The sequence below is a fragment of the Nipponia nippon genome, unplaced genomic scaffold, assembly GCF_047370975.1.
Source record: "Nipponia nippon isolate SJK-2023a ecotype South Korea unplaced genomic scaffold, ASM4737097v1 scaffold_1, whole genome shotgun sequence".
NCBI classification, from domain to species: domain Eukaryota; kingdom Metazoa; phylum Chordata; class Aves; order Pelecaniformes; family Threskiornithidae; genus Nipponia; species Nipponia nippon.
In genome coordinates, this window is record NW_028262290.1 from 96,470,914 (window position 1) to 96,591,968 (window position 121,055).

At 41.9% G+C, this 121,055-nt stretch overlaps 2 protein-coding genes and 1 long non-coding RNA gene across 6 annotated transcripts; 2 read left to right on the forward strand and 1 right to left on the reverse strand.

The window, feature by feature from the left end:
• Positions 1-20,899: 20,899 nt before the first annotated feature.
• Positions 20,900-85,661, forward strand: TMEM170B (transmembrane protein 170B). 4 transcript variants are annotated; one of them, XR_015706034.1, is made up of 14 exons: positions 21,361-21,474; positions 51,267-51,391; positions 52,874-52,982; positions 65,303-65,436; positions 66,832-66,922; positions 73,789-73,830; positions 74,324-74,375; positions 74,464-74,622; positions 75,208-75,407; positions 79,490-79,595; positions 79,856-80,104; positions 80,725-80,853; positions 81,422-82,339; positions 84,247-85,661. XR_015706034.1 is itself a non-coding variant. In XM_087763334.1 (4 exons), the coding sequence occupies exons 1-4, from the start codon at positions 21,378-21,380 to the stop codon at positions 37,668-37,670; spliced, it is 357 nt and encodes a 118-aa protein (XP_087619460.1). In that variant the 5' UTR covers positions 20,900-21,377; the 3' UTR covers positions 37,671-37,763. The 4 variants fall into 4 exon arrangements, 2 of the variants coding, with proteins under 2 accessions (XP_087619460.1, XP_087619451.1); XR_015706035.1 differs by lacking the exon at positions 81,422-82,339; XM_087763334.1 differs by lacking the exons at positions 51,267-51,391; positions 52,874-52,982; positions 65,303-65,436; ... (8 more) ...; positions 81,422-82,339; positions 84,247-85,661 and adding exons at positions 32,770-32,940; positions 36,806-36,882; positions 37,659-37,763 and having other exon boundaries at positions 20,900-21,474.
• ADTRP (androgen dependent TFPI regulating protein) lies at positions 81,711-115,297 on the reverse strand. The gene is made up of 6 exons (XM_009475429.2): positions 115,145-115,297; positions 106,400-106,534; positions 104,836-104,937; positions 93,230-93,345; positions 88,138-88,289; positions 81,711-81,841 (listed from the first exon to the last, which is right to left on the reverse strand). Exons 1-6 carry the CDS (start codon positions 115,295-115,297, stop codon positions 81,798-81,800), a joined length of 702 nt encoding a protein of 233 aa, XP_009473704.1. The 3' UTR covers positions 81,711-81,797.
• On the forward strand, positions 100,952-106,556 carry LOC148057493 (uncharacterized). Its single transcript, XR_015706043.1, has 3 exons — positions 100,952-101,601; positions 105,238-105,333; positions 106,389-106,556. It is a non-coding gene; the product is annotated as an uncharacterized LOC148057493 (long non-coding RNA).
• Positions 115,298-121,055: the final 5,758 nt, after the last annotated feature.

The following is a 121,055-nucleotide window of genomic DNA, read 5'->3' on the forward strand; positions in this document are numbered from 1 at the left end:
CTCCTAAGAAATCACAAGTTATTCATTAGAGAAATGGTGGAAGCTTGAAAGCTAAGAACTCCAAGGTTAAAAGATGCTTGTTTTCATTTGAGCCTTTTTAAATATAAACAATTAGAAACAGTTCTTAATTGTACACTAGGTGTGATCATGCAGTGAGCAACATCTGCTAATTGAATGAGGAAAGCATCTTTTAGGAAGGGAGACAAGTTACGTGTCTAGAGGCAATCTATATTGCAAATCTAAGAGGACAATCATGGTTATGATTCCTAATTTATTGCTCACGGGGCACTGGGTCATCTTCACTGGAAAACCTACAGAAATCTACTGTGTTACACCAGGTATTATTCAGAAACAAATTTTATCCTTTTTCAAATTATTACTGGCACCAGTTTCAGCCTGACACTTCAGGAATCTTTAAATATCTATGTACTTGGCTTATTTTACATTTGCAGAACATATGGGTCAGACTCCTGTTGTCCTGCTTCAGTATTAGTTGTAAACTGATGTTAGGTTGATACACCTGAAATGACTCCTGGGAAGTTTTAATACCTTCTTTCTCTCTTTTCATTTTGGCCTGTCTTCTTTCCCCTCCCTACCCAAACTGACTTGCCGTCTCTTACTGATATTTTGAGCAGCTGATGTGGGGGGAAGGAAACCCCTCTGTGATAGCAGGGGCCAAACTGCTTTGATGTACACAGCAAAACTCCTACTGACTTTAATGGAAGAAGGATCAGTCTCTCTTTTTTTTTGCAATTTGGTTGTTTTTTGTTTTGTTTTGTTTTTGTCAGTTTTGGGTTTCTTTTTGGCCAAAATGCAATAATATGCTGTGGATTTTTATCTATTGCATTCAGTAAGACACAACCGGAGAGCTTTATAAGGTTCCCATGACCTGTTTATTATTCAGGAGGTGTCTGTGTTTGATGTGGTGGGCACATTGTGCCCGATTCGTTACACCTGCTTGGTTCTCAGCTGAAATCCACTGGTGCAAAACTGCAGCCCATTGTACTAAGCAGACTGGTCTCTCGGCAGGTTCATTGTGAGTAAATGATATGTATCCCTCTGGCTGAGTAAGACCTTGATGAACTTGTATCAAAGGATTTTCTGAACTTGTTTTAGGAGCGTGATGTGAATTATATGGAGCAGGTGTGAGTGCCAGAGGAAGGCGGAGGTTGGTGTCACACTTCACAGCTGAAAGCCACCCACCATCAAGGCTGCTTTTCATGTGCTCTGCCAATATGAACCCTACTGGAAACAGAAGGCCCTCTGAGGCTACATGGTAAGCCTGAAGGGACAGAGCAGGCTTTTGAGGGAGAAAATCAAAAACATTGGAAAAATTCCTGCTTCAAATCAAGGTAATTTTTAACGACTTGTAAGTCAAGACTAGACTGAAGAAAAAAACATCACGATTTACAGAAATCCTCTCCCTTGCCTTCAAAGTAAGTAGGATGCTTTCCAGGTCAAATCAGTTGCATCAGTCTGCTGCAGCAAAACAGAAGACGACTTTGTAGAGGAGACGGTTACAATTCTAGCATTGTGGTGCTAGGGGGTACGTGGTTTCATGTCAGATTGTGCTGTGTTACAGGCAGTCAGAGAGAGTCCTTTAGGGTGGGAAAAAATTTTCTTGTTTGGAAACAGGACCGTGCTGTGTGCCCTCTTTTTCCCCTAAGGAAACAGCAATACTTGCATTTGACCATTTTTGTGCTATAGGTGTTGGGTTAGAGCTACCCAACACCTCAACTCTTTCCTCCTGGAGATAGATACAATGTTTGATGGTGCCCTAAGGCTATGGGTAGAATGCCTTAAAAGGGACAGACTGTGGCTTTGCTTCCAGCAAAATTCACGAGCTACTACAACTGACAGAACTTTTGTAGGTGTGGGGAAAGAAGGGCGTAAGGGTTGATGAAACTTTGTTCTAACAAAGCAATTTTGGATGAATCCTAGTGGTTAGGGAATGCTTATATTGCACGCATCCAATAATATCAACTGGCAAGTTATTCTTGTCACTGTGTTTCCTGAGGCACTGATTTCTTCATTGTTGTTCTGATCATGCCCCTGTGTATCCAGCGTTAGGTGCTGCAGAAGATACCTAAGCCTACAACAGAAATCCCAGTGCACTTGATGGAGACTGTATCTCTGGTCCAGTGTGGGATTAAACCTGAATCGTGAAGTAACAGAGCTTTGGACATCCATGTTCTATGAGCTGCTCTGGTTAAGTATTTGGAATTTGTATTGATTTGTTTGTTTTTTAAACTGAGTTGGCTCTTCTGTATTGATCCTCCCCTGAGGAAAGGAAACCCCAGGAAAATACTGCCGTGGAAGGCTTCTCCGCTGTAGTCCCACTAAATTAAAATGAGGCTCTTCGCTATGAAAATGGTGTGCCTCCAGGAAGAATTTTCACTAGTTAAATCTGACCAGTTCCAGCATGTTTTGGTGTGCAGGTCTTTACCCTCCGCCTTGAAGGGCGTTAGGAATGGGGGATGCCTACAGCAGTTCTGACTTAATGTTTTGTTTTCAGCAATTGGAATTGGGGGGAAACAAACAGAAAAATAGCAGTAGTGGGAATATAAGAAGTTACTAAAGAGTGGCAAAAGGAGTCTGAAAGACTGCCATACAAAGCAGACTTCCTGAAAAGCTAGATAATTTCTTTGCTATGTTGGGACATATCTGAAAAATTTTGTAAGCTTTCTTATATATTTCTGATTACTTAAAAAAATTGGGGAAGATGGATTACATTGTTACCCAATATCAGCATGCTTTATGTAATTCTAAGGCAGTAAAGTTGCAAAATTCAGAGACAGTGTGATTTTTGTTTTTTAGAAGATTTTAAACAGTACAATGTGTAACAACAGTTGCTACCTATAAAGGGGGAAGAACACTTTCTGCTAGTTCTTAAATCAGGGGTTATGTTTGCAGAGGTGACCTTGGTTAAGGCTTTGCATTTCAAAGCTGGAATCTTCTGAAGTCACGTTCCTAGTAGAGTTGGGTTCTGTTGGTGTAAACTGTGACGCCTGTATGCGCAGCCTCACATGCAACAGTTAATGTTTGAACAAAGCCTTCCGGCTGGATGGAAACCTCTTACAAGTAGGAAGTCACTTTAAAAAAAGAGTTTTTTCCAGTTTTGTAAAGCCAGCATAAACACACACCCACCCCCACCCCCCCCAACCTGATTGCTTAAATAATGCAAGAGAAGATCTCGGGTAATGTGTTGACATCTGCAAACCAGAGTTAATTAATCTTTACAAGACACTTCAGAAATAGTCTCCTTTACCACTTCTTGGTGAGTGGGGCTAGCATCAGCTCCCAGTGGGAAGAGCAGGGCCAGCCCACAATCAAGTGCTACACTGGCAGCAGAATAGGACAAGAAGTAGAGCTGGGTTAACCAAAACTACTCTTTCACTTCTCTGTAGTCTCAATTTGGCAGCTTGCTTTACCCTTTGACCAGAGTCCATTGCTGCCGTGCATCATCCTCTTACTTACTCTTTGCAGTCTGGAAATATAATGAAGAATATGCTTACTTCCCCGATTAAAATCCTCCCAGCAGGGCTAATTTGAAAGAACACAATGTCACAATGGAGTCCAGTCAACAAATTAGTGAAAAAGGGGTAACAGAAAAGCAAAGCTATAGCCATGAACTAGGTATTACTTGACACCAGTAATAGTCTTGGGATGGTAAGAATGATGACACTAATTCTCCTGGTATTTTATTAAGGAGTTAAGGATAGGGCAGCAGAAAGGACTTCAGGCTGCTGTAAGAAAGAGGTGAGAGCTAATGCTTTTCCAGGCTAGCATTTGCCAGCCATATGACCTGCGTGGGATTTGTAAGACCATAGGTGAGTGCAAAGGACATTCTGAAAGTAAGCGTCTGAGGGAGGTTTAGATGTAAAAAAGCAGAGACAACAGGCTCTTCTTCGTTTTTCCTTCTTCTGAGAAGAGTATGTGTGATGTGCCACCTCCACCATCAAATGGGCTTTGTATTTGTATGCATTATTTTCTGCTAGCCCCGTCTCTTCCACCAGTCTCCTCCTATGTGAATGCTTTTGGCTGCATGTTTCTACTTTGATGGCAGGAGTAAGGGAGGACAGAGGAGACTTTTCTTAGCCAGTCTGCTGCATTCTGAAGTTCTTTTAATCTCATGATGGCCTGGTTATGTCCTTGCTTTCTTTTCCCTCTAAGCGTTGAGTGACGTTGTCCATGATAGAAATTACAGATGTAGGTTGGTTTAACACCCCCTCCCTCCCACCTCCACCCATGGTTTATGGTTACTTCAGTTAGGTTGTTTTGCTTCTTTTAATGTAACAGGTGGCAGGTGCTGATGGCCCAGACTAAGGAAGTATGATGTAGCTTTAAGCATGATTTAGGTCTTCTAGCTATTCCTTAGGTTAGCAAAGGGTATTCCCTCTTGCATCAACCTAAAAAAACAGTTGAAAAGCACAGCTCTAAATATCCATCCATCAGAAGAAAAGCCTGGGAAACCTAAAACCAGTAGTTTGATGCTCTTTTGCTTTTTCCTCAAATAAGCTTATTTTTCCGCTGGGTATTTTAGATGTACTTCCCTAGATTCCTCCTCTGGACCAGATACCATGGGTTTTACTCACCCTAAATCCTGTTTTGGAAGTAGCTTCAGTGCAGTTAAGGCATTAATTGACAACGGGCACATAGAAAGGCACTTGGAACAAATATGTATGACAGATGCAAGTACAGAAGACAGAAGTGTGTATGACAGAAGTCTTCTGTATCTGGAGTAAGTGCGTCAACGTGCATCTTGTTGATATTTTAACAGTGACTACGTCAAAATGTTGGCGGAGGTAAATACAAGCCAATAAACTGTTACAGAGCCTTCCTCTTCTGAGCATATAATGGAGTCCCCTTCACTCTTTCAACCTCCTTTCAATTCAGCTGGATTAAAGCAGTGAACAAATATTGCGTAATTGTTTGCCAGGAGTATGATGATCTGTGACAATTATAGGAGAAACGTGCTGAAATGCCCAATAACCTCCTCACCATCCAGCAATTATGCTGGTACAGCACAGAGCATAACTGGAATGCTGGTTAATAAAACTGCTAATGAGGTAATTCTAAAATTTTTTTCCTCCTTTTCTGCTGGGCAGTATGAGAGGTTCCTAACCATCAGTGGCATGGAGGGGGGTTTACAGGAATAGGGGAGAGGGAAGAGGAAGTCTAGAGAAAAGAGTCTAGACATCTGAGCATGGAGTCTTCCCTTGAACCTAAACAAAGATTTTTTTTTTTTTTTTTTTTTTTTTCCTACAAATGTAAGAGTTTTAGGATGTAGTTACCTGAAGCATTTTCTCTGTTAGCAAGTCTCATGTAAGGAGACTACTGACCTCTTGCTCCTATGACGGTGCTGCCATATGCCAGCCTCTCACTCTGTCAGTGCCACCATCTGTGGTGCTGCATGCTGAATAGTTTCCCCTGCCAAAGGACATGGAAGGCCACTGACCACCCCTGTGTGCAGCAGCAGATGCTATATTGAAGAGCTTGACAGGCTTTTCTGGATACAGTCACACAAAACCAGCAGCTGATAATGCAGTGACAGTCCACTCAAAAAAACTGAAAGCACCTCTTGGAACTTGAGTAGAAGCCCTTAGGAGGGCATGGACCTCCGATTTCTGCTTACAGCTGGGTTATGAATTTTGGAAAGATTACTTCCCAAAACACATTCCAGGACACTATTCTGGTCTTTCTTACCACATTTTCAGAAGTGCAAAATAGCACATTGGGATATCCAGTGTCTCCTCTTCCTGCCTTCCCAATAAGATCCCTATGAATCGTGCTTGTCCTTCCTCTCCCCCTTTTTCCAGAGGTAGAAGCTATAGATGTGAATGAAAGTTTAGAAATGTAAATATTCAGCAAAATTAATTGCCCTGCAGGAAGAAAACCTGCCTGACTCTCACGAAGATGGTGAAGGGTTTAGAGGGGAAGCTGTATGAGGAGCGAGTGAAGTCACTTGGTCTGTTCCGCCTGGAGAAGAGGAGACTGAGGGGAGACCTCATCGTGGTCTGCACCTTCCTCACAAGGGGAAGAGGAGGGGCAGGTGCTGATCTCTTCTCCCTGGTGACCAATGATAGGACCCGAGGGAACTGGTAGGAAGATGTGCCAGGATAGGTTTAGGTTGGACGTTAGGAAAAGTTTCTTCACCCGGAGGGCGGTGGAGCACTGGAACAAGCTTCCTGGGGAAGTAGTCAGAGCACTAAGCCTGACAATATTCCAGAAGCATTCGGACAACGCCCTCAGACATATGGTGTGAATTTTGGGGTTGTCCTATGCACGGACAGGAATTGGACTTAATGATCCTTGTAGGTCCCTTCCAACTCAGGACTTTCTATGATTAATTTCTAGCTTCTGTGCAAAGAATAGTCTTTTACAACTTCAATGTGCTTGTCATAGTTACTATGTTGATTAAACAACACCTGTTTGCTAATAAATATTCTAATTGTTCCGAAGTATAAATCAGGGAGGGGGAAGGATTGCAGATCATACCTTACAGAATTGTCAAAGATATCCTCAAGTCTTTGAGGGCCTCCTGAATAACGTAAGGTATACTTGCATTTTCATTAGAGTAACAGTCTACTCCTGAGCAAGACAGAAAACAATTTGTGCCCTAAGGAAAGGTATGTGACAGAAGTCTATGTTCTTGGAAGGCAACAGTAAGCAGTGTCAGCAATATCCGGTAGATCAAATGTTTCTAGGATCTCATGTTACTTGTCTGTGAAATCAAATTGAACCGCTGGCTCCCAAGGAACTTAGAACGTGAGTAATGTTCCCAGCTAAAATACTGCTTTGTAAACCAAATAGCACTAAATGCGTATTACATCTCCTTCATCACTACTGCTAGGCATCCTGGCATGCAGCTGTTAATTCCAGCTGCATTTATTAGTGGGCTCTTAGGCAATGAAACATTAATTCTCCAACATCATTTGTTATGCCAGCTGCAAAGTCAGTGCAGAATTAGTCACATTTTTATCAATGTTTGCTTACTCTACCCAAAGAGATTCTCTTGAGCTCAATACCCTTGTTGTCTTTACTAACTAAATCAAAAAGCAAAATAAAATTGTCTTTCAGCCAAAGTCTACACTGGCATAGGGAGGATCTCTTCCTTTTGACTAGTAATATAAGAGGCATAAGGAAGAGCATGCATGTTTCTGGACCTGCTGTACACCTCCAGCTCAAGGTGTATATATAGCATGCCTTGAAATTTGACCTTTGCTTCCAGTTCATTTGTGGTATGTGGTTGAGTCAAAATGAGTTGCAGCTGGATGATATGGAGGCTAAAGTAAAGGGAGCAAATAAATGGTTGTGCACAGTGATACAGTATGAGAAACAGAAAGGAATTCAGAGTAAATTCAGGAAATGACTGGCGTTAAAACATCAAAAGTTGCAGGTTATAGGCATTAACTAGAACACAGACTTTTGCTAGACTTGTAGTAGTATTACGTTAGCGATATGAAGACATGTTTTGGACTACGGACAATGTATTAGTGATAACAATTGTGATGTTAATTCTGCAAAGAGCTCATTATTCACACTTGATGCACATCTGGCATCATCTCAAAGGTAAATTTGTAACATGCCCCAGAGATCTCCATGATCCTCAGCTTATTGAAAGCAAGGCTGATTGATGTAAAACCCAGTCGGCTCTGCAACAGGAAGATATGGAATCAATATGATAAATGAAGCAATTTCAGAAATGTACTTTTTTGTGGTGGTTGTTTCTGTTTTCATGAAGGATGACATTTCAGCCTTTACGTGGAGAACCTGACTAAAGCCTAGGCAATGCTTATGGACCATCTAAGATCTAGCCCTTTGACTTAATTGGAACACTGTCAGAGTAGTGTGGTTTTAGACTACTCACCCTGCTGTGGAATTTCACCCTTTGGGTTTATATTATCGTACTTTGTTGCAAAAACCTGGTGAAAACTGAGTCTGAATATGACTACGCTCTCCAAATATGCCTCCCTGAAGCTGACCTCTTTGCATTTCTTATCTGGCTACATCTAAAGCTGCTGACGCTTTTATGTAAAATTTAGTTCCATCTACCTGAAAGAAAAGACCAAACCTAGCTGTGTTCTGCAGAAGACAAGCACAGCTACTGTAAGTTATTTGCCCAGGTGGTCCTACAATAGCCCATGACATTATGTCAGTTGTTCCTGTTGTTGAGCTTTTCCAATTAGCATCCTAGAACAAAAAGTTGGTATCGAAATACATGTTTAAACACTGAGGATCAGCATCTCCTATTTAATGCCTTGGCAGGGGAAGGTCCACTGGGCAATTTTGTATGTCACAACTAGCATCACTGTCAATACTGGAGCCTGTAACAGAGCAAAGTAATTGGGGCGTCAGAAACTGGCCTTCCACCACACAGATTCTATATTTCTTCTGGATTCTTATTGTATTTATGGTTCAGCCCGTGAAGATCAGAGTGCGCAGAAGTAACGGTGACATTGCAAACCATCAGATCAAACATCAGTATAACTTTCTGCTTAGCAAAAAGAGCACAGGGATTCGCCCCGGCAGAGTGTAGAACTGAAGAGATTATCTGCTCCACTAAATCCCATCCCTGCAATCACCTGACCAAACCAAGTTCATCTCATGCACCAGAGCCTACAAAACATCTCCCAACACCTTGTAGCAACTGTGAGGTCTGTAGTGAAAGATGAAACATAACGTAATGTACACCAGCTGAGGACCTGTCCCTTTCCCTCTGCCTCCCTCTCTTTTCTGGGTCTTTTAAGATCTATCTAGTATTTTGCTCTTACTGAGTCTGGATACGATTAGCTTTTCCACATTGTGCCACTGGTGCCCAAAGCAGGAATAGTCTGTGCCGCGCACTGAAAAACAACGTGAAGGGGACTAAGCTTAAATATCTCTAAAAAAACCTCTAATGCAAAATAATAGTCTTCATCTTCTATAAAGTACTGAATGTAATTAGGGTAATATTGGCCTTGATCCAAAAGTTACAAGGTTCTTTAATTACACTGCTTAATGTTCCTGCCGAATTTTCTACGTCAGGCACCTGTATGGCAGTGTTAGGTCAACCAAGCCAAGGTTGTTATTCTAAGTAGAGGGTGAAAAAACTAACCATGACCTGGATTATAAAACGTTGACATTAAAGGTCTGCTGCTCCTTGTAAAGGGTGTGGTTTTGTAATTTAAAGAAATCTGATCTCCTGAAAGTGCCCTGCTGGGCCTGCAGCTGACATCATGTTTGTCTGAGCTTTAACAGATTCAACAGGGCTAGTATGATTAAAGCAACTTTCAGCTCCCTGTATTTTTGGAACAGAGCTGTGGAAAAGACACTTGGAGTTAAAGATGACAGCTCCCTGGAGATCTTTACTTCACCAGCTTCATTAGAAATTAAATAACAAAACTTAAAGCTATAGCTGAAAAGGATCCAGACTTTATTTGTGATTCCTTGGTTACCTGTGAAAAAAATCAGTTATTTTTTTTAGCTGTGGTCATTTAGGATCAGTGTGAAAGGTATGTGCCCAGGAGCAAGTAAACTAAGATTGCATTCATAGCCTCTAACTTAACCTGCTGTAACTGGCTGTGCATGCCTTCTTAAATGCATGGCAGCTATCTCTCAGCAACAAATTCATGGTAAGGCAAGGTAGTAAAACATTGTCCTTGCACTATACTGACTAAGTAAAGAGCAGACTTTCAACTCTGTAACTGCACTGTTGACATTTTGTCACAGCCCACTACCTAGGAAGGTCCAGAGGGAAACCAGTACAAGTATTACCACATATGCAAATAGAACAATTGTACTTATCAATGAGATAATTCTTATCTGCAAAGGTCAGCAGGTAGGTGCCAGCTGTACTACGTTTGTACACAGAATGTTATCTATAATGTAGACAGGTATATTTCTGCACACAGACCTTGAGTCCTGCTTTAAAGCAATTTTCTTTTTTTTGCATTCTTTTAACAATATTGGTTTTCAATTATGTTAGGAGATTTCTGTACCTGCCTTTCACTGCAACCAGTTATCTTGATCTGCTTGAACTCCTTATCTTGATCATCACAGCTCCCATCACTACCATTACATTTTTGTCAAGAAACCATTCTGGACAACTACTCTGTTACCTTTCAAAAGAGCATTGGATGTAATTCACCACTGTGAGGCATCTGGTCTTGCCTATGTTATTCACCAATAAGAGCTCAGCTCAGTCTGAAAATTTGAGTGATGGTCTAACCTTGCACTGATCTCTTCATTTAGCAGTGAATTTCTCTTCTTAGAAATCCCTTCAAAACTGTAAAATAGAAATTATAATATAATCAGCAAGCCCCTAGCATAAAAACCAGGCTGTACTTGCAGAAGTCAAAATAGAAGTAATACAGCCAAAAAGACGCTGTGACCAAAGTACCATCCACTACAAACCTTTAGGAATAGACTAGATTTCCAACTAAAAGATGCTTGAACTTACTCTAGACTTTAAGATTCTCCGCATGCTTTCAGATGCGGAAGGAGGGAGTGGGTTGACTCTAAACATTTAGAAGCAGAAGAGCTGAAAGTGGTGGGTTGAAAAAGCGTTCTGCATGGCTACGGAGAATTGCAGGGAGGACTCCATCCAAAAGGAAGGCAAGCAGCAACATTAAGGTACATCCTCAGCGCACACCTTAGCCTGGGCAAGCCTTGCAGTTATCAAGTTTCCAGTACTGCGCTGTGCAGACTGGAATGGAGGGTGGGTGAAGGCGCGGCAACTATAAGCCTTGGGCAACCCTCCAGAAGAGCTCTGGCAGAAGTGGGTGGCGTTGAATCATTGCACCCGGGCGGCACAGCTCTCTCCAGCCAGCACCATCTGCTTTCGGAGCCGCGCTGGTTTCCTTTGGTAGCTCTGGCTGCAGGAGGGTTGCCGCCGCTCACTCCCGCTTCCTCCCCAGACAGACTGTCTGGAGGGCTCCGTGCCAGGGTTCGTGCTGGCACGGGGCTTCAGCCCCTAGTTAAGTGGGTTTTGTTACTAACGCATTTGTAATACTGATGATATTAGTACTTCCAGTACTGTCGTGCTTTTTACAGAAGCTGCATTTGCTTGCTCCTACGTGAACAAGTATAAACAGAAAGGGCATTTTTTTTTTCATGTTATGTAGTGAGAAGTGGAAATCAACACGTAAAACCTTTTCCCTAATGTCCTGGCCCACTCTGCTGCTTTACCCATAGAGGCTGACAGAAACAGAGAACTTGGACCAACGTGTGTTTCTCCTCATTTTGCAAACTGACCAAGTTCCTCTTTCCGATGCGAGGTAGTGTGTGTATACACGCTCTGAGACCAAACTGTTAGCTAATCCTCTGTTCTGGAATCTGTCTGACAAAGGGGTAGAGTAGCAAGACATTTTCCTTTTGTAATCTGTTTAAGTAAACGAAATTAAATCTCTTCTTGGCCAGTTTTAAAGATCAAGTCATAAAAGCCTGGAATAGTTCTGTTGTATACATTTCCCTTGGAAAGTATCTGCTTCAGTTTTTCTCTTTGTTAACCAGGTCTGAGACCTCCATTAGAGAATAGTTTATTCCCAGCTTTAGTTAATATTTTTCAAATGTGCTGTATTTGTATACATTAATTCCCGCTCTCTCTGCTCTCAAAGATTATCTGAGGACAGGACAGCTAATGTCTACCTGAAACCTGTCAGATTTTTTCCCGGTGTCAGAGTAGGAACAGGAAAATTATCTGTAGAAAATAACTTATTAAATTAGTTGTGGTCTGTTCCCTTTTGTAAGACTATTCTTGATTTTTTTTTTTTTTCCCCCCTGAGTAGTGGATTGTTTAAAAGCAGGTTCATTATTCAGTGGACATTGCAAGCAAACCTGTTTAAATTCTGATGTCTTTGGGAAGATTGTTCACATTCAGCCTGTTCACAGGCTGGGGGAGAAGTGGCTGGAGAGCTGCCCGGCAGAAAAGGACCTGCGGGTGTTGGTTGACAGCCACCTGAACATGAGCCAGCAGTGTGCTCAGGTGGCCAAGAGGGCCAATGGCATCCTGGCCTGTATCAGGAATAGTGTGGCTAGCAGGACCAGGGAGGTGACAGTGCCCCTGTACTCAGCACTGGTGAGGCCGCACCTCGAGTACTGCGTTCAGTTTTGGGCCCCTCACTACAAGAAGGACATGGAGGTGCTGGAGCGTGTCCAGAGAAGGGTAACGAAGCTGGTGAAGGGTCTAGAGCACAAATCTTAAGAGGAGCGGCTGAGGGAAGTGGGGTTGTTTAGTCTGGAGAAGAGGAGGCTGAGGGGAGACCTTATTGCTCTCTACAACGACCTGAAAGGAGGCTGTAGCGAGGTGGGGGTCGGTCTCTTCTCCCTAGTAACAGGCGATAGACGAGAGGAAACGGCCTCAAGCTGCGCCAGGGGAGGTTTAGGTTGGATATTAGGAAAAACTTCTTCACCGAAAGGGTGGTCAAGCACTGGAACAGGCTGCCCAGGGAAGTGGTTGAGTCTCCATCCCTGGAGATATTTAAAGAATGGATAGATGTGGTGCTCAAGGACATGGTATAGATGGACTTGGCAGTATTAGGTTAACGGTTGGACTTGATGATCTTAAGGGTCTTTTCCAACCTTGACGATTCTATGATTCTATGATTATGTATGCATTTTTTAAATAATTTCTGTGATGACCGTCACCTGCATACACTAATTCTACTGTACCTCACCAAGCAAGAAGGAGGTAAGGAAAATGTTTGTGAGATGGTCTTTGTCATCTTATCAGAACTTGAATTATTTTTAGGGCAGGGCCATAGCAACTGGTGCAGTTAAAAGCTGACATCGTGTAAGCTGGGAGTATTACCCTGGCATTCTGGGCCGCTTTGGGTCAGGTCCTGCTTTTCCTACCAGGGATAAGTTTGTATTACCTTCTTTTTCTTCCACTATTGCTGCACAAAGCAAGGGCTTAGGACATACTTGTGTACAGATCTGTCTACAAAAGTCTTAAAGGAATGCTGCCACCCTAACAACTCATTCCCTTCCTCTCCTACAGGTAAATTACTTTTCAGAACACTGAGCTTACTACTCTGGTCTTAGTGCACAGCTTTGCCAGTGCTGGCTTGGAGTGGGGACCTGAAGAAAGTGTGTGAGACTGTCATTTTCAGTGTCAGTGCAGCCTTAGGCACACTGAAACTGATTGTGAAACTGCACCTCTAATTAGGGCTTTGGACAGTGAGCCTGGCCGTGAATGAGTATATTTGCTTGCAAAACACCCCTGACTTACGGCATTTCCATGCAAGCAGGTGCAGATTACTTTCATGCAGTTCAGCCTGCGCTAATCCTTGAACTGGGAGTGCAGGAGAATGAAATGCAGGAGGCAGAGCTCCTTCTCTCAGGCGCAGCCCTGTGCAAATGTGGCCGTGCTGCTTCCAGACCCAGGGTGGCAAGAGAGCGTGTTGCACTGTGTGGCCTTCTCGGTTAAAGTCTCTATCGGCTAGGTGCGCCGTACAACCAAACGGCCGAATTTTCCTGTCGTCAAAGAAGGAGGAGATTTCTTACAGCAGATCAGAGAGGGAGGCTGAGCTCAGACATAGTGACTAAGGCTGTCCTTTGAGCGGGAAAGCATGCCTCCTGTCCTCACCTGACTCTTTTTCCCTGTTCTTAAGACCATGGAGTATCATGACAGCCCCTTGACAGGATGTTAAATACTGGCTTGATCAAGTACTTCACTTTTTTTTCCCCACTTAGGTTTTTTAATCAGCTAGAGCTTACAAATCTAGTAAATCAAATATTTCTCCGACCGGTGGTATTAAATGGCATGCAAAGCACTGTGGGCAGGTAGCCAGAACAATAACAAAGCCGCCTTGAAAGTATTTATCTTTGGCGACGCTTTATACTTCTCAGTGCTGTCTATCTGAACTTTTCAGTGTGTTTTAAACTGTCGGTGAATTAAACCTCGCGAGTAAGGTTATCTCTCTTTTCCAACTGGAGAAACCAAAACCCAAAGGGGTTACAAATAGAATTTGGAGACCCCTTTGTGTTTTGAGTACTACCCAAGCCCTGGGACCCACTGAAGACAAGAGGGCTATTCACAGAGCATGATACTGTCTAATGTGAATCTGGCCGTGTCAACCTGTCAACATCAGGTTAGTCCAGAAGGAGATGCCGTGTCTCCTGATTCTTGGCTGTGCACCTCAGTTACACTGCTGTTGTTTGGTTTTGGTTTTTTTTTTTCCTCGCTTTAGAAGTAGTATTATTGAAAAGTCAGGTAGTGGTAGTAGTATTGAAGACAGTACAAATAAGCCCTCAGAAGAAACACTTCAGGGTGTGATTGGATCATACACGCAGAATTTTCCGAAGGATCAAGGCCTGATCCAAAATAAATGCAAAGCTCAGCGTATTGACTGCTTCAACAGTTACAACTACCTGTGGTTCCATATGGCTTTGGTTTTCTTTTCCTCAGAACAGTGGGATCCCCTTGCTGTAGGCATGAGCTGATTTTTATTTTCCTTTTTGTCTACCCTGAGTTGTTTTGCTCAGCAATGCAAAGGTGGATACTTTTGGAAAGCATAGTTGTGTGGCTTATTTACATGATCGGCTTGAACTATGAACTAGGAGAGGAAAATCTAAAGGGGATGACAGGAATTCAAAGACTTGTTAAAAGAGTTTGAAAATGCCAGGAATTCAAATGGGAACCTCGCAATGGCCTGAACTCACATAGGCTTGTGGTGGTGCCAAAAATTTCAAATTAATCAGTAAATTAAAATCAGGACAGGAGTCAGATTTTTAATTTTATGGGATTGTGGTAGGGCTGGAGGAGCCAGGGGAGATAAAAAAATGATGGCAACGCAGCTGTACTTTTTAAAAAAGGGGAAGGACATGCCCGCGAAGATATTACCTGAAGTAGACTGTATCGATAAAAGGACAATTAGGTTACGTAAATCAGTACTGCAAACAAGTTGGGGTAACCAAGAACTGTGTAAGACTAGATAAAACTGGCCTATGCTGTAGAGGAACAAAAATATGTACCAGTGGCCCTTACTGACAGAAAGGAATTGTTTTGTTCCCTAAGGCAGCTGAATCTCTGGAAACACCTGTGACAGTTGTACTAAACATAATTATAGTTGTCAGGTGAAAACAAGATGCAATAAGATCAGATAATTCCGCCATTCGGAACTGAACGTGAGGTCCACTGAAATCAATCAGATGTTTCCATGGATGCCGGGTCAGCGGGGGAAAAACCTGCTTAGGAACTGACTGTGGTATTGCAAAGCACAGAAATGATTTGTGCTTAGCACAGCTGCCTTGGGGGAAAACCTCGGAGTTTTGAGGAAAGGTCCTGCTTTGCGGTGCTGATGTGTCGCCTCCTGGCTGCTCAAGAGTGCATTGATTGGGGAGCAAACAGGAGGAGAGACAGAGCTCAGTGTACAGGTGCTACCGATCACAAATACATACATACAGGTATTGCTTTAACTGTGCAGGCTGAAGTTACAGGTATTTCAACAGAATTTAGATATTTCGAAGCTGATTCTTCCTGAGTTCTGAATCATAAAAGAAATGCAAACATGTATTGCAAGTCAGGTATCCCAGTGCTTAGGATTGTATATATGAGCTATGCATAAAAGCCTATATAGTGTTTGGATAGTAACATGCTTATGTGAGGGTTAAATAAAAATTAGTTTAATGAAGGAACAGATTTCCCTACCAAACTTCCAGCGACTTCAAAACAAAGAATTTTAAAATAGGATATTTCAAAACTAATAACTTGACAATGTCCTTGCTAGCTAATGACCTAAGCATATCAGAAACCTGATGTGGCCATCATGCATCAAGTTGTTGACATGGATCCTGAGAATCTGGAACATTATTTAAAAAATAATTGTGTGGGGGACTATTCTAAAAGAAATAAGTCTTGTGGCCAGTAAGCTTTTTGCATTTTGGCCAAACAATCTTTTTGAACGTGGGACTGACGAGAACAAAGGAGGAAGGGTTGTTCCCCACTTTCACTTTATTCTTAATTCCTGAGGGACCAGTGAAATTAGTTTCATCCACGGTTTGAAAGATGGTTGTTTCTGCTAGCCTATTCCAAATGTTTTCTAATGACAGTTTTCACAGGTAATTGCCTGCTTTCAACCAGCTTAAAAGGGGAAACACAAATGATAATTCAGACTTCATGTGAACCCTGATAATGTTCTTAATCATAAGAAAAGATTCCTTGAGATGTGTTCACGCAGAGTAAAAAATCCTTTTGTAAACAGCAGCATAGTTGATATTAACAGTAGTCCTGACTTAAAACTGCTGCGTGTGTATGACTGCACACTCGTGTGTGTGTATGTGTGCGAAGAGGGTAGGAGAAAGCCTTATTTTCCTGAGTGGTGATCTTGTCTACAACAAACATGTGGCTTGGTCTTCTTAGTGCAGACTTAAGTGCTAAAATGCAAATTTAGATCCCAGTTTAGGCAAGAGTTTATTTACAACAGCACTTCAGAAGTCTTTTTAGAGTAGTCAGCGGGACTTTTATACATATGTCATGATGGGTCCAATCTTTAAGGCTTTGTAATACGTACAAGCTTTCGGCTAAAAGTCAGTGACTTTTACTGAGGGGTACTCTGACGCAACTAAGCAGACTTTTTCTTTCAAAGCTTTCATTAAAAAAAAAAAAAATGAGATTCCAACTGCAGCTGCTAAGTATCCACAGGTATTGTGTTGAAATAGCATCGCAAGCAGCGTGCCTCAGCGCTCCCTCTGCCGGTGCCGGCGCACCCCCGCCTCCCTCGGCAGCCTTGTGAAACCAGCTCTCACTGATTTTTTTTTTTTTTTTTTTATATATATATATATATTTTGGTGGCTTAGATCGACCTGTGAGGCTGCTTTCATGCTGGGGAGAGTTGCGATATTTAGTCCGTGATATTGCCTTACTTCCTTCCTCTCCTACATGGCTGTCAAGGCGTCTTCATCCATCATCGAGGCTAGGGGCTGAGATCGCATTTCAGCCTTTTAAGAGCTGGGATTACGAGGCCAAGGCTCTCCGAATGACCTGGTTCTCCAACCACAACTAGCTGTGGCTGCCAGTTCTTCTGATTGAGTAGTAACTGCTGTGCACAAAATGGTGGTCTAGAAGGGGGCAAGTACGCAAACGTGTATGGCTACTGTCTGAGGTATTCATTTACTATCTGTGCTTGGTAGTGTCTTGTCAGCAACTTGAATCATAGGCTCAAAAAACCCTTTTGAAGTGGGGGGGTAAAAATGTCTGGATATCTGAACAGTGCCGGGGTTACCCGTTCAGCGAAAACAGATCTCGAACAGGTCTTTAACTGCAGCGACAGCCAATCTGCACGGCTAGCGCTAGTTAGAAAAACGGGAGTGGAAATTTCCCGCCGCCGCCTTCTGTGACCTGCGCTCCGGACCCTGAAATACCGCGCTGGAGTGGAAACATCCGTTTCATCTGTACGCAGATGGTGGAGGTTTATTTGTGGGGTCGTTCCCCCTCGCCCCCCATTTTTCCTCCAGTTACAAACCTCCTAATTCCTACTCCTACTAATTCCTGCTTCTGCGGAGTGTTTGTCGGTGCCAGTCGTAGCCCCCGGCTTGGCAGCCCTCCTCCTGCCGCGCTGCCAGCCAGCCCTCTGAGCCCTCTCTTACGCAGCCGCCTTCCCAGAGCTGTGCCCGCGTCCTCGGCTGTGCCCGTCCTCCCCTCCGTCACAAGGGACCACAGGGGTGTGAAGTGGTCTCACCAGGCCCTTACAAAAGCGCTACTTCTATTTTTTTTAACCTTTAATACTTCAAGGAACTACCTTGTCTGATTAAATACTAAGATCATGTTCCTTTTTTCTTTTTTTTTTTTAATTTTTTTTTTATTTGCATTATCTACCAGGGCAGCGCTGCCCCTTGTGATTTCTCCTCCTTGATGTCCTTCCAGCCATCGCTGCCTTTGCTTGCCTTGCCCAGGCATCCCTGGCTTCTGCTCCCCCAGGGCCACAGCTTCAGCAGCAACTGAAGCTGAGCTGCCTCAGCCCTGCTGGGGACCCCTGGACGTTGTCGCTGTTGCTCTGCACGTTGCTGCTTACAGAGCTCACAACAATCCCCACAAGGAGCTCATACCCTCAGGCCTTCCGTGACAACGCCTGCCAGGTGAGAGGTCTTGCCGAGGACAAAACGCTGGCCGCAAGTCCCTGCTCGTATGAAGTTACAGTTTGGAGGAGTGAATTTTGGTTGTTTCTGCTGCTTCATTCAAGGCGCTCTGTGGCTCCAGCGTCGGCCTCCCAGCGTTGTGCTGCTGGGAAACGTCATTGCCATGCACCTGCTTTTTTTTAAAGTCCATACGTTAACAATATTCTCCTCAATGGTCCAGTTAGCCTTCTTTTCATGTGACAAAAAGTGCATTTCAAATTTGTATCCAGCTCACCCGCTGGATGATGGGCTAAGTTGAATAAATGAGATGAATTACAGCCCCTTGTGAGATGAGTCTCTGCCCCTTTATCACTTCTGCACTGTCAACGGAGCTTCTCCAAGCGTGTCAGCAGTGTTTGACCAGAAAATGTTCAATTAATTAAGATGTTGCATGCCTGAGGTTTGACAAACATTTTTAGTATCTTAGGCGGAGTTTCAGGGGAAGCTGGCCTGTGTTTTTGGTGGATCTCTCTTGGGAAGGAAGCCAGTTTGTTCTCGCAGGATCTAGGCAGGATCTAGTCGCTGTGCTCCCGCAGTCCGAATGATCAGCCCTCCCTGAGGGAGGCCCAGCGGCTTTCCAAAGTGTCTGTCGCTAGGGAGAGAGCACCTGTGCGACCTTAAAGGACGCTCCCCAGCGACTGTTACAGTAGTCTGCAGGCTACAGCGATGCTCCTCAGAGCGATACTCGCTCAGCCTCTACACGAATGAGTTCCCTGCACCTCCCATCATGAAACACAGGCTTTGTGGAAGGTGTTTTAGCAAGCTCTGGACACAAGTGATTCAAAGCCAGTATTCCCACGGTATGGAACACAAAAAATCATCAGTGGGAAGGCTGAAAAGTCACTTTGCGCCAATGCAGCATTACATAGAGAGATACAGGCGTGTTTCCATACATGTCTCTGGCCTATCGGACGGCCTTGCTGATATCTGTCAGTAGGTTCCAATAACGTTTATAAGCTAAAATGTTCACAAAATGTGACTTTTCCTTTTATCTGGGAGTTTCTCTGATTATACCACAGTGTCCCGTGGAGTATACTTGTTCTTGGCGCATGGGTTTACAATACAAATGGATTTAGGGTTGGGGATTTTTTAAGCACATTTAAAAATGTTGAGCATGCAGGAGTTGAAAAGAATAAACTGGAGTAACTGTTTCTAAGCACTTCATTGTATGTTTTGCATTCAAACATAAATGATATGCTATTTTCTCACTGAGCCCTATTCAAAGTACGGAATAATTCTGCCCTAAAAATGAATCAGTACTGTGTAACAAAAAGGGGACCGTTTTCTGTGAGGCCTGAACGACACAACTGTAAGTTGCTGTGGCAGTGGGATTGCAGGAAAAGGGAGGGAGGGAGGGAGGGAGGGAGGACCTTCTCCCAGTCACGGAAGGGGGGACCTGGCCCGGCAGCTGGGTTCTTTCTCCATCGCAGCGATCCTGTGCTTAATCAGTCAAACCCAGAGGCCCTCTAGGGAGCCGTTCGCTGCGAGTTTCGTATTGCCTGGCTTGATACCTATTTGCAGAAATGCCAAGCATTGTCAGCTGCAAACAAAAGGCTTTGGGAGCGGTCCGCTGAACCAAACATCCCGCAATAGTCTAGCTGAAAAAATCGGGTCATTGGCATCAAGCAGGGTACTAGTTGATTGGTCTGTCGTGGCTCTTCATCTATAGATTGCAAATTATATTGCGAATTACTTTACCTCTCCAACCCCTTGCATTAAAGGATGCTGACATAAAATGATGTTTATGAAGTGCTATTCCAAGCACTGTCGAAGAGAGGCCAGTGAGGAAATGTGTGCGCTAAATATGGCCTAGGGCCACATAGCGAAGAATGGGAGAGAAAATTGCTGGCTTTTAATTCAGTAAGCGCCATGCATCTTGTGCTGTGAAAGAGGCAGCATTCGGCTTAAAGACTGCATTTTTTTGTTATATATAGATAAAGCAAAGGAACTCGGGACTGAAGTATGGTTACAGAATTAAGATTTGCTCAAGCTTTTCCGTGTTTTCCAACTTTTGAGAGCTTTACTCTGCAACAGCATTGGCTGCGGAGCTCTTGGGTTCAAAGGAACGGACTGGGACGTTACACAGCATTGCCGGGACGTTGCCTCAGGATGACAGCTCCGCCGCTGCACACCCTACTGCCACCTGAGCTCCGGCAGCTCCGGCCTTCCCGAGCAAAATCCACCTGGTGTACGTAACGTGCCTGCCCTGCCCCGCCCCGCCCCGTCCCCACAGCGCCCATCGCTCGCCGCCGTCTCCTCGGCTCGCCGCCTCTTCACCTCAGCGGCGAGCGGGGGGCGGCCGGGGAGCCCCAGACCCCGCCGTGCTAACGCCCGCGCTCTCGGGAGCGTTGTGTTTTAACGCTGCGTGGGAAAGCCGCGGCCGTTTCTGTCCCCGGTACCAACGCCGGCCACGGCGCCCTGGCTTTGGGCGGCTGCCGCCCGCCAGGTGAGCGGCCGGCTGAGCGGCGGCGCAACGGCGGGAACGGCGCGAGCCGCCTGGGGGCGGTGCCACGGGCACGTGGGGTGAGCCCGTCCCTATGGCGAGGGCCAATCAGGGAGCGGCGCGCAGCTCGCGCGCTGCCGAAGGGCCGCTGGTGCCCTGCCCCTTCCACGCGCCCCGGGGAGCCGCGGCGCCCACGCCCTCACGCTCCTCGCACTGCGTCTGCGCGGGGCCGGGCCCACACACACCCCCCGCCCCCCCCGAGCAGCAGCTGGCGTCTCGCGCCGGGGGCCGCGGGCGGCACGCGCCGCCTTCATACGCGCGCGGCTCCTTCCCCCGTCCCCCCCCCGTCCCGCTGCAGCATGGAGCTGCCCGCCTGAGGGCGGGAGTCTCGCGGCCGCCCCACCCCGCCCCGCCCCGCTCCAGGTGATGCCGGGGAGCGGGGCGGCGATGCCGTTGGCGAGGCGGCGGCGACCGTTACTGATGGAGAAGAAGGCGGCGGCGGGGTCCGCGCGGGCCTTGTCGTCGTCCCCCGCCACCGGCTCGCGCCTCGGGGCCGCCCTGCCCTGCCCCTGAGCCGCGGGGACGCGCCAGCGGCCGGACCGATCGCCCGGCTTCCCCCCCGACCGCCATCTCCCTCCCCTCCGTCCTCGATGTCTCCCCCGCGGCGCGGAGGTCCCTTCGCCGCCTCCCCGCCCTCTCTGTCCTCGCCGCCGCAGCCCTCCCGCCCCGCGGTCCGGCGGCGAGAGGCGTCCGGCCTCCCAGCCGTCAGGCCGTCGCTGCCGCCCGTCCCCACCGGCTGAGGCGCGGCGGCGGAGAGGCCGCCGGACCACCCGCCGCGATGAAGGTGGAAGCGGGAGACAACTCCATGATCAACCTGTCGGTGCAGCAGGTGCTGAGTCTGTGGGCGCACGGCACCGTCCTCCGCAACCTCACCGGTAACTGGGCGGCCGCCGGGAAGGCGGCGGGGCGTGGGCATGCGGGGAGGGGAGGGTGGGCTGGCTCCGCCACTACGCGGTGGGGGCGGCGGGGCGAGCGGCGGGCCGAGGGGGGCTGGCGTGGGGAGGGTTGTGCGGGTTGGGGTGTGCGCCCCGGCGTGTAGGTGGGCAGGTAGCGCCGTCGGTGTGGGAGCCGGGGGGCGCCGCGCCGGGAGTGGAGGGCGAGCCCCGTGGCACACAATGGAGGGCGTGGGTGTGGGGCTGGGGCTGGGGAGGGGGAGGGGGCCTCCCTGCCTGTGACACCCAGGGAGGGCTGGTGTCGGTGCTCCCGAGTGCGTCTGTATAGGTGCCTGTTCTGGGAGCACGCACGTAATGCGTGTGCATGCTTGGAGGGTTTGGGTGCCGGGTTGGTGTGTCCAGGGAAACGAGCGGGATCTGTCTGTGTGTTAGGTGTTGGGAGGGCCGGTGTGTGCGCCTGGGATCTGGTACGGCTGCGTGAGTAAAGGAGCTGATGATGTGAATGTGTTCACTCGGTTTTGTATGTATGTGTATAATAAAAGGCTAATGGTATAGGGTATTGCATATATGAGCGAGTTGATGGGTGCGTGTGTGTGAGTAAAGGGTTGTAGAAAGTGTGTGTGAATGTATAAATATGTATGGAAGGCTGGAGTATGTTTGGGGGAGTGTGTGGTGGTTTGTGTTTTTTGGTTTGAGTTTTTTTTTTTTTTTGTGAATATATGCTCATGGGCATTTGACAGAAAGGTATAAAAACCAACAACAAAAAAAAAATAGAGAAATGAATGCGAGAAGCAGGGACTTTCTTCTCCACCTACTCTCAGTATGCCTCTGGACAATGAGAGCTATAGGAGTCAATGGGGTGGCAGGTGTTTGCTGACAAACAGACATAATCTTAAGCATCAGGGATTCTTAAAGACTGAGCTGTTCTGAAAAAGTTCTGTGAACCAGAGTTAGGTCTTCCTTCTCTGTTAGGAGAGGGGAGCTTTAGCTAGCTTTGGCAAGAACTGGCTTTTTTCCTGCTCAGTCTCACGCTGAAAAATGGGTGTGGACTAGTGTAAGACCCAAGGCATATAGTGGAGAGGTGTTATCTTCTGATTTCCAATTCTGTCCAGGTGTAAAGAAAAGCATAAGTTTCCAGCTCTGAATAAGGAGGGATTTGGTGTCAGTAGCAGAGATGTTACTGAGTAAATCCTTTCTACTCTGTATAGGGGTATATTAGGTGGTGACAGATCAGTGGGAATTGTAGAGTAAAGAAGATATGTTTCTTATATTTATGAAAATATTCTAATATTCTAATGTTTATGAAAGAGTCTTATGCCATCTTCCCCCCCCCCACACACACATATTAATGATTGATAGATATTTTTTTTTTAATCTATCCAAGGTGGAAGAAGTATGATGAAAACAGGTGTAGCTGAAGTTGAAGCTGTAGCAAACAAAGTGATCATCTTAGGCTTTAGTATCTTTCTTGTTCTTTTAACTTCCAGGATACTTTTTAATGTAATAAAAATATTATAGAGATCTTTTTTAATTTGATCTGTGAACTCCTTAAGATGTGTTTCTGATGACTAAATTTTCCAGTATTAGCGTGGTGACACACTAATACAGCTCATTTTCTGAACAGTTATTTTTGCATACTTATTACAAATTGTATTTTTATATTCTTAAAGTAAGAAGTTAACAACAGATTTAACTTTTCTTTGTGCCAGACATTCTCTATAAAGTTTTTTTCTTATTACAGCATTATGCAATATAGGCGTTTCTATGAAATTCAGTGCTGAGTGTTAAGTAAGCAAAACAGTTTGTTTCTCAGTGCTTTTGCAATATAACGAGGGGTTGCACAAGGTATTTTTAATGTGGAATGCTTTTTCTTTTTAATTTAAAGAATATGAAAAATAATTATCTGTCATAGTATTGTTGGAGAATGTCAGTGTCAGTTGTAGTTGCACTACGGTTTCTGAATTGGTGCTTAAATGCAGGTTGTCCTTACAGCCATAACCTGTTGTGCTGAATGTTCTCAGGGACAGTAGACGGTTAATAACTTCCACTGGATTTAAAATCTTCTATATGAGGTACACCGTTACTGATTATATTTTAGGAGATTTTTTTAATATAATAACTGACATTAATGAATAGCTGTTATTAAACTTACATAAACCCTTCCTAAAATACTTACCAAATGTAGAAGTAATCTTTGTTCAAAACCAGAAGTTCTGCTTTTTCCATGCTAAGAAAATAGGTGTGTGGATGAGTTTATCTTGCTTGACTACTTAATTCCCTTTTGCATCTCTGTTAAGTGTAAGGAGAAACTTCTTCAGAGTACTGGGAAAAGAAATTCATAAATATACAGTAAGACTGCTTTGTGTTTATTTTTTGGACTTGAAGTTGTGGTCTGGACTTGGCTTTTAAGTTGCACAAGTGAAAACTTATCTTCTTTAGATAAACAATATTGATTATGTTTGCACAAAGTTTTATCAGCAAACTCGTGTCCTTCTTAAAAAAATATTAGTTTTCCAAAACTTTTAACAAGGATGTGATATGAACTCCAGCTTAAACCAGGAAGTGCTTCAAACTCTAATGGTTTAATTTGTTGGTTTTTTTTTTTTTTCACCCTTTTGAGAAGCTGAACCATTATTTTTATACCATATATCTGATCCAGGTTCAATTTAAAAAAAAAAAAAAAAATCTTTCATATATGGCCCAAAATACCCAGGAGGCCACAATTTCATTCCTGCCACATACACATCACACCCTGTGACAGCCAAAGCTGCAAGCACTACACTTTGTAGCTGAACCTTGGCCCACCAGCATAATGTACTTTGCTTCATATCTTCCTGCCCTCACTTGGGAGGAAGAGGAGTGTTGCTGTAAATGGTGGAGGTAAGGGTCTAGTGACCATGAGAGAGGAGGCTTTTGCCGCCTCCAGCAAATTCCAAGAACAGCCCCTTTATAGGGAATGGTTGTCTTTTAGAGTTAGTGGTAGATCAGGCTTTACTAGAACAAGTCAAATAATAGCTGAATCTGAACTGAAAAAAATCCCAGTTTGAGTGTTCATTAAAATAAATATTTATGTTTAAAGGCTACCTCCACAATAAAGAACTTAGTAATATTTCTACTCTTCCTGTAAGCAATGTAAATTTTTGTTTTGTTTTTTATGTCTAGTTATTGCATGTTCCAAAGATCTAAGCCTCTGGTCCAAGTTATTGCATGTTCAAAAGGTATAAGCTTCTGGTCTGAATGGGTTTTATATTAGTCACTGAGGAGGCAGGGGGAGGATGTCGTCTTCCCTGTGCCACTGCATGCAGAGGAACTTAAAAAAAAAAAACAAAAAAAAAAACAAACAACAAAAAAACCCACAAAAAACCCCCCACAAACCAAAAAAACCAACGCAAACTTGTGTTGTACTGTATGACTTCTAAAGTCAGTCATCTTCCTTCTCCCCACACCCCCAGTGTCCTAAGTGATGAGCTCAAGACTCCACAATTATTTTTATACAGTTTGAAATAAAAGTCTATAATTTTAAACTGCTGGACAGTAATAACTCCTGAATTTGTTGAAAGTGAAGATTTATAAGAGATTATGGGTGTCGCATAGAAGATGTTTCTTGTCTGTTATATTTTTTCCTAAGCTTCATCCTGTAATCATAAGTCCCTGATTGTCTGGATTATATCTTTGTCCCCTGGCCTGTAACTTGAGAGGACTGGTCTGTAATTTGATTTATATGCTCTTCAGCAAGTGCTTCTCTTCTACTTAATGCAGTGAAAATGCATCTCCAAACAACAATTCAACTGCATAGTCCTGATAACTTTGAGAATACTAGTTAACACAATTAAAGAAAGGACCCAGTGGTGAAGAAAATACTGTAACATGTAAAGAGCTGAGTTACATTTGCAGGTATAATATACCTGTATTTCTTAATCTGAGTGTTCTGAGTCTATAAATCTACAGGAATATAACATTATACAGTTTCTTCATTCAAATTTCAACACGTGCTACCTTGTTGACTTAAATTTGTATCTTTGTATTCACAGCACGGATACTTATTGCTTGACTTAACTCTGTAGCTAATAGTGATAGCTGGGTACATAGATTAGAATCTCGAGAGAGAGACATTCTTTTGGAGTAATCAGTCTTGATTTGTGAAATGTTATAGGCAATCATTATTCATCTCGCAATACAAGCTAAGGACTAGTGGAAAAGAAAAATGCTGAAGATGAAGGACTAAGGAGGTACTCCATGTTTACTGAAGCTAAGTGGCAGTAGGACAGCATGTTCATATATATATAAAGAGATAATATTTGAAAATGTTAGCATTTATATACTTTGTGCATTGACTTTGCATTTTTTTTATTTGCCCAAGATAAAGCTGTTGATGGAGTACAACTTCAAGTTTTGCTAAGTTGGAAGTGATATGAATGTTATTCTAAGCTTAGCATGCTTTAAAAACTCTTTTTCTAATCTCAAGTCTAATCTTTAAGGTTGTGTATGCCTGCACCAATATGATATGTATAATGTGTGTATATAGTATATAAGAATAGTGTATGTATGATAGGTATCTATGGTATGTGTAAATACCTAAATTAACAAAGAAATACTCTAAAACTGGAGTGATGCGGCGTGAATTACGAGTTATTTGAGCCTTGCAGTTTTCCTGGTAGGAAAAAAAATCCCCACCCAAGTAAAACCTGTGGAAAGGAACATAAACTGAAGACAAGATTTAAGATAGTGATTAAGTGCTAAGAATTTTAAATAAACCTGGAAATGAATCTCAGTTGTCCTTACAGGAAAAGCTGTGGCTTCTGTGCAATAGATTGGATGTCACTGTGCTTGTAAGCTAGTAAGTACTGGATCTTTCCTAATTCCCTGTAGGTGCATTCCTTTGGCAGCTGTGGAGTTTTGATACAAAGAAGTTGTGTTTTGGCTGCTGAAAATAATTTGGATACACTGAAAGTAAACTGCAACTTTCTTAGGGTCAAGCAAAGGAAGCTGGGGGCAGGTTCTAAAGTTTTGCTTTATTCATGGCTCTTAGGGTAGTCCTATGAGGACATTACTAAATAAACTGAGGCTAGGTTAGTATTTGGAGCTCTCTGTCAGATAAAACTAAATCATTATTACCATACCAGTAAAGTACTCCATATGTGCAGCTCATCATCAAAAGAGCAAGCTGATTAGTATAGCTACACAAAGACTGAGTTTTTTTGACAGCATGCTTTTTTATCGAGGTAGCAACGATGATCATGTAGGTAAGTTTATACCTCATGAAGTATGAATCAGTATATAGGACATAAATAGGTTTTGTACCAGCATGTTCTTAAGACACTTCAGTCTCCCTTCCTCCTCCTTATAGGTATTGCAAATCTTTCAACTACTTGGTTATTTTTGAACAAGCAAAGTCTTAACAGTTTGTGTACAGAGATCCACATTCTCTTTCTCTGTTTTCCAGTGGCATCTCTCAGTGTTAGCCTAAACTCATTCATTGCTTCCTTCATTGTTACTCTAGCACGCTGTTTTCCTGAGGGTCATCTCTCATCATGATTCTGGAGTTAGATGATACTGAATGTTAGTGAACCTCGAACTATTCTACTCAGAAATTCCTGTGTATGAAATTCTTTGCCCTCAACCTGTCAGGATAAGAATGACTAAGTTGTCGTCTAGGTTTCTGGGGCTTGAAGCCTCTTCCAGTTTGTGTAAAAGGTTGGCTGTCCTCCTTACCCTGTCCATCCATGTTAAACAGCTTACTCAGTTGGCTTCGTCACTGGCCTAATTAATGAGCAGAAGTAAATAAGTGAATGTGTTGAACTATCAGGCACAAAAAGGATGAATAAAGGAGGATAAGAAAGGATGACTCTTCCTGCCTTTCCTATGGAAAGTGCTCAAAAGAGATTTGTCCTGTTTCAGCTTCTAGGACTGAGGTGGTGTTTTAATGAAGTGAGGTGGTGAGGATCTAAAAAAGTGGACAATGCCTACTCAGAAATCTAAAGAAATCTTTGTCTTCGGAAGCCCTATTAAATGTGTAGTCTGTAGCTGAAGAACAGGAAACGCTTATGTGAGATAGTCAATTGATACGATTACCTGAATTACAGATCTTTCAGGTTTTTTAACAGTTACTTTAACAGGACAAAGACAACTGTGATGAAAGGTTCATAAATTATTATTATAAATGTCTCCAATTTTGTATGTTGTGTAAGTTTTATGGGAAATATGTTGCTGTGTTTCATCAAGTTCCTCCCTAGAAAAGCCAACTTTGCAAGAGAAAGATATGATCTAAATCAACAATTAAAAAGCTTTGTATGATCAAATCCTCATTTTCTTCAATATCAGATTTTAAAATGCTACTGTCATATGACAATTAGGTAAGCTATCATCTCAGAATATTTGTTGAGTAGCGCGATTATTCCTTTTTCTTTATTTTGTATCAGGATGCAACAATATAAATTATTGCCTATTCCCTGCTAATATCAACTGGTAAAAAAACCAACAAAAAAAACCAAAACAAAAACCAAATAATGAACCTCTAGGAAATTAGAGGTATCTTGGTACTGAGGGGAGATGCTAGAATAGTTCCAAGCACAAGATGAAGTAGCAGAACTGTACTTTGTTTCCTGTTCAGGGAGACCTTTTTCTCTTCCTTCCCTTTTAACATCTAGTTCTTGTTGCAGCAGGTGGGAATCTTTAGCAAGAATGCGTGTGAGGGGAGGGGGAGGACAAAACAAAAATCCTTTAGTGTCTCTGCTCATAACTTTGTCTAGTAACTTGGTAAATAAAGCTTTTCAGCTGCTTTCATTTAACAAATTTAGGTATGTAACTTGGTGGAGAGTGGATAATCAAGAGCATATGTACTTGATGGAGTTACCCAAATAAAAACCAACTCCAAATAGAAGATGATCTTAAGTAATTTGCCTACTTACAGGGTAGAGACAGTTAACCAGCCTTCAGCTGCTTGCTGGGTACCTCACCCTGCTGCCTGCCTTCTGCAAATCAGAATGTCACAGGCCTGTGTCCCTGACCCTGCTGTTCACACCTGTCACTTCCCTCTTTTGTCTCCTTCCTAAATAAACAATTTTTTTGTCCTTCTTATCTTCAACTGGACATGAAGGTGTTCCCTCCCTCCCCTCCAACTGTTCTGAAGTGAACACCTACAAGTTTTAGCATCTACAGCCAGTTTGGCAAAATTATAGGCTATTATGAATAATTTATAAGAAGACAGTGCTGGGTTATTGCAGGTAGGTATAACACTACCTGTATTTCTTGTGTCACTGACTTTACAATGCTATTGACTTGGAAACCTAGGCCGCTGTGAAGTGATGGTTTATAACAGGTTTCTTTAAATGCTACAGCTGCATTTGTGTGGAACAAGGAATATTTCTGGATGATTTCTAATTTCCTTTTGAATGCATTCAATATGCATGTTGCTTTTTAACCAGTGGGAGAAGAAAGTGTATACCAAAGAACTCAAGCTTATATTCCTTTATCCAACAGGACATTTGGTTCTGTTCTCATGTCTCCTGCCCTAAATATAAAGTGAGGGGTGATGCTAATTTTCCTTGAGCCTTATTTGGAATGTAAATAAGATCCAAGATAGTTGCTCACTATGCAGCTATTTTGTTGTGTAAGGGTTTGTAAATATTTTTGGTTTCTTAGTTACAGGGGAGTAGTTAGCCTTCCCATAATCTTTTCTTTTCTTCTAAAAATACAATTATCCTAATAAGTCTTCCTAAGACTGGAAATCAACTGCCTTTTCTACCTGGTGAGAGTCAACAATGACCACAAACACTGATTTCCTAAAAGGTGATGCAGTGCCTAGTAAACCCCATGGAAATTACAGGGAATGACGTTGTCTAACAGAGTCAGATTCCAACAGACTTTCTTGGTCCAGTTTCAAGCCTTTCAGCTGCAATGGCATTTTAGGAGAGAATGACTGAAAGTGCAGCTTTCAGTGTCTTGGGACTGTCCCTCAGATACATTTTCAGAGAGACAATATCAAGAGCTTTGCTTCACCTCCCGATAGCATATCTACGTATTGGCTGTTCACTTCAGAATAACTGGCGGTTGAATAGGCTACCATAATTGCATATCCCCTCTCAGCTGAAATAACTGAGTCTTCTGTTCTTGGACTTCATATTAAATGGGGACGAGTTTGTCTCATTCTGATGCAGTCTTATGAAATCAGTTGATACCGGCTTGAATTCAGTATCCACAACAGCACACCTTCCAGAAGTTTGTTTTTAGACTGTGGAAGAACGGATGGGATCATACTGATCAATACACCATTGGCGTTGTTAAGGAGTGTTTGGCTATCTTAGAAGCTTGCAGTTGTCATGTAACCTGACGTAAGAACCAAGCATTTTCTTCAACTGCAGATTTGAAATATGTATTCTCAGAGTCTGTCACTGGAGTATCAGATTATCTTTAATCTAGTAAAGAGCCCTCGCTTTTTCTTAGTAGTTGATGTTTCATCTCTTACATCGATCTCAGTCAAGAGAAATGAAAGTTTGGGTCAGGAACATTGTCAGCACTCTGTCCTGATGATCCAGGCCTCTCTTTTACTAAGTATTTTACATATGAGTATAATCTGAGTGGTATGAAAGTTGTGTGACAGACTTAATTGCAGGAAAGGATGCTGTGTCCAGAAAATAAGTAGCATCTCTGCTACAGTATTTACTGGTAAACAAAGCAAACCATCCTCTTCTGTGTAAGAACAAGTTACCTTTTGAAATGGTGCCTTCAGCATCACATTCACCTGCCAGCAGTTTAGTTTCATGCTTCTCTGAATAATCTAGGAGATGGGCTCAACCATGTTACTGAGGAGAACTAAAGTGGAAGATCTAAGATATGCACATAATATCTTCTATGATTGAAGGTCTTCAGAGACCAACACCTGCAAGCAAGGACGTGCTTGCTCTTGCCTCCTAGATACATTCTTAATTCCCATATTAGAGTTCTTTTCCCTAGCTTTTCTTCTTTGTGGCTATTCATATGGTAAAGTGGAACATAGACCTTGTATTTTTTCAATGCCAGTGCTGCCAAAGCAATTTAGACTTGAGCACCTGTTGAGGCTATTGCTGAGCTATAGTCTGCTCAGTCCATATCTCTAAAATTTATTAAGTACCTGCTAACAGTCTATTTGGTGTTCAGGGAAATGATGCCCCATGGGACAGGAGCTTAGTTGTTATCATTTTGGTAGAGTACTGTTTTGAGCTGTTAGGGATCTGGTTTTGTGACATCTTTCAATGAAAGGGTCTTCCCTGTAGCTCTTCTAATGTATGCTAGAAAAGTGAAATTCCTGACAGGGTTTTCCTGCCTGAAGTTGTATGTGATTTATGTTTGCAGGAAAGTAAACTTTTTTCCCGTCTCCTGAGGCTTATTTCCCTATGGTCTAGCAGGGCTGCTGTGTGCTGTATTGATAGATCCTTTGGCTAATCTCCTTGCTTATTTGCTTCCACTAGAAAAAAAACTGATGGGAACACCCAAGCTGTGCTAGTAACAGACAAGGCCTGTTAGGACTGCAGGAGAGGTTCCCCTCCCAAACTATCCATGACCATGGCAGATTAGAACAGCAATCACTCAGTCTTTCTTAATGTTGGTGAGGTGGTTTGTCAGGTATTTGTAGAGCGACTACTTGGCACTGTTGTCACTGTTCAGTCACAGTAGCTTCTGAGAATGATGAGATGTTTAGTGGAAAAGTACTGTGGTCATTATCCTTTTGCAAAGATTTTTGAGACCCAGCTTGGGGCTAGGGGTGAAGGGATGGAAGACCTGAGGAGAGCTGCTTGGAGCCACCCTCAATATATGTGTGCGTATATCCAAGCACTCAGAAAGAAAAGTTACATCTTAACTACAGCTGAAGTATTAATTAAATGTACATTTACCACCCACCTTCCTTGCTGCTCTCTTAAAAGAGCCTATCAGTCACCATCATTTAGAGGAGCTGTAAGTCCTGTCACATAGTTTTGCCTTTTACGCCTGTGTGAAAGGGGAAGGGTTGAGTCTACTCTCAAGGTACAGCTAAATGAAAAAGCTTAAACTCTGTATTTGTGCCATGGATATACGTGCAATATTGACATTGGACTCAAAGGACTGTTGTTGTGTAGCAACCATTCTTTCTCAGCATCCTTTCACAGTATGTTTTGTTAGAGCTGTTAAGTATTTTTTAAGTTAGCTAATTGGGTCATATTTCTGCTCAAATGACTGATGTGTGTCAAGCTGCAATAATACAGGCTCACCTCATAAACAATAAGTATCCTGCTGTTGTAAGGAAGCTGTATTATTTTTGTGAGGGGGAACTGCAGCAAAAAAATGAGTTAATGACAGTTTCATGGGATTATGTCAATCAAGAAAATATGCCCCAATTTGCTGAATTCTGTGATGATATATACCTACCATAGTTGATTAAAAAAAAAAAGAAAATCCCTTTTGTTGCATTTCCTGACCCTTTTCAGTTACAGTAAATCTTTTTAGAAAATTACCACCAAGTGAGAAAAGTTCTTTAATTCTTATGTAGCTTCACTGATGGTTCCTGCTCTTGTCTTTGAAGGTAATGATGATGTCTGTCATTCTTCAGAGAAATGTTTGTATTCCACAGATTCTCATGATCTCTTGTCCTTGCTTAGTAATTTAAATAATAGTGACTACCTGTCTCTGTGAAGTTCTGTGCTAAGCAATTAGAAGCAAGGAGTTAGATGTGTTAAAATTTCTTGTTAAAATTGTAGCGTGTTTATTTGTGCCTTTGAAGCTAATTCGATGGAACACTCTATTACAGCTCCTGGGTAGATAAACTGAAGTCTTTAATCTCAGTTTTCCCATTTGATGTTACCTGATGCTGTCTCTTCTTGTAAAAAACAAAAACAAAACACCCCAACCAAACAAACAAAAAAACCCCAAAATGATTCTTGACTTTTCCCTGTTCAGTCTTTGTTTCAGAGAATATTTCATTCTGCAGGAGTAGTTACAATACCTAGTAAGAAATTGCAATTAATGTTGTTTAAAGAAACCATTAAAAAATGATGGACTTCTTGTAGTAATACATCTGAATTAAGAATTGTGCAAGAGTACTCTTTATAATTTTTTGGTCATAATAGAGTTATTCCTTTATGATAGACTGCTAAAAGGGGGAAAACATCTTGAGCGTATACTGATGTTGTCACATTGATTCCTTTTAAGGTGGAAATCAGGATTGCTTTTCTCTTACTGTTGATTGTGTGCAATGTTTTAAAGTTTCTTACTTATAAAGTTCTTGTCTCAGAAATATTAACCCTTTATTTGACTGCTTTCTTTCAGAGATGTGGTACTGGGTTTTCCTCTGGGCTCTCTTCTCCTCTCTCTTTGTCCATGGTGCTGTGGGAGTATTAATGTTTGTGATGCTGCAGAGGCATAGGCAGGGGAGGCTGATCTCTGTCATTGTGGTCAGCATTGGATTTCTGGGTTCTATAACGGGAGCAATGATAACCAGTAAGTCTGTCTTTTTGCTATTTTTCTTTCTTATTTTACATCTAACTTCTAAAAAGAAAAAAAAATGTTTTCTTAGTGATTTGTTAATTGTTTATTAAGGATTTTGCCTTAGTTATATAGCTATTCTAATGATAATGATAGCTGAGTTGCTCTTCTATTATGTAAAGATAAAACTACTATGAGTTGTCAGGAGTGCAGAAATCATCCTACTCTTTCATTTTAGAAACATTGGGTGCCAAGCTATTCAAAAGGTATATGCTCAGCAGGTAATATCTTTTGGGGATCAGGAAGAGCAGTCCTTACCTACCATACTTGTTGCAGATATTTTTGTCAAAAGTTTCTGATCAAGATCACCTCAGAAGAAATGAAGGTGCAATGTAGGTAGTGATTTACAGCTAAGAAAATTTGTTTGTTTGTTTGGAGAAGTTACACTTGGCTCGTGAGTTTGAAAGAACTTTCCAGTCTTGGCTTGGCCATAATGTTACTTTGTAGGTTATTTGGGGCAGGGAGGAAAGAGGGAAGAAGGCCATTAGACCTCCCCCCCCCCCCCCCCCCAAAAAAAAAAAAAAAAAAAAATTAAGGTGTGCTGTTCTACGTAAAATGCTTTTTGACAAGGGCATCTGTTGCAGAGTTTCATATGGTGTTAGTCTAATGCCTACTACTCAAGATACATTTTAGACATGTTTTATTACTTGACATTGTATCCACAGATAAGATGCTAACCATTTTTCTGTTAAAGCAGCATGCTGAAAGGTTCACAGAGCTGTAGTTAAAACCTATGCTCATCGTTAAAACCTTGTAGAAAGCAGGAGTATTTTATGTAGTAAAGTGCAGAAGTGTTACATCTGACCAAATACGGTACACAAGTGATATTGCCAAGAACATATATTCCATTTTGAGGAAATGCTGCTTAGCTGTTTTCATCTAGAGCTATTGGTATCAGATACTGTTTTTCAATCTTTCCTATGAAATTCAGTTATCTGTGTCAATACTGAAATACATGCCATAAAATCAGTAGGACACTTTATTCAGTCTTTGGCTTTATCATATCCAGCTACTTTTATCTAACTTGTAAGTAGACTACAGTAGCTTTCCCAAACAAATAGGAGCATGGTGTTTGGGGAGGGAAAGAAATAGTGGATGTTATTTTTGCAAGAAAGAAGCTTGTGCTTCGTTTTCTGAAACAATGCTGGTAAGGAGTTCCTGACATTAAAATCAATGGATTGAATGGGGCCTATGTTAACTTGAGCAGTAGTTTCTGCCCAAAGATCTTCAGTGTTGTTGACAAGATGGTCTAACTTGAAAGACCTTTGAGGGTAAGGAACTGTAAATCTAGCAACTGTCATATAGTCTTAAGGCAGCAAGGCTTGCCTACAGTTTTTATTCCCATTTTTCTGTGTACTGCCCAGATTATAAGAATAGTGGTATCACTTCAGCTTTGAACACATTCATGGATGATTTGCGACAGATTAATTCTTATTGCTACTGAAAGTCCTTCTTGCCTGTTGGTTTTCAAGGTTAAATAAAAATGCAAATTTCATGGGAAGTTTTGTTAAGACTTTCCTCAAAAGGTTGTTTTAATTGCTATATATTTCTCAGCCTAGTATTTCCATCATTTAACACAGTACAGTTCAGTATAACTCTACTTTTATTTTTGCTATGGCAAGGTGGAACCACCTGAGTGCCTTACATTACATGTTACGCTGATTTTTGTCCTATGATTAAAATGGCAGTGGCTCTCTTACAAGGTCAGCTGTGCATGAGCATTTCTGAAAAACAGAAGATAGGAAATGTGATGCTGGAATATCCAAGCAGAGACTCCTACGGTGTTCTGTGGTGGGGAAGGTTCAGATTCAGTGTTTCTCAAATTAAAATACTTTGCAAATTTTATCTATGCATAAAAAGAGGAGCAACACAGTTGTATCTTTGGCATCCAGCTTTGCAGGTCAAAACATTTAACAATAAGCAGTACTATTTATGTGTAAATTCACCTGAGAATTTCTCCTTAGACTGTAGACTTATGCTGTTCCCAAAGGTATTGTGCAGAGCGTTGCAACTTGGTTAGCCAAATACTTTTACTTTCAGGTATTTTTGTTTCTGGACAGCACTGAGTTGTTTCATACTGAAAGAAATTCTGTGCGGAGCTTCTGAAGACAAATTATGGTGATAAAATATTAGAGAGCTATTGTGCTGCAAACTGGATGCAAGTTGAAGTATTTAGTTGTTTGGATATGCCTGGTCCAGTGCTTAAGAAATTGAAATAGCAAACTAACTTCAATTTTGTATTTCCAGTCCTCTGCATCATTTGTGTAGGTGAATTAATGCAATATAGATTATTAAATAATGCAGGTTTAATTTTGCTCAGGCAGATCTTTCAAACTTTCTGGCCTTCTGGGATGTTTTTACTAGCACATAGAAAAGCAGGAAACCCCTCAGCTTCTAGGCTTTGAAAAATCACAGAACTTAATGGTTATTAAAAAAAAAAGAATAAAAAAATTTACTAAATAGCAGTGGATACTGCCCAAAAAAAAAAAAACTGAAACCTGATGCAAAACTGAGAACAGATAAATGTCAGGCAGTTTGAGGCAAGGATTTTAGCTGTGTTTCATCCAGAAGTCTCTGTTCTTCCTCCTCTCTCCAAGCACACTCCTTTTTGGTGACGTATTCTCATTTCCCTCACTGGCAGCCTATTGTAGTATATTTTGGCTCTATACCAATTGTGCTGGGTTATGCATTACGGGTTGTATTGCACACTGTTATTTGATGAGTAAAAATACATAATTGTCAAACTAACAAATTTATATGTTATTATTGATATTTTCCAGAATATCTCAGTGTTTTCTCAAGAAGCCAAAAATGTTATTGATAAACTAATGCATCAAATTTTGGTATCCCAATTTCGCTGATTTGAATTCACTTTGAGAGTTGAGTCACCAAAATAATTTCAGTGTTAGTACTGGACTCAGTCTAAGGGATCTCTTTCAGTTTTTGACACCAGATAGCCAAGGAACAAATGGAAAAGCTTATGCAAGGTAGCTGAGTGAAATACCATAAGGCTAGCCTTCTGGTAAGATATTTCTGACAAAATATACTTTACAGAATATGTATTTTTAAAAAACCAACACCAACAAAAAAAAACCCCAAAACTTATTCACGTAACAGTCTGATTAATAGTGTTTATAAATACTGTTATGGCCACAATTATTAGTGAATTTACTCTTCCTAAATTTTTAGTAAAAAGGAGGTGCTACTTTTTTTAAGATATCAGATTATATTCAGATACAGATACTTTCAGAAAATCTGTTGGGACTTAATGTATTTCCGTGCCATTAATGAGTTTTTGATCACTTCAGCAGACTATTCCTGTTAGTGACCGTGCAAAACCAAGAAAATTCCAAGTTTTTTTTTAAGTCTTGTCTATTATTTAAAAAAATGGTGGTGGCTTTTCAGTTTTACTTGAGCCTTGAAAAAGCCTCTGTGATCTCTGAAAGCTTTTAATTATGATTAGATAGCATCTGAGACCATGCATACTGAAGGTCTATAATTAAGTTTTGGGTTTTGGTCTTCAGGAAGAATTCATTCGTTCTGAAATAAAGGATGCTATACTTAATGTTTGTTCTCTAGGCAAGGAAAGCAAGCACTTTAGAGAAAATAGTAGTTCAGAAAGTATTAAATAAAAGCTTTGTTCCAGGTGAACTTTTGAAGGTTGGGTTGAGTAAAATTTTACCTATGGACACAGCTGTATACAAGCCTGTATTTCTTTCTTGAATGAACATTTTGGTGTCCTTAAAAGGCTCAGAAGTTGTTTGAGCAACAAATGTTATTCGTCATTAGCATGTTATTTTTTGACTGATCTTTTTCTCAGGTATTTGCTCCAAGACATCACAGCTATCCATTTGCTCTGTGACTTTTGTTCTTCAAATGCATGTGATGATAAATTCGGTATGTGAAAGACAGTAGAAGGGAGGTAGTAGCACCTGGCTTTGTTTACAGTGCAGTATTTTGTTTCTGGTTTATCCTGGCCATTTGATGTTACACTTTAAATGGAAATTTGCACGCAACTGTACAAGAAAAATGGCCTCTTAATTTGTAATGCGTTCTAGCTCAAAATCTAATCATATTGGTTCGAAATTTCCTGTCATACACATTCCTGGATAGCAATACAATACTTTGATCTTTTTCATGTTTTGCTTGATTTGCTAAACAATTGTTAACAATTTAGTAGTTTAAGTCAAAACTGACACAATGTGACCAGGTTATTGAACTGAAATATGACATGAAGCTGGTAGATGTGTAAATGTGTAGTTATTTTGTAGACAGTAGCAGTTTTACTGTTGTCTTCTGTATGCACTATTAAACCATACTTTGGGCTCAGTCGATTTTTTTGCGATCTTTTCAAATTAGCAGAAGGCAAAAATGTAAAAGAGATTTGAAGATGTCTACAGGGAAATGGCAAGATTCAATTTTTCTTAAATCAAACCGATGTTGGAAAAGTTAATCTAGTTCAGATGGGAAAATCATTCCTGAAGGACTTTCACAATAACTAGAAAAACACAAGCAAGACTAATAATTCTGTAATGCCATGAAGTAATACAGTGTTTGGTAATGTTCTGTAAATAGCTGATGCATAGACACAGTAAACAATTTGTCATATATTTCAGACTTCAGCTTTGGCTTTATTTCTGTGATTTGATCATTGTTTTTCTTGTGATTCTTAGGTGCTGCTGTAGCTGGAATTTACAGAGTAGCAGGAAAGAATATGGCTCCCTTAGAAGCTCTTGTCTTTGGTGTTGGACAGACAGTACTGACATTAATTATCTCATTTTCAAGAATTCTTGCAACGCTTTGAGACTTATGTAAAAGGGGAAAAAATCAACTAGTGTAAAGAAATCTTTAATCTGGAGAGGCTTCCTGAAAGCAGATTCATCAGCTTACAAACTTGAATTCTAGCACAAGAGAAAGGAAGCTATGTGGAACCTGCACTACAAATCCAGAGGTTCAGTCAAATGAACAGACTGTCCTCTAGTGTCTGAACTGTTGTACTTCTGCGCTGCGCCTTACGTGCCTCAGTCATAGGCAAGGTGCAATCCATGTGTGCGAAGTTGAGATAAAGCACCGTGAATAGCTGCCGGTCAGGTTAATGCATGGTGATGGGATCGTTTTTCTTCACAGTGTTATAATAAAGGGACGCTCCTGAAAATTGCTGCATGTGCCAGACTTGGAGTTTAGTTCTTAACTGTTGGTTGGGTAAGCTTTGAGATTGTAATTATGGAAGAATGCTGTGAACATACATTCTATTTAATTCAGGTAAAATAGCAAGATAACTGACTTTTGTATTAGCAGAACCTTTTTGAATGCTAAATATTCTTATTCAGCATTAAAAACAACCGTTAGGTCTGAAGTGTAGATGAGTTATTGATGGGGTTTAAGAACCACAGCTTTAGCAACCCTGATGTAATTAGCACTAGGCGTGGAATGGCTCATGGCAGTTTTCTGAAGCTCAGCACGTCATTTCTTCATGGTTTTAGCTTGTCAGAAATCAGTAGTTTAAGGAGACTGTATGAGGGTTTCTAAGTACAATCTGTTGTGTATGCACAAACAAGTCTTAAATTGATGCTTTCCTTGAAATTATTTTGTCTTAGACATACACATGGTTACCAGCCCTTCTGAAAACCTCAGAAAGGCTACTTGTTGCAAATAAGCTCCCTATATTTATTTAAGCACTGATAGGACTCTCAACCCTACATGTATTCTTTAAATAACACACGAATATAACAGACTTTAAGAGAATACACCTACGAGGAAAATGGAAAGGGATAAAAAAAAATGATATACTGGTTTTCTACTGAACAAAAACGTTGAGTTTAATGAAATAGTTACTATACTCCAGAAGTTTGGAAGTGGGGCAGCGCTAATGTATTTACTACCTTGTTTCTGAACATTGTGTCTTTGGAAAGATTAAGATACCTGGAACTTTCAAATACTTAGCTTTCGGTAGAGTTTGTGCTTTTCTAGATTAAAAGGGACAGTAGTGTTGTGCATGTGAAATGTCTTAAATGTGAATGTTTTGGAGTGAATAGAAATTTTAAGTCTAATTATGAATTATTCATGAAATGCATAATTTAAAGGGCACAAGTTCTGTGTGAGGAATAAGGAATCTTTTACATCTTTCCTCAACTGAATGCTTTTCAGCAGTCAGCTTTTAATGCTGACGGGAAGAGTAAATTGCTCTCAAAGGTTTTGCGGTTAAGATGTCAAACAGACTTTCAGGACTGTTGAAACCACTGGCACCTACTGCATAGATAAAATAATATGGTTAAAATATAACTTCAAATCCAGCCGTGTTGCTTAGTGCTTCAAAATATTATAATGAATTAATCTGTCTGCCTTTATTTTACTCCACAAACTTTTTTTTAAAGTGCTAAGGATGCTAATATTATTTTTTTTCTTTAAAAGTATTTAAGTCTTGTTTGGACAATGTACAAAGTTATGGGCTTTGCAGGGAACAAGGTAAAATATAGGTGTTTAAACCTTTTCAGTGTTATATTTTGGCTTTGAATTGCTTTAAAATGTCGCTGAATACATATATTCTCATTATTTTTAATGTCTTCAAAAACATATTTTTCATGGTTTGGGTTTTTTATCTTCTGTTTTTTACTTTCTGCTGATACTTTTTGGCATAACAATCATTGCACTTTAGTAGACGATTAAATTATTACATCTGTAAAAGGCGATTTAAACTTCTCTCCATTTTCTTAAATTATGATAAAACTGTTTTCAGGTATTTAAGTCAAATGAGGAGAAATATCTTCAATTATTTTATTATTCAGTGTGCCTTGTTACATATATTTTTAGGGGAGAGAATTAAAAAAAAATTACCATATAGAATCATAGAATCGTTAAGGTTGGAAAAGACCCTTAAGATCATTGAGTCCAACCATTAACCTATCACTTCCAAGTCCACCACTAAACCATGTCCTCAAGCACCACGTCTTCATTCTTGTTCTATTTTTGCTATTTCTAATTAATTAGGTTACTTGATATAATGTCTTACTCAACAGACAGTAAAATATTTCTGTTTGACAACCTGGAAATGCTTGTCTGGATCAAAACCAACCATTTCATGAAGGACTGTATTCAGTAATTGTCTCATGGCTGCTTCTTCCCGGTTTCCAAATTTCCTTGAGCATCTCAATTCTTATTTGTTGTACAAGGCCATTATGCTACCACTGATCAGTGGCTTGCTGTCTTTCACTAAGTTAAGCTATAGCAGACTGTATAGCTATAGTTAGCTATAGCTAACTTATGAAATGCATATACAAAACTTCTATTGAAGAACTTAATTCTTTATTTTAATTGCAGTGCCAATGAAATTGTTGCCATTGTAACTTTCCTCCTTTGACAAGGAGGCATCTTTGCAGATGTTAAGTTACCTTCCTCCAAATAATTTTTATTGCATAGATCATTGTAATCACTTTTAAAACATTGTTAGGTGCTTGGTTGTCTTTGCTTTATATGGCATTATTGCCTGGCAACAATGAATAGGCAGATAATGTAAAGCCTAAGTGGCTTAACAAGGTTATGTATTTGATAGACAATTGTTTTTAACTATTTCTTGTGAGGGATATATGAGGACAAATAGTTTGTCTATGGAAGTATTCTTTGATCATAGCATGAACTTACTGCATAATAATTCCAGCAGTGAAGGGAAGTCTGAATAAGTGGCCTTATGTCTGTGAAACTTTGAAGTTTCATTCCACGTCCTTAGGAACAGCGTTGTTAAACATAAGGTGCTCCAGTCAAAGTGCAGTGTATGTGTATATATACATCTGTGCGTGTGTATAGATACGTATGAGTGATGGGTTTGGGTGTGTTCTATACTTGAACACACTAACGATTGAAATGACTTGTCCAAGAAAAAGAAAACTACTTCAGATACTTTTTTTTTTCCCCCTCTTGCTATTAGGCTACAAATATATCTTGTGTGTGAAGGGCACTGATGGTACTCTGGTTCCCTTTGGACAATACAGTGTTGTGCAGATGTCCACACAGGATCTTTTAGTGCTATCTTCAAATAGCTCTGCCTGTCTCTGCATTGTATCACTAGGCACGTTCTGTGCATTCTTAATGACTAATTTCTAGTAAAGAACAAATAATACATCAACACGATTTAATCTTTGGAGGAGGGGGGAATACTGAATATACTATTTAATGTGAAGAAGCTTCTGCTGCTTTGCTAGAAGCTGCTGCTCTTAAAAATTCAAACATTCCACACACTTCCAATTTATCAGTATGATCAAAAAATTTTGTTTTGACTCAAAAAAAAAAAAAAAGCCGTATTGCAGGAAAAAAGTCTTCAAAATAATTTTTGTCTTTAATTTTGTGGGTTATTCTGAGTTTATGAAACTAATCTGTGTACCATGACTAGTGATATAATTTGAAGTTTTCTGTTAACAGTTTTTTAAAAGAAACCAGTAATTTAACCAGTTTTGAATGTTCAACATGGACCAAAGAGTAGTCCTGATTTTGTGTAATGTAGCTTTCTATTTTTGAAGTACACTGTTTTTATTACTCTAAAGTAAATATTATTCCCTCTTCAACATATTGCACATTGATATTTATTTTGGTTACAATTTCTATTTGAATTCTGTTGGGGGGGCATATATAATGCTATTTGAGTGGAAGCTATAATAGAATCTAAGCTCTAATAACTGCAAGAACTGATTTAATTGTTATTTTCTGTTTTAATTTATGCATTTAGTGCACTAAGTGTATTCTAATAATGCCTTTCCTGCATTAAATCTGAATATTGTATCAGAGCATATTAAGCTGCATGGTTTTGTATGTAGGGATTCAACATCACACATGTATAATTCCACATAAGTGATTAATTTTCTTCTTCAGACGTGATAGTACTCCTAGGTGTAACAAAGTGGACGAATCGGTTAGGGCCAAAAAAAAAAAAAAAGTAGGTGACTCTAATAAGGCTTAGAAAAATCATTGTGAACATGAGAATTTTTTTTTTCAGTTACATTCAGTTTCTGGAAATACGCTTTTTCATCGTATGTGTGTTTCTGTTAAGGGGAAAAATATGGAGATTGGTTGTTAGGATGACAACTGCAACGTAATCTAATTCCAAGCAATTTGAGATCATATGAAATTCTCATTTGGAGAATAATAACCGAGTGCTACATATACATAAATGCTAGAACATGATTTTATTTGAGTGTTACCAGAATTTAACATACAAGTGCATCAGCATATTGACAGAATACCTTTTGAATTATTTTTTTTTTTTAACCTCTAGATTGGGAGAAGCTCAAGGTGAAAAGACTGTTTAAATCCTCAGCTGTTGCTTCAGAAGGAATAAGTGTTCCTTGTGTACAGGTGAATTTGACACGGCTCAAAATTTGTATTGGGTTAGAAGTAAAATTTTTGGTCGCACCTTTTCCACTTCTAATTGCTCATTTTGTAGTTACGGAATGCTTTAAGAAGTTACTGCGTGAATACTAGTAAGATTTGTCAGTTGTTAATAGTATGTCCTTTTGTGCTTCTTATGTGAATTGAAAAAAAACCCAAAGGCAAAGTAAATACTGAAGGGCTATTTTCAATAAAATAACTTGATTGATGTAAATGGCATCCCTCTTGATATGAGATCTAACTTTTTAAGTTTAATTCAGGTATTTATTCTCACCATTGTGAAATCTGTTTCCAGATTATCCATCAATATAAGGTATATTGAGACAATCAGAGCTAAAAATCAAAAACCTTTTAAAATTACTTGGCTGGAGGTTTTTACTTGTTTGAAGTGTGTTTAACTTCTATACAGGTAAAGAAGTGTTGAAGGCCATTAATATTTTTGGGGTTTAGAGGATAATCAGGTATTTATGTAATGAAACTTTTGACTGTGGCAATGTATAGAAGAGCACATAATTCTTCAGAAATGCTTACAGAAACCACTAGAGAGAGAGAGACCTATTTTACAGTTAGAAAAAGGCTACAGTATTTGACATCTATATTGTTAATTGTAACAGTTGTACTATAAGCTTTACAAATACAATCAGTATTATAACCATTTGGATTTGGCTGAGCAAATAAGCAGGACAGGAGAAAAAGGGAATTTGAAAATCTTTAAAAGAGAAGGCAAAAAGTATCCATTAGTCCACTGACAAAATTGTACTCCTCCAATGCTGTTTTTCATCAAGCATGACTTAAACCATAGATCGTACACAATGCTGCATAATATCTCTCCATAAAGTGTCTTCTGGACAGAACGCATTCTGCAAATTTGTATTAGAAATAAATGTTCATATTTTCATTTGATGAAGTTACCTAAGCTAGAGGATTGTGACCTACCCCTAGGCATTGTTATGAAGCTCAAAGATAGCAAGAACAGTGATGGAGAAGAGTGATTTAACATATTGTTGATTTATGCTTTGTACAGGACTATATTACACTGCAAAAAAGGTATTCATTTTGAGTTGTGGATGTACTGCATGTTCATGTAATGGTTTAGCTCCAATTAAAAAAAATTAGTACTTTAATGGGTGACATTTAAGCTGTAAATACTGTATACTATTCTTTCATTTTTTAAGCAATTTTTTATTTCCCTATTTGTGTACAGTTCTCTATGTACATATGGAAAAAAACTCACAACATTTTGAGAAAGTTTTGTAGTTAACTTCTGCATTTTAATTGCAGTAATGATCTAAATATGTCCATTTGGCTGTTTGTTTAGTTCTAAGTTTTCTTTGTATGCTTTCAGGTTCTTTGAAAAGCAGCAATAACAGTTGGACAATTATTTAAAGTAAAACTTTTTTCTGCACAATTTCCACTTCCATGCTTTAGAATGGAGGCACAGTGGAACACATGTCCAATTGTAAGATTTGAAGAGCCTTTAAGTAGTTTTTATCTTTTTTTTTTTTGATAGGAAATGTTTCATAGTAGCTATATACAGAATTTACAAATCAAACACAATTTCTCATGCTTGTTTATTTGATTAAAAGTTTCTGTTAAAATATTTTCATAAACTTTCCATAGCTTGTTGCATGTGCTTATAAGTAATCATATATCTATGCGTCAACCTCTGTATGAAATACTCTGATAATAAAAGTTTTACATTTTGTGAGCTGATTGAAATGTACAAATGTACACAAAATAAAGCTAAAATTAATACTTAAGTGATGCACTTTCTTCTAGACTGTAGCGGTGTGTTCTTGCAAGAGTCTTATTTCTGCTTTATGGATAGAAAAAAAACCAAGCCACTCCAGTGCCTCAATGGGACCTATGTTGACACAAGACTAAAGTGTGTTGTGGGCGAGACTTTCATTTCTCCATATTTTTCACACATTATTTTTAATACATATGGCCTCTATTTCTGATAATTAAATTCTTGCATGTGGAAAAAAAAAAATGCCTGAGCAAATGAAACATATGAAAATGGCTAGTTACAACAGAAACTGAGGCATCTGCTTTTGTGGTTATAATAAGGATTTGTTTATGCAACTGGACATGCATAGTTTAGAAAAATTGGGTGCAAAAATGAAAACCAGATTGGTTTAGTTCATCAGATTAAGCCAGGTCACAATGGAATGCTGTTTGGGGAAAAATATGCTGAGTAAACATGATGTAGAAGTTTTTATCCAGTTTATTTTTTGTTGACCTGCTGAGGTATGTAGATGCTATTTATTCTTGCTTTTGTCATGTGTGCCCTGTCTTTAAGGAAGTCTAATTCACCATGAGTGTATTATCATTACCTCTTGGAGATGCCATTTTGACAAAGTAAAATGTAAGCTTTGTATTGCTTATTTTAAATAAAAGGTACAGTTTTATTTGCTTTACATCTTATTAAATCAGCCTGAGAACATTCACCAGCAAATCTGTATGTCTTCCGTGCAGACAGAAAGCACTGCTGTTAGAGATGGCACCACAATAGCTAACTTATCATGAAGAGCTTAAGGGTCTTTAGAGAGTATAAAAACAGGTTGCTATGTCTTGAGGTAGTGGTAGGGTTTTTTTGTTGGGCGTGTTTGGGGTCTTTTGGTTTGGTTGGGTTTTTTGAATTTGTAAGTTAAAGTTGCTTTCAAGATGAGCTTTTATTGTAAGCGGCGGAGGCATAAGAAGGGCAATCAGTCTGGAGGAAAAGATTCAAAATACCTGAATCTTCCAATTATAAACTCTGGAGGGACTTGTATAAGGTACAATGCAATATTGCACAAAAGTACAAGCTTTCAGAGTAACTGCCAGAGCAAGCGTAGCTGCTTTAATTTTGTACCCTACGTGGGCTAACCGCCTCTGCGGAACAGCTGGGTACCTTTGGGGTCCACCTTTGAGCGCAGCAGGGATGCCTCGCTGCCGCAGTGCTTCCTGGCTGCCTGCCCTGTACCCCTGCAGGAGCATCTGTGACATCCTGAGCAGTGTCCGCATCGGGAACCAGGGGGACAGCAGGAGCCGAAAGCGGTAGACCTGCTCCAAGGTAAGTCATCCCCGCTCCCAAACTGGAGAGCTCTCTCTGGGAAGAATGATGTCTGAATGCCATTTCTAGTATGCCAAAGTGGCTCATTCAGTACTAGTTTGAGCACTTGTTTTCCTTCTTGAAAAAATTAGATTTGTTTATTTTTTAGAGATTTATTTTCTCCTGAAGAACAGATTTTTATTGCTTTCTCAAAAATGTTAGTTTTGAGGAACGGTGTGAAGCCATTGCATCTTACATTGCTTCACAGAAAGGTTTTTAAATTGGTTCTGCTCTTTCTGACACACACGAGTTTCATCTTTTCAATACCAAAACTAATTAGCCTGGTGAGGTGGATGTTACCAGAATAAAACTCCACATTAATATGTTTTATATAGTATAAAATATATGTCTACATGCATATATGTAGATATAAATATAGATGTATAATAAGGAATTTTATATGTATGTTTATGTTTAGTTGAACATCTAATACTGGCTGTAACTAACTTGTGTAAATAATGGGGGGGGGGGTTACCCTTTCCTTTAAAAATAATACCTGTTATTTCTCTCTGTTTTAAGTATTTCTACTAAGCTTGGGCACGGCAGTATAGTGTAGGTGGAGCTTGGTCAACTGTAAAATAGGATGCATGTTCAAAGTATTCAGAGAGCATGAAGACCTAATTTTTATTTCAAATATGTTCCTTTTGTTGAAATTAATTATGGTACATAACAGCCCAGCTGTGTTGACAGATTATAGAACAACACTGATTACTGACATTCCAGGCATGATAGATATTGGCAGCAGCAGGGTTTTCTTTTAAATTGTTAAAAGCTGAATGAAAATATTGTTGTAAAATAGCAGCTTAAAGTTTTATCAGTAGAAGGGGAGCCAGAGTAACCAGTTGTCTGAACATAGTTTCCTATTTAACACGTAGCATATTTCAACACAATTATCCCAAAACCAGATGAAGCTATCCCTTTGCACAGCGCCTGTCAGCTGAGCAGTACCTTTGCACTGTGGTTGTGTTTTACTTCAGAGCTCTCTAAACTGTCCCTGGTGCTATTTTTTTTTTTTTTTTTTTAAAAAAAAGGCTATCTTAAAAACCCAGTGGTTCTAATGCCTGCCCTATTTGTTCTCTCTTCAGTGCTGTAGCAGTTGCAGCTAATGCATGCCTTACTGGGAGTAGCTTCTGCTTTTCGTACAATTCCTAGTACCCTCCCTCATTGTAGCAATTAGATGTTATTTGTTGTCCACTAAGGATTCAGCATGAGCCATTGCTTCACTTTTTTTGTTCAGCCGCTCCCTGGGAGAGGCGTGCAGCCCTGTTCCTATGAGCGGGTAGCCTGGAGCTTTAGTCTCTGACTGTTCCCCTGTCGTGCTAGCGTGCGTGCACAGGACCTACCCCAAACAGGCTCTGACTAAGTGTAAGGCAATAGAAAACAGTCATCTAAAGACAGGGTGGGAAGTACAGGGTAACAGACAGCGTTGTTTCGCGTGCTAAAATGATAGAGTTTAACTTTTAAAGCCATAGTTAATCCTGTTATCACAAAGCTAAGTAACTTGAGTGATTAGGGATAAAGCATAATAGTGTTTGAGAAGTTAATGCTGGATAGTGATGTGACGGGCCCATTGGATCTGGGTGAAAATACCTTGACAGCGTATCAGATGGCTTGAGTGGCACAAGCTACGGAGTACCTTCAAAACAAAAGCATGGAACTTAGCTGGGATGGAGAAGCAGAGCAAGGGATGGGATGGCCAAGACTAGGATGCACTGGGTTGTGGCAAGGATCTTTGTAGTGTGTGAAAGGGAAGGAGCAAGGAAAGGTGTATCTTTAAGGGCTGGGGGGAAATGATACTGTGATAACAAGAGGGTAGATGGTATGAGCTTCATCTGAAAGGCTGGTTTTCAAATTGCTTGTCCTCTCTGTAGGAGAGATTTATTATTCTGAACTTAAAAATGTAGATATCCACATCAAAGGTCATGCCTCAAGTTTACCATTTTGAATGATGGCAGTGCTGTCTGGGGAGGGGAAGTAAGTAGTGAGATACGGAAGAAAAGAATAATGTAGTCTGCTGGAAGAATTAAAGACAGATTCTAGGGAATCTTCATCCATCACCCAGCACTCCTTCAGGGTCAGGTGCTGCATGGATGTACACATCCAGGGCTGTTGCCCTCATGCAGGAGCAATGCGTCCTCTTTCATAGAGCTCTTATTCTCTGTTTCTCAGGGTTCCACCAGTTCACAAAACTCCTGCCTCTGTTGAGTAATGCCAAATTAATTCATTTTAAAACTGTTCAGGTTCAAGTAGTATTTAACTTATTATCTAAATTGTTAGTTTAGGGAATATTAGAACAGGTGCTTTGCCAAATTAATCTTCCACAAATTCAAGAAAATATTTTTCTTGATTGCTTTTAAAACAAGCAAACAAAAAGAACCAACAAAGTATTAAGTACCGCACTGCACCAGATCATATGGTCTGAATTTTTTCCTAATCCGAAGGAATATATAATCCTTACATTAGAGGATTATTACTGTAAAAGGATTGGATATTTTTTTTCTCTGGCACAGTAACATGCCTAATATTTAAGTAAACCACCTGCAAAGCAAAAGTTCTGTCACTAGGTGGTGATCTTGGCCTGTGCGTGCTTTCTTTTTCTCCCTTTTCTCCCCCTTTCCTCCTACACTGCACTGCTAGATAACCACCAAAGCAATAATCCTGTTTTAATGCTGCTTCTGAATTTTATGTCTGCAAAGGTAAAAAGTCTTAGCATTTAAAGGCTTAGGGCAGACTGAAACTATTCATCCTCATCTTTTTCCTCTCAACTTTATCTTTGCTTACGATGTCCGGTTCTCAAGGCATTATTTATTTATGGCTGGTAGTGTCTTTAACATTGTGATATATAACACAAATACTTCTAAAAGTAAAAATAAAAACTACAGGACCAGATGAGAAAATCCAGACCTGGAACACTTAAATGTTAAATTACTCTTTGTGACTCGCAGAAGAAATTTTTTTTTTAATAAGGGAGTACAGTGATAGTGTGTTGGTTTGGGAATCCAGGGCAAAAACTATTCCCTGGTGACAGGCAGTAAGGAAACAGTGAAAGTGAGAGGGGGCAACAAATTGGGACAGAAGGGAATCTCTCCTTGAGACTTTACTTCTATTTGACTTGCTACAGTGGGTGATTTCTTTGGTACACCTTCTTTCTTTCCATGTAGTGAAGCTCTAACTTGGCACCTTTTAGAGGCATCCAGTGACAAACTGGGAATTTTTCAGGAATTTACTAAATATGATGGGTTTGTCTTCTGTATTTGCTAATGCAAGTCAGGACTCAGACTTGCTAGCCAAACTTAGACTCACCTCTGTCAGTGCGTGGCCATTGCATTAAAGGTTGTTGTGTGTTTTGGAAAGTGAAGTCCTCTTTGGCTTTCTAATTGGTCAGGTTCCTCTACTCCTAAATACGACACATGTTTCCAAAGCAGATTTTGGAGGTATTAAAATGTGAACAAAGCTCAATTTCTAGTTCTTCTGGTTTGAGTATGTATCACTGGTCATCTTTCTGCACAAGAAAATATTGTGAACAAAAAGAAAAAAGTCTAGGAACTAAAAAGAAATTTCCAAGCTATAGCTCTGACTACTTCCTTCTACTGTTCTTTGAACATTTTTGTTTTAACAAATACCCTTCTTGAGTCTTATGTACCCAACTTTACCAAGTTGGCATCTCTGGCTAGACATGTCTTCCAGAGTAACTGATGTACCAAAGATTTTTTTTTTTTTTTGTAGTTTTCCTCTCCCTAGCTCTAGGATGGGGAAACAGAATTGACCTAATGGCCCTTCAGCTTGTTATTGCATCCTATCGTAATAAAGAAACCCCTTTTCAATGTTATCCTGCTTTTCTGCCATTCTGTAGACAACACAAACTAATCACTATTGCTATGTTAAACAGATTGTCCATTAGGTTGAGGGAAAACAAAACAAAACAAACAAACAAAAAAATGAAAAACACAGTGTGTGTGTGGCGGGGTGGTGTTGTGTGGTTAAGGGCATCACCAGCAGAGACAAAGAAGTCATTATCCCTCTCTGCTCAGCGCTTGTCAGGCCACACCTGGAATACTGTGTACAGTTCTGGTCCCCGTTATACAAAAAAGATGTGGACAGGCTGGAGGGGGTCCAGAGAAGGGCCACCAAGGTGATCAAGGGTCTGGGAAGCCTGCCGTATGGGGATAGGCTGAGAGAGCTGGGCTTGTTCAGCCTTGAGAAAAGGAGGCTTAGAGGTGATCTCATGACCATGTCCCAGTACTTAAAGGGGAGCTACAAAGAAGATGGAGACTCCCTTTTTACAAGGAGTCACATGGTGAGGACAAGGGGTAACGGGTACAAGTTACTCCCAGGGAGGTTCCGATTGGACACGAGAGGTAAATTTTTCATAATGAGAACAGTCAACCTTTGGAATAATCTCCCCAGGGAAGTGGTTGACTCCGCTATACTGAACACGTTTAAGACTCAGCTGGACATGGTGCTGGGCTATCTCGTCTAGACTGTGCAAATTTTTGCCTAGAAAGGTTGGACCAGATGATCCTTGAGGTCCCTTCCAACTTGGTATTCTATGATTGGTTGGGGGGGGGGGGTGTGTGTTATGTGACTTAGACTTGTACACCTCATTCCTTCCACCTCCAGAACTTTGAGATTCCTGTTTCGGACAGAAGATACTTGAGGAAGAAACACTTCAGTGCCAAGACAGTCTTGCATTTTAATCTTTGCAATGGACTACCCACGAGTTTGGCAGTCAGGGTAATTTCTTTGCAGACAAAGAGGATCCTGGTCAACTAATGCCTTGACTGGCAGGTCTAAGGAAGGTCAGCCTCAAAGCAACCAGATCAGTCAAAATTACATTAAAATCTCAGTCAACTGTGAGAGAAACTTGCCAGTTCCCACTGGAAGTAGAGCTATTTTGCAGGACCTCATCTCCCACGGGAAAGATTCCAAACCGTCCTGTAGTGAACTTCAACTCCACCAGCTGTTACAGTGGAGAAGAAAAGTGCCTGAAATTCCTGGTATAAGCATTAAAAGAAACCCCATACTTTCACTTGTCTGCCTAAACAGTCACATAATCCAGTGATTGCATATGCCTGGGGCTGAGCCCCTCAGTTTCGTATTTAAGATTTATGACTTCAAGCCTGACTCCGCCTCCTAGAAGGCCACTTAAAAAAAGAGATGTTTGAACCATTCAGTTAGTGCGACTTGGACTTGATGATCATCATTTTTCTGCTCAGTATTTTCCAGACTGGGTGATCCTTTTGGCAGATTGGTTTCAGACAAACATGGTGATTTGAGGGTGCAGTGTTGTAGAATATATTTTCTTTATGTATACATAAAAAAAAAAAAAGGAAAATTCAACCCTATTTTGGAACAGAAAGATGAATGCTAGGTGACTGAATGCAGAAGGGGCTTTTCTTCAAACCATTTTTTTTAATGTGAAATCCCAGTCTTTATTGAAACTTTTTGTGACTATCACAATAGAAATAACAGCATTTATATTGTCTTCTGTATCTGACAATTTATATCTTGATTGAGAAGTATGCTTATGGTATAGTATTAACAAATACAGCAGACAAGTTTGTCCATGCTACTTTTATTTATTTTATAATAGTGTGTCATCCTGCAATGAAATGGGGGGGAGGAAGGACTTCAGCCTTTGGTGGTCCTTTGCACTTCAAGTGAACTCCTTTTTGGATCAGTAAGATAGTCATTCCTTTATGTTTAACTTTGTCAGCTTCTGAGTACAGGTTTCAAGTAGGTTAATAATATAACAAAGACTTCACATTTTTGAATTTAAAAGGTGTGGGTTTTTTGGTTTATTTTCAACCAGGCTAAACAGTCTTTGGAGTGCTTCTGCTTACTGAAGTCATCCAACTAATTATTTCAACAGAGTGAAAACTGTTAAATCTAAGCTTTGAGATATCCTGTGGAAACTTCCAGTTGAAAAAATAAATGGTGAGTTCCTGTTGTAAACTTTCAACAACGCCAATAACAGCATTATTCTGCCTTTTACCATAGGTTTGAGGGGTGAGTTTTCTAGTAAGTTTGCAATACAATAGTTGAATGTTGTTGCCTTTGCTGAGAGGCTTCTGAGCGCGTACAATGTAGTATGTGGATCATGTGTTTGAAAGGTACTTTAAATAAACTGTAAGGGAGAGATTTATTACTCCAATACTTAAATGGAGAGTAAAGCAAGCATTTATTAAATGCCAGAGATTGCATGATGGGCCATTGTTTCTGCTGTCAAAATACTGACTTAGAAGTGGTAGAAGACTCATTGAGTAAGTTCAAATGGTTCCGATTTTGAACCTGAAACTTGTAGAGCTGTGAGTTTTGAAGAAATAATGCCTTCATTTAAAAACAAAACAAACAAATCTAAATAGTCTGACCTGTTGCAAAACAAGTCAGTACCTAAGGGTCAGACTGAGTTCTGGAATTGCAGAAGGACTGAGTACTGATAGCCATCTTCTGAGACCAAACAGTCCAGCATACCCCCTCTGAAAACCCAGTACCCATCAGCGCTGTGCTCAGTATGAAAATATGTAGCTATGGCTGATCAAGAGATAGTTGCCCCTGACTTTGGATGTCCACGTGAGAGAAGGGGATGATATCCTTTAGTGAAGTCTCAGTGTTAGGTAAACAGTGAACCCTACCGAACTGTAAAAATGTGCATCTGAGGCTTTAAAGAGTACATATGCTGTTAGATAAAGTGTCCATTACAAATATTAAACCAAATGTCTGCAAGGTACAGCCTAGTATTAGGCTTCTTCAGTCTTCTCTTCTGCTGATCTTGCTCCAAGTGTTTGACGCTGGTCTACCTTGGCTCATAAAAGTTCAACGTACTAATTTCACCCTATACCTAAATTAAGGACTTTGGACTGAACATCTACTAGCCCTGTGCCAAAAAGAGCAGAAGCAGATGGTGCTGCACCTGTGTGAAAGTATTAGCGATTGTAAAACTATCTGCCCAATTACTTCCTCTGAATAACAGATGGATCATGACCAGGCTATATCAATTTATCTTTCCAGCTTCTCTTCTATAGTTGTCAGGAAATTTCCCTTCCAGGCTCAGTTTCACAAATATGTGATTCAGTAGGGGCATGGTTGAATTGCTTGGCTTATATGGTTATATAAAAATAAAGGCTGAGAGCTCAAGAACACGAAAGCATGCACAATTTGGTGGGATGGAGTGGAGAGTCATAACATTTATTGCTAGTCCATAGTGAAAAAGAGCTCTGCAAAAAAGTGAACTTGGTATTAGTTTTGAATCTCCCCAGCGCTTGCATGGTCTCTGCTTTTGTATAAACAGCCCAGGGAGTGATAGTGTGTCCTAAAAGTCTGACCTAAGCTTTAGGGGTGAAGAGCTTTAAGGCTAGCTTGCTTCTCAATACTTTCAGTTCACTAATAGGTACTACTCTATTGCCTTCTCATTCACAGATTCTTGACATGGTTTTTGCAGCAGCACTCTTCTGAAAGGCTGTTACCTGCCTGCACTGGTCCCTGCTCCCTTCTTGTTCCCGTGACTGCCTCTAACCCACTCTTTACAGTGAGTATGAGATTAAGTAAAAATATGGGATGTATTTTTTCATTACTGTAGTCAGCTGAGGTATTTTGATATAAAGCAAAAATCCTCTAGGTATGCCCTGTCTCATACATACATTTACTTACTAGGATAACGCAAGCTGGAGTGAAGGAGTAATTCCTGGTGTGTACCAGTCCAGCAACACACACAATACTATTCAATTGCTCTTAACAGGTTTTTAAGGGCTTCTAAATTTCAGCAGTCTGCGAAGTCATATTCATGCCGTATGTGTGTTGGCACCTATGCTGAATATATAATCCTTTTTCAGTGAGGATAATTTTCTTTCAAATAGCTTTTAATTCCTGCAGGATGTCTCTCTCTGACTTCCCATTTTTTAATTAAGATGACATTTTTTAATGGTTTGATTTATGTTCTGATATGAAATTACAGCTGCTTTTGCATGTCCCTGCATCATTGCCCCTTCCTCCCCCCGTTCCAATAGAGCTTGCCCCAAAATATCCAAAATTATTTGTCTTGAACTGCCTGGGACAGTTGATGTTACAAATATGGTGTTACGCATAAGCACTGTCAAATATTCCTCTTCTCCATGATTTGCTTATGGCTGCACCTTGTTGACTGGATTCCTTAAATGGGCTATGGAAAAGAGAACTTGCCCTTCATGCAGCTTGAGACAGAAATTAAGCAGCCTAAAAATAACTTTTTAAAATAAACTCTATGAAAAGTATGAATGAAAAGAAAAAAACATGATTATACTAGGGGCAGGCAAAACTATTTTTTGCTCCCTACGCATGGGAATCTTTTTCCAGGTGCTCTAAGGACATGTAGTAGTTGTCTGACTGAATTTATTTATGACTCCTTTTAGCTATATAAGAGAAATGTGATAACTTACTTACGCCAGACAAAAGGACATCAGTACAGAGAACGTGATTCTTAGTTTTTAGGACCAAGGGGAATCATATGGGCATACAATAATAAACTCTCTCCTCTTTGTTCCCTGCTGCTCTAGGAAAGGCAATCTGCTAGGGAGCAGTAGGGAAATTGAAGCTGAAGATACACACGATTTTTGCAAGGGTGTCCACTTTACAGGATATTGTTTATTTGCTTTTCTGCCATGAGGACCTTGTGTTGCAGCTAGAGTGGAGAAAGGGGAAAAGATGTATTGGTGTAGTCTCATCTTTTATTCTGAGACCTGGGGTTATTTTAGAAAACAGCAATTCTAGAATAATAGCTTAAATTAACAATGTTCCTTAGCTAGATGAGCACTACAATAGTTTTAGTTAGTGAATATACGGTGCTTTAAATTTACTTTTGATAAGCTGCGTATCCTAGAATCTCTGGTACGTTTTTCCCAAGCCAAAAGACACTTAAAAAGAAAAACAAACAACAACAACAAAAAAAACCCAGACATTTGTGCCACTTCAAAACTTTTCAATGATCCAGGATGTAACTTGAAATATATTAATGATTTCATCCTTTGCAGATGACTGTTCATATTGCAAATGCCACCATAACAAGCTATTAGCATGTTTTGAAAAATGATGTGTATTGAATGGGCTTGGCAATAGAACAATTTTCTTCCTGTAAGCATTCATCACTTTCCCAGGGCAGTGGTATCACGAGAGAAGGGCTGAAGGGGTAGGGAAGGGGAATATGAAGAAGTCCTATTGCTGTTTTCTGTGGCATCTGTGATTTATTGGTAGAGAGTGTTCCCTGTCTCAGTACTGAATAGTATTTGTAAGCCCTTCAGGAGAATTACTGTTATTTTAAACATGCTGTGATTTATTTTCATAGAAAAACTTTGGATAGATGTTTCATGCCACTGACTTTTTGAGTAAGCACTCCATGTTTCGCTGAAGCAGCAGTAAAAGCAAACCATACATTAGTAAATGCATTTCACCCATAATTCTTTGTTGCTGCACACTTTGTGGGTGCATTGATCCAATGTCAGAAGAAGGGGTCAATTTAGTTTTATTTCGTTACTCTTGTGACAGCAGTTCAGGCTCTGATGAAGGATAAAACGTACCAGGTGCAATGGCTACATAAACAAATTGCATACGGACAGGCGCAATCTCAAAAAAAGCAGAGAGGCTTGCAAGGTAAGATATGTAGGGCCTGGCTTCCTATGGATGTTTTCCATAATATGAAATCAAGGTGAAAAAGTAATTAATTCTGAAGTAAGAGGGTCCATATACACAGTTAGGTGGGAATGGTTAACCTAGGTTATGTGTAGGCAAGTGCTGTTAAAAGCGGCCTCTAAAATTTGTGTGTCAGCATGTGGAAGACTTAATCGATGGGTCCTATATGGTGCTGACAGAAATATCTAGAGACCCAGGTGACTTCCAAAAAGTGTTTGATCACATTAATTACTGGCTAAAGCAGTGATGACAAAGTCTTAAAACTTTTCACCTTCCCCCCCCCGCCCCGATCACAATATTTAAAGAATCCAGTGAGAATGAAATAATAGTTGTTCAGCACCCTGCCTACCTCTGCCTGCAGTGTGGTGGCACACCCCTACTCCCCTTCGCCTATGAGAAGCAGCACCTTCTGTTCCTCCAGAAGTGACTTCTGCTATCAACAGCAGTACGCGATGTTGATGTCTGGAGAGGAAAAAAGCTCAGTGCATCCATTAGGATATGTTTTCTTATGGGCAAATGAACAACTGGTGAGAGGAAATGTCCTGTGGAAAAAGTTGCTGAGTGATGTAGGATGGTGAAAGGAAGCAAATGAGCAGCTGGTGATTTGGGGGGGGGGGGGGGGGGGGAGAAAGATGTTACAGGTCAGTTCTGGCAGTGAGAAACAAGGTGTTTCAAGCTAATTAGCTGAAAAAAGTTTGGCATGTTTTAATTTCCTGAACAATTAGGACGAGTAGAAATGCCTTCTGCTTTCTTTGGAAAACATTTTTAAAGCACATTATGTTAGGAAAAGAATTAAGGATCTGCAATAACAGAAATGGGAAGTCTAATAATTAGCTAATTAAACCTAGACAATAGATCCAGCCCTCATAAATAAGATCACTGTCTGTCTTCTGGTTGGCACTGAATGAAGTCAAACCTTTTGCAAAACATGTTTTGAATGAAGGCTAATTCGCTTCCATATAGTGGCTGCTTAGTTTCTTAGAAAAAATGTATAATAAAACAAAGCACCAGGGTGTTCATATTGTAAGCTGAAAAGGGAAGTGTGAAATTTCAATAGTGAAATACCAATGATCCGGGGGGCGGGGGGGGGGGCATATCTCCAGTTGGTACAAATATTCACAGCTTCATTATTCAGCTTCCTTTTGTAGGTGCCTTTACAGATGCCTAGTCAAATTGTTTCATAAATTGTATAAATGGAGAAAATCTTTAGCTGTGTGTTGAGGCTATGTAGGAGAGAAGCATTGCTTCCGTTTGTGACTGAATGGCTCACCCCTCTTTTTATTCTCAAACCCCACAGCATCCTCGTGGCAACCTTATTATTACTTGTTTGGAAGTTAATCATAAGTGTAAGTGTGTATTTTTAACTTTCTTGAATGTGTACTCACAGGACTGGCAGCTCTATCACTGTAAAGCAAGTGGAAAGAAGGGCAATGCATGCGGCTTTCTGTGCCACATCAGGGCTACCCACCCTGGGCTGTTTCACTCTCCTTAAATTAATCATTTTGGATTAAGTTTTGCCAGAGCAAGTTCCTGGGATAGATTTTGGTTTTCACCTTTGAACAGTAACAAAACTGGCACGCCACCAGGAAGGGCAGTGGCTGGGGTGGGTAGGAAGGAAAGAATCATATAGGAAATAATTGTGTAGGAGGTTTTTTGAGTATGAGGAAGTAGAAACCAAGAGTCAGGTCTATAATAGATTTGTGATGAATACATACATTCAGCTATAAGCAGTATCTGCATAGCAAATTAATCTTTTATTTGTTTGCAGGCTTAATATCACTGTTGTAATATGGTATTCTTGTTTTTCCCAAATTTATTAATCTCTGGAGGTAAGTCTGAACTGGAAAATTAAATGAGAGCAACTCTGAATGCTGGGGAAAACTCAGGCTGCAAATCCCAACCCAGGATTCATACTCATCTCTGGTGTGCGTGTGTGTGAGGCTCTGAGAGAATCATCTGGAGATTTGAACTTTGGTGGAAAACCAGCCCACTGCCCAGGAGTTGTGGAGTGGACATGGGATGGAGGAAAGGAGACCAGTGATTCTTGTACAGCTCAGGTACTCACAAGGACTGCATTTTCTCTAGTAATGGAAACAACAAAATGTCCTGACTTTCCAAGCCACATAGTGCTCTTAACTGTCCATTGGATGGACAGCTTTTTTCTGTCTATCCAGAGTGGACATACTACTGTGAACAGACTTTATTTGGGAGGAAGGGAAGGAACAGTCTATGGAAGTGAATGAGTGACATTACAACTTTTCTCCATTTCTATGGCTCTGTGTTTCTTCAGAAGCACAGATGGGGGGCAGAGGAGAAGGGGAAAGCTTTGTCAGTATGTGGATTACCAGTGGAGCAAAGGGCTGATTGTCTTAAACGTACTTCTGAAAACAGAAAGTAAAATTAACGGCAACCTTTGGGTTTTTCTTCAGGAGACAGTTTTGCGGGCAAATTGCACTTGTTAAATAGCTTTTTAGCACTTTCTCTGATCAGGTCGACACTTTCTGTATTCTTAATTAGAAGCTGCTGGCTTGCTCGAGGATAATTTTCAGTTCTTGCAAGAGGAGAAAGACTAGTAACTTGTTATTCTTTATTTTTTAAAATATGGTGGTCTAAACAGTGCCCTCTGAGGTCTGTGCAAGGATGTCATGCAATTGGAGTTGGAAATAGAGCACTGCAGAAACAGCAATACGGAGAGCCAGGCAAAGAGATGCATTAAGAAACAGTGCCAGAAATTGAAGTTATTGTACAGGACACCTACCTGTATTTGAACCTTGATGGTTTTCTGGCCATATGGTGTTACCCTTGCACAGCAGATTGTTTTCTAGAGGGTCTCTTTGTAGCTGTTTTCTGCTGTGGATGTGTGTTTCGTACTCACCTGGGCATAAATTCTGGATACCTTTTGAGAAATAAGGGGGCAAGTGCCTACCTTAGCCTTACTTAACAGCTCTACTAATTCTTGGGTGTCCCTGTGAAAGAGATGGCCTTGATACAGATAGCTCAGCTGTTGTCTTGGCAGTCTTCCCGGCACTTTCTTTTTTTGGTATACAGCTTTCCTACCTGGAATGGAATAATTTGGGTGCTTTTTTCCAAACTATGTTTTCTGCTCTTATTCTCTGCTTTTTTTTTTTGTTTTGTTTTGTTTTGTTACAATTCAGCTAATCATCTCCAGCTTTAGGCCTCGGCACGAAGGCCTTTATCCTGTTGTTGAAGTGGTGTGTTGTGAGGTGCACTCTGGTACCCTGCTAAGAAGATGTGATCTTTGATGACATCAAAGAATTTTTACAAAGCAACACCATGAAGATCTGTGTTGCTTGTACTGCTGTTGGCAGGCATAGCTGGAAGAAAGCAGCAAATGAGCTCTTGGGTGCCTCAGATCTGAAAGAGAAGCAGCAAACCTCAAGGTTGAAAGCAGGGTGAGATAGTAAGCTTGATCTGATTCACAAAAGTGCAATGTAGTTGCCTTCTGAATTCTGGGGCACTCTTGATCTTTCCTTCCTCAGGTCTCAGAAGGACACTGAGTTGTGCTTCTCCTGTGAAATCTTGTGCTGCATCACATATTTTATAACTGCATGGTGGAATTTTATCTGTCACCTTAGTCAAGGGTGTTTTGTTCTGTCTGCCATTCCTTCCCCTGCTCTCCCACAGCCTGTGGGACTTGGCCAGTCAGCCAGCATCAATAATTAATAGCGAATAACAAATACTCGCTGCAGTCATTTTATGATCTGTTTGTTTGCACAGCCTAGTCACTGAACAATGGCAAACAATAGAAGTACAAGTAAGTATCTCGCACTGTTTATGCTCAATTTATGAGCAGCAATGAAGTGACTACTTATCTATGAAAGTAGTACGATGCCTAAATGAAAAGGGTAAGAAAGCCAATTTAAAGATGGATTTAATCTTCCTAACTTGTGGTTGACTCTACATTCAGATAAATAGTTATTTGTGGTATATTATGGAAATAACAGTTTGCCACCTCCTTGTTGTGGCATTTATTTATTTTCATTTATTGTGGCTGCACATGCATATTTAATTTTTTAACCTGTTAAAGGTTAAAGATTCTTACAACTACTTTCTGCTGTCACTTACTTAGGGGTTTTGAGAGGGACTAACCCTAAACTGTTCTGTTTTGTTTTCAGAAAATAGCCAGAAGTGACAAAGCTTGCCAAATCTTTTTGTTTCCTTGAAAGCGCAGATGTCTAAGGGAGTGCTGCTTTGCAAGGACTTTTGCAACCTTTGTTTTTGACTCCTCTGGAATGTGACACATTGTTATCGCAGTTGCCTAAGAAGGCTTTAGTTGCAGGTTTATCATATACCCCAGGCTCATGAACTATTTCCCTGGGGACCACACTGCATTCTTGATTTGCATGGCGTCTCGTGGCCAGCCAGCACCATTCAATTCCTGTCCTCTTGGCATCCTGTCTTAGAAAATGACCTTCTATTCTCCCTCAGTAACTCCAAGTTGCTATTGAAAAAGTGCCTGCTGTTCAGGAAGACCCACAGGGTGTCTGGCAAGAGAAAACAGCACTTGAGTCTAGGAAGTTTGTGATGCATACACACACACACAGAGTCAGTCATCTCAGGAAAAGCAGAGATGTTTATGTTCCTGTCTTTGAAATGATAAAGAATACAGAAAAATTCCAAATATGTACAGTATGAAACAGGTGCAGAGGAGACCAGCGGCATGTGAAGGGCAATGCATAAAACCCCAGCTTCCAAAACACAGGTTGAATTTGTGCTTTGCAATGTGAAAATTCATAATTTATTTCCAATATGCAGTCGGGCAGATGCCCATGTGTGTATTTTTATTTTAGTTTTTTTAAGGAATTCAGTTTTGAGAAGAAGAAAAAAAAAATCCCTTTTTAGGAATTCATTGCCAAACTGTCAAGGCAGTTCTTGAATGATAATACCGTAGACATGAAGACATTTGTAGGCCTGGCAGGATCCCTATGCAACGAGGTGTTTAATCCAATATGCACTTAATTTTCTTAATTGAGGACACAAGCTATGTTAAATTTCTGGGAGCAGGTGCCCACTATTTCCTCTGCGTATAGAGAATAACACTCTAAAAATCACATTCTGCTAATAGGAAAAACTCTTATTTCCTTAACTATCTCGGAAAAAAATATCAATTGTATTTTTTTAAACCATGATAATTTTCATAATGGCACAGAAAAACATTTATTTCTTCTTACATTCATTAAACTGCCATTCCAAACTTTAACTACGCATTCCCAGTTGAGAAAACAGAACAATAAGTTCCTGATTTATTTTGTAGCAGTTTCTTGCAAATCTGACAGTTCCTAATTTAGCAAGATGAGTAAATGCATATTCAGTTGCATACGTGCTGTTTTCAATGAGTTAAAGGTGGGGTACATACTTAAATACCTTGCTGGTATGTGTCTATCCTGTGCAGTCTAATCAGTTTGATATTTTTAAGAAACACAGTCTAGCTACATTTTATAAGAGCATTGCTTGTGTGGAAACCCAGTCTGTAGGGAGCATATGGATGTGTATGGTGATTTTTAGACTACTTACATATGAGTATACACAGAAAGTCTCTGCAGCATATAAACGTATGGCGACTTTAAAAAAAAAAAAAAAAACACAAAACATGCTTTTAGTGGGTATAGGCTGGCCAATGTAAAGCATAAGCTCCCAAACAGAGTTGTCAAGGGTCTCTTAAGAAAAAGAGAGGAAAGGAGCAATTTGTTCCACCTATTGCACTCCTACTTGGGCTGCATATCTGGGATTAGAGGCACTGCAAAGTAGTTAGTGACCTTAAAAGAGCATGGTTGGGTAGGTCTCTGACTGCAGCCCTTTCCCTCACCTGGAGGGTGAGGAGTGTCCTGAGGCACAGAAACAAGGTGCTCCTGGCAGGGCTGTGCTGCCTCTGCAGGGTGCCAGAGGCGGGCACCTCCTGGTGCTGGAGCTGGGGGTGCCCTGCTTGCGTTCAGCTGCAAATGTGCATCTCCCCTCAGCTGCAGTTCAGCCTTATCGAGGAATGTTTCGCTGCAGCTAACAGTGTATATTGCTTCTTTAAAAAAAAAAAAGTTTAAAAAAAAAAAATTTTGAAGTGTTTTCTAGAATTGTTTAAAAACCTAGCTAAGGAACAGTGCCCTAGGAAACCTTGGCTCTCTACCCAAGCGTTTTTCACTCATGTTTCGGTTTCAAAAATAGCTCTTGTTGTTAAGGCTAATCTCAAGACAATAACAAAGTAATGATGATGATGGTAATAAAAAATCTCCACCTCCCTCGGAGATTGGGTAGAAGTTCATACCCTGATCTTTCTTTTAAATGTAGCCTTTTCCCATCAGAGCTTTTAAGGCAATTTGAATGTTATTAGTGACTAAAAAAGAGTCATATCACTGTGGAGCACCACGCAGGAGTCTTTTCCCTTAACGTTTTAACACCAGAAAAATCCCAAACTGTAAATTCTGTTCTCTTCAGAAATTTATCTCCAGCACTGACAAAGCTGATACCCAGAGCCAGAGGCTTATGTCCCCAGGTATGTGCTTTTCCAGTCCTCTGTCTCAGCAAGTTTTAGGGCTGAATGCTACCTTGATGGTGGTGGGCAGGTTTTGGGGTGGGAAAGACCTTAAAACTACAAAATCTTTCCCTGATTTCAGACTTAGAGGGCATTCTGTTGCTGCTCCAGGTCAAGCTGAGGCCACAGAGGCCTCCTCACCTTTCTCAATAACTCCATTCTTGATACCGTTCCCGGGCCTTTGATACTAAAAGCCAGTGATGCAGTATGCCTACAGTCTGACATAGTTATATGCTCCCGTGCTGATTTTTGTTAATCCTTTTATTTGGTTTAACCGTGTAGGTTTACATTGGTTATACAATAAGCTCTTCAGGTAGGAGCGCTGAATCTAATTGCAGTTAACTATCACCACTTTAGTACTTAGTAATGCTTGTTCTGACAAGTCCTCAGAACTTGCTATTGAAACAAAGCAGTTGTGCTTTCTTCTTATTAAAAATAAAACAATAAAAATGTCAGTAATTCCTTTTCCCTTTCAGGAAATGTTTAATGGATGTGGTTTGAAATTTGTTGTTGGTTTTTTTTCATCTCTTATGATGTTTTTATGTGCCTGTTGACTAGAAAGCTGTAAACAAAAAAACTTACATATAATGTTGCTGAAAACCTTTGGTAACAATTTTATATTTAAAAAAAAAGTCTTTATTATTTGAAAACTAAGCAAAAATGGAAATATTTTTTTCCAAAAGCTTTTTTTGCAGCTAAAAACTTTCCAGCAGACAGCATATAAATACTTATAATGCTGCTTGAAAATTTCTTTTTGATTTAGTGGTAACAATAGGAGTTCAATCAGCCCTAATTATTACTCAATCATTGATTTTTGTGGGGTTTTTGTTTTTTTTTTTTTTGAGGGCAGGTGTACTCAGTGAAGAGAATATGTGAAAGTTACTGCAATTTCTTCCCAAAACAAACTTTTGCTTATCTGGTAACAATACAAATTTTTAAATGTTTATTGTAAAATACTGCTGGATTAAACTGTTAATCTGAACTTCAAAGAATATTTGAAATTTGGGAGGTTCATTGCTAACTGGGATAGAAAACCTAGTTGAAATCAATCACCTGGACTACATTGGGAGACTGCTGATGGTAATTAAAAAAAAAAATAATAAATTGCCCAACTGGACCGATACTGGCTCTGTATACAATATCTTTTCATTCCTGACTAGTTAGATAATGTTTCTTTGCTAGAGCAATTATGCATTCATCTCCCCAGGGGCCCATGTCCTCATGTGTTAACACACATTCTTCTCTCAAAGTTTTTGGGCATGTCCAGCTGAGGTCATGGTAATTAGAGATAGAAGAGACCCTTTGGATCACCATGTCTTTCCCCCTGCCAATGCAATTCTGGTTTTTAGGAGGTGTATTTACAACTGATTTAACAAAGCTTTGGAAAAGTGACTCAAGATGAAGCAAATGCTCTTCGCTAGGGAGACTGTTCCACATCATAGGCCATAAGAATAGTCTTTTTTTCTGATGTTTGCTTATATTTTCCTTTGCAATTATTTTTTCATCTGATAGGCACCTGAAAATCCCCAGTAACAATTCAATTTGGAGCTTGTCTGTCATTAGCAACTTCCTACTTCATCACGTTGTGCATTAGCTCACTCCCTGAGTAGACATTTGGTTCAGAGCTCAGCACATGATGTGGACTTTCTTAGCTTTTTATTGCTCTGTTGTTGAGCCACACTCTTTTCGGGGAGCTCTTAAGCTCTCCTGGGCTTAAAGTCAAGTTTGCTACATGTGAACAACAGCATGTCAAACAAAGTCAGACCTGCAAGTAAAGATTTTAGTTTGAGGGAGGTTTGGGTTGGGAGAGAAATGGTTTTTTTCTGAGTTATTCTGCTACTTCTTGCTCATAATACTGTCTCAATTAAACTATAATTACTGGTCAACACTACCTCTCCACAACCCCTCTCTCGATTAGATTTAAAAGATTGATTATAAACTCACTGAGTCTGGGCTTACATCATTGTAATTCCATATGGTAAACCCATAACTGTTGAAGGCAATAGCAGTTTTTTACCTGTTTTCCCTGGAGTTAACTGGTACAAGTCAGATGTCGGCATTTCCATTGTCACCATGTGTCCTCTCTTGTATGTGCTAATGTATCTATTTACCAAGAGAGGTTTTTCTTTCCTTGCCTTCTTCCTGGATTTGGCTGGGATAGAGTTAATTTTCTTCCTAGTAGCTGGTATAGTGCTGTGTTTTGGATTTAGGATGAGAATAATGTTGATACCACACTGATGTTTTAGTTGTTGCTGAGCAGTGCTTACACTAAGTCAAGGACTTTTCAGCTTCTCATACTTCCCTGCCAGTGAGGAGGCTGGAGGTGCACACGAAGCTGCGAGGAGACACAACCAGGACAGCTGACCCAAACTGGCCAAAGGGGTATTGCATACCATATGATGTCATGCTGAACAAAAAACTGCAGAAAGTTGGCTGGGGGGGCGCAGCTGCTGCTCAGGGGCTGGCTGGGCATCAGTCAGCAGGTGGTGAGCAATTGCGTTGTGCATCACTTGTCTTGTATATTTTTATTGTTGTTATTATTTTCCCTTCCTTTTCTGTCCTATTAAACTGTCTTTATCTTAACCCACAAGTTTTACCTTTTTTCCAGTTCTTTTCCCCCATCCCACTGAGGGGGGTGTGAGTGAATGGCTGTGTGGTGTTTAGCTGCCTGCTGGGTCAAACCATGACAGCTGGGTACTGGATGATGGGAAAGCTTCATGTTCTGTCATCTTTACATAAACACCCTTGTATTTAAAAAAGGAAAAAAGAAAATTAAGATGTAATTGTTTTCAAAAGCTTGATGAAAGGAGGCTGCTTTCTAGTTGTGAGTGGTGTTTAAGATATCTCCCAATTGGTTTTGTTTATTTGTTTTTTAAAACCTCCATGTTCATATCTGCCTCCACTTTAGCGGGAGGTTGGGCCGAATGATCTCCTTAGGTTCCTTCCAACCTGGGTTAACCTGTGATCCTATGAACTTGTGTTTGAGGTGACAATGGATAATCTAGATACATTGCTTGAGGAAATTTCAGTAAAAAAAATAATTCAGTAGAAGTTCATTGTCTGCTTCTCTCTTGTACAGCTGTGTTTTCACAAAGAAAGAGCTGCAGGATTTTAGCATTAGGTTTTTATAATTCTCAGAATTCATCTCCATGTTTTCTTTGCTCTTATCTGATATGAGACACTAAAGAGACCACAGTTTTGTCACTGGTAAGCTAAATTGCCTGCCAAGCTCTGCTTTACAGTCAAACTGTTGCTTTTCAGCTTTTATCTTCTCTGTAAAAAAAAAAAAGTCACACAAAACCACAGCAACTTTCAAAGAGCATGCAGAGAGCAGGGTGCCTTATAGACATTCACACTTACACAGTCACCTTTTGAAATACCAGCAATTATACTGCGTGAGGCACTGTTGCTACTCATGTGCCAGTTGTCACGTTTTAAAAGTTAACTGTTAGTTATATTTCCTCCCTGTGAGACACTATGAAGTTGCTTAGCATTTTGAGCAAGCAAGCATGTTTTCTAAAACACATATCCCTTAAAAAAACAAAACAAAACAAAACAAAAAAACCCACACAACCAAACAACTTGGCATCTTTAAGTGGCACAGGATATTCATGGTATAAATAAAAGCTCACTTTCTGTTGCAGGCAAGGGCTGCTGTCCATATTGTCACTGCAACCTCACCACTGGAAGAGTACCATGAATATGTACGACACATGGGAGATCGTAAGGGAAGAAAGCAAAGTAATACTTTGCCACCTCCAAAGTTGTGGAATAAAAAGTAAGTCCATGTCACCAGCTCCAGTGTTAAAATATTTTTGCATCCATTACGCAGAGTTCCGATTTCTGCCCCTACACTACTGCGTTTTTTTTAAGCACTTCTTAAAATTTCTAATGCTCTTTTAGGTTCATTGAACTCTTTCACACAAAGAGAAAGAAAATAATGGAAAAGCTGACTTAGAGCCTGTGAAGTAACCTTGTGTTTTCTAGGCACCTCTTTGTTCTCATGTTGATCTCACCATGTACTCATAGAAATTGGGAATGCAGAGACAGATTTAGCAAAAGGGTTTGGTTTGTAGGAACTTCCAGATCTCTCTGTTATACTCCTTTCTTACTCTGTGGCTGGCATTAAAGAGATGGAGAAACTGAATGGCAGAGGCAGAAAGGGAGTGCTATTCGGGGGCAGGGGAGGCGACACATGGACAGGACGGGGGACCAAACCAACCGAGTAAAAGACCTTTCTAAAATATCAACCAAGGCTTTAAATTGTTGTTCCTTTGTTCTGCTTGCTAAATGTGTAACAGCAAGTCAGCTAAACAGAAAATGAACAGGACCTAGTCTCATAAGGATCTTTGCCAGAAGGGGCAGAAGGTGGACATGATCTTTTATCGCCTGTATTTCAGCTGTAGAGTATCGTTGCGCTAACAAGCTGGCACAGCGATAGCATCCAACCTCCTGTATCACCTTTCTCTGTGCTACACAGCCTTGCAATGGCTGGATGCCTCATGTCAGGACAGACTGAAGCAGAGTCTGGATTCATTAAATAAAGGGTACTTGTGCAATAACTGACTCTTGTCACTGTTCATTGAGAAGCAAAAGAAGCCTGAAATGGGAGTATCTGCTGTTCTGGCCTTTCTCAGGAACTCTGTGTTGTGCGAGCCTAATGTTAAGTAATTTCTTGTGGCTGTCATTTAATTATAAGCATTTGCAGAGCACAGGAACGAAATAGCTAGCGAAAAGTCTCCAGTGCAAAACTAATCTATGCCACTCATTTTTCATTGTGATACAAATTTGATACAGTGACAGATGAACTGTATTAGAAATCATGCTCAGTGAGTAACACTCATTTCTTTCTGTTAGGGGCACCAGTTTTGACAAAACGCGAAGTGTTTTGTGCTCTAAAAGAAACACAAATGGTTGCTTGGGACAGGCAAACTAGGTGTTTTTTTCACACAGAGTCAAATGAAATATGGTTGATATTTACCTCTGTAACTTGGTTCTGAATGTACTTTGTGTCTCCATCAGCTGCCCAGTTTAGATACCTACAGCTTTTATTAGTATGAAAGGCGAGGGAGGGATTAAAAAAGTAGGTATAATAAAAGGAGTATTTATATTTGATTTTGTTAAGAATAAATAATATTTTTTTTCTTTTAACTTCTGAACTGTTAAATTCCAGGTACAAGTCACCGTATGGTTTGGTACCTACTGCTCTAAAATGATGTTGCTGCTTATTTGCATTTGCAGAGTAAAAATCTTCATCGTTACAGGTGAGTAGTCACAGTAGTCACAGGAAAACTTGCATTAAATCAAAGGCAATCAATACTGTGCTTAAAAATACGCTACCTGGGAAAGAAAAACAGATGCTTGAGAAGAGGGATACTAATTACCATTCTGTTTCCGAGGTTAGTTCTTGCAAAAATCTTTTGAAGAATCCTGAAGAGATTGTCCCCCTTATTTTTTGAGAAAGAATGAAAATTGTCCATTTGCTCTATCAGATCTGACCTCTGGTCTCTTAGCAGAGAATTGCCTACATCTTTTTTTCCTTAATATCTTTTTTGGGGATTCCAAGAATAGTTGTCTCCAAGGACTTGGCTTCATTTGTTCTGAGATCTAGAAAAGTCTGGTTTTGCCACCATATTTGAAACCCCTTTAATTCTTGAGAAAAGGAAAAAATCTTCCTGTTTAATTAAGCTGAATGTGATTTTTCTGTGGTTGCATTTATGAAAAAGAAGGTAACCACTCTGCTACTGGTACCAAAGCATTTTGCTAACAATAGACCTATGTGGCCCATGCATAAACCTTGTGTTAAACAGGTTTTGATGGAGAGATCACTGCTGGATTTGAGGATAGCTGACATCCTTTTCTCTGAAGCTGAAGAGCTGCTTAAGGCTCTTCTACATAGAGAAGCTTTTGAGGAATAAACTAGTGGGGGAAGTTAAAGAACAAAAGCTGGTCTCTGGGAGGAGGCTATTGTTCCAGGAAGACCACCAGCACTCTGTGTAGTACCTTTGGGTCACCTGGTTTGATTCCCTTCCAGAGATGCTCAAGGGCTTTAACAACTGCCCTGTGCCACCTGAGTACCTAACTAGTAGGTACTAGTAGCCTGCCACTAAACTAAGGTCAAACGTGGGCTTGCACATCCTTGACTGTGCAAGCATGAGAGCTGATTGTGGGCTGTGTACCAGACTGTTTTTATGGAGTACAACAGCTGTGTTGCAAGCCCCTACTTTTTTTTTGCTGTGAATCACGGTAGCAGCTTGGTTTAGGCTCCACTGTTGTAGTGTCACTTAATTATGAGAAAATCTGTTTTTTCATAAATAGAGCACAAAAGGCAGAAAAAGAGATTCTAGTCTTCATTTTGCTTTTGAGAAAAGCATAGGACTTTATGGGTTGCTGGGCAGAATACAAACAAAAAAGAACCCCAGTTGAAGTACTCTTAATGTCATGGTTTTTCAATATGGCATTTAAAGACAGTGGAAAGCTGTGTGGGGTGGCAAACTACGCTTATCAGTAAGCTGAATCTCTAAGAGGCATAATTAAACTGAACCAAGCAAGGCTTAAATAAGTGAGACCATTCATATAGAAGTATCCAGGTATTGAATTAAATCAATTAATAAGCCATTTTAAGCTAACTTACTGCAAATTTTGAGTATCAGCATTCATCACAGTGATCCAAACATAACTACATCATGCTAATTCCTAAGAAACAAAAAATGACAGGCTGAATATTAAAATAAAATGGACTCACTCATTTACATTTCACCCGTCTTGGACTGTGTCACTAAGAAAACAGCCATATGGAGTGATGTATCAGGTAACAGTCACTTTATGTAGATTATCAGACATAACCTTTATTTACCAGTAGAAGATGAAAGTTCTCTTAAATTGCAGGGGCCAAAATTTCGATGTAGTTGACATGTGACTATTGCCAGTGTATCTAAGAACAGAATTTGTTTCACAATTTCCATCGTCTTTGTGTACTGTTATTTCAAAAATACCTGATTGCATGCATGTGTAATGAAGCTGACTGTTTCTCTAGAGTCTGGATGAGAGTGAAAGGGGAAGAACATCCAAATCCCTTTTTACCTCATTATTGTTTTGGCACAGGAAGAGCTCTCAATCAATTATGGTATTTGAATCCACTGGCTAAGAGCAGCCTGGCTTGAGGTTGAACTCAATGCAGCACAGCTACAAACAATGTGCTTTGTCCATTCATGGAATCATAGAATCATAGAATGGTTTGGGTTCGAAGGGACCTTAAAGATCATTTAGTTCCAACCCCCCTGCCATGGGCAGGGACACCTTCCACTAGACCAGGTTGCTCAAAGCCCCATCCAGCCTGGCCTTGAACACTTCCAGCAATACGGCATCCACAACTTCTCTGGGCAACCTGTTCCAGTGCCTTACCACCCTCATAGTGAAGAATTTCTTCCTTGTATCTAATCTAAATCTATCCTCTGTCAGTTTAAAGCCATTACCCCTTGCCCTATCACTGCATGCTCTTGTAAAAAGTCCCTCTCCAGCTTTCTTGTAGGCCTCCTTCAGGTACTAGAAGGCTGCTATAAGGTGTCCCTGGAACCGTCTCTTCTCCAGGCTGAACAACCCCAACTCTCTCAGCCTGTCTTCATAGGAGAGGTGCTCCAGCCCTCTGATCATCTTCATGGCCCTCCTCTGGACCCACTCCAACAAGTTCATGTCCTTCTTATGTTGGGGGCCCCAGAGCTGAACACAGTACTCCAGGTGGGGTCCCGCAAGAGCAGAGTAGAGGGGCAGAATCACCTTCCTTGACTGGCTGGTCACACTTCTTTTGATGCAGCCCAGGATATGGTTGGCTTTCTGGGCTGCAAGCACACATTGCTGGGTCATGTTGAGCTTCTCATCAACCAACACCCCCAAGTCCTTCTCCTCAGGGCTGCTCTCAATCCATTCTCTGCCCAGCCTGTATTTGTGCTTAGGATTGCCCTGACTCATGTGCAGGACCTTGCATTTGGCTTTGTTGAACTTCACGAGCTTCACATGGGCCTACCTCTCAAGCCTGTCAAGGTCCCTCTGGATGGCATCCCTTCCCTCCAGTGTGTCAACTGCACCACACAGCTTGGTGTCGTCAGCAAACTTGCTGACAGTGCACTCAATCTTGCTTCCATGTCACTGACAAAGATGTTAAAACAGTTCCAGTCCCAATACCGACCCCTGAGGAACACCACTCATCACTGGTCTCCGCTTGGACATCGAGCCATTGACAGCAACTCTGAGTGCGACCATCCAGCCAATTCTTTATCCACCAAGTGGTCCATCTGTCAGATCTATGTCTCTCCAATTTAGACATGAGGATGTCGTGTGGGACAGTGTCAAATGCTTTGCACAGGTCCAGGTAGATGATGTCAGTTGCTCTTCCCTTATCCACCAATGCTGTAACCCCCTCATAGAAGGCCACCAAATTTGTCAGGCATGATTTGCCCTTAGTGAAACCATGTTGGCTGTCACCAATCACCTCCTTATTTTCGATGTGTCTTAGCATAGTTTCCAGGAGGATCTGCTCTATGATCGTGCCGGGCACACAGGGGAGACTGACTGGCCTGTAGTTCCCCAGCTCTTCCTTTTTTCACTTTTTAAAAATGGGAGTTATGTTTCCCCTTTTCCAGGCAGTGGGAACTTCACCAGACTCCCACGACTTCTCAAATATGATGGATAGTAGTTTAGGAACTTCATCTGCCAGTTGCCTCAGGACCCATGGATGCATCTCATCAGGTTCCATGGACTTATGCACCTTCAGGTTCCTTAGATGTCCTTGAACCTGACCTTTTCTTTCTTCATTCTCCCAGTCCCTGCCTTTCCCTTCTACGACTTGGGCAGTGTGACTGGAGCACTTGCTGGTAAAGACTGAGGCAAAAAATGGTGTCTCTTTGCATTGTAACATCATTTACTGCCACATCGTTGCCGAGGTACACCCACGTCGCCCCTGTCAAAATGTCAGTTTTGATCGGTACAGCGATAGGACCTAATTCAGCTGTCTACGTAATGTGGGGTCACTGCTCACAACAAAGCAACAATAAACTGCTCCACGCTGGTAAGCTGGCAGTAGGGCTTGGGAGAAGGGAGGGTAGGAGAGGAAGGTGGGTGTGTGTGAATAAAACAAATAGGGAGCCGTAACTGCAACAAATTGTGCTTAGCCTGATTACTTGATAACCTTGGGTTTTAGCTTAGTATGACCATGTGAACTTTGTGGCCAAAACTTTACTAAAACAATAGATATAGCTGTATAACATTTACTAATTAAAACCATAATAATAACATGTGACTGTACAGGAATGCATAGTTCAGTGGATGGCCAAAGTTAAAGCCCAGTGGAAACATTTTTTGCGTGCATTGATCTGAAGTCCAGTAAAGACAAAGGGAATGAAATGAGGGTCTTGTGCCAGGAGCCAGAAGACCTAGATCATCTTTTGATAAGCCTGGAGCGTTCTGGCCAGGCCTTTTAGCTTCATGTATTTTAAAAGTAGCTTTTGGCTTATGTGCTTTCCTATTTGAGGGTAATCCAGCATGAGACGTCTATGGCCTGGCCATCAAAAGTACTGTCAGGCAACCATTTTCCCTGACTGCTGTTGTGCTGAACCATATTGAAAGTCCAGTCTAGACGCATTTTCACATGTAGCCATCCAGAAGCAGTGGATATCATGGATTACCTGGGTCTTGTCTTCTCAAGATTCAGTTTCCCTGCTTGTAAATGTGGTATTAAAGTATTTATCCTATTGCTAGGCTTATATTAATATTTTTGGGATATTTAAATTTTCATAGATGAGAGAGTCACAACACAGAGTTATGTTATGCAAAGTCAGCAACTCCAGACTTAAACTGACATGATCCCATTAACTTCAGACAGAGCTATGCTGACACCCAACTGAAGTACGTGGACATCTGTTCAAACAAAAGATTGTTTAATATCCTCTTAGGATGAAGGTCAATCTGATAAAACAGATCCTCTGACATTCACTCTTGCTTAAAGCTACAGGGAAGCCAGGGCCCTGGGATACCAAAAACTCTATTAACATATAGCAAACTATGGACCTTTTCCTGAATAACTCTTCATTATCTAGGATTAATAACTTTATAAAAAGTTTCCACATCTGCATCAGAGCGGAAGTTTGAAACAGGAGAGCGAAGAGGAACAGCGCTTCTGGGAGGTCCTGAGGGGAAGGAGGAGGGAAACTTTGAGAGGGAATATGGCTTTTTGTAGAGGGTGGGAGATTGGTATCTGCTAGGCAGTCAAGTCTGGGATGGAGGAGGAGGAAAGGAGAGAAAAAAAGAGATAGGAAGGCTTCTTGTTAACTCAATCTGTTTAAGACAGGCATGGAAAGTTTGAATGACAGGTGAGAAGAGAGGTGGTCCTAATGTTTCCAACCCCTCCAGGGGACAAGGGGATGCCCTGGAGTAGAAATTGAGAACGAGTTACAAAGGCAAAACTTGGACTGAAATTTAAGTGCTTTCTTCAATATTTGGCTTTTAGAAATGCTTTCATGAATGGGCAGAGGGATAGATTGGGTAATAGCGGTTGAAGTGGTGGCAGTGACCTGTCCTTGGACGTCAGCAGTCTTGTCATGGAAGAAACTGTGAAGTTTCTCTTGTATGAAGGCTGGGGGAATAGAATGGAGAAGAACGAAGTGGGGCAGCTGGAAGCAGATTGTAATACTAACTGGTGATTATTCTGTTTTATGTGAAATGTTGTCATACATTCTGAGGTCTAGTAAGGTAAAGGGAATTTTAGCAGGGCATACTCTGGTACAAATATGAGGGGAAAAACGAATAGAGAGGTTTGAGAACGGGACAAAGCTTTTTAGGAATGTGAGGATCAGAAAAAGATAAAAACAGCAGTCATCCTTGGGGTGGCTATACCCATCAAATTGCAAGGCAAAGACCACTCAAATATATTCTTGTGGCGTGGAACTGGAGCATCATCTGAGATGTCAGAGGCTTCGTGGCAGTGAACTGTTATGAAAATCATCCTATGGATAGAAAAAAAAGAATCAGCTCTTCTGCAAAGAGAGGGTTTCTCCCAGGCAGAAACCAAGGCCAGTGCTTGCACAGGGGAATGATGTGCAAAATCTATATAAAGTATGTGCAGAAATAAAAAATGTATGCAAGCATGGTGAGGCATTACAGCAGACTGATAGCTGCAGTGTAGGAAAGTACAATGCATTTCAGACTTGAAAATTTGAAATAACAACAGTCTTCCTAAAGCACAGGGCATAAATGTCGCCTACAAAATTTCTTTTGCAAGCAAGTGCGAGCCAGGTGAAGAACTGCATCCTTTGCGTGTTTTCTTTCCCCTTCAGCAGCTGCGCACCTGAGGCGCACAGATGCGCTCCCCGTCGGATGGGTGAGCTGTTGTTCCTCAAAGCTGCACGCCAAACCAGGAGTCGGGCGCGTAGCAGCACGCTCGTGTCACTTTGGCAGCAATGGGGCAAGCCACTCTCCTTCCACCCCCACCCCGACTCTGTCCTCTCCTCGCACAGGAATACCCTAACCAGGGAAGCATGCCCGGGCTGTTTAGCGAAGAGGTCAAATCCATTTGGATGAAATTCCAGGGCTGCAGGGACAACAATGGCAGGAAGCGAGGTCCTTGAGCTGGCCCGCGCTGCCTGCCCGTAGCAGCGTGTTGTTGAAAGACATGGCTCGCTGCCGGCCGCCCCGTGCCGCCCGCCCTTGGAAAGCCCTGGCTGCTCCCGACACCACAGAGAACCGAAAGCTCACCGCCAAGTGGAGTTAAATGGCAGGAACTCCTCAGTTAATTATGGAAATTGTTCTATGATTGTACCGCTTGCCCAAACCTAAATCTCCTCTTTTTAACCCTTTGGAAGTTTTAGGTGTTTCGTAGGGTTGTATGTTAGCAGGCGGTGAATTCCCCTTTGCCCCTTGCTTCTTTCCCCCAGGAAAACCCTGCTATACAAACCCCAGTGTGAGCATGCTTTGTATTACAAGCCTGGGTCTCGGGTATTTTCAGTCTGTCTGAGAGAAATCACGCTTTACTGATTGCTCCTCAAAGCAGATGAAGCAATACACAAATAAGATACAGCGCATGGGTTTCACGAGCTTGTTACTGATGTTTGATACAATGGTTTATTTTTCCTTCCTTCAGCTACTGTTTTTTCTGCTTCGTTGAAACTCCCCGTCAGTTAAGGTAGGTGCGCAAATGGACCAAACCCAGGGCACGAGGCCGCATCTGGCATTTGCTACAGCAACACCAGTGCAGTAGCCTGGGAGATGTTTCTCTATCTGGCTCTGACCCCGAGACGAGGAGGAGGAGGAACTGGAGGGCTAGTCCAAGTTAGAAAGAGCGTAAGCACATTTTTTCGTTTCTGACGTGCCATGCAGCGCTCCGATTGCCTGATAGCGACTGTATGGGAAAATTCCATCTTATCAATTTGTTAAAAATGTCTTTCTCATTGGGGAATAGGAGACGGCATTCACATGCACAGACAGAGAACGTAGGAGTGCTTTGTGAGTGCTCTGATAATTGGGAAACTCCAAAGCCCAGTAACTAAGCAAAACAAACCAGAAACTCCTAAAAGGCACCACCACCACTAAGAGGAAATGCATTTTTTTCTGTCAGCGTAATGACCAGATCAACCTCGTTTCCGTCGTGACTGTTTTGTTTGGGTTTTTTTCCCCAGCTTGATGACAAGAGCACACCGGTGGAATGACGTCCCGCACCGTTTCCTCCAGGTTGTTTCCTTTTTCTTCAGCTCTGGAAGCAGCTTGTGCTGTGTGGGCTCCGGTGATCGGACCTGGACCCACGTGCTTGTTTCTCTAGATGTATAGATGCCGGCTCCCCCCGAGGAGGAAGTCGCTGCAGCTGTACGTTCAGCGGCACATACTTTTACCATGAGCATATAGACACGTCACCAGCGACAGAGCTTGGGGGACGCATCTGAACGGCACGGCCTTTGCCTACAGACCGTGCTTTACATTGGTAATGTTTTTCTCCCATATAAGGGAGGGTCATATTTAAAGAGAGCATAACCGAGTCTCTCTCACAGTCTGGTCTTGCTGCCCACTTGGCGTTTGGGGTTTTTCTCTTCCTTTCCCCTCACCCCCCACCCTGTGTTTCTCTACTATTCTTCTGTGATCTTCTAACACTGCAGATCATTTATCAAATAGCCAGTAATGGCTAAACAGAGGCCCATTATAGCAGGCATTTGCAGCATTTTGTTAGCAATAAATATGCTGTGGTTAGTAAGTATGTTGTAATTGGGTAGCATTACATGGAAACATGAGCTTCAGTATTTGCCAGAATTTCAAACTGGACCTAAAAAAAAAAAAATTAGCTTTCATCGGAAATAGTTGAGGTGCCTTTTCTTAGCCCATTTTGGTTTTCCTACACCTTTGATTCAGGACTTGTATCAAAATTCAGCTCTAAATTTGTGTCAGGATCTAGTACTGAGACTTGGGGGTGACTAAGTAGACTGATGATTAGAAGTGGAAATGTGGAAGAAAACTTGAAAGTCAACTTTTCACACAAGGTACAGTGTGCATGTGGATTTGTCCTTTCTTTCAGGGCTTTCTTTATCAGTAAGATAAATGTATTACTGATGGAAGAGGAATGATCTTTATTTTATATCAGAAAATACACAGATAACAGCAATATGAAGGAAGTTCCACTGGTTGACAAAGATGCCTCTGCTGTGGCCTGGACTATTGATAGCAGAAAAGCTAAGCTGATCCTTCACTGGCATTTTTTTTTTTTTTGAACTACAGGTAGGAAATAAATTCAGTAACTAAGGAGGTGCTTTGGAACAACTTTTTTTTTTTTTTTTTTTCCTGTATGCTTTTCTGTAAAGTTTTGAATTCAGTACAGACCACCCATAAGCCACAGGCTATGTATATTTAGCTGTGTGTCTATGATGCCTATGATTTCCAGGGATTTCATCTTCCAATAACTTTTTTCCCCAACCAGGAGCAGTAGCCATTTTATGTTCCCTCACAAATAGTCATTCAAACCGATGTTTGTGTCTTGAGAACCAATACTGGCAAAGTTGTAGTAAAAGTTTGAGAAAGGGGGGAAAAGCTAAAAGAGAAAAGTACTTCAGCCTTCTGTATCTTTTTCCCCCTCTTTGCAACTCGCTTTCCTTCTAAAATCAGAGCTGCATAAAAGCACCATTTAAGGTGCATGCATGCAACTACCCTGCTTAAGAATAACAAGCAAGTCTCAATGATACACGCACATAGACAGGGTACTGAAATATTTGTGGCTTGTTTTCACCTACACAACAACATAAAAACAGCTGCTTAACTTAAATACTATCTTTTAAGAGAAACTCTTCCTCATACTGTTTTTATTCTCTGCCATCCCCTACCACTTTCTTATTCCTGCCCCACCCACTTCCAACGTTTCTACATGCTTTTCCAGTTGTTCTGCTCCTTTTTGGTTTATTTGTGCTGTACACCATCCATAAAGTCATCTCTGGAACTTGTAAGTACTTTTGCAAAGACAACAGTGGGAAGGCAGTTGCACATCGTATTGTTTTTGGCTCGCTCCTCCAGGAACAATGGCTATTGTTTGGCAGCTGGCAACGAGGAGGCTGCTTTAGCCGTGTCATGGTTTAGAGCCTGGGGGGTTGTTCCTCAAAAGGTTGTGAGCCATTTTAAGGTATGTGTGATTCAAGGTCAAAACTATTTGGCAACATCTGTTTTAAAAGAAAAAAAAAAAAAAAACAAAACCAAAAACAACCCCAAACCTGAGACTACAGATAAAAATAATGTGCTCCATTAACTTTAGTTTCTTTCCTCTTGCACATGGTTGTTATTTGTCTATTTATTCTCCCTGTGATTTTGACTTAATAACACAACGTTGGTTGGTTATGAGATGACACAGTGGGACAGAACGTGGGTTTTCTTTTGGGCTGGGGCTGGTTTGGGCTCCCAGATGTGCAAGTGAAATAATGCCAAAAAGCGCCAAAAGCCTCCACCGGTGCTTGAGGAATAAACGCTGGCGCGCATCTGTGGCAATTTCAGGTGAAATGAAATATTAATTAACACCACTTCTAATGTTGAAGCGACCCCCGGTTGCAGCATCCCTGAACATCGTAGGTAATTTTGAAATAACCCACAACGGCAGCTTTATAACGCTTTGTAACTGCAGATTTATAACGCTGCAACGACCTGGAGGGGGAGGGGGGGGCGGGCAGCTTTCCGGGATGCGACCCGGCCCCTCTTGGCGTTTAGGGGCGAGCGAGCGGCCTCGGGCGTTTGCCCGGGAGCTCCCGCGCCCGTGTGCGCGTTGCTCCGCGCCGCTGCGCGGGGGCGCGGGCAGGCGGCGGCGCCCGCGCGCGCCAGCAGGTGGCGCTGTGGCGCCTCGGGAGCCGCGGGGCCGCGGCCGCCCCCTCCCCCCCCCCCCCCCCCGCCGCGTCCTCTGGAAATGGAGGAAAAAAAAACGAGAACAGCTAAAATATCGGAACCTGCGATGGAACGAAGGTGCTGAATTTTGGTCCGTTTCTCTGGGGTGTGAGAGCCCGGCGGTAGCAATACGCCGGCTGTAAAGCGCGTCCCTTTCGGAGGCGCATTTCCGAAATGGTCCTTTTCTCTCTCAGCGTCTAGAAAAGCCTGAGGGAAGCAAATGCTGAAGCACAGAGCTCCTCTTCTTATATACGCACGTCCTCGTTTCCCACTTCGGCGCTGAGGCTCGGGCACGCCGAAGCCTGCTGGGGCCGCGCCACGGTGCGCGGAGCTGTCACGTCACCTGTGCGAGCTCCGACTGGGGAGCTGAGATTGTTCCCTCGATTTTTCGGAGTTCCCACTGCTGGCCGAGGCAGGGAAAGGTGATTTGTGGGCCGAGGCCTTGCAAGCCACCGGGTGAGAGCTCCACCAGCCAGGCAGGGAGGTGTGCTGCCCGCTCCATTGCCTCTGCCACGGGAAGGGTCACCTCCGAGCCTGGGGACAGTCGCCTCTGCAGCACGGAGCTGGTAAACTGGGGGGCTGACCTCTTCGCAGATGGACCCTTTCCCTGCACACATGCACGGTGCCGTGTGCCTGTGTGCGGTGTCAGAGACGGGGGGGATGCTGCTACCAGAGCTTTTGATCCTGGTGTGGAAGAAAAGCTTAAAAAAAAAAAAAAAAAAAAAAAAGGCAGGAAAAACTGCTATTTCCAAACCCAGGCAGAAGCGGCAGTGCGTCGTAGCACGCAAACTTTTAGTAGACTAAGTGAAGAATGTGCCTTTCACCTGCCAGCTGGCGATGACATCGTTGCTAGGTGGTTCCACACCACAAGCTTGAATGAACATCTCAAAACGAAAAGCAGGTATGTGTCGGTGTATGTAGGTTTCCGTCTCTTCTCCTTGAGGAACGTAGTCCTTGCCAACAGTAAAACCAGGTAGTCCTGCGTACTCAGAGGAGGTAGTTCTCTTTGTCTCAGGTGTAGAAAAAAAGCATTATTTACTGATATATGTGCTGCTCTCTGGGTAGTGAGAGAAATTACCCTCTCAAGGTGAAAGGAACTTGAAGGTTTGCTTAAATGTTTTGAGAGCATTTGATAGAAGGTGACATTTGAAACACCAAGTATTATTATTAAATTTTATAGCTCAGAACTATTATTGGGCCATATCCTAGAGCTTTTACTCAAACCCATGTTTTTAAACGCTAATATCTGGAAGTTAAACTAAAGTGTATTGATACCAAACATCTTAGGTATTTGGTTTGCTTTTCAGAAACATTTAACTCTTTGCAGGGTAGGGCCTCTAGTGACTTTAAAAAGGCAAAAATTTTGCTTTGGAACTTTCGACCGCTTGTTATGAGGTCTGGCCTGTTGTAATTGTATTTGGGTTTTTACCTGCTGTTTGTACCAAATGGTTAATTCAATCACAAACAGTTCTTAGGTGTAAGCAGTAGCTTTAGTTCAAGAGCAGAACTTGATACTGGGGTTATTCATACAAATCCGCACAGCCAATAACCTCTTCCTCTGACGTAACCAGATAATCAGTACGGTTAAATACAAAGAAAAATTATTATGAACCCATATACGAATGCTATGATTTTTTTCCAATATTTACTGAATAACTTGCCTGGGAAATGGGTCTTAGTTTGGCTCTCATGGTTGATTCTAAGCCTCCCCTTACCGATACCCCTGAGACTCTCTGGTTAATTTTGTGGCACAAAATATTTAATTATGTGCTCTGCCAAGTGAATACAAGGTCTCAAATTGAATTTCAGCCTCCCTGGGCAACTATTTTAGACACTTCAGTGGAATGTAAATGCATGTTTTCTGCGTGCCAGATCCCGGCCCCATATCCATCAAAGTAAATCTTCAGTAGTTCCACTGAAGGCTTGGAACAATCCTAAGTTACGTTATTGAGGTCAGATTGTGACCCTGAAGCTCTGGCAGAGACCCAAACCAAGAAATTTGTGTGGGAAATTGGGGAAGGAATAAATTAGCACTTCCCTGTGCTTTTTGTGGGAGTAAACTGTTACAAAGGTGTGAGCTAAGATGAAAGCTCCTAGTCGTGGTAGATATTGCTTTCCAGCTGTTTCTGCTGGAAATAGCTCTGTGTGTGTGTATGGGATGGGTCCTTATTTTCCGATGGTGCTCTGTCTCAAATAACAACCAATTTTACTTTTACTTCCCCTGACTGTCCCTGTCCCCCTCACTCCCTCCAAAATCCCTTAATGTTGTAAAACGAAAGTCCAGGGGTAGGTTCTAGTTTGGGGTTTTTTTTCTCTGGTGAATTTAAACCTTCATTTTCTCTCCACCAAACCGAAGTGGCAGGTCTAAATAGCATTAGGTAATTGTGGTTGTCATACTGCACATTGTACGATGGAAAAAATTAATTGCTGTTTTTTCGCCTGAGGGTTTAAGCAGCGGTCCCTTGGTCTGACTGGGAGCATGTCATTTTCCTCCCGATTGAGGCTGCGTACCGTTGAGCAGCATGAGAGGATTCCTGTAGAGCTGCACTGGTGAGTGGGTGGGCATCTCATTCAGTAATAACATCTAATTTATACAGCCATGAAAATCTACAGCTATAAATAAACAGTTCTGACTGACTTTGCATACTTACTCAAAATAAAATGAGAGAGAGAAACAGACTGGAAAGAGAAATCTAGTGTAGATGTCATAAAGGCCAGATCCTTACTCGGTGTACTTCAGTATAGCCTTTTCGAAATCACAAGGGAAAATGTGGGTTCGTGACCAACAACGTATCCTTTCCTCCTTACAGGGCTTCGTGTGCATCAGAGAAAGGAGCAAAGCAAACCCAAGACCCCAGCAGTTGTGTTTTGGGGACAGGTGTTTCTGATCGCTTTCCCAAAGCGCATGACTGCGATCCAGCCTCTCCATGCAGGACGTAACCGAGAGCAGTGCCTCTTCTGAGCCCTTTTCAAAAAAAGAAACAACACCCCTCCGTGATTCTCCTCTCCTGCAGGACCCCTGTAGCCCAGCAGGAAAACCACCATGCCAGATCCCAAAGGTAACTCTTGGCACGAGCAGGAGCCAAAGGCGAGATCTGCCGTCCATCTCCTGGCTGGATGTGGAAAGAAGTGCCTCTCTGTGTCAGGGCCCAGGCTTTGTTTTGAGTTTCTGGCATTTAAACTGCTTGCACTGGACTGTGTGTACAAAAAAAAAAAAAAAAAAAACAAAAAAACCCAAAAAAAACCCAAACAAAACAAACCCCCAAAACAACAACAACAAAAACCCTGCAAAACCCCTACCCCAACATACCTGTACAGGGAGTCTCCTGAACTTTCTCCTCTTCCCTAATTCCCTTCATGGTTTTTCATGGTTTGCCTCTCTGGAATATTTCCTTTGACCAGCGTCTTTCAGCTGATTTCCATGTTCTCCTTTAGCTTCAACAGAAAAGGAGGGGGTGTGTGTGTGTAATTGCTTACATTCCCCTTGCAAAGTTAGCTGGAGCGAGTTATCTAGATAAGCTGGGAATTATTGAACGCGTGCACGTCTTTCATTGAGTTAACTTAGCTTACAGTCTAGCCCTAGTATGTTAACTTACCAGACCAGAATTTTATCAGATGCTTAACATGTGAGAAGAACAATCTTATGTATACACATTATTTTTTTTTTTATGGCTCACAGGCAGCTTACAACGTGTTTTGTTTTTACTGAGCTCCAGCAGCATTTGAAAGATGAAAATAACAGCCTGGTGAACTGTGTGCACGGTAGCTCCGAGCGAGGGGTTTTGGCAATGAAGATGGAGTTCAACATGTAAGTACTGCAACTAGTTTCAAATCCTCATTTAAATGCAAGGCTAATAACAGAGATCTTTCTTTTTCATGGTGACCATTAGTGAACGCTTATGCTACTGTCGGTTTTGCCTGTTTATTGGAGTTTGCAAAGCAGATCTCCAGTGTTTTAGATGTTAACAAGATGTTGAGGCTAATAACAGAAATCAACTATATTGAGCAAGATTAGTAAACATGTGAATGGAGTGTAATTATATGGCAGGCAGCTTTATGTTAAACAGTGCTTTAAATTAACATGCTTTCTGTCAAAGCAATCATACAGTCAGTATAATTAGGTTACTTTTTGCTGCAAGATTAACTGAAACCAAGAAAAAGGAAGAAAGTGTTGCATTCAGATTTCCTGTTAAAATGGAGGGGAGATATTATGCATATTAATATTCCAGAATGTTTCTCGTTAGAAGAACTTGGCTTCATGGTGAACTTTCTGAGCAGACATTCCTAATTACAGTCCTTGTTAGCCCAATTTGTTATCTAGCTAGCTTGAAAGTCACAGCACTGTTAAAATTACCCCTCCTCTTAATTTTTTCCAGACTTGATGAAGGGTAATCCAAACAAGAGCTGGCTTTCATTCACAGATCTTTTACAGAGTGGTGCCAAGCTCATGAGAGAGTTCGTTTACCAGTGACGAGTTTTAACCATGGACACATCCTCACGTACATTGTGCAAGAGATGAGAAATCTGTGTAAACAGATGAACACAATTTTCTTATTCATAGCAGTTGCAGAGTTATCATGTAACAGGCAAACATTTCATATTTTCCACTAGTTTTCCATATGTCTGATGACATAATGGCTTCAGCAGAAGCTGCAATGCATTGGAGAAAGGATTTATCGCAGCTGCATTTATTTTCCTCTACTTCATGGCTTCAGCAGTCATGGAGAGCTTGTTTGGCTTGAAGAGGAGGATTCACTTGCCTTTCCGCCTGTAGTCCAGTATTACTATTGAATCTCCTGTTCGGAGGCAGAGGAGAACAGATTATTGGAAAAAAAGGCACAACAGAGAAGTCCTCTTACAGGTCACGCACGCTGCTGGGAGGAGGATGCGAAACTGGCCCCAGCCTCCCAACATCCCTGGGAGCGGGAGCAAGCTATGAGTGCACGGCTTGGACCAGCTGCTGACGCCAAAGTGCTGCCGAAGTCAAATGAGCCTGCGATGTCCCCAGCAAGTAAGGGATTACTCGACTACTGAGGAATGATTTGAAATCTACCCGCGGGCCACATCCCTTGACAATAATGGTGCTTTGCTAGTGGGGAAAAACTATCTGCCACCGAACAAGCCTAGCTTGGTGCAAGAATATGTGAAAAGCTTTAAAAATAAAGCTTTTCTGAAGAGGCAGCAGGTGATTAATCCTGCAGCTAAGATATCTGGAGCATCCTCAGGAGTCTGGCCTGGATGGCAGAGGACCTACCAAAGACCCACAGCTTTCTGAAGCATCAGCTAGAGACCAGGTGCGCTACCATGGGGCACCAAGCGTGGTAATAATCAAATATATTTGGGTACCCTTATCTAAAGGTCTCAGCCTCTCTTCTTCCCTGTTGCTGATCATTTACTCACAGGGAACCCTCTTTTAAAGGTGCTTTCCTTGCCCATAGACCTCAGAAGCTCTGAAACACTAATTGCTATATTTTATTTATCTCCAGCCTGCACAGCATTTGGCAATTGACCTGATAGGGAACAAAATCCTGGCATTTCTTCCTTCCCAAATGATCCTGTACAGATTTTGTACTCACCAAATAGAAATTTTAAAGATGAGGGAGAAAAAAACTCCACCAAAAAAAAGACTAGCCTATTAGGCCAGGGACAGCATATTAGCAAGCACCTGTTAATGTCTGGCCTCCAATGATGAAATCGTAAGCCCTGGGTTGCCAGAGCTTCTGATCCAGTCTCCCTCCAGTGGATCATCAGATAAACTTGTCAGCAAGAGCAGGGCATGTGACAGATGGTGCAGGTTTCCTTTAAATAGCTAGATTCCTCTACCCGAGGGGTAAACTGCGGCTTGGGGGAGTGACAAATACGAAGGATATAAATATGCCATTACAGGTTTGTGGCACAACTAGGATGAATGGCTGAAACAAAAGTAAATATTCGTATTTAGTTTGCAAACCCTGGTCTGTAAATCCTCTTAAACTTGAGTTCCATTTGTCACTGGCAATATAGGGAAATTTTAGATATAAACATTATTTGTCTACTGAAAGAAATAGATATGCACTGGACTCTTTGTTTTTAAAGGCATAATAGAACAAATGAAGATACCTTCTGAAAAGGAGGCTCAGTTTAAAAATCCCTCCTGGACACTGTAATAATGAAGGGTGGAACCTGTGTCTGGATTGATAACTACCTGCAGAACATGAGCATTTGAACATTCATACAAAACCTGCTGTTCATAAGCCTGTACCAGCACAATGGTAGAATGGCTTCGTAACCCACACAGTTGCCCTTTGCATCCCTGTATTTGCCACTCGGGTTTCTGCAATCTCAATGGCTGCTCAGAAGAATGAGAGCATGGAGAATTCAATCATATTATAGTACTGCTTCGTATTGCACAGATTCATGCGTTGTCACATAGGCTGGGTTTCCCAATAGCTGACTCCAGGGCGTTAAGCGAGCTTGGTTTCACAAGCATGTAAATAAAAAAAAATAAAACCCAGGGAAAACAATCAGTTCTTAAACCATGTTATACATTTCTGGAAAATGCATTTAATGCAAAAGTACTCCAAAAAGAAGAGGGAAAAATATGTTAAAGAGAAGATTGCCATCTAACTTTAGCTCAGCCTTAGGTGAATACATTTCAACAACGTCTTCACAAGATATTCAAGAGCTCATAGAAGATCTGGAGGAGCGCATCCATCTGTGCACTGGGCACAAGGAAGTTACTCCACCATAAGCTTCCTCTTTTTCCTGAGAGCAATGGTTTTTATTCTTGTTGCACTGCCCTATCCCTTGCTTTACAATATCTTTAATTCTGGCTTTGCCCCACCCCCGGTGTTCCTCAGCCAGCTGCTGGCCAAAGCTTTCCCTTCTGGAGGACAGCAAGCATCCAGGCATGGGTCTGTTGGAGCTGCTGCCCACTCTGACAGCCAGCCTCCCTTTCTGCCCCGTTTCTCTCCCAAAGGACAGTTCCAGCACCTGGGGATGAGCATTTCTCTGGACTTGGCAGAGGCCTTGTGGTGGCTGTAAAATCTCGCAAGTGGTTTGCCCAGTGTCTTTCAGCAGGCATTTAAATCACTGGTGGAGCGGGTAGCTGTTGCTAGCTGTAGCTAGTTGTAGCTCCTATCCACCTGCATTTCAAAGTATTGAAATGAAGCAGCTGATGAATGTTGGTTTGGGTTTGTTTTTGTTTTTGTTTTTTTCCCAGGTTTGTTAGATGGAAGACAAATGAATCTGCTCCATCTTCAAAAGCTGGTGCCAGAGAGGAGACCTCACCTGAAATGTTGCTCTGTCTTTTGTGGAGAACTTTGACCTGAATTTCTCCTGAGGATCTGGTTGTCTTACCAGGAGCAAAACCCAAGGGAAAACTGCTTTGCTTTATTTTTGAGGGTTCTAGTTTGACTGGTCACAGTAATATGAGGTCAGTTGCCTGCGTCATGTTTTCTACCCATTGGGAATGGGAGAAGCTATCTTACTGTTCATCTTTGGTACTTGGACTGTGCAGCCAAATTCTTGGCTGAGGTAAATTTATGGCAGTAAAAGAATCGGCCCATTGTTTCCAATTATCCTCTTTGGAGTTTCTGTATTGCTCAACATTGTCTAGTACTCTAGAAACTCTGGGATTTAAAACAAAAAAAAAAAGTCATTACTGGTACTATTTTCTGTGCCTCTCAGGCTGTGCAGCTGGGTTGCCTTAGTTACCACCAATCCAACTGTGCAAGGGGAGGGAGAGGCACATGAGAGATAATACATTTTTAAAACCTCCAATACTGTATGAAACAGTTTGTCTATAAATAATAAAACAAATTTAGGGTCTGGCATCTTTTGGTCATTCTGAAAAGGAAAAACAAGGTTATGTTATTCGACAGCCTGGATTTTCCAGCTCTCAGAAATGATACTGCATCTTTTTGGTCAAGCACAGGACACAGCTTTAAAAGAATACTTTAATACTTTCTTGAAGCTGAAAGCTGCCATCCATAGACTTTGGAATAAGTTGGAACTGAATACATCTTTAAGGGTGAAAAAGAGTAAGTATATATGTAGCTGGTTTTAGGAAAAGCGATAGTGGCCTGAAGCTATAGGGGAAGATGGAAGACAGCCCCTGTGAAGCATGGTATGCTGTGGGACAAGCTTCATTTGCAGCCTACAGTCTGCTGCTGGATGTAAGTCTAGAAGGAAGCCAGGCTGGCCGCTCACGTGGAGCTATTTGTTAATCACTTCTTGCACCTCTGAATAAACACAACTTCTCTGGGCACAAACTCAGCAAGCTTTCTTCCTTCAAGTGGGAAAGAAAGAAAAAGAAGCTGCTGCCCGGGAGCCTTTCCCTGTGGGGCGAGCCCTGTCGCAGCAGCCCAGGCAGGGCTCCCCGCCTTGGCAGATGCTGCCAGCATCGGCCCTAATTGCTTGGTGGCTACAGGTGTTATTGGAGAGGGTGTTTCCAGATGTGCCTATAGGAACCTCGTGGACAATTGCATTACTCTCTAACTCAAACTGTGCCTTTGGGGGACTGAGGAGGAAGCAAAAGAGAGGGCAGAAGTGCCCTTCCATGTACTCTTTCTTTTGGGGGAAGGAGGAGCTGGGCAGGGTGGAGGGTACAAAAAGATGAAGAGGTCTGTCCTCTACCACCACAGGTTGTTTTGCTTTTTGTGTGTGGGGTTTTGTTTTTGTTTTTTTTTCCTGCAGGGTTATTTTCACTGCATCATCTCCCATATTGTGATGGGAAGGTGAGACAGGAAAGGGTAGGATGAAAAAAAGTACGTGGAGCCATTTTTGCTGCGAGGAGAAAGGTATGTTGGCATCGCGTCTTCATTCAGTTTGCAGCTGTTTTTACTCTGGCAATGCTGAGCCAAAGATTTGTCTCGGTCAGGAACATATTAAGACTCTGGCACACTGTAATTTGGAATAGCTTCCCTCTGGCTGTGTTTCAATGCTTATTGGGACCTTGTTATCAATACCAGCTTAAGGAAGTCCTACCCTTCTCTTGGGTGGACACAGCTGGGAAACGGACGAGGAAAATGACCCGAGTTGCAAACAGCCCCTGCTTGCAAGAAGCAGGTGTGTGCGGTGGAGTAGGAAGGAGTGAGGGGCGGTGGGCAGGAGCTTACGGAGAAGTTATTGCTGCCAAAGCCCCTGTGTTATCAAACTGCAGCCTCAGATACCGCAGAGCTGCCAGCTATCGGGGTGCAGCTTGCAGCTTCTTTCGTCGGTGTACAACAAATCCAGGGAATGCTGCCAGCCCTGGGGGTGAAGAGCTGAGGACGCGCGTGAAGTAGCAGGAGTTCGCACAAACATGGGGAACCGTAACTCGGGGGAGCGTCCTGCACGTGGATGAAAACATCGTGTCATTTTTAAGGCCATGATTTTGTGGCTCCTTTGAAAAGTACCAAGTATGCATGGACAGGCAGACCCACCACACACAGGAGGCCTCCATGGATTGCAAGAGCACATCAGATATCAAGGGAGGATATCATATATGCTGTGCTTATATATATTCCCTGAGGTTACATTCATGATATCACAACTGGGGGTGCTTTTCAGCCTTTCTGTGTGCACAGAAAAGAAAGTTGAGTGCTTGCCCCAGTTTCTTTAGAAATCTTCTAAATTAACATCTCTGAAATGAGTATATTTAGTCAGTTATTCAAAATGTGTCTAATTTTTGCAGTTAATTTGATCTCTGCTTGGCATGACCTTTTGTCCAATCAATTAGCAACTTGGAAATCCAAATTATTTTAATTCTGATTATAGCCAACTTATGCATCAGGCACACTCTAGGCCTGAAATTACTAATACGTACTCAGTGATGAAAAAATCTGATACCTAGATGTGTTAGATATCAGATCTCATATAAAGACCTATACTGTCTTGTAGTGATGATGTGGTCTTAGATTAGTAATAGTTACTATTTATGTGATGGCTCTTAAACCAGAGCTCATGCAGAAAGGCTGCAGATCTGTTTTCATTTACCAGCAATCCTCATTTCGTATCATGTTTGTGCAAGAATAGAATTCAGCCAAAATTTCCAAACATGGACATGTAGAGCAAGCATCTTATTTGCAAAGGTATCAAGCGGTGAAGTTGGTTATTCAGCACATTTGAAAGTCAATCTGCTGCTTTTAGGTAGCTGAGCACGGATGGTGAGAGACTAGCTACAGACACTCTACTTTGGCTTGACAGGCATGTGAGACTTCACAAAATGGATCAGGCATCAAATGTTCCCTGAGAACAGAGGGAGGTTGTCTTATTTATTTTCAGAGGTGTTTTTGCAGCATTTTTTCTTTCATCAGAAAGCTAGTTTAAGAAATTGCAAATGTTCACACATTTGTCCTAAATAAAATACACACGTTTTCCTGACAGAAACACTTTCATCCTCAAAAACTTAATCTTGAATGAAAAAGGAGAGGGGAAAGCAGAAGGGAAAATAATAATAATAAATAATAATAGCAATATCCTCATGCCAAAGCCCCAGTGCTGCTTCATCCGTTCTTTCTTTCTTCCACCTGTTGAATGTGTCCTCCTAAACTACTTTTTTTTTTCCTAACTGTCCATTTATCCAAGGAAGCTGCCTTTCATTTTCTTTAAATCACTACCGATTATACCACTACCAAAGAAGAAGGGAGAGTTCTCAACAGTTTGTAAAATTTTCTGAAGTGCTGCTTCACTGACGGAGCTGCTGCGATGCTTTCACTTGGATACACTACTGCCTTCCTATAAACTGTCAGTAAATGGTGCCATTCCCTAGTCTGACAAACACCACATGATGTAGGTGTGAGAGTTTTAGCCAGAGAGATTTGGCTTCTCTGGACCCTTGTTTGAGAAGGAATTAAAAATCCAGTGTCTATGCTGGTAAGAGGTACTTCTTGAGCCACGTTAGAGAAACCCGGCCCAGCCTTTTACCTGGTAGGGTTGGGATTCTTGCTCTGATGTGTTCTCTGTTAGTAACTGGTTAGGACCTGGCAATCTCTGTCAGACACCCAAATGCCACCCCCCAGTGTACAAGGGCCCCCTTCCTCTCCCCACCTGGCTAGGCAATCACAGGAATTCATTTCAGATATTTTTTTTTTTCATGTGGGTAGAAGTGAAAAACAAAACTTGGACTGACCCCATATCATACGGTTGAGGAACTCCCCGAAGTTGTAGAAAGAGACAATGACGGCAAGGCTACCGGCGAAAAAGGCTGCTAGCCCAGCTGGGCTGAACAAAGCAAAGAGACGGTATACCCACTCTCCTGTTACAGAATAAATCCACAGGACCCTAGGCAAGGAGAGAAATGACCTTTGGTTAGGACCATTCAGTTAGAAGAACCACTTCATGACTTCTAACTCCTGAAGGGCCAAGCTATCAAAACAATCTTGATACAGAGAAAATTGGCTTAGCTGTCAATACATCTCCTCGGCATTTGGGTTATTTGCTGTGAAGCACACTTGAGCTGCTGCTAAATTAGACGGGTTTCAGCACAGGTTGAAACGCACACAATGTTCTGCTGTCACCCTGGTGGCATTGGCTATTAATGGCAGTAAAATAACAGTAAAATAGCAAAATGCTCAGAAATAGGGATGTGCACTTGGCTATTCTAAGTGAAGCTTATTCAAATAAGCTTTCGCATATGTTTGCTCTCTAGTTACAACAGCTTTTCAGCCCCTATCCACATCTCGAGGGTCTGTGGAGTCAAAATGCTGTTTCTCACTGTCTCTATCCTGCCGCTGTTGAGCGCTGTTTTGGGCAGTGGAAAGAAGTTTTCAGGAGGCAAGAGGGCAAGGGGAATTCTCCAGCACCTTTTCTCTGGGTCTAAGAGGAGGAGCAGAGGAGGAGCAGGTAGGTAGGTAGGAAACAGATGTAGCTGCTTTGCTCCGTTGTGCCAGAACCATTTGCAAAGCACTGTTTGGAAAAGGGAAAGAAGGAAAAGGCAGAGGAAGAATATGCATGCTTTATAGGGCTTCTTTTCTTCTACTTAGGCCCTCTCTTTCTGCCTTGTTCTTCTCTCAAAAACCATCTTGTAGTGGCTGTCAGTTCACTGATATTATTTTCATTGTTTATGGCTTGTAAGAGTGGCTGGTAGCAAATGCCTGGACTTAATACAAAAATTGTCTTTAGATATTAAATATAGCAAAATATTTTTTTTTATGGATAAAATTATATATATTTGTATTGAATATGTAAAGAAGATAAAAAATAGGGCAGGTCTCTAGTGATTGTTACGAGGATGTGCCATTGTAAAGATGGGCAGCGCTTCCCTGAAAGGAACCTTTGGGGCCAGAGAGTCCCAAAAGGTTTAATTCTTGAGTTAAAAAACCCCACATCTGAGGAGCATGCCATACTTTCCACCACTGGTGCTAACATGGGAATGCAGTCCCACTCTCCCTGATGGCATCCAGCCTGCCACCTTACGCTGAGCACCACGCCTCAAAGAGAAGTGACAAACAGGCTGCCCCACCAGCCTGAAACTGTGCCATGAAACTGAGGAATGGGAGAGCGCTAAGGAAGAAAAGAAAAAAGAAAAAAGGAAAGGTGATTTCTCCTTTCTCTAGTTAGAGAAGGAACGGTAGGGTGTAAAAAAGGTGGGGTTTACCTTGCCTGTAAAGAGAGATTCACTAATCCCCACCTAAGGGGTAGAGTGGAGAAATGGAGGGGATTGGTAGTGGAGCTGTCTGGGCTGAGCACGGACATGTTAAGTGTAGAGACTCATTTTCCTGATTTAGGGTTCTTTCATCAAACAAATAGGGCTGTGAAGCAGCTAAGTAATTAAAAAAAAAAAAAAAAAAAAAAGCCTGCACAAAAGGCCACAGGGAGGCTGAGTAGAAATACTGAAGACCGGGTGCTAACTGGAGCCCGTGCAAATGTCAGCATGTGTTCTTCACTGCACAGGGCTACTATTATCTTAATGTGTCTCAAACAGTAAAACAGAGAGTGACAACCGCCCTTATTTTATATAATGAGGAACTAGATTACCTTGATGCAATCTGGCCAGCTGGCGTGCCTCATATGAACCACTCCAACCCGTATTTGTAAACCTAAGCAAATGACTATGCAGGAGCACTAAAGCAATTTCAGCTTTCTGACTTAGTGGGAGCTGTGTGTTGCCAGGTTTTTTATCTTGGGGCATACCTCCAGATTCCTGAACTTACTCATTTTTATCACAGAATGGTTGACAGTTTTTGATTTTAGTTTTTTGGTTTTTTTTCTGCTAGGGATTTCATAAAATGCACCCCACAACTTGCAAATACATATTGCTCGTTTCTTATGGGTAATCACCTGTTAAATATACATACAGGATTCAGAGGTTTATTATTCTGAAGATTTCATTTCACCAAATTTCAATTTTTACCAAGATTTTACCTTGGATATCAGTGAGTGAGTTAGTCAGAAGCAGACAAGGCCCACCAGAATTATGGCAAGGATAGATTGAGATAACAGCCCTGGGTATAACCAAAGTTGCCAAACTGCTATAGGATAGAGGACAGCATATAGATACCAGGCAGAGGTGATGTGCTGTCACAGTACAGCTGGACGCAACTGGGGGATTTATCCTGTCCTCTCGTTACCCATCCATTAATGTTGATGGGGCCACCGCATTCTCTGAAGGGGAAAAAAAGTATCTCTAGGGAATTATTAAATGGGAAGATACAGAAAGGAGAAGAAAACCTATTGGCCACATGTAAGTTCTCTGAGACTGTTGTTAATTCAAAATTAAAAGGTTGTGAACTGAAAATGAGTATGTAGTGAAGAAAAAATACTTTGATTTCTAACAGAGGTGGAATATGGACATATTACAAGAAAGCCATCAGTCTCTAGATTTAGTTTGGTTTGGGGTTTTTTGTATTTTAGTTTCGTATACAGAGTGTGATCTATAATGATTTATGTTCCCTTGCAAAGGTAGTTTGAACTTTTCTCCAAAGACACATACAAAATTGTGAAGATTAAGGTTTATTTTACACCGACCTATTACCACTGAAATGGGAAAGGGCAACCTATTGTTACTTCCTTTTTAAGATTTAAAATGCCAGTTCTAACATTTATATATTCTTCGCTGTTTTCAATGTGATGACTCCAGGAGTAAGGCATTACTTAATGCACCCAGGAGATGCAAGATCCATCCTTGCAAGAATTAGCTAGCATGCCCAATGATTCTCTTGGCTCTGGTGTCCCACAACTGAAAGCCACCTTTCCTTTTTGAACACTGTGGATATTCAAAGCTACCGAGGCAGGTACGTGGTGTGGGGCGTCACTGGCTGCTCGGTTTCTCTACTGCCTTGCAGGGACCAGTCACTTCTCAGCCCATCAACTCTGGGGAAGGGGACGCGCAGCGATGACCGTGATAGTTCAAGGAGAGGCTTTTAGGAAGGACTCTCTTGTTTGTGAAACATAAGGTGCCCAAATGCGGCTATTAAATTACCAGGTTGCAGCACGAACAGTAAAATGTGTACACGTGTTAAGATTTCAGTGCGCAGGCTGAAAAAAATTTTTGTTAGTTGAAAGCTGTTGTCTGTGATTGCAGGGAACCAAGACAGGGAGGCAAAAAGAAAGCAGACAGGAGGTTCCTTGCTGCCTCAGGAGGAGAGAAAGCAACAGTATTGAAAGCCTAATATCTTTTATCTGGTTATCGGGGCCCTGGGATACAGGGGACAAGCGCTCTAAGGGACTATCTTTCACTCGGGACCCCAGCAGCACCATGTAATGTCAATTCAAAGAAGATACTGGGAGGGCTCAGATGCGTTGATGCTTGTGTTGATCCTCATCTTTTGATGAGGATTCGCGTCCTGGCATAAGCCGTGTCTCCTGTAGGGTGAAATTGCTCAGCTGACAGGGGCTTTAGGGGAAAGCATGGCACACATGACTGCAATAGCTGCTGGGAGAGCTGTCTGGTCTCAAAGACAGTAAGAACCAAATGCTGTCAGAAGACAAGAAAAACAAAGCTGGCATTAAGCAACTGGGTAAACCAGAACATAGAAAAGGATTTAGGAAGCCGTGGTCATAATCCTGTTAGGCTCTGGGCTGGATCAGGATAAATGGCTCCTAACTTGGTTACGTAATGTAGCAGTGAAGTCCATTGCGTCCACAGCCACTCCGGTGGGGTTTAAGTCACAAGAGTGTTTCATCTGTGCAGTTTATTTTCTATTCCGGATTTTCTTTCGGTGGGCTGAAGGTAGTCTCTAGCTGAACGTGAGAACTGGTGGGTAGGAATGGGAAGGATGGGTTCCCTTATAGTCCCAGTGACTTCTCAGAAATCTTTGCATGAGGACAAGTCACCTCCCTGCTGACCAGTTGTTCTGTATCCTCCACCCTAGGGGCCGGGTGTTTCCTGAGCTCTGGAAAGTGATATCGCAGTGTACCCTGAAACTATACGGACCTGTTCCTGAGTGGAGTCTCAACGTAAGGCATCCTCAGAGTGGTCTGAAGTGTTGGCAGCTGCCCATAGTTAAAGAGAGCGGGCAGTGCCTCCAGACCCCAGCACTGCAGCCAGGATGCAATGAGCAGGAGCGATTGCAAACCCAGCTCCAGGGGTGCATGACACACACAGGGGAGGTGGGTGGATGGCCATGGGCTGGGGCGGGGGGGCTGGTTAGATGTAGTTTATTCTCTTAGGATCACCCTCCAACAGGTTGGAGATCAACTGTGGCGCATTGCTGGAAATGTAGGCGGTGTCCACCGGTGGAGTGGAAGGTGGCAGTGGGGCACATGCCTCCTTCTTACCCGTCAGTTTGCACCTGGCTCTGAGTATCATTTTCTATCTCAAGTTTCTAAGCCCAGCCATGTGTCCCTGCCAAATACCAAACTGAGTTTTGCTCCTCTTCTGCTCCCGTGACCCCCAGACCTTTGAGATTTGGTGTTTTTGCAGTGAGCAAGACAGCAAGTGGAGGTAAATTTGATGGCACTGGTAGAAATAAAACTCCAGCCCAGCTGAAATAACTCAAAGTACCCCAGAGTTTATGACAATTTAGTTGTTTTTCTATAAGAGGCCTTAGAAGAGCAGGAGATACTATGTATAGTCTCAGGACCTGTACTGTGTTTGAGGAAACCTGCTCTGCCTATGTCTGGAAATAGTTTTCATGGGTCTCAGCTGAAGTTTAAATGACTTCTCCACAGAACAGGCTGCTGTCTCCTGTGTGCCTGGGAGGGAATTTAAGTACAGCATTTGGCCTTGTTTTACAAAGTAGATCACTTGAAGAAAATATTTTAAAGTACGTAATTCTTACCAACTGATATACAGAAAAGTGACAAATCCTAATAGGATCAGTCCCTTCTTCTTTGCTGGGTAACGGTGCGGTGTGGCAAGGATTTCCAGGACGGCAAATGGCAATACAGCTGTGTGCTGAGGAGAAAAGAGAGTCCATCACTGACCAGTCGCAGTGCCTCACCTTTGGTCGTTGCTGATCACGAAGCTCAAGAGCCTGCCTGTGAGCAAAGGATTATTTAACAATACTGAACGTAGTTGCACACAAATGTGCATACTTCTTTTTTTTTTTCATAGTGAAGAAGTACCCCTGCAGTAATAAGCATGGAAATTTTCTTGTTAGTATGCTGTAAAAAGTACTGTAATGAGGTCTGCCTGTAGAATGCTCTGCGTTACTTTATAATAGGTGAGCTTTCCTTTTACATTTTATAATGCAATAAATGTTTTGGTAATTCCCATTAGAGCACAAAAGATATTGAAGTCTATTATTATGTGCGCTTGAGCATGTCAAAAGTCTCCTCCTTGAACTCGTTAAGCAATTGCTGAATTGCCTTCATGTTCTCTTCAAGTTGTTATTGTATTTTATAAACTGACATTTATTATTTACTCCAGTCCAATTGCAGTGTGTTGTTCTTCTCTTTGTAAACTGAAAAACGTGGTGGTAAACATACAGAGGACTTAAGTTAGCTATGATTCAAGATGATGAAGGAACTTCAAACAAGCTTAACCGAGAGTTAGTAAAGAGTTAGCTTGCTGGAGAAGCTTTTTTTTTTCCTTCTCTCTTTTTTTGTCAGTTTGAATTGTATTAAGCAGTTCAGTTTCAAGGACTTTTATGATGATAACTGCCTGAGCACAGACGATTTTCAGCACAGGGCAGGCAGCTTGGTGGCACTGACTGTTTCATGGTGGGGAGCTGCCTCCAAGAGGGATGCTCCTCGCGGTGGAGAGGTTGGGAGCACAGCAGAAGTCCTTCTGGGCTCAGATGTTAAAAGGACGATGCAGGGCTCTTGGGACGCTAATGCCTCAACTTGTTGGCTGATTTGTGGCAACTTCAGAAAACAATTTGTTGGGGTGAAATTTCCCCACTAAAAGTTTTGTAATAGTCCCTGTGCAAGCAAACGATAGTTTTAAGTTACAGTACCTAGGACAGAAGGCATAAACGATGCTGGGGAACAACACAGCAAAAAGAGTCAATGAAGTGCAATGAGAGAAAATTATAGCAACAACTGTAGCTGACTAGTTAGTTAAATTCCTATTAATGAAGCAAATAATTTCATGGCTAGATGAGGGGAGTAAGAGGGAGGGCAGCAGAGAAAGAGAGAGAGACTTTTAAACAGAAAAACCCACCAAACTAATGATTTTTTGTTTTGTTTTGCCCTAAAGACTAACCTGCTGGGTGCATGGTATAAAGTTTCCTCTTGTCCCAAGGAAGTGGTTCTAGTACCTTCAGTGTACGTATTTGTCAGAAGCTGTGCTGAGTATCTGATATGGTAGTATGGTGTCAAAGTTTTATTGCTGTATATTTATAGTACAAGCTGCCACAAATACACATGAAATTCTTTAAATGCACATTGAGCTACATACAGCATGCATGAAAACATTCTTTACCTATTTGTTTGAGAGGCAGACATCCATATTTGCCTGCCACTGCCAAGTGGCCGCTCACTGGAAGCAGCATGCCCTCCCTCAGGCCCCCCATAGTGCACCCCTAGGAGCTGCCATTCATACCTGGCTACCCTACTACCAAAATAACCCTCAGTTACCATTTTTCAGAGAAAAGAGAGAGAAAAGATTTATTTGATGTTCCAGTTCCTCTCACTCATTGGCACTGAGATTTTTCTCTGTTCTGTTTCACAAAGATATTCTCCAGCTCTGCAACCTGCTTGGTTGATAGCAGAGGTCTTCTTGTATCAATATAAGTGATTCTTGGATTCTTTTAACCAGAAAAATTTCTTCGGTGCACACAGTTTTCATATATAATCCCTGTAACTGTCTTTTAGTCGGAAATCTATGTGTTAAGTTGCTTTTAGAATGATTAAAAAAAAGTTTATTTTTCATAGGTGGTCAATAGTTTGTCTTTGAATGAAACCAAAATGCCCATGCAAGACAGCAATGATGGAAAACTTGCACTTGGTCCTCACTTTTAGGCTTTAGCCTTTCACAGTGGATTTTTCCATTATGCAAAGCGGATATAAGTCCTGGTTTTCATCTGACATCCAGTGGGCTACAAAATTCCTTTGGGATACATGAAACGTCCTTGCTAGTCTTTCAATTAATTTAAACACTTTTAACAACTATAAGCTGGTTGTTCCCGCTGTGTTATTGCTGTCCTAAGAGGGATTTAGTAGGAGTGACCTGGTGAAATAATCCTTTGTTGAAGTGAACAGTTTTTAGGTGGGGGTTATTTTATATACTTATTTCCTTAGTTTGGGACTTTTTGTTCTCAGAGTGAATGTTAAATAAGTACAAGTCAGCAGTACGATGCTGCTTTAATAGAAAAAGCGTGTGGCGTTCTAGGATGGTATTAACAGGAATATTGTGCGTAAGAAAGACCTGGGAAGTAACTATGCCCATCTCCACTCGAATTGATGAGGCTGGCACTCTGTATCTGATTTAGGGCACCCTGTTTTGACAGGTGCAGATAATTTGGAGCATGTCCAGAAAAGGACAGCACAAACAGCAAGAAAGTATGAAGAGGAAAGCAGTCCAAAGACAGGCGTAGAAATTGGGACTGAATGCATTGTTGCGTCTAGAGAGAAAAGGAAAATGAGAGAGATTTCAAAGGCTTGAGAGGTTGATACAGTGATGACTGTGATGGGCGAGTTCTCCATGTCCATTGTGGGTAGGACCAAGTGCGATGGGCTCAGTTTTCCTCAAGAGACACGTAGCTTTGTACTGGGAAATATGTAGCAAGGGCAAGCAGGGAAATGACCACCTAGGGGACCTGGACAAGCCCTTTAGAGGAGAAGCTAGATAAGAAGTTGAGTGTGATTCTGCCAAGCACCCTCTGAGCATCTCTGACCCAGCCTCCGTTTTCCTCTGAACAAGCTACCAAGGGCTGCGCGGACTCCAGAGCCAGTGCAAGTACGTGTGTCCAGAAGCAGACGATGAAAGCATGGAGAAATGGGGGCTCTCCTCTTCTGACAGGGCAAGCTATCATGACTGAGACCGCCAACATCTCCACTGACTTAGCCAATTTCTTTTCTTTCGCAGTTCATACATCTTTGCGCTGCCTTACAGTACGTGAATGCTGCAGGGAAGGGGGAAGAGGAGAGAAAAGCAGAGCTTTGCACCTCATTTACAATTTCTCATTCACCTCATGGGAGTGAGCGGCACCGCACTGGATGATGGCCGGAGGCACCCTGCAGCAGCACGCTAACAACGTATAGACAGCACGATACGGTCACGAGGAGCAACGAGCTGGGGGTGGCGAGGGGGAGCCACTGCTCTAACACACGCATTGGCACTGCAGATGAGTAGCAAACTCATAGTGGTTGCGAAAGACAGTTGGGAGCTCTTCTTTTTATTCTGTGTTGATTTGGAAAGTGCTGATTTGCTTAACTAGTCATTTTTTGGCAGGCTCCTCCACTTATGGAGGAGTTAGAAAAAATACTCAAGGGCCTGTAAATCAAAAGAAGTTTGAAAGTTACTGGCAAAGCTGGAAAATTTGGCTGCTTTTGGAAATAGCCAAGAGCTTAGTGGAAGTGGTAGGTTCAAATTTCTGCTCTGCCTGATTCGCAGGGGCTTGAAGCCGAGCTTCCCACTGTCTGGAAGAGTGCTTCCACCTCCAAGAGCAGTGAAAGCGTTCAGGAGTGGGGCTGCCTTTTGGTTTGTGAACAGTTTGTTAAAGGTCTTGGATCTATCCTGATTTGGAAAAAGAAAAAAAAACCAAAAACACACAAAAAAAACCCAAAAGAAAACAAAAACCAAAAAAGAAATTTGTTGTGGCATAGGAAAGTCACTTTCTTCCCAAGTCCAATTATGACACTGGCACATGACTTATTAAAGTGTGTGCTGTGTCTTCTGTACAAATAATTGTATCTTTTAAAAATACTTTGCCATATATTAATCCAATTTTATTTATTAATAGATTATTAGCTTATTCCTAGTTCGAGAGAATCACTGTACATATTAACTAGACATGCTTTTTGTAGGGCCATTTAAACTTGCCATGCAAATATCTTCTTGAGACAGGTTTCTACAGCAGTTCTCAGCTACTGCATGCACCCGCAGGATGAAAATTTTTTGGTTTAGTATTTTTCCTTTGTGGATATAAAGCTTCTTCCCCCCTGCCCCCTGCCTTTCTTCTCATGTACACATGTACCCCAGGCCCAATAAACACGTGGGAAAATCTTCCTTTGCGCTTCTGCTATCCCAGAGTCTACTGGTGACTTCACGCATTTCTGCCGAGCCCAGTTTGTCCATTAATGGTAAAATCACGGTGGAATTTCTACCGAATAACCGAGCACGTTTTCAAGAGCAGATGTGTATTTATACAGCAGACACCAGAGGGACGCATGGTTGGCTACGGGGTGCAAAGCCTGCCCTTTGCCTACGACATGCAGTTGGCTTTTCAAATTATTTCCCTCTCACAGCCGATAGACATTGACTTTGGCAGCATCGTTAGTGATAGACCATATATCATGGTTAATCATATCTGCTGAAAGGTTTTAAAGGCTTCTCGTATCCTTCTCAATAAAAAACGTATTTTCTCATTCGAGTTATTTTTACCATAGGTCTCTAGTGCATGGTCATTAAACATACTTTCAACCCTATTTAGCTGTGCTTTGTATCCTTAAGCTGACGTCTGTCTGAAGAGTGCAGTATTTGTATGGGGCCAAATTAAAATACACAGTTTTGCCTCTTGCTTTAAAGAAAACTTAATAATTAAGCTCAGATTGACACAGATCAAAACATTGGCAAAAATTGCTGGAAACAGTGACTCATTTTTTATTTCAATTAACAGTTTCTCAGTTTCACATATAAACAGTGAAGCTGTCAAAAATAATTATCACAGAGGGAGAAAAAAACTATTTCACTCCAAGGTAAGGAAAATGGGCTAAAACAATAGCTGTGTGTGCTGATCAGGCTATCAATGAACTGAACTGAATCAGAGAGTTTTTACTTCGCTTGGCAGAAATCCCGCTAGTGTTTGTTTTAATGTTCTCTGAAATATTAATATATTTACTTGTCTAATAACCTCTGTTTGTTGAGAAAAGCTTTCAGCTTACAAATTTTGCAAGGACAGAAGTATTTCAAATGCCTTTTTTTTTTAAATTTACTTGTACAGTGGAAAGATAAAAGTTATGGGACTTTCAAAATTATCAGAGACCTTTTGTTAACTGATCACACCTATAATCTGAATTCTGATTCCAGACATTTGATTTAAAGATTCTCTGTGGCTCTTTTTGGCACTACTTATGATTTTTAACTTGGGTTTGGTTTCTTTGCTTTTTTCCTGGCAAACTCAGGTGAATCTGAACTAGTTATAAAATTGCAAAATTCTTTTTGTTGCTCATAAACTCTGGCATATGAATACAGGGAGAAGAAAGCTTCTTAAACGTATGCTGAACTTTATCTGATATATTGGCATATTAACTCATTTCTTGCGGAGAAGAATGAAATTATAACATTCTCCTGCTTCTTTATTTTTTGTTTCCTACCCTGTGTTGTATGTTTCCCAGGATACGTTTCAGGTTCATGAGTTTAAACTGAGATAAATAGTCCTCTCTGGATGTTATTTCTGCTGTTTGGTAAGACCATATGGAATTTTTCCTTCCCATATTTTGAGTAATTTGTGTATTTATTCAGTGTTATATCCTCGTTTTGCTGTTGAGAATATAAGTAAAAGCAAGTTTTCTCGGGCTGAGAAGACAGGGTTGGGTAGAGTTTGTGTTCAGCTGCAGGCTCCAGCCTAGCCTGAGTTTTAAGCCCATGAATAATCTCCCCAGAGCTGCTGAGATCACTCATATGCCTAACACGTGCGTCGCAGTTTGACTCGGTTTGACCCTGTTTGACTCCAGAGTGAAGGAAATGATGCCTCGGCTGACCATAGCTGTTTGTTTCTAATTCGTCTGCATTTACATACCCTCCGTGTCTGCTTTCCATTAACATGTGAGACTTTAGCGGGGGATTTTTCACAAACAGTTACCACTGGCCAAACTAAACTCCATTGGGCATAGTTGGACACCATCAAGTGCTTTTGAAAAACTGCCCGTGTTTCTCCTTTCAGACAAATTCCCTGCAGAGCTTGTGTGCTGACAACCACGCGTGGCCGATACTCACGCTTGTATCTTCTCTGTCGGTACATTACCACAAAGAAAAAGTAAAAACCCTCTTTCGTGCTGTTTTATGAGGCTCACAAAGCCAGTGTTCATCGGTTGACCCTTGAGGTGTTTACTCAGTTATTCGGCTCTTTGTTGGGAAACGTCCTCTTGTCTATGGAAATTTCCTTGGGTTGGATGCTTTCACAAACAATTACAGCCTGAATTATCTGAGCATAATAAAACTAAATGGCTTCCTGTCACCACAACCTCTATTTAGTTTTCTACTCCTCATAATTTTCTGAACCTCTGTATGCTCTCTCCTTTCTTGGCTTCCTTTTGGAACAAATTCCCTCTTCTGATTTATTTTGCTATGGTACTGTCTTCATTCAAATGCCTCCTTTAAAATTTTCTTTTGTAATCTGTCCTTATACATTTTTCTTCCCCTCTTAACCTCTCTTTATTTTTCAGGGTGGGAGGGGCTTAAGCATTATTGTTCACTTTATTTCTTTAACTAATACATCGCCATATTTAGTTAAAGAAATAATTCTCTCTTAGAGTTACTACCTGTCTTTTATATTCTCAGCCATCGGTGCATTTTCAGGGAACCACAGATTTATTTTATGGATAGAGCGGGAGGCACAAGGAGTCCTGTTACTGAGCAGGTGTGGTGACAAATCAGTCAGGAAGCTATTGCTCAATTTAACTCCAGCAGCACTCCCCTCTGAACTGTCGGCTACTATCTGTTTTTGCCCTTCCCAGGTCCGTTCATGCTCATCTGAAAAGCAACATTATTTTTTTTCTGCTCTTCCTGAGACGTGTAGGTAGTTTGGGAGCGTTAGTGTGAAAAATGGATGAAACATCAGACCAATTGCATGAGCAAAGGTATAAGAGCTTCAGAGATAACATTTCCGCATGCACGCATGCATTTTTGGAAATAAGGCCCTGGCTGAATATCCTGTTGCTTACTAGCAAATGTTTTGTCTCCGTGTCAATGCCAGAATTTTAATTGCATTTCTGCCTGACATTAGATATGTAGTCTAAGAAACTGATGTTGCACTGCAGCTGGAAGCTGACATGAGACCGAAGTGACACATCCTTCGCTGTAGAATATTTGTCTCCAGCTGTTCCTTCGCGGGGTGGGTTACAGAGGCGGCACCTGTGCACGCCGGGGTAGCAGCGGCCAGGGAGGATTCCCTGCCATAACATTTGTCTGTGAAACACATACTTTCTCCCTGAGGAAATGAGCTTATGTCAACAAAAATGGAAACTTCAAAAATATATATATGTGGTTCTGGGAAAAGCTAAGCATCTTTGCTCTTAAATGTGTGGGGTGATTAATTTCCTGTGCCATATCCCTCTCACACACATTCTTCTTCTTTGCCAAAAGCTGAATGTAATTGGAAGCCTATGAATGTCCATAGTTGCCAGACAGCTTAAAATTGAGATACTGTGAAATGCAAACAAATGGAAATGTTTCTCTCTTGTGTAAATATGCATGAATTATTAAGCATTAAATACCAATTGCAAGGAGAATCATTTAAGATGGTCAAAGATGATCCTGAGCTGGTTCTTGTGTACACACCTGGAGCAGGAGTCCAGTTAGAGTGGCCTGGACAAGCGGGTTCTGCTCCACACACTGATTTTGCACCCCCTTGGTAGGTAAGTGTTGCAGCAGCTTCCTAAAATAGCTGTAGAAAGATATAATCCTTCACATAGATGCCCTCGCATAGGAGTAAGAGCAATTTGTATTCATATAACTTATTTTCTTTTCCAGACAGAAGTAAATCATACTGATCCAAAATAACATTTCTGTTGATGTAGTTGTGTCCACACTAGGGAAGGTAACGGTTTAGCTAGGTGAGCAGAACACAAGCAGCTTGTAGATACCAAGAAGCTCCAAGAAGAGGGGGGACATGGCGAGTCTTGCTGGTATTCTTACTGTCAGGGCATCAGTGGCTTGCTTCAGTGAAAGAAAATTACTTGTGTGCACCCAGGCTGTTCTTTCACTCCCTTGCATTTTCCTCTTACATTCAGATACTGCTTAATTACATCGGGGCAAAATGCAAAGGAGCTTGAGAGGCTCAGGCCAAGTGGGGGTCTGTCGTCATCTTTGCTGAAAGTCTGCCAGGTAAGCCATTTTTCTTCTGTGCCTCCATTTACCATCCCTCCTTTTTTATTCTTAGTTATTTAGCTTGCAAGGTCTTCAGAACATGCACAGTTTATGACTATATGTGTCAGTAAAGTACCCAGGACGCTAAAATGCTGATTTTTGTCAAGGTGAGAGGGTAACATGGCTACAGATTAAATTAGGAAAAGAGATGGCTAAACTAAACTTAGCTGCAGCCTGAAAATAAAGAAAAATTGTGCTTTTTACAAGAAAATTTGCATTTTACAAGAACTGTGCCTTACAGACTGAAAATATAAACCTCCTTTACAAAAAGGCAATTGTACCATTCCCATTTTTGTGAACACATCTGGTCAATGTTGATGTGTATCTTTTCTTTTGTTATAGATTAAAATGTTTTTGACTGATCTCTTCTGACCCGCCATTGCCCCTCTTTGTTTAGCATTCAATTCTGTAAGCCCCTTCAAAATTAGCATTCCCCTATACTGCCATTAAGTTGAATAATACATGCATATGATTTAATCCAAGCTGTCTCCAGCAGTTAGTCGCCTTCTGGAGAGTATCCAGATGTTGCTCGAAAAGGGATGACTGCGAAAGAAATAAACAATTTCACTTGACAAATTGGCCAGCATATCTTTTGTCTCAGCCATCTTCCGCTTCAAAAATCTTGTTCAAATAAAATAATTGTGCTTGAGACGTAAGTAGGGTTTTTTTTTTTTTTTTCATCCATGAAGCTCAAAGGCTTGTATAAAGATGGTAAAACATAATTATCCCAGGCAAACAGAAGTGGAAACTGAGGCGCAGCCCTTGGGTTAAACTCAGTAGAAAGGCAAAGAGAGAAACCCAGGTAGTCTGGAGTATTTGGCCTTCTTCAAATATTAGCAAGATTCCTTTCTGCGTTAGCCGTCCTTTCTCCAAAACAGAAAATGTTTATACTCAGAGTGCAAAAACATGCCTAAAATGTAACGCTCTCTGTACGACTCCGGGCTACCAGGTGGGCAACGACACTTTCCTACTGTAAGAGCAGTAAATGTGAGAAAAATAAATGACTAGTTCATTTTTGCAAGGAAGGTGCTGCAGCATCACCGTGAACTCAAGGAGCCTGGTATTCCTGAAGTGGTTTTGCATGATTATTTTTTGGGTTTGCTCTTCAGTTACATAACAACATATGCTTTCCCTATTTACAACGTTAAAATAGACCGAGATGAAAAAAAAGTACTCCCACTGCAAATGATATGGCACTGACGTCTACTACTGATACACCGATGTCTTTTTCCACCAAAGCCAGCTAGATGCTGCCTCAATCTGCCATGAAATGTCTGTAATCTCAGAGCCATAAAGTATAGCAACGTGCAAGGAAACGAACCCAAAGAAAAAGCGTCTGCTTGGCAATCAGCACTTGGAGATTGTCCCTTAAAGTGTCGGTAGCTCCCTGGATCTTTCTAGTGTTCCCAGCGGATATTTTAGGTTGGAAGAAAGAAATGCCTCAGCTAAGCCCGGAGGCACCTGTTGGAAGGTGTCGCAAAGCGTGGGGATTGTCAACAGTGGGAATCAGTCTATGCTGGTGGCAAGTGTTTTACGCTCAATAGTGACTGGAAGGAAAATTTCCCACCTAGGAACTGTCAAGCACAAGATGTCTGCAGTGTATTAAGAGCTATAGAAATAAAATACTAGGTTGTGATAGAGGTTTTCTTTATGTGAAGTTTCTCTCTCGTCAAAATAATTTTGCGGAAGGATTGTTTTCCTTTTTTAAGACCTGTTTTTGACATTTCTGAAATGGAAAAGCTTTTTGTTGTTGTCAGAATGACTCTGTTATGAAATGTAGATGTAGGTAGGGTAAGAAAGAAGTTATAACGAGTATGTTTGAGGGATTCCTGCAAAGAGTTCTTGCACATGAAATAAAAATGTACATTCTAGCACCTCTCAACCTTCCCATGTCATAAACGAATGCGGAAATGGAAAGGGCAAATTCTCAGCTGTGGGCCGGGATTAAAACAAGCAGCAAAGCCCACCTCCTCTCAGCTCTACCCTGTGCCCTCCCCTTCCCCAGCACCTCCACTACCATGAACATTTTAAACTTCAACCAGTCGTCCATACCACATCCCAGACCTGAAACCAGCATGATGCTGAGGACACAAGGAATCTTTCTTTTTGGTGGACGATGGTTTTGAGAGAGAACGAGGCCCGTTTGCATCTGTGCGGAGGTTTGGACAGCCACGTAGAGGCCCTGGTGGAGATGAATTGGTGGGCAGAGAGCAGGTGACAAGGTTAAAAGTGCATGATGACTGTAGTTTATCACTCAGATATCAGTAATGCGGACATGCCTCTGTGTGTTTGGATTCCAGGCACAGGTATTTGAATACGCCTGTCTAAATCAAGTGGCTGTTCAAAACCTTTAGCAAGCGCCCTCAGCCAGAAACCCTGAGGCCTCCCGCATTTACCTTCAACACGCATCGGGAACTGCTGCAGTGGGTTGCAAAGCGTTGTGCTTAAGAAATCAAGTCTGGAGAGAAATGAGTCTTCTGTGCGATTATTTCATACTTTTTGGCTTCTCTGATTCAGTCTAGCGCTGAACCTCTCCCTTCTCTCCCCCTTCCCATTAGCCCCACGGGGCCTCCCTGACCTTACAATCCACCCACGGTTTGCATGTTACTGTCAGCCTCCTTTCACTTGACTGATGAGAAATATGTGATTATTCAACACATCATAAAAACAGCCAGAGCAAATGAAGGAGAAATCTGGAAAGTATTTATAGAAAATCTGTAAACAATCATTGCAATTCAGCTATTCAAAGCTGTGCACACATTAGCTTATTAGCTGTAGAGCTGTCAGATGTTCTTTGGTTCTTTCACCTTTTTTAAAAATTAAGAACTGCTTTGTTATGCTCCCAGCCATTTTGTATTTCATAGACTTCTGTTTGCAGAAACAATTTATTTTTTGAGTTGCAATAACAGAGAAGAGGTTTTTTTTTCCTTATGACTATGCATCATTTCATTGACTTCAGAGGTCTGACCAATTCACTGATATTCCTTGTGTGCTAAAAGGCTTCTTGAGGTGACTTCAAGCACATACATCTGTTCGCTGTGTATAGCTCAACATCAGATTCAGATAAGTAGGAAGGAGGAGGTGAGAAAGAAGAAGCCGTGAAACTCTTCTGGAAAGCGACACAATGCAACGGTGGGACACGCGTTGCAAAGCCTCTCTTCGCTGCAAGAGGCAGGGGTGTTTCTTACTCACCATTGCGTGATTTAACCAGACTGGGATGATTCCATCAAGGCTTTTGGGGTAAACCAGCTCTCGATTGTAGGTATACAGTGTCCAAAAGGATATAGACACAAACTGGAATCAAAATACAAAATGAAAGAAATTTCAAAATGAAAGACAAACATAATAATTGATAGAATTTGGCTAGTGCTTTCATTTCTGAGAAGGCAAAACATCTCCTACATGAAAAATGGTGATATTGGCAGATAAACTCACTTATCTCACGTTACAACATACGGAAAGGAATTTACTCTGAGGTGCAGCGTTCTGTGTTGACACTGTGAGAAAAACCTCCTTTATAAACTGCCAACACTGACATTTTCTGTGGAATACTAGATTAGCTTTAAAATTCTTTTTTTCTGCCCCCCCCCACAGACGGGATCTTTTGATGGTCCAGAAGTTCTCCTTGAGGGATTGGCTGTCAAGCCACAGCATTTGTTCTGATCGGCAACAAAGTAAAAACAGATCTTGGTAAGACAATTCACATAAAACTTACCCTTATCTTCACAATTCATAAGCCTAATTCCTAAACTGCAGGTGCAAGCTGCACTGCGGGCGCCCATTTTTTTCCCCAGCAGAGGAGGATTTACAGCAAGAGAACTTAACTGGAGGAAATGAACCCTGGTCTCAGATACTGATACCTGGAAGCTGATTTGCACTTTTTTGGCCTGGCTTTGTATTTGAGCACACTTTGTGCTTGGGGTTGGACATAAGGGGGGTGAGATGCTGGAAGAATGAGGCTACCCTGTGCCTCTGTCCTGCGGGCACGGTGGGGATGCCTGGGGGGATATGACAGCAGCATCGTGAATACTGCTGTGCAGGGAAGATAAATTAGCCAGTCTCTCTGTCTCCATCCCTGGCAGGACTTTTTTAGTGAGCCAGCTGGCTGAGCTGCTTGGGGACCAGATTTAAGCAGTGCTTCTCAGCCCTTTGAGATTCAGAGGTGGCTGCAGGCTTCACGCACACAGAGCGGTACCTACCCGTATAAGTAACCCATCGGTTCCCATTCAACCCACAGCACCAGATAAATGGCATTTCAATAAACAGCATTGTCTGTGAGGGAGTAGGTGATCCGTGGTGAATCCGACATAGACTATGACTATAATTCTTATCCTGTGAATTTGTTTCTCTCCAGTGCTTATTTAAAGCCACACCGGAGTCAGAGAAGGAGATGTGAGATTTTGCTGCCTCTTAGGTACCCTCTCATGTCCTTCTGGCCTGTACTGCCCTTTAGAGAAATGCCTTAAGTAAGTCAATAAATCTACAGCTATTTGGACTGTGAGATTAATGGAGAGGTTACACCTCATTCACCCTTTAGGGTCAATCTCTGTTCGCTTGGGGACAGCAACCCTAAAGTTTGTGCTTTGCATTCAACCATGAGAGGCTCAGCACTGTTTCTTCTTCTAAATGGTCCAAATCCATTTTCAAATGGTAAAAGAAAGCCTACAGTTCTTATCTATTTTATACATGTGCATGTTATGCTATACACCCCTAATCATTTATGCAAACATTATTTTTACATACAGAGGTTACTTACTGTGGACACTGGGAAAGCCAGGACACTGAAAAGAAGGTCTCTGCTGGAAATCATGCACTTAGCACATCGCAGTTTTTTAATTAGTCTCAACACATCAGCCAGGAAGGACACCCCATAGAAGACAGCCTGCAAAACCTAAAGTAATTACACCTAATGAGGGAAAATAATCCAGCTTTCATTAGCACGTTCCTCAATGAACTCTGTTCTTGCTCTTCAGGGAGCTGTTTTGTTCGTGAGCTGCAAGCCTGCGTGAGGGAAATAGCTGTTGGCTAAATCTTTTTTACTCACTGAAACTGATTAAATAAAGTTGTTCAGGAAATAACTTTAACAGTATCTCAGTATATTTATCAGTATATTTAATAGACTAAACAGAGATGTGTGATGTGATTCAGACGGGAGAGGTGGAAGGACATGTTGAAAGCCAGCTGCTTCACACTTCCTATGTTAATTGTTACATTCAATGTATCTGAGCAGGAGCAGGAGAGAACAAAATACGCCAGGAAATGTTTCCTGTAAAGCAATTGCAAGATAGCTTCTCCCGCCATTTAGCCAACACAGGGCCTGCTTTCCGCAGACTCACGGTGCAGTTGATCTCAGTGCCAAGTAGCTCAAAATGCTCTAACACGAGAATTAGGTGCAGAAGTTATCAAAACCAGAACCTCTTTTGCTGACCTCAGAGGGATTCAGGAAAGGATTTCAAGTGCATGGAAGCAGTGATCCAGGCTTCACTAACTAAAGCTGCGTAAGTTAAACTATTTATAACTAATGAATTTTGGAGTTGGGGGGGTGTTTTCGTTTGTTTTTTTTCTTTCTTTAAATCATTTACAAGTAATGAGGGCGGGGTTGTTTGGGGAGGGTGCTAGGAGGATTTGGTAAAGAATTAGGGAAGTGCACAGTGACAAAACAGAATTCCACAGATTGTGTATGAAATTGTCATGATACTGTGGTTTAAGCCAATATTGCTTTTCTTGTTACTTCGTTTTCTCTCCTAATGCTACACAGCAGATCAAGCTGAACCAGATTTGTCAGGCGCACAAAGGCAAAGCCTTGCAGAAAAATACTTCTCCCACTACTTTGCATTCAGCACTGAGTCCAGTTTAGTTCCGTTAACTCACGGGGCGGCCTCTTCTTTTTAAGGCTAGGTTGTCCCAGAGTGATGCAATACGGGAAATGCAGCCTACTGCAAACGCTGGACCAGCTAGCGATGCTTAAATGGAAAGAGGCTGTGTTGCAGCTTTCGGAATGAGATCTCTTTTGCCATGATCTTATTCTTAATCAGATATTTATTTAGAGCAAAGTGTCTGCAGTTGTGGCCAGTTACTTCATCAGTTTCTGAAGGAGCTGAGAAGGGTGGTGCTTGGGAGGGGACAGAAGTGCAATGCTTTTCCATCAGAAATTCCTTTATTGTCAAAATATCTGAGGGAAGGAGGGGACTATGATTTCACCATGCCCGTTGTCAAACATGGGTTTCTGGAAGCTTTAGTTTGCAGAGAATGAGTCTTCCTGGGGAGCAAAATGACCGTAGTTTGCATGACCAAAGCATCCTTCCCGTTATCCACAACCATCCCCATCCATTTTGTGGCCTCCCAGCAAAGGGAAAAGATACATCCTTCCTTCCCTATCCTTTCCGCAGTCCAGATGGTCACCACAGTAGACTGCAGCCAGGTGCCACTGGTGGAGTGTCCCCCCTCCCTGCGCAGACCCACAGCGGTGGAGGTAGGGAAGTGCTGACGCAGGCTGCGTGACTGGCCCGGGGTCACCCAGGACAAGGTATTGGAGGTCGTGCACCACCCAGTTCAGCTGCAAAGCTCCGTGTTTCCTTTCAAGAGCATGGGGTGAACAGCCACATTTTTACATAAAAAAAACCCAGCAGCTTCATCAGAACCCACATATGGTTTTGTTCAATTCTGAGGCACCCAAACCAGCTCTTCTAAATGTGGTTTTCTCTCCCTCTCTCCCCTTTATGACAATTAGACTCTATAACTGCAGGCACAATTTCAGTCAGTAGGGATTCAGCCCTCCAAGTCATGGGTCTAGTTTAGAAAAGTCCGTACTGGGGCGCAGCGTACTTAGACCCAAGCACATGTTCAACCCAAACGGCTGCTCCAGTCCTTGGCCTTACCAGGACACCAAACCCAAGTCCTTGAAGAGCTAAGAAAAGCTTGATAATAAACAGAAGCTCTTGTTACACCCTGTAGAGTCAGCAGTAACTTTCTGTAAAAAACATGAAAAATTAACATGAGGGTGGTGACAGTCTGGTGACACATGGTGACTAATTGCCAATAAAGCAATTAGGGAGAGGCCTGGTTCCCAGAGGATGGGGCTATTATTATCTTGTTCATGGTCAGCCTTACATTAATCATAGGACAGGGATAGGCTCCTTCTTCCCCCCCCTTGCCCCCCCCCCCCCCTTCAAAATTCACTAAAACAAACATTTCTGAAAAGAAACAGTCCCACAAAGGCCACATTCTCAGCCTGGTAAATATTCTGTCCTGTGCAGGGGAGGACAATGTTATCTACTGTATGGAAAACGCTTATCTGAATCTATAACCTGACCCTTTTCTCTGGCTGAACATGGAGAAGAACAACTCCTGAAGAAGTCTGAACTCAGTCTCAGGAGCTTGTTTTTGTGCTTGCTCATAGCTCTACCCTTGTCTGTCACTGTGGGTTCAAAAGAGTTTCAGTCAGTTTGTGATCACCCTGTATTTCCAGGAGTAATGGTAGAATATACAAGTAATTTTCAAGCCAGAAAACTGAACCTCGCTGGAACCACCCCTCCTAACGCTCAGTCTGGCAGGGTGCACTGCCAGTAGACTCGAGTCAGAGCTCCAAACCTGTGCTCTTCCAGGCTTATTCCTGTAAGAAAGGTGCATCCTAATCTCACAGCCCTTCACTAATGGGAAAATGTTGACATTAAAAAAAAAAAGGGACATGAAAACATCAAATTATTCCAGATGTCCCGTGAATTTCCCAAACAGCAGTGCTGGCTCTCACAAATCCATTGTAGCTGCTCATGGAATATAGATCCGCTGGCTGTAAATAAAGAGAATCCCCTAAAGTATTCCCACATGAACAGAAGGAAGACTGGAAGCATTCAGAAAGCTAATGATTAACCCAAAGATGAGAATATGGATACGATTATCCCTGTTGGAGAGATGCTGCTTCCCTCTCGAGACCCCGCAGAGCTCCATGGCGCTAGGTGCTGTAGAAATGCTTAATTTGGCCAGATCGATTTTCCAAACTGAGAGTCACAGTGACAAAGACAAACCTTAATTTTTATCTGCTGCAGTGATCAAAGGGGTGTTTCTGTTTAACTGACCTGACATGATTTACTTTCGCGTATAAGATCTAGCCATATGTGTAGGTTGAAATCTCCAACTAGTGCAAATAAATCGGGCTCCAAGCTCTGCCCTTAAGGGGGGATAAATCCAATATTCTGAGTAGGCTATTAGACATAACAGTCAACATTTAGTGTAGACACACATCCATTCAAATGATAGCGACTTGGAAAATATGTATACTAAATACTGGGTCTATTTTGAAATAAATAAAAAACAGGTTTCAGGAGAATTGGAAAGTATTTCAATTATGAGGGACAAAAGCGTAAGGAGTAAAATGGGGTAGGAATGCAATTAATAGTTTTTAAAGGTGCAGTGTGCTCATTATGCAATGATTTACTAATAGATTTACAGCAGTGAGCAGATTTTTATGAGCTCGGATATTTCAGGCAATGAATGATTCAGCTTGTACTGTTTTGTGCCACAGAGAAATGAATACAAAACTGTTTTTATCTGTCATTTCTGCTCAGTCAATAATCGGTCAATGAACTCCTTTCATACAAAATCCACTTATCTTTTTTTTTTCCCCCCTACAAAAATATTTCCTTTCTGAATCTTGATTGCTATGATCATTAACTAGATAAATGAATCTGAAGTAACGTCAGAGCTGTAGCTCTCTTGGGAGAGCCACATGATTAGCGAGGAATTGAATGAAGTGCTAAAAGAGGGTCATATCTAGAAGAAATTCTTCCAGCATCCCTCTAGCAGAGCTAGGAGTCAAGCTGCATTTCCATCCCTGGAAAATGTCACGTTTCCCAGTATTTCCATTTAGGATCAGAGCGAGCCGGCCACAGCAGCTTTCCACAGAAGGAAATTTTAAAATGCAATTCCAAAGAGCTAAGAGGAATTTTGGGGGTAAAATTTCCAAGCGATTCAGCCAGCTGGTGCCAGAAACCAGGCAATCACAGCCTGGCAGGAGACCAGCAGAAGAGCTGGACAAGCGCTCTGCATGCCTGGCTCTGGGGAAGCCTCCAAGGCACTGCCCAGCCCTGCCCAGTGCGGCAGCTCCACGGAACCAGCACAGCCCAGTGGGAAGCTTTTTGCCTGCTCTTCTTCCCCAGGACCGTACCTCCCGGCATCCCGAGGCATTTCCTGGGACTACTTCCAAAGGTGCAGAAATGTAGCACCTTGGGTGTGCACCTGATGGACGTCTGTGGTTGACAGCCACCTCTCATTCCTTGATGTCCCTCAGCAGCAACAGGGAGTGGTTTAATGCCAAACCATGGGACAACTCTTCTAGGTCCTGTGGAGCCCCACAGGGAGCTCCACGGCCCCCTGGGCCATACTGTCTTCTCACCTTCTTTCTCTCTTATACAGCAGCTCAGGAAGCTTTTGCCACCTGGAGATACCAACAAACACTGTCCAGATCAATGAGAGAATGGGGGATGAGGGCATTTCTCTCCCTGTGCCCCCTTCCCTTTTTGGCAATCCTTTCTTGAAAAAAACCATATCTCTCTAGAAGGACTACCGGCCATGAAGGAGTAATTTTGCACACCCTGCCCCATTGCCACATTTTCTGTGTGAGAGACAGGCAACATCTTGAGCCCAAACCATCTCCCTGTTGGCTGACAGCTCCATTTTAGCATCAGGATCAGTTCAATAAGTGGTTAAAAGATGCGAGACAAAGGACTGGAGAAGTGGAGCAAGGGCCCCTGCTCACAGAGATTTAATGAGACCTGAGCTGTTCAGCAGATCCGTAAATGAGCTGGGGAAGAGAGCAAACACTGAGATGGTAAAGCTTTGTAAATCTTTTTTTTTTTTTTTCTCTACAAAGTGAAGCCTGACTGCAAAATTGCCAAAGAATCTCAGGATACTGAGTGCCTGAGCAACCAAATAGCAGGCAAAAATCAGTGTTGGTAAATGCAATGATGTAATGCATTTCAGAAAAAAAGCAACTTCAATTATATATTTTTCAACAGTGGGTTCTAAACTAACTATCACCATCCAGGGAAGAAATGCTGGACTCGCTGTGGATAGCTCTCTCAAATTGCCAGCTCTTTGCTCACCAGCAATCAAAAAAGACAAATAGAGAGTTAAGAATTGTTAAGAAGAAATAAACAACAGACAAAAAAACACCTTTAGGCCACTGTATAAATCCATGCTGTGCTCATAGCTTGACCGCTGCATCCTGCCCTACTTACCCCTTCCTGAAACTAGAAACACTACTGCAAAGGGCGACAAGGATGCTTTAATGAAAGAAGCAGCCCTTTGTGAAGAGAGATGAAAACTGCCTCCCACAGCATTCTCCTGGAGAAGCTGGCTGCGCCCAGCTTGGATAAGTGCACTCTGCACTGGGTTAAAAACTGGCTGGACGGCTGGGCCCAGAGAATGGTGGTGAATGGAGTCAAATCCAGTTGGCGGCCGGTCACAAGTGGTGTTCCCCAGGGCTCAGTGTTGGGGCCAGTTCTGTTTAATATCATCTTCATTGATGACCTGGATGAGGGGATTGAGTGCACCCTCAGTAAGTTCGCAGATGACACCAAGTTGGGTGGAAGTGTCGATCTGCTGGAGGGTAGGAAGGCCCTGCAGAGGGACCTGGACAGGCTGGGTCGTTGGGCCGGGACCAACTGTATGAGATTCAACAAGGCTAAGTGCCAGCACCTGCACTTCAGTCACAACAACCCCATGCAACACTACAGGCTGAGGGAGGAGTGGCTGGAGAGCTGCCTGGCAGAAAAGAACCTGGGGGCGTTGGTTGACAGCCACCTGAACGTGAGCCAGCAGTGTGCTCAGGTGGCCAAGAGGGCCAATGGCATCCTGGCTTGTATCAGGAATAGTGCGGCCAGCAGGACCAGGGAGGTGACAGTGCCCCTGTACTCGGCACTGGTGAGGCCGCACCTCGAGTACTGTGTTCAGTTTTGGGCCCCTCACTACACGAAGGATATCGAGGTGCTGGAGCATGTCCAAAGTAGGGCAACGAAGTTGGTGAAGGGTCTAGAGCACAAGTCTTATGGGGAGCAGCTGAGGGAACTGGGGTTGTTTAGCCTGGAGAAGAGGAGGCTGAGGGGAGACCTTATTGCTCTCTACAACGACCTGAAAGGAGGCTGTAGCGAGGTGGGGGTCGGTCTCTTCTCCCAAGTAACGAGTGATAGGATGAGAGGAAGCGGCCTCAAGCTGCACCAGGGGAAGTTTAGGTTGGATATTACGAAAAACTTCCTCACTGGAGAGGTAGTCAGGCACTGGAACAGGCTGCCCAGGGAAGTGGTTGAGTCTCCATCCCTGGAGGTATTTGAAAGACAGGTAGACGTGGTGCTCGAGGACATGGTTTAGTGGTGGACTTGGCAGGGCTAGGTTAACGGTTGGACTTGATGATCTTAAGGGTCTTTTCCAACCTTAACGATTCTATGATTCTATGAAAAAGGCGCGGACTTCCAGCTTGCAGAAAAGAATAATTGAGGGGAAAATCTGGTAGAGGTCTCTAATGAGTGGCAAAGAAAAAGTGAACAGGGACAGCCAATTAAATTATAACACAGAAGCGGCATCCAATTCAGTTGTCAGGAAGCAGGTTTACACCAACAAAATGAACTGCTCTTTCACACACGGCACACTTGCCTTGTGGCACTCATTGCCACAGGCTAGGGAAGGTAGCAGAAGTAAAAACAGGTATGTTTTTCCTTTAGATAGATGAAGGGAAGGCTTTGTCTGGCTAGTAGCTACCTTGGCCTGGATTTATTTTCTGGCTGGGTTATTCAGTATGCCAGTGTGAAGGCAGAGCCATGGAAAGTTCATTTTACACATGCTCTTGTCTTGTGCAGCCTTTCCCTGATCATCCACTGCTGATCACTGAGGGAAGCTGGATGATAATTTCAATGAGTATTTCTGCATCCCAAAATACTGGGAGATGGATTACTTGCTTTCTTCTCTTGACCTCATGCTTTAGAGCTGTGTCATATACTGTGTGAAAGATCTCATTATAATGGTGCCAGGGGATGGGAGTGGAGATGCTGTTTTGCCTGCGAGTGTGGCTGATACTTTAATGGGGCCAGCTTTCCTCAAAAAACAAAGGAGAGGAGCTGGGCACACAGTCCCTTGCCTGGGACTTGACTGGTGGTGTTTTAATCTACTGACATATGTCCCAGCAGGATGAACTGAATGTTCTTAAGGTTGTTGAATCCTGACTGTTTGACCACTGGCATTTCAGAAAAATTAATTTTTAAAACATCACAAAAAGCCTAGATGGACTGATACAAAGACAACATAGTAACAAACCATACATATGCCATCCTGACTGCCCTCATCCTTCCACAGCCAGCTTGGTCACAGAAAAGGGCGCTGTGGCTCCCTGAAGCCTGGGCTCTTGTAGCCACCTCATGTGCCGTTCACCGCCTCTTGGTTGCAAATACTTCACAGAGTCACAGGATGGTTGAGGTTGGAAGGGACCCAAATTTCCCAAACCCCTGGGGGTCTCCAAAGGCCCCCCTTGGAGCTGGGGAGCCTTTAGGCTTCCATTGAACTCCACCATGGGGTGTCTCCTTCTGAAGAGCAAACGTAGAGACAAACATACCCTGGGCCAGACCTCCCACTGATATTTAACTCTGATGGTCACACAAAATGGATGAAAAGCTAACAGAGGTCCTTGTGGTCATCCTTCAGATTTGGAAGTGTCCCTGAAATTTGTCCCTTGGAGGAACCCTCTCCACAGGCCCAGTCTTTCCACCCCACTGCCATGAGTGACTGATAAAGCACTTGGACTGTGAACAAGCCTTCTTCCCCAGGGTATCTCACATGCTTTCATTTTGATTTCTATCTTGTGAAACATTAGCATATTAGGAGAACCAGAACACATTACAGTCGACGTTTTTCTGTGCACTTTTAGGAAATGCAGCAAGCAGTTGATAGCACAGTTAAAACACATCTGATAATGTCACGAGCACCTCTCTCGGCAGGCTGGAATTTCTTTCCCTCATGCTCTCAACTGGTTGTCAAACTAAGCATGTAATCTGAATGGCTAAATTAGCACCATGCTATGCTTTGTTTTACCTTTTCTGTAATTTACAGGACATAAAAGCCTATTAAAAAGTTGAAGTAAAACTCCAAGCAGCATTATAATGTATATTGAATTAAGGGTTAGATAACATGCATCAAACTTGCACATGTCCTGGCTGGACATACCCTACCTTTCTGTCCCTCTCCTCACTGATAGCTTGTCTCTTTTACAAGGAGGCAGCTAGCTGCAAAGTACTTTCTGAAAGCCAAGCAGCTCACCAGCCAATATTCTTTTTGCATAAAACCTGTGAATACATTTCACAACACAAGCATGGATCCCTACTTAGTTTTCTTTGGGGTATAAACCGTTAAAGGAAGCAGTTTAACAGCAGCAAATACACCAGCTGCATATGTCTTGAGGCACAGATGGCAGACAAACAAATAGACATATTGGTATCACTGTACAACACGATTTGCTTACCAGATTGAGGACTGTCAAATATTTCCACTGCCCACCGTAAAGGAACACTTCAGATGGCCGCTCTTCTGTTCTTATATGCAAGATTGAATAGGCGACAAAAAAATACCAGACAAAAGCAAGGCAATGGTACGTTGCGAGAGTGGAGATTTCCATGCTTTAGCTAAGAGTAAGTGATAATCGGTCCAAAAGCAGCTTTTCTCTTGAGGCCCTCGGTCGCTGTGTATGGGAAATGGCAGGGCAGGAGGGTTTACTTCGGAGCAGACTCAGGACACGTTGCCACTTCGCCCTTGTCGAAAGGAATATTCACAAGGCTGTGAACTTTGCTTCTATTTGTTTCTCTTTTCACTGTACAGATAGGCTGGAGGGGGCGAGAAGAATAGGCTTATTCCCCGGATTTAAATGCCTTGCTCAAGATTAGCACAGATTAGTTGTGGAGTTACATAAGTTTTTGGGTTTTGTTTGGATTTTTTTTTGTAAAAGTGGGGGGAGCGTTGCTGCTGATTTTGTGTAACAGGCTGTCGTGCTTTGGGTAGCAAGTGAAAACAAGCGGCATTTTCCTCGCTCGTAGCTATGGGTGCAGCCATGTCTCCAGCTCAGCTTGGGAAGTGCTCTGTGACTGTTTTTTCCTTGTACCAAAGGAAGAAGTGGGAAACAAAATGGTCTGTGAAAGAAAAACCGAGTTGATTTGTTGATAGGCTACAGAGGTGGCAAGGAAGCTGAGAGGATTCGTAGGCAAAGGTCCTTGGGGTTGAAAATCACTGTGAGCGTTGACATTTTTTTGTGGGAAAAGGCTCTGCCGCCTTTACGCTGCTCCATGCAGCTGGGATCTGTCACAACCATGCATGGCAGGTCGGCCAAACCCCAACTCACTTTGAAGCTCTGGCAGGGATGGAGACACAGGGCAAAGGTCGTGGGTGACAAACCCTAAGCACTGAGTAGGGCATCTCGCCTACCGGCTTCCTTGCTTGCTGCCATTCACCTTCAGACAGCCCCTCTTCCCTGGCACGACATTATCGCGCTGTTGGGGCTGGGGTACGGAAGAGAAGAACTGATACTCATGCAATGATCCTAAAATGAAGTGATCAAAAAAGTTCCCATGGAAATGCTCATTTTTCCCTCCCCTCCTGCCTCACCAAGCAGCCCTAATTAGCACTGGAAAATACACATGGCATTTCCTAGTGGGGCCAGAGGCTCTGTAATTGCAGTGCTGTCAGCAGTAATTGCCACTTGAGTGTTTTGTGGGGGCTTTGGCCGGGAGCGCATACCGTGCCCCAGCCCGTGCCCGCACCTTCCCCACACAGGATGGGGAGATGGGGCGCTCTTCTTGCCCCTGTGGAGGCTGTCCCCATGGGCAGGGCTGGTCTTTGGCCAAGCAGACTCCATTAAGCGATCTCTTTTTTTTTTGGCTCTCCTAACTGGCCTACAGGCAGCATTGAGCAATCTACTGTGTTTTGGTTTGTTTTGGTTTTTCTCTTGCATTTTTTTTATCCCCCGATACCAGACATAAGGCTCCGTGTGGGATGATCTCCTATGAACTCAGACAGCAATATGCATACATGTTGGGAAACAGCCCTTGCACTAAGGCACTTCATTATCCTGTGTTTCATTGACTTCTCCCCTAATTCAGATTACCCGCATCCAGATTCCCCAGGCATTCCAGTCATCACAATTCCAATGAAATCTTTCTGCCTCACTTAGGAAAAATAAAGATGTAGATCCTTTTGTGGTTGGAGGAGAAAACCCCTTGCCAGAAAAAAAAAAAAAAAAAAAAAAGGGAATATGTTTTTTAGACTCTGACAACTCTGACAATGTCACCGATCTTTTCCTAGGATATCTAGCAGAAAAGGGTTTTCAATTGCTTTTGCAGACTTTCTGGGGAGGGGCAGTGCTGTCATGAGCTGCTTCCTCTGCTCCTCCTTGTTGAGACTCATCCCTGCGACAAGAGGCAGGAACAGAACAAGACCACGGCATGGAAGGGCCCTTTTTATTAGATTTGCATATCAAAGGCACCAGGCAGTCAGCACTTAACAAGTTATCTTCACACCAGTCTTTCTGAGGTTTTGCTATAGTGCAACTTTAAAAATGGGACGGCATGTGCTTCTGCTCAGTAGGTGCCCGAATGCATGTAAATGAATGTAAATGTATGCAAAATGGCAAGGTATGTTTTTTCTATTCTGGAGGATCTTGGCCAGTATGGCTGGGAAGGTGTCAAGTACGGTGACAGTTTTCTGATGTGGACACCTGTCCCACAGACTGAGACCATCTGCTTTATTTTCCCGTATACAAGAAGCAAGATACATATCCTTCAGCCTAGATGAGACATGAAGTTCGGATGTAGAAACATCGCAAAGAAAGGATGAGCACCAGATAGGATCTGAAGTCTAACGCTCCACACTTCATGGACTCTTTCTTATTTCACTCCCAGTGTGATGCAGCGAGCAAATGTACTGGAAAAGTGGTATCTTACGCCTTCTCTCCATGGGTATGAATATCTACTGAAGGGTCAATGGGACGGGAAATTCAGCCCAAAACTTTTTTCAGGGAGTGGAGGGGAGGAAGAAAAAGGAGAACACAGGGGCACAGGCAGATGTACTGCTGCAGATCTTGTGGGATGGTTTAGGGACATAACATTTTCCATCTGCTTGGTACCACACCCCAGCTCAAATCTGCTGCTCCCCTGCAGCTGAGCCACATTCATGCACTCTGCCAATGCTCCCCATCTGCTTTGGGGGCTCATCTGATTTCAGCTGCGACAGCTGACATTGTGCTGAAGCAAACTGGGGGCTCCAGCTTGGTCCGTTAGCTGAAGAACAGTAACAAGTAACTGGAGCTGTAAATCACCTTCTATACACAAAATGTCCCCTGCTCCTGCCCTCTTCTAGGGGAGTGAGTTAGGCCATCTTGCCTGACTTTGCACTGAAATGGGCTTGACCCACTCATATTATTAGCATGGTGCAGGTACAGAGATGACAGCAAACAGAGTAAACTGCTAATATCTTAGACCAACATGTCTGTTTGTAATGCCATTGTGTGTCTCCACTGATGGGCATGGTATTTCCAGGCTACTGAGCAGTCCCCATCCAAGTCCATCACTACCACATAGCGCTTGGCTACCACCTCAGCCTGTCTCTAATGAAGCAGCTGGTAGAAACAAATATTCCTGCTTCCTCATGGGCCAACAATTTGTTTAGGGACCAGTTAGGCACCTTTCAAATATTCTTCAATGCTTTTGCACTGGCAAGGTTTGCTCTCTGTCAGGGCAGCATCCAGTGATGGCAGAACAAGTGAGCAAGGTAGGAAATTACTGGCAGGTGACAGCAGTTAAGGCCAGGTGGGAGGAAAGGATTCAAAGCCAAGCAAAGCCCTGGGAAAGGTTTGGGCGTCTAAAAAGCAAAACTGGGTCTTTGCATCTAGCTCTCTTTTTGAGGCACAGTCTAAGAACAAGGCACTGATAGGCAACTGGGACATGCCTCAGTCAGAGGGGTTTTATAGGGTGAAGAAAACATGAGGAGCTGGGTAAGTCCAGTTTTCTTCTAGTTTTCTGATGCTTGTTTCTATACTCAATGCAGTTCTGTAATCTCATGTGTGGATTTCATAATTTATTTCTTTTTAATTTGCTGCTATGGTAAGCTGGCTTGCATTAAGGGTGCCATTCCTTGAAAGTGGGACCCTGGGCCATTCTTGTACAACATCCCCTGTGTCTTATGTGAGTGTGTCCAAAGTTAATACACCCCATCTCTGCTACGTTCTTGTTTAGTTACAGGTAATGCAGGGTTCTGTGTGGAAGAAGCATTTTCTGATAAGCATTAGCCAAGAAAGCTTTTTAGCATGTAGTATGAGGCTGCCTGAACTCTATGTCCCCAGGGACATCTGTAATAACGATTTGTTCTGTGATGTATGAAATAAAACATAATTGACAAAATTCCAAGCCTGGCATAGTTTGCTCCAGGCATTCTCAAATCCTGAGGCAAGCTCCCCAAAATCAGGTGCTTAGTGTAATTCACAAGGTTTAATTCTCTCTGGTTTTATTTGTCTTGGGCTTTAGTAGCTTCTAGGGGTCTGAGTTTTCCAACTCTCCTTCACAGCTGTGTGAGCGACAAGTGTAAAAATGTTTTAACTGCTAATAAAAGCTGAGGGCATTGCCCAGCGACACCGCAGTGACAGCGACAACTAACGAAAATCAATAAAAATATCCTGAGACATTTCACTAAAAATCTGAAAATGGACAATGTTGCAATCTGCTGTGTATGGCAAGCAGGAAAGTTACACAGTTGAAAGACAGCTTATGCTTCCTCCTCTGTAGGCCGCTCGTCTTTATTTTGTGTGAGTTTGGTTTTTTGTCCGGTTTTGTCTTGGTTTTTTTTTTGGTTTTTTTAATGTATATTTGTAAGGAGAAGACAGGAAGTGGTTTATCTCATCTTGATATGCTTGTTCTGAACTGTTTTTAAAAAGTTGTTCCAAACGGCCAAAATCCAGAGGGATTTTTCAGTCCCAAAGTGGTGACTGGTGCACAATTCAGTAGTTGTAAATACTCGTTCAGGTTTCAGAGTTTCTCCCTCCGATTGAGTTCTATTGGCTTTTAAACTGTATGTTTATTCAGACTGCTAAATGAAATGTCACTGTGATCCAGAAACAAAACTTCCTGTGTAACAATGATTTGACATTTCTGACTCTTTTAAACAAATCAAAATGATGACATTAATCAAAACAAAACCTTTTCAGCTAACAACTTGGGTTCTAAAAGTAGATATGTTGAAAATAAGAAACATTTGATTGGAGAAATGCTTGCCTATCTCATTATCTCCAACTTAGTGGAAATTAGTAATTGCCTTATCACCAAACCCTAATAGTTTCTTCTCTCTTGGCAAGGTGAATACTGCTTAGAAATAAAAGACATGCTTTTCATTGATTCTCAACAGCTTCCAAGCACTTACATACTTTTTGAAGAGATATATAACTTTGCTTCTCAATTTTACCTTTTCCCTTTTCTGTCAGAAATGCACAGTTACTCTTTGACCATTTACAAAGATTGTGCACAACCAACCTGAAGCTCAGAGCAAAACAAACATGCCACAGTGTACCAGGGAAGAAATAGCAGGGTATTTTTTAGATCTTGGGTATGCGAAGTATGACTGGTTCTCTTTAGACTCCTTCCTGCTAGATAATTGTGGTGGGCAACCTAAGAAATGCGTTTATCTTAATTTTTTTTCTTTGCCCTTTCTAGAGGGAACCAAGAATGTACCAACTGGTCTTGTAAGACGTGTGTTTGATAACATACTGCATATCAAAATACTTTGATTTGTGTGGGGTTTCTTCATCTGCCACTGAAACTCAGCAACTTCTAGGGTGGAACACAGTAACTCTTTGACAGAAGAGTTTCATAAAGATTTATGAGTGGATGTAGAGGGCACCTTGCTGGACTGATGGAATAAGAATGGCAGGTGGCAGGGTAGGAAAGCCAGGTAAGTCATTCTTCTTTCATGACTATAAGAAGACATCACTTGTGGCTTTTTTCCACTTGCCATTCAGAAGATTAGCAGATCTAGTGTATGTTATTCTTGACTTCCTGTGATCTATGTATAATCATAAATAAGTATTCCATATACAAGGCAATAGAGAATCATCCAACACTGACCCCCACCACTCAGTGCTTGCTGAAGTGGTGTGGTTTATGTGCAAATCTGCCTTAAAGGGCAGATATTGTTACAAATGGGTATTAGAGAATAAAATAAATGCCTATCTATAGCCCATGTTAGTGTAGTACCTAAATCTGGTCACAACCTTTGGTACTTAGATTGCAACAAATGCTGAGCAGAGGGAAGAACTGCTTATCCCCACCGTATGCATGGAGAAGTGCAACCCAAAGCGGTTAAATAGTGTGTTCAAGGTCACATTGAAAACTTCTGTTGAA

What these genes read in the sequence shown, in the direction of transcription:
- ADTRP (XM_009475429.2), bottom strand. Translation starts at nt 115,297, where the DNA reads ATGGAAATCTCCACTCTCGCAACGTACCATTGCCTTGCTTTTGTCTGG. An exon ending in ATTTGACAGTCCTCAATCTG is followed by an intron (nt 106,535 to 115,144) that starts GTAAGCAAATCG and finishes TAATTACTTTAG; the next exon opens with GTTTTGCAGGCTGTCTTCTA. An exon ending in CCTCAACCGTATGATATGGG is followed by an intron (nt 81,842 to 88,137) that starts GTCAGTCCAAGT and finishes GCCTCCGAACAG; the next exon opens with GAGATTCAATAGTAATACTG.
- TMEM170B (XM_087763325.1), top strand. Translation starts at nt 21,378, where the DNA reads ATGAAGGTGGAAGCGGGAGACAACTCCATGATCAACCTGTCGGTGCAG. An exon ending in CGTCCTCCGCAACCTCACCG is followed by an intron (nt 21,475 to 32,769) that starts GTAACTGGGCGG and finishes GCTTTCTTTCAG; the next exon opens with AGATGTGGTACTGGGTTTTC. An exon ending in AACGGGAGCAATGATAACCA is followed by an intron (nt 32,941 to 37,658) that starts GTAAGTCTGTCT and finishes TGTGATTCTTAG; the next exon opens with GTGCTGCTGTAGCTGGAATT.